The sequence below is a fragment of the Microtus pennsylvanicus genome, chromosome 11, assembly GCF_037038515.1.
Source record: "Microtus pennsylvanicus isolate mMicPen1 chromosome 11, mMicPen1.hap1, whole genome shotgun sequence".
NCBI lineage: Eukaryota > Metazoa > Chordata > Mammalia > Rodentia > Cricetidae > Microtus > Microtus pennsylvanicus.
This window is the reverse complement of record NC_134589.1, coordinates 60,113,953-60,236,940: the sequence shown is the minus strand read 5'-3', so window position 1 is coordinate 60,236,940 and position 122,988 is coordinate 60,113,953. Positions and strand designations below refer to the sequence as shown.

The 122,988-nt window shown below is 47.0% G+C and overlaps 2 protein-coding genes across 4 annotated transcripts; both read right to left on the bottom strand.

Annotated features, from left to right (window-relative positions):
- Positions 1 to 23,275: 23,275 nt before the first annotated feature.
- LOC142860696 (multidrug and toxin extrusion protein 2) lies at positions 23,276 to 58,398 on the bottom strand. The gene is made up of 17 exons (XM_075992300.1): positions 58,237 to 58,398; positions 58,059 to 58,160; positions 51,376 to 51,444; positions 49,503 to 49,651; positions 48,882 to 48,924; positions 44,844 to 44,888; positions 43,677 to 43,774; positions 41,085 to 41,182; positions 36,360 to 36,473; positions 34,890 to 34,957; positions 31,193 to 31,301; positions 30,760 to 30,835; positions 29,614 to 29,683; positions 28,575 to 28,707; positions 24,976 to 25,070; positions 23,760 to 23,814; positions 23,276 to 23,508 (listed from the first exon to the last, which is right to left on the bottom strand). Exons 1-17 carry the CDS (start codon positions 58,396 to 58,398, stop codon positions 23,276 to 23,278), a joined length of 1,719 nt encoding a protein of 572 aa, XP_075848415.1.
- Positions 58,399 to 59,989: 1,591 nt separating this feature from the next.
- On the bottom strand, positions 59,990 to 95,171 carry LOC142860689 (multidrug and toxin extrusion protein 1). 3 transcript variants are annotated; one of them, XM_075992287.1, is made up of 17 exons: positions 94,611 to 95,171; positions 89,393 to 89,494; positions 87,805 to 87,873; positions 86,403 to 86,551; positions 85,557 to 85,599; positions 83,839 to 83,883; positions 80,739 to 80,836; positions 80,378 to 80,475; positions 80,185 to 80,298; positions 80,026 to 80,093; positions 76,747 to 76,855; positions 76,552 to 76,627; positions 70,543 to 70,612; positions 70,153 to 70,285; positions 65,348 to 65,442; positions 64,679 to 64,757; positions 59,990 to 60,896 (listed from the first exon to the last, which is right to left on the bottom strand). In XM_075992287.1, exons 1-17 carry the CDS (start codon positions 94,740 to 94,742, stop codon positions 60,673 to 60,675), a joined length of 1,704 nt encoding a protein of 567 aa, XP_075848402.1. In that variant the 5' UTR covers positions 94,743 to 95,171; the 3' UTR covers positions 59,990 to 60,672. The 3 variants fall into 3 exon arrangements, with proteins under 3 accessions (XP_075848402.1, XP_075848401.1, XP_075848403.1); XM_075992286.1 differs by having other exon boundaries at positions 59,990 to 60,899; positions 94,611 to 95,170; XM_075992288.1 differs by lacking the exon at positions 94,611 to 95,171 and adding an exon at positions 92,120 to 92,221 and having other exon boundaries at positions 59,990 to 60,899.
- Between the last annotated feature and the right edge of the window lie 27,817 nt (positions 95,172 to 122,988).

The window sequence follows — 122,988 nt, the reverse complement described above, 5'->3', positions numbered from 1 at the left end:
ACTTTTTTTTTAAATTAGGTCATATCTATGCTTTCATGCGTATCTTGTTTCCTTACCGATCACCTTATTTAATCTTCATATTTAAGGTCATTGCTAACAATGTCTTTTAATAATAAAATTCAACTCTACTCACACAACAAGTCCTGAAATTCTTTTCTATGTGGAAGTAAAGATACTGGCTCTACCAGAGTCAGAAGTCTAAGGATTAAGAGCTCAGGCTACCAGCCGTGTGGGCCCTCTGTCTTCATTGGAGAAGTAGACGAAAGTAAGACAGAATCACTATCCTTATTCCTCACTGCTCTAAAATTAATAACAACGTTTGATTAGCAAAGCTTCTGCGTGTCTGGTGACAGCACATCACGAGGGGAAGAGGGAGGGACTGGGAATAATCTCTCAGTTACAGTCCCTCTGAAGCAGAATGGTGTTGTTCAGAAGGGGAATTAGGCAAGTGGTATATGCATATATCAAACCACTAAAAACATTAAGATTTAATCGAGAAGTGTGATGAAATAGAAACATAAGATGGTAATTATGAGATCATTCTTTATTGTTGACTAACTTTGGAATCTCTAGGAGACTCCCCTCTGGGCATGTCTTTGAAGGTACTTGTAGGGAGTGAACTGAGAAGACCTATCCTGAATGCAAGTGGTAGTTGTTAAGTATTTTTCCTTAAACGACCAACCCCTCTGCTGACACAATAATTCCAATCTGACCAAATTAGAAGAAACCCAGGTTTAATGGATGCCAACACTCCCAGGTGCCCCCCCCCCAGGAAAACAAGGAGAGGGAAACAGAGAACCTACAGACCACAAAAAACTGGGAGATCATGTGTTTATTCTCAGGGGGGGCAGTTTAAATAGCCCATGGGAGTGGTCTAGACCCTCCCTGGGGAGGGGTCACCATTTGGTGGGCTTCTTGACCCTCCCTGGAGAGGGGTCACTATTTGGCGGCCTTTCTCGGAAGTGGAGTTTGGACTGAGACAACTCCCAGAGGAGGGAGCTTTGAAATGGAACTTTCCACTCAACATTTCAAGATGGATGCCAGGGGGCTGGTGTGAAGCCCCCCAACTCAACAATCCAGACTCTTTAATAAAGGGGTGTTAGGAAGCTGAGGTGATGCTTTCAACCAAACATTCCAACCATTTTTGGATAAGAATGTTAGGGGCTGAGGTGATGCTTTTAACTAAACATTTTTTAAACTCTCTTGTATATGGATGCCAGGGGGCTGGGGTGAAGCCCCCACCCAAACATTTTAGACTCTTTAGATAAAGGGGTGCCAGTGAGCTGAGGTGAAGTCCCTCAACTAAACATTTTAGACTCCTTGAATAAAGGGGAGCCAGCTTAAGTCTGGCTACTTCCTGCGGGCATGGGGCAATATGGGAGAGCTAGGAGTCGGTGGGCTCACGCTCAGCGAGAGGTGTGGCTGGAGAAGCATCCAGTTTATTGTCATCCTGGAGACCACAGACAGCTGTTCCTTGACGGAGATGAGAAGGCAGGTGGCTAGGAGAAAAAAATATATATTGTTATTATTGGCCCTATGAATGGGGCTAGCCATGGGAAGGTTACTAACTGTTAGAAAGAATGGGACAGAGAAGTACCCTGGTTGTACAGGAGAGGCTTGGGTGTATAAGTGAGACACAAAAGTAGATATGCCCTTTTAAAACTAGGTTTTAGTTGGTAAGTTTTCTTGATCCAGGAGAGTTGGTGCCAATGGTGAAGTCTCAGGAGCCGGTGCAGGTGTTGGCATTGTCTGGAGGGCCATTTGTAAATTGGTCTTGGCCCAGACAGCAGGAGTGACCTGTAAAATATGCTTGAAAATGGGTGGTGTTAAAATAGGCTTTGGAGACTCTTAGTTTTTACCAGACAAGATTTTTTGATAAAGCAGCAGAACTTTTTAGGAACCTGTAGGTATCTGTAAGACAACTGGAATAGGAACATTTAAAAAGACAATTAAAAGGAATTGAGAACTCTGGATCTTTTAAGATACATCTGAAACCTGTAAATCCTGGACTATGAAGCCTGTGAAAGAGGTTCATTTGTTTGTATTTTTAGCAGGAAACTTAGCAAATGAAGTAATGAGCTATGAGTACCTTAAGTCATCAAATGCCATCAGACAGATCCAAGAGGGATAAACGAGACAGCTTTTTAAGCTACTCAGGCAATCCCAAGTCTCTCCTTAGTCCTTGGAGAACACCAGCCTTAGAAACAGTGCTTGCCCTTAGCTGCTGAGTACAAGAGGCCTGAAGATTTTCCTGTCGGGGAGAAGGATTTAGTCTACTTGTCTTAGCAGGCTGAGAAGATCGATCCCAGGTGTAGCATCCAGGAATCTGATGAGGTGGAAGGCCGCTTTTTGCTGTGTGGGTGACTTTGCTATGCCCAAAGGCAAGACTTAAGGCAGAAGGTCTTCTGTAACCATGCGCATATTCTTGGAGGAACTATAGGATGCTGCAGGAGCTGGCATATCTCTGTGTTATAAGCTCTTTTGTTAAATGCCATACTCTCAGATCTATAAAGGCACTTGAGAATTGGGTACCTTTACCTGTTAGTTATATTTAAACTAGACATATAAGTTAAATTTAGACATGTACTTTACCCAATTAGTTACAGCTTACCAATGGTAGTAAATGTAAGAAGATTTAAAGAAATATTTTAATAAGTTAAAGAATACTAGCACACATGGGTACTCTTACCCAAGATGGCAGTGAGGTAAAAATGGAGATTACCCACATGTTTGTATTTTTTTTAGGGCTGTTGTAATCTGGAGTTATAAGTTTTACAGATCTTAAAACACATACACACAGAGACATAAACAAGCACCCAAATAGCACACCCACATACTCACACAGACATAAAACAAGCATACTGTGGCCACATTATTTTCACAGACAGACAAATAAAACTTTTTTGTTTGTTTAGGATCCTGGTCAGCTGACCAACTTAAAAGTCCTGGTGTAGGCACTCGGCAGAAGCCAGGGGAGCACACATGTGGTCCCATTAAGGACCCGATTAGCAGATGCTGCAAGAGGGAACAGAACCAAAGGACAGCACACTGATACAGTTTTAGAGTGGAAGGACAGGAAAATGGGTCCATTGTAGAGAACAAATAGTGAGAGACAAAACAGTAAACAGCCAGAGAAGCAGGGAGGGGAGCGAGGAAGAGGGAGCAGGAGCACAGCAGCCAGAAACCATGTGCTTTTGGAGCCTTGATTTTTTTTTTCGTTAAGTGTTAGATAACCCCAATTTAAAAGGAATTTTGTAAAAGGCAGCCCAAGGGTGTTTGGAGATCAGGCTTTGACTCACAGGAGCCCATTTTACAAGTCTATGCCAAATCTCGGGATTCAATGCCTGTGACAATGTGTCCACCGTGACAAGACTCTTGAGTCAAAAACAGGGGGTCGTGAGAAATGAGTGGGCAGAGTCTCTATCCACTCACTCCCACCTCAGTGAGGTCTGCCTTGCTGCTTGTGTCGGGCAGCTGGCACACACCGTGACTCCAACAGGATAGCCCGAAAATCGACAAACATAAACGTAATGGGTCCCGGACCCTATAGACATGTACTTGAAAAAGAAGGGGAACTCACCTAGTCGAAGACGATGTTAGCCTAGCAGAGAGCACAGGCGAGAAGGGCGTTTTCCAACACATAGCCCTGGGCCAGTGGGAAAAACAGCCCCCTCAGTGGGACCTCCAAATGTTAAGTATTTTTCCTTAAGCAACAGACCTCTCTGCCGATGCAGTAATTTCCAATGAGATCAAATCAGACCAAACTAGAAGATACTCAGGTTTAACGGCTACTAACACCGGGAAAACACACAGAGGGAAACAGAGACCTGAAAGATCTCATAAAACCGGGAGACCACATGTTTATTCTCTGGGGGGCAGTTTAAGTAGCTTATGGGAGTGGTCCCGACCTTCTCTGGGGAGGGGTCACTGCTTGGCTGGCTTTCTCGGAGGTGGAGTTTGGACTGAGACAACTCCCAGGGGAGGGAGCTTTGAAATGGAACTTTCCACTCAACATTTCAAGATGGATGCCAGGGGGCTGGTGTGAAGCCCCCCAACTCAACAATCCAGACTCTTTAATAAAGGGGTGTTAGGAAGCTGAGGTGATGCTTTTTACCAACAGTAGTGTCCCAGGGCTGGAGTTCCCTGGGACAAGTGGTAGTGTCCCAGGGGCTGGGTTGCAGGTAGAAGGAAAATGGGTTAGCCTGCTGGGATCCCAGGCATTCACTGTTCCCTTCTTCCTCCTCATCAGTGTGAGAAGGCCAGTTACAAATTCTTCTGCCTCCTTGCCTTCCTGCCATGATGAATTGTGTCCTCAAATCACCAGCCAAACCAACTCTTCCTCCTCTACATTGTTTCTTGTCAAGCCTTTGGTCATAGAAATGAAAAAAATTGTTGTCTTAGTGATGGTGTCTATTGCTGTGATGGAACAGCATGACCAAAAGCAACATGGGAAGGAAAGAGTTTATTTCAGTTTATAGCTTCTAGTCTGTCATCCAGGGAAATCAAGGCAGAAACTGATTCAAAGGCCATGAGGAGTGTTTCTTACTGGCTTGCTCCTCTGATGGGGGAGAGTCTTCTGGCTTGTGTTAATTTCATTGGTTAAATAAAGAGACTGCCTTGGCCCTTTAATAGGACATAAAATTAGGTAGGCGGAGTAAACAGAACAGAATGCTGGGAGAAAGAAGCTGAGTCAAGGAGTCGCCATGATTCTCCTACCGGACACAGACACAGGTTAAGATCTTCCCTGGTAAGACACCTCGTGGTGTTACAGGGATATTAGAAATGGGTTAGATCGATATGTAAGAGCTAGCCAATAAGAAACTGGAACTAATGGGCATGTAATTATTTCGGGTAAAGCTAGCCGGGTGGCAGGACGCAGCCCAGCCCACCAATCTTATTACAACACTCCTCACAGCTTTCTCAGCTTGCCCTCTTAAAGCACCCAGGACCATCAGCCCAACAGTGATACTGTCTACAGTGAGGGAGGTCCTCCTCTATCATTCATCAATCAAGAACATGTACCACAGGCTTGCTCACAGGCCAATCTGGTGAAGGCATTTTCTCAGTTGAGATTCCCTCTTCCCAAATGATTCTAGCCTATGTCAAGTTGACATAAAACCAGGCAGCACAGTAGTCAATACAGTGATAAAAACCATAAAGGTCAGAAGAAGAGAAAAGAAACTGATATCTTGGCCAAAGAAAATATTAAATCTAAAAATAATACAGTGATAAAAAACATAAATGTAAGAAAAAGAGAGAAGAAACTGATATCTTGGCCAAAGAAAATATTAAATCTAAAAATAATTGACACAAAACATCCAGGATAATGGACACTCTGTAAATACCAAATCTATAAATAATGGGCAAAGAGGGAGGAGAAGAAGCCCAGGTCAAAGGCACAAAAAGTACTTTTAACAAAATTGTAGAGTTTTGTTTTGTTTTGTTTTTTTGTTTGTTTGTTTTCCTGCAGAAGGGGGTGCCTATCAAGATACGAGAAGCAGGCAGAACACCAAATAGATTGGACCAGAAAAGAAATCTCCATGGCACACAATAATCAAAACGCTAAATTTACAGAACAAGGAAAAAATTAAAAGATGCAAGGGGGAAAGACCAAGTAACATATAAAGGCAGACCTATTAGAATAAAACCTGATTTCTCAATGAAGATTCCAAAAGCCAGGAGCCTGGACACATGTGCTGCAGACTCTAGGAGACCACAGACACCAGCCAGACTACTATCCCCAGAAAACTGTCAATCACAATAAACGAAGAAAGAAAGCCATTTAAGATAAAAACCAAATTTAAGCATCTACAGAGACACTCGTTCAACCATGTTCATTGCTGCTGTATTCATAATAGCCAGAAATTAGAACAACTTAGATTTCTGTCAATGGATGAATAATAAAGAAAATGTTGTACATATACACTATGGACTATTAAACACCTGTTTTAAAAAAATGAAATCAGGAAATTCTCAGGTAATGGATAAAACTAGGAAAAATCATCCTGAGTGGAGGAGTGAAGTGACCCAGACCCAGAAAGACAAAAATGATGTAGTCACTTCTATGTGGATGTTAGATGTTAGGTCAGTGATGAGCAAGCTACAGTCCGTAGAATACAGAGGTTAGGTACAGGGTAAGGGAATGGCGGGGTAGGAATAGAATAACAAAATAGAACAGATAGTTATGGCTGGACGAGCGGGTAGGGAATGGAACAGGAGGATCAACCAGGGAGAATAAGGGAAGAGGGGGACAAGCAAGAATATGGGAATGGACAGCTGAATTAAGAGTCATTTGAGGGGCCGTATGCAAACAATATATAGAAGCTTCCTAAACTATAGACATATATAAAGGTAATCAAATGAAAACAACAAATAATGGAAGGGAGAGAGACCCAGCTGAACATCTCTCATCATCAAACAAAGCTTCGTTACCGGGAATGGGTTAGAGCTAATCGATTTGCTGGCCAAAGGGGTCCCATGGGAATCCTCCAATAACTCAGGAGAAATGCAAACACCAGCCCAGCTACAAATGTCAGCATGCACAGGGCCAGCATAGGTCTGCACCAGATAGGGTCTGGAGCTAAGAGGAGTGGACGCATGCCCTATCTCTAACCCAGATGCTATCTCCAATTGATAACCACTCTTATTTTGTCTTTTTCTTGTATGTGTATGTGTATATATATATATATATATATATATATATATATATATATATATATATATATTGCATATATATTATGACATCGTTTTGTGTTTTTATGGGATTCCTGAAAATGTAACAGGTGTGTCTCTGTGTCTATTTTTGTTTCTTGTACCTTTTCTTGGACTGTTTTCCTTCCGTTTGGTCTGTCCTATTCCAATTAGTTCAATTTCATTTTATCTTTCATTATATTTTATTTCATTATTATCCCTTAGATGCCTGTTTGGTTTCTAACAAAAGCTAGAAAAGGGGGTGGATTTAAATGAGAGGGGAAGGAGGGAGGAACTGGGAGGAATATAGGGAGGGGAAACTATAATCAGAATATATTGTATGAAAAAAAGTCTATTTTTCAGCAAAAGAAAAAAAGGAAAAGTGAAAAGGAAAAGAAAGGAAAGGCATCCCCAAGAACAGAAGTGGCCTGTGGACTGGGGAGGGGTGGAGGGAGGTCCTCAAGTGCTGACCTTGAGCCTAACAGAACCCTGCCTAGGAGGACATTCACCTGCCACAGCATTGGCCTCATTTGCATATGGCCAGCTTTTCTGGCTCACGCTCTTGGTGGATGGAGCCCAGGTGAGGAAGAGCTTCCAGCCTTCCTCTGCCCACTGGTTCCAGCTGCTAACCTTGATAGTTCAGTCTCCGGCGCCCACTCCCTTCCCACCATCACAAGCACACAGGCACCCACACAGGAGGGCACACAGTAACACCGAGAAGAGGAAACGGTGAATGAGTTTAATGAGGACGCAAATACGTGTGGACTCCAGAATCCAGACACTGATCATCTAAATGCTGAGGGACAGGAAAAGTAACGTGCTGTTCCTGGGATACAGGAAGGAATGAGGTATCCTAAAAGAGAGCTGTGTACCCCTCAGCCCCCAAGGGATTGGAATTTTCCTGGAATCACTTGCTGGTAACGGGAAAAGAATAAGGCCTGGACCAGCCAAAGGGGAAAGAGCGGCGTGAGACCACGATGGGTCAATGGTGAGCAGGATCGCACCTGGACCAGGCTCACTTAACAACGCATTCTTCTTGCCTTACATTTAAACTTGACCCCCATGTTAGGACCCTGAAGCTGACCTGGGTATGGGAAGTAGGTCACTGGACCCTTCTGCCTTCCCAGTAGGGTCACACTGAGTGAATTACTTTTTGCTGTGGTTCACAGCTAACTTGGCCTTTAATTGACTTATTGAGGTCCGGTGACTGTTAGGGCTGCCAGAGCCACAAGCTCTGACCTTAACTCTAGTTTATGCTCTTGGCAATCATGAAGGGACAAAAGGTACATTTTTGGATACCTTCCATTTGCAACAGCTTGACCCCAGATGAAGAGGAAGGATTGGAAAAAACCCAGCGAGTGCTGGAGTAATATTATTCCAAACTGTAAAGGGAGAAATAAAGCTGCCTTTGTTTGCAGATCGCATAATAGGCGGTGTAGAAATCGCAAAGCCTGTTGTCCCAACTAGCAGGGATGCTGAAGAAAAAGGTGAAAGGTTTCAAGTTTCAGTGTTCAAAAGGGACACTGAGGTGAACTGTCCTTTGGGGTAAGTGAATGGCTAACACCAAAGAAAAGCAACACGGTAGGGACTCTGAGGAGCATTCAGAACCACGGGGTCCCCTCTTAAAGCTTTCAGAGATGGAGACCTCATCATAGCATGTAGTTGATTAATCACTCATAGTACATGCTTGCAGTTAGGCAGTCTGATTCCCAGGTGGCAGGGGAAAGGTTTGCTTCTTTTGTGTGTGGGGGGGGGGCAGAGTGAGGGGGTGTCTATCATGTGGAATGTGTTACCTTAGCCTAAAGTACTTGGTAAACTTCCTCCAGAAGAGTGGGGATTACAGAGTCTCTGAGAACCAAAGCATGGTGGCGGTTTCCTTTTTCTTTCCATTTCTTTTACAGCATCTGTGAGGGGAGAGAAAGAGGCTACTGCAGATGTGCATGGCCCGAATAGCCCCTAGCCCAAACCTGACAGGAATATGGTGAATTCGGGGTTGGACAATTTGGTGAGATCCTCTCTCTAAAAAGAAAAAGAGGGGGAAGAAACCTAAAATAACTTTCTGGAATTAGTAGACAATTACCCAAATTTGCAAGGGTGCAACCTTAATGTAGAAAACCCACTAATCATATATCGGCATTCAACTAATTGAAACTAGAATGAGGTGGGATAGAAAGGCAGAGAAAAAGGGGGACATGAGAAGCGTCACTACAGCTCTCATCTTAAAGGGAATAAGAGAGAGTTTATCTTCAAGCCATTTTAGTGACTAGGCCGAGGAACACAGACTCGGGTCACCCCAAATTCCGTGCTCTAACGTGGAAGCAGTTTCACAAAGCTTTATAGTTTTACAGAACAAAGAGAGTCATAAGTTAAGGCGAGTTTAAAATCCACCAGTAGGTGCATCAGGGCAACCGCAGCGGAATGGCGGAATATTTTTCCCTAGGCCCCAGATGCTGTCTACTGACACCCCTAGCCTGTGCGCTGGTGGAAGTTAGTGCTCTAGTGGACTGCAAAGGGTTTACATGTTAGTCACAGGACGCTAGTTCTGCCACAGAGGTGAGCAAGGAATGGCTGCTGGGGGGTTGGGGCTAAAGCTAGCCCAGGCTAAGGTCATCATTATCTGAACCTGAGACACCCCCTCGTCACAATACTGACTTTCTAATCAGTGAGTCTATGCAGGCATGGCTTCTTTTTTAAGACTTTTCATTCACGGAAGGAAGAGAAGCCCCTTTCTGGGCATCTGGTTGAACAACTCATCGATAGCAAAGCAAGAATTCAGCAAAGTTAGCAATTGTTCTAGACCCTTCTCCCTTCCCAGCCATTTTCTAGGAATGTCACCAGAAACCCATCTGCAGCAAAGGGACTTCGCCCTTGTGCAGCCCTAGTGGATCCTGGTTTTACCTTATCAAATTATAGATTATAATTGCATAAGGCATTTCACTTAGTAGATGAGTGTGGGGTGGAGAGAAATCTATGTGTACGTATTCACACACACATACACAGTGGCTAAAGTTAAGACTACTAATTGCCTACCCTCTATTGGAGAAGCCCGAGCCCACACTTGAGAACATGTTTTCCCCCCACTCTCCCTTAAAATCCCCCCCACAACTGGATATGTCTTTCTTTCTTCTGAACACCTACCTCTCTTAACTCCTGTACCTCTACTAATACATTGTTAATAAAATAACAGATCCTGCTTTGTAACAGAAATTCTTCCCAGCACGGAAGCCACAAACCCCAGTTTAGTTTGAGTCAAGGTCCCTAAAAGTCAGGCAGCTCAGGGTAGCAGCATGGCGCTGTGTCCCTGTCCCTTCACTGCTGATAATACCTACACTATGTACACCAGCATCTCCAAAAACAAAATACTTAGGTATGTGTTAACAGATGGAGAAAAGTATCGGCCACACAGGAGGAAAACTACAAAAGTCTGAGGCTATCAAAGAGAGATAGTCCGCGTTTGTGGATGAGAAGCATCAATGTGTCAAGCTGGCAACAGATGCACAAACAGGCCATGGTGTAGGGAAAGACATATTTACAAAATCAGAATGAGTGTAAAAGGTTTCGTTATTGCTGTTGCTGGGGGTTTTTTTGTTTGTTTCTTTCTTTCTTTCTTTGGAAGCAGGGTGTCCCGTAGCCCAGGCTAGACTTAAACTCACTTTATTGGCAAGGGACCTCTGCCTCTGCCTCCAGACATGTGCCACCAGACTTGATTCCGTCTGGTACTAGGGATGGAACCTAGAGCTTTGCATATGGCAAGCTAGGGCTCAGCCAACGGTGTGACACCCTCAGCCTGCTGATGAATCTTGGAATAATGAACACGCACTGGCACTGCTGAGAGATAGAGCCCACAGTGGGTGACTTCTCAGAGACTGACTGCCCTGAGGGGGAACTGGAGCACTTTGTCTCTGTTCCTAGAGGGCATTCAGTCTTATCTTGTGGGTCATTTGAAGGGATAAATTTAGGAGTAGATAAGTGAGCTACTGACTGGCTTGTTTGGTAGCGTGAGAAACGGTGGCCCCCATTCGTAACAGGGACACTCTCGTTTCACAATAGGAACACTGACACCCAGTGTAGCCAAACTGGGAAGTTTCTTTTCACGACCTTGCAAGGTCAGGTGTTGGCCTAGAATGACAGACAGGTGCACTAATGAGCGCAGACAGCAGTGTAAACCCTTGGTCCCTTTGTTTGTTCCTGTGTAATCAGGAAGGCACAACCCCACAGTCATCCACGCCTTATTTTTCCTTCCGTGGCTTGTTTGTTACAATAAAAACAGTGTGAGGGTTCATCTCTACCGTTCTTGTTTGTTTTAAAACTTTAAAGCTTGGCCCTGAGGAATTTTCTACTTTAAAGCTGTAGAGTGGGTATTGGGGTGTAGTTTGACAGCGCTGGGGAGAGCTGGACTAGCAGGCATGAGCAGGACTCTAGGAGTTTCTGTTTATTTGTACCTGGGCCTAAGCTGACTGGAGGCATCTTTGAAAACAAGTCATCAGATTTTAGCTCTAACAGGCAATATATTTTAAGATACCATTTATCCTTTGAGACTGGCCATTTGGGGTAAGATGCCCGCTGTCATTAGGTATAAGGCCATAGTTACTTATATAAGCTACGCAAGCCAGTGGCGAGAGTCTAATTATTAGAAATTGGGGCTTTTTGTCTTTATCTTTCCTCCAAGAGATCAGTGAGGTCAAATCCGTGGCAAATGACAGAGGTACCCTTTCTAGAACTCTTTTAGAGTCGAGAAGGGGCATCAAGGAGACCTGGTTAGCATTACTAATCTGTCAAGGGGATAGGACCATGTCTTAGTTTCTTTTCCATTGCTGTGATAAAATACTCTGGTCAAAACAGCTTAAAGAATAAACAGTTTATCTTAGCACAGTCCATCACCTCTGTGAAGTCAGGGAGTTGGAGCTTGAAACAGCTGGCTACATTATAGCCCCAGTTAGGAAACAGGAATGAATACATTTATGTATCTCACTTTCTCTACCCTTACAGAGCCCAGGGTCGCCTGCCTAGGGGATGATGCCACCCACAATGGCTAGGTCTTCCCAGCTTAAATAATTTAATCACAGACATGCCCACATGCCACCCTAATCTAGATAATACCTCATTGAGACTCCCTTCTCAGATGGCTCTAGACTTCATCAAGTTGACAGTGCTAACCGCCACAGACCAGATGGCATAAAAAGCTTGGGACACATTTTTGGAGAGGAGAGAGTGTGGCTATTGTAGGAGGTTGGAGTCTGAACTGAGACAGTGATTGGAGGTCAAGAGGTCCTCAAAGGTGGGAGTTCGGTGTTGGTGTTAATGATAATGCTCGTCATTCTATTTTTTTTTTATTTTCAAGACAGGGTTTCTCCGTAGCTTTTGGTTCCCGTCCTGGAACTAGCTCTTCTAGACCGGGCTGGCCTTAAACTCACAGAGATCCGCCTGTCTCTGCCTCCCGAGTGCTGGGATTAAAGGCGTGCGCCACCACTGCCCAGCAATGCTTGTCATTCTTGAGACGACAGCATCTGGAGATAATGGACTGCAATCTAAAAGACAGCATCATACAGAAGGTTAAGTAGATGAAAGCTAAAGACAGAGTGGAATTAAAAATTAGAGAGACCAATGGAAAGCTATAAGGTCTTTAGCAGCCTATAGGAAAAACATCTAAAGGAGGAGCTGTTACAAATATTTCTTAAGACAAGCCTCTCCACTGATGCAAATAATTTCAGACTGAATTAGACCGAATAAAAGATGCCCATGTTTAATGCAATGCTCTTGGGTGGCACCGGACAAGCATGGTGAGGGGAAGAGAGAGAAGGGAAGACCACGTGTACATTCTCTGGGGGCAGGCAGTTTAAGTAGCCTGTGGGTGTGGTCTTGACCTTTCCTGGGGAGGGTTACAGTTTGGTGGGCTTTCTTGACCCTCCCTGGGGAGGGGTCACTGTTTGCAGGGCTTTCTAGGGGGTGGAGTTTGGACTAAGGCAACTCCTAGGGGAGGGGCTTGAAATGGAGCTCCTGCCAGTATTCCAAAGCTGGGTGTCAGGGGCTGGGATGAGGCCCTGAGTATAATAGTCCAGGCTCTTTGTGTTAGGGAGCTGGGGTGATGATTTCGACTAAACAGAAGCTATCCCTGCTTAACTTAGGCCTCCAAGTATTTTGATGTTTTCTTTGATTTTAAGCAATCTTCCAATATCTATCCTGAAGTAGTGACGCAGAAGCCACCAGTTTCACGAAGGAGGGTGCACGTGATGGGAAATCTGAAAGACAACCACCACCATACATTAGCCCCACCCATAGTCACGAGGGCTGTAGTGAAGTCAGAGCCACAGAGAAAGTAGTATCTGTCCCCATGAGGCTTTCAAACCACCTCATTCCACTCTCTGGCTCCCATAGGTTCATGGTCATATCATAATGCAAAATGCATTTAGTACAGCTTTAAAACTCCCCATAGTCTTTCATAGTCTCAACACCATTTTAAAGTCCACAGGCTCCTTGAAACTCAAGACAATATCTCAATTGCAACTGTTAGGCTTCAGGAAGCGTATATGTCCAGAAATGAGCTCCAGTTGAACCACAGAAGGGTTTCTGGTAGTTAGAGAAAAGCCAGCATTCCTCCGGAACCTGTAAAATGGGTTCCAGTGCCAAAAGGAGTCTTTTCCCTTGCCTCTGGTGGGATGGCATAGGGTTCTCCATTAATATATACCTGTGGTTGCATATCAAAGCCCATGCTGGCCTCCAGGCCCCCTCAGTCTCTAGTCACAGACACCCATTATACACTTCAAAGCCCCTACACTAGAATTCTGGCCCCTCTCAACTCCTCTTCTGCCCTAAACTCCAAAGCCTGTTTCAGCGCAAGGCTTCGCTCCCCCAGCTACTCATCCTCCTAATAAAGCCGCAGGATTTTTTCCCATGCCCCCACTTCACTGTTCCTGGCCACGTCTACTTCTTTTTCTCTCTGCTCTGGATTCTTCCAGATGCCTCTGGCTGTTCTCTTACACAGTGAAAACCTTCCCCCCAATCATGGAATGGCCATTTTGGTATTTTCTTTACTGCGTCCCCCACATATACGAACCTCCCTTAAAATTAAAAAACAAATCACAAACTTCCACCGTTCAATTACACAGAATATGCGTTACCATTACAAAAGGGGGCAATCTGAGGTAATGCTAGGCAAGACCAAGACCAGGACGGGCAAGCTCCAAATCCTCTAGCCCCATGTCCGATGTCAGAGGCTTGGGTGACTCTTCCACTCCAGCTTTGCTGCCTGAAGTGACTTCTCTCTCGTTGGCTGGTTCCACATCCCGTGGGCAGAGGTCTCCTGGCTCTGGCAACATCACAGGGTCTCTAACATAATCCAGGCTTTCGCCTTCACAGCTGCAGGCAATGGCCGCCCTCTCAGGGTCTCCATTCAGGGACTCCCCTGCCACACACCTGGCCTCGCTAGCATCCCCTAACAACAGAGGAATATTATATTCCACACATCCCTTATCTGTGCATCCTTCAGGAGTCTAAAGCCAGAACTATGTGGATGACCTTGCCAAGTTTGACTTCCGACTCGGGGCGAGCCCTGCCGCCCTTCAATCCCATCTGTAGCAGCTTGGCTTTGTTACTTCTTAGGAGCAGAAAAGACCTTAGGCCTTTTCCTTTGACAAGTTGGAAGTTAGCTGGGTGGGGTGCCCTATGCTGGAGGGTTCAAGGAGAGATCCTGAGCGCCCTGGACACAGAACAACAGTTACCGTTGAACAGGAAGAGAGAAAAGAACTGGCAGACGTTATTAGAACAGACTAACTGCTCCCATCGAAGGAAATGGGAGAGCCCCAGAGAGAGGCGTCTGTCCTCAGGATTTGGGTCAGACTTTTTTTTTTTTTTTTTTTTAAAGATTTTATTTATTATGTATACAACATTTCTTCCATATGTGCCTGCAGGCCAGAAGAGGGCACCAGATCTCATTATAGATGGCTGTGAGCTACCATGTGGTTGCTGGGAATTGAACTCAGGACCTCTGGAAGAGCAGTCAGTGCTCTTAACCACTGAGCCATCTCTCCAGCCCCTGGGTCAGACTTTTTATAGGCTGGTCAGGATAGAGTGGGCTCCCTGCTCTAGACTCACCCTCCCCCCTCGTTGGTCCTGCCGGGACACTCCCCCACCACACCTGGCTTGCCCCTTGCATAGGCTCTTTTCCTTGCCAGGCATTTTGTAACAGGTGCAATGGGGGGGACACCTCTCCCCAGCAAGGTGCAGTCCTTCTAAAAGGGACCCGTATCTGTTTTCCAGATCAGTCCAAGGTCCCCACCCTCTTTCAAGAGGACAGCCGTTGCCTCTGAGGCAGGTTCTGCTTTGGGGAGGATGCCTGATCTCCTCAGTGAAGGCAGTGAAGGCAGTTCCTAATAATTTTTACATCTCAGTCCCTTGCATCAGCAAACGGGAGCCAAATCTATTTGCCAATCTTCCCCAGCAGAGCTGTCCACCTCTGGACGGGCTGTAAAGGGGAGGTTTCTGAGGACGCCTTCAGGTTTGGCTTGGAACGTCAATCATAAGAGCTGAAGGCTGCTGAAGAGGCTCAGTTAGAGTGTGGCGGGCTTGGCTTCCGGTGGCTTGGCCTGGTGAATACTGTTAAGAGTGTCTGTTGGGAGGATGAGGGAAGCAACAGCTTGTTTCCCAGACTCTGCAACCATCCTTCTTGGTACTGTGAGCATGCTGGGTTTCCTGAGGTGTGCTAAGGACGAAAGAGAGTGACCTTGGGAACGGAGGCAGCCTTGACCAGAAGCAAAGATGTCTGTTTGTCCAGATGATGGAGCTCGGTGGTCATGCAGAGAAATGTCAAATGGTGGGCACTGTAGCGCACCATTGCAGCTGAGGCGAGAGCCAGATCATTTCTGGTAGGTGTTGGCTATTTACACAGAATCTGGCAGCTGAAGCCAGTTTTCCCTGCCTAGCTCAGAGACTTCCCTTGTAGACCCCACCCCTGGAGTCCTCCAGCTGCCAGGCCTTACCCCAAAACTACTGTGGTGGCTAGGTCTGACCCCTCAAGATGTGCAGAGTGGCCAGGCCCTACCCCCAGACTTCTCTAAAACTAACAGCCATTTCCTAAGGCTGTAGTGGATGTTTGTAGCACATCACCCCATCCCCCCAAGATGGAAGAGTAGCCAGACTCTGGGTTGAGTTTGAATGTCTGATCCTCTTGCCACCACCCATGAGTGCTGAGATTACAGGTGCATGCCTCTCTACATCCAATGTATGCAGTGCCAGGGGATGAATCTAGGGCTTCATGCATCCTAAGGAAGCCCTCTGCCAGCTGAGCTACATCCCCAGCCTGAGTCTGGTATTTACTAACTAGAACATCTGCGATCTAGCGACTTCAAGGACCTAGTGAGGGAAGTGACTCTTCCCAGTCAGTCTCAGGGTTAATGTAGCTGCTGTCTCAACAAGAGAACCACAGTTGACAGTCTCCTGATGGGAAAGAGCCATCCCAGTGCCACCAAATCTAGTGACTCATAGAGAGAAGCTACTGGGTGCCAGGGAGGCCCCAAGGTTTGGGTCAAGTCCCCTCCCCCCTTTGATTACGTATACACAGAGAAAAGATGCACGATTAGGAAGAGCTAGCAATGGGACCAAAAGGAGTGTCCGCATTAGGAGGCCTGGGGCCTGTGCCATTCCAGAGATCCCATCTAATAGATAACTCCTCTTGTCCCTCATAGATATGTCCAACCTTTCGACATTGACTTGCCATTCCAGAGATCCCATCTAATAGATAACTCCTCTTGCCCCTCATAGATATGTCCAACCTTTCGACATTGACTTGATGCTGAGAACTGTGTCGTCAGGCTGGGGGAAAAATTGGAAAAAACTTCATGACATTTTAAGTAAGTGTGTGGTCTTCTTGCTGGGTCATGCCCACAGCTGTTGTGGGATGAACTGGGCCAGACTGACAGCTGTCATGGGAAGCATGCAAACTTCACCACACAGTTGGACAGACTGCAAGGCCTCAGAAAGTTTAGCTATACGGCCTAAGCTAGAGAATCTCAATCCTGCAAAGCCTTGCCATGTCCACATTTTGTATAGTTTTGTGTAGTTCCTAGTAGTTTGGAACGTCTATAGTTTGACGGAAAAGGCTTATTTTGCCTCTGATTAATATAAGGCCCAGGAATTGGACCTTTTGTTGAGAGATTTGGGCCTTTGAAGGAAAAACCTAACAACACAAGGCACACTTGTGATGTTTGATCTGAAGTAGGTTTTTCTTTGTCCTTGATTCCTTAGTTAGCTACATACTGAAGGGGGCTACTCCTGGGAGCATGAGGTGGGGAGGGGAGGGTTGGTAAGAGAGGACATGTTTTTGGGTAGTGCCTATCAGAAGTGGGACTATTTCAAAAGCCCTGAGATAAGACAATCCAGAAAAGCTGCTGAGTAACCTGGGTGTTGGGGGGTTCAGTATTCTACAGCAGATGGGAACTGGGTCTAGGAGGATGTGAGATGTTAAGAACCATCCTTAACCTAACATTGTGAGCCAGGAGGCATTGGGGGATATCTATTTCCAAAAGGTGTAAAGATTTGGGATTTTAGGGCGGACCAGAACACCTCATTTATAGTCTTCAGGTCCTGCAATAGTCTGTGGGTTCCATTTGACTTCTTTACTGCCCAGATGGGGCTTTGCATGGAGCATTATGAGGACTATTTCAATAGCCCAGTGATCAGAAGTTTACCATGAGGCTGCGTTTCCTCAGCCTTTAAAGGACGTTAGGATCCTTGAGGGAAAATGTGGCTGTCAGTGAGTTTCCTGGAACTGAGTTATCCCTGGCTGAGGAGAAGCTTGTTGGCTGACATGGGGGCCTATAGCAGAGATTATGGGGGGAGGGCAGCTAGCAGGCCCCAGAAAGTGCACAGCCATCACGGAACAGGAGAGTCAGTGTTATGGACACCCAAGAGCCTCTGGACCCTCTTGAGGAGTGGTTAGAGAAAGCTTTGTGGATGGAGACGAGCGAAGGGGAAGAAGAAGGGGAGGAGAGGTCTGAGAGAAGACGGGAGCAGAGTTATTAAGAGAAGACATGGCTGGCATTGGAAAAGCTGGAGGCTGAGCGGAGCTTTGTGTGAAGGAGGCGCTATCCAAAATGTCCTCTGGGGCTGAGTTTACTGGAGAGTGAGACTCTCGTGAGGGACGTAGGTTCTCATGCAAACCTCAGAATCCTTTCCTAAGTTACAAGAGCAGTCTAACTGCAGGAGACAGCTATAGCTCAGAGTGCCATTAGGCAGCCAGTGTTCCCATTCAGAAACATGATAAAGGCTGAGTTTTCTTATAAAGGAAAAATGTGGGGGTTTTTTTTGTTGTTGTTATTTTTTAAGATTCTGAGGATCAAACTTAGACTAGTTTTTTTTTTTCTCTTTTAATACATGGTGCGGTGAGTCAGAGAGGACAATGTGAGACCCTTTGTGGGTTTTGTTAAAGTTACAGTGCTGAAGGATTCGCTTAGGGCGACAGACGTCCTGTGTGCAAGGAGCACACCCCGGTCTGCCCACATTGACTCCCGAGACTTGCTTTCTTTTTGGGCATCCCTAAGGGAATGGCCTTCTCAGCTAACTCTCGAGCTTATCCTGTCTGGTTGTTCAGGATGCTGACCTTGAAGGGCTACTCGCAAGCTGAAAATGGCTGCAAGCCAGCTGTGAGGGAGGACTCACCATCCTAGAGAAAGCCAAGTCTCTCTGGCCAGGACACCTGGCAGAAGGAAAGCAGCAGGTGCATACACTCAGCTCCCTCTGCTCTGAGAACAGTGGCATGCATGGAAAAGGGGTGAGGGAGCGAGGAATGGCCTGACAGGAAGGACATTGGTCTTGTTGATCTCTTTGGAGACCTGACTGTTGAGACAACAGGCCCTCTAAAGGTTGTCAACCTGACTGCGTCTGGAATAAACACAGGGTGCTCAGCCCTCCTGTGAGGGGTTTTCCTGAGTGTTTGAAGCAGGCGGACACACTCTAAATGAGAGTAGCAGCTTTCTTTCGCAGCTGGGGAACAGGATGTGGGAGAAGGAAACTGTTCGCCCTCACTCTCGATGGCAAGTTCGTCTCTCCTATTGCTGTGATATTTTCTCCAATATTAGAACCGAGTTCTTTGGTATTTCAGCGTAGACTGAAGTGCAGCTCTCCAGGAATCCTTCAAGCTTTCAGGGTCAGAGTGGGACAGCTGAGACGTCCAGCTTCATGGACTGAACAACTTCCGGTTCTCAGCCTCTCCAGTGCAAGGTGGCCATTGCTAGACTACACGGATGATGAAGCCAATATATGTATACACACACACACACACACACACCACACACATACATAACACACACATACACACCACACACATACATACATAACACACACATACACACCACACAAATACATACATAACACACGTACATACCACACACATATACACCACACAAACATACATACATAACACACACATACACACCACACACACATACACACCTACACATCACACATACACACCACACATACATAACATACACACACATATACACCACACACATACATACATAACATACATACATACACACCACACACACATACACACCACACACACACCACAAACACACATACACATTCTATCAATTCTCTTCCCTTAGAGAAGGTTAATTCAGATACCAAGAAATCAAAATTTACCTAGGGGTCTCATGCAGGGAAGAGAAAAAGGCTGAAGCCTGGTGCCAACCAGAAGAGGAACTCATTCCCAGCAAGATCTCACACAGGTCTGACGACTTCTCAGGCCACCTGACAGAAGAGACGGGAGCTGGTGCAGGGATAACGGCCGGGATACACTTCGATCAGGCCCAAATAGTTACTCATTGCTCTCTGTTTAAACTGAACTTCTTACCAGGGCCCTGAAGATGGCCTGGGGCCCGGGGGTGGGGATGGGGTGGGGGCTCACTGGACCTGTTCATCCGTTCCCCCTCCCAATGTTCTATATTGGCTGAATCTCTGTTCCTGGCTTTTGGCCATCTCCTGTCTGTCTAATTGAAGACAGGTGCTGAGCCTAGGTAGTTAGAGCTGCGGGGCTCAGTTTCCGATCCTAACAACTTAGATAGAACAATATATGGGTTCACTCCGGAGGGGCTGTGGCTGTTCTTGTACCATGCTGCAGGGGCCTCACCAAGAAGAAAACTAGCGCCTTGCCCTTGTGGATTACAGCTGGCTGACCTCCGTCTCCGCTACCCTAAAGTACCACCAAAGTAGGCTTAACAACTGTAAAAGGATCCACTCCTCAGGGATGGGAAGGAGAACTCACAGGGTGTCTTTCTGTCTGCAGTGCATATTCTTTTCTTAAAGATTTATTTGTATTTTATGTATGGGTGTTTTGCCTGCATGCATGTCTGTGCACCATATGTCTGCATTGCACACGGAGGCCCAAAGAGGGCTCAGATGCCCTAGAACTGCAGTTAGAGACAGTTGTGAGCCACTGTGTGGGTGCTGGGAATCGAACCTGGGTCCTCTGCAGGAGCAGTCAGTGTTCCTCACTGCTGAGACAAAGTAATATTTGCTACCTTTTCTGTTTGTTATTCTGCTTTTTTCTTTTTTCTGCCTCTGCCCTCCTGGTTTTAACTGAGCAGTTTTTTGAGATGCTCTTTTTTCTTGGCATACCAGTCAGCTCACCTTTTCCTTGTACAGTTATTGCCCTGGGGTTCGCAATACACATGCGCAGCTAATCCAGTCCCACTCCTGAAGAACATCATCTGCTTTGCGTGTGACTCTAGGGCCAGGCCTTTGTCCTCAGTGTAGGAGACTTTGAAGACAAATTAGTATAAAGGAAGGCTGGGTTTATTAAAAGGCACTTTAAGAAGGAATTTAAACATAAGGATTAAGAGGAAGAGAGGCGTTCCAAAAGTGAGACGGGCCCACAAGCATGCGTGCAGGTTTCTTGAAGGGACTCGCCCTCCTCCACGGTCTTTTACAACAATCCTGTAGCCATTTTAGCAGGGGTTTTATCTTCACTGTTTCTGAGACACAGGGTCTCCCAGTGTAGCCTTGGCTGCCCTAGAACTCACAAAGCTTACTTCAAACTCACAGAGATCCACCTGCGTCTGCCTCACAAGTGCTGGGTTTTGAAGCTATTATCTTCTCAGAGTTGCTAAGGAACCTGAGTGAGACCACCAGACAGTCCCCAGGGCCACTTGACAGGATTTTACAGTCTGTGATGTTCAAGTGTAGATCACAGGGGTGCAGGAAGGCAGGCTGTCTCCACAGAAAATGAAAACAGCATTATTTGTGATTCCCAGAAAATATCTAGGGTACTGGTTCTCGACCTTCCTAACGCTGAAACCTTTTAATACAGTCCCTCATGTTGTGGTAACCCCCAAGCATAAAATTATTTTCATTGCTACTTCATAACTGTAATTTTCCTGCTGTTATGAATTGTAATGTGACTATCTGATATGTAGGATATCTGATATGCAACCCCTATGAAAGGGTTGTGACCTACAGGTTGAGAACTGCTGATCTAGGAGAAAAGTGAAGCCCGACTCAAGATCACATGCATTCTGGCTTTAAACCTGATCATTGACATCTCAATAGCTAAATGTGAAAGAAATATTATCTTTATGTTGGCAGCATTCACAGTAAATGCTGGGGTTCTTGCTTCTCTACTGGCAAGCTCTGGAGCGTGGGTCCTTTATCTTTCCCACATCCCCGTAGTTTCCCAGTCTGTCCTGCTGTAGTGCCCCTAAAACCTGCAGAACCGCAGTATAACTCGACCCATTCCCAGGACGTATTCAGAAGGAGTGAGACAGGTGTGTATACAGAGACCCTGTACGTGAATGATCACACCAGCACTGTTCACACCAGCTGAGAGGGAAGCAGTGTAGACGTATCTCTCAGCCAGGAAAGGAAGGGCCAGATGGGCGTGGCTCGGGGGAGGAGTCTCAAGAAGCAGAGTCAAAGCCTCCGATGTGGTCCTTCAGTACTCCAGCGGTAAATCCACAGACACAGAAAGCAGGCTGGTGTTTGCTGGGGGCTGGAGGAAAGGGACTTGAGTGCCCTCTTGATAAACGCGAGTTTGGGGAGGGGGCGATGAAATGCTTTACAACTAGGTGAGAGTTATGACCGCACACTTGAACTGAATGTCGCTGAGGTCCTTGCTCACAGATGGCGCATTTTATGCAGTCTAAATTTACCTCAAAATGTTTTATTTTATAGCATTCTACTCTGGGATGTGGTTCTAATATTTTCTATTATCTCTTTGGGGATGTAAGTTTTTATCCTTATAAACTCACTATTTATTATGGGTTTCTTTATCAGCTCTTCCGAGAGAGTTGATGATCCTGGGTTTTCCTCTCATCCTTAAGATAGCAAATCAAATAAGCGAAGTGTTCACTAAGGACCGTGTGTTAAAGGCTTAGTCTCCAGTACAGCGCTCGTGGGAGACTGAGAACCTTTAAGAGGTGGAGTCTTACGGAAGGATGTCCAGTCCCTGGCAGCCTGGCCATGGGATGGATAGCCAGAGCCCAGCCTCTTTCTTTTCCATTGTCTCCAGGTCACGAAAGGAGCCTCTCTGCTCCATCACAGACTCCCCAAAACAACCCAGCAGCTGACCACGGATGAAAATTCCAAAACAAATAAAATGTTTTCTCTGTGTCTGCCAATCTCACCAGGTTTATGGTACAGTCACGGCAGCTGACTAAAACTGCAGGACTCTGTACTCCACTGTGGGTAACTCGGGAGCTTTGTGTTAGGAAATGCCTGGTGCTCTTTGCTTTTCTTTTTGTTTTGTTTCGCTTTTAGTATATAGTTTTAAAAAAATTATCTTAGGATTGACCAAATTTTTTAGATTAAGCTATAAAAATGTCTGTCCTGGAAAGTGAAACCAAACCAAAGCATTGTGGGAGTCAAGGACCAACAAAAACAAAAGCAAAACAAAACAAGAATCCATATCTTTCCTAATTAGTATGAAAATTGTTTAAAGGTAAAACCCCAAAGCTACCATTTATAATAACATCATGTCCTCAAATATTCTCAGCGTGCCTTGTAAATCTTAGGTATTTATTTTATAAGTGCTTCTGTGGCACCCAGACAGGGAGAAGGGGTACCTGACATTCACTCACCGTGAGGATACGGCAGCGGAGGATGCATGGGTGGGTAAGGTACATTTCCAGTAGGGAAAATCAAGCTGACATATTTGGAAACCATGATAACGTGAAAGCATCCTTAAAGGCAGGGCTTCCGGGATGTGGGAGTGCTCAGTGGTGGAGCACTTGCCTAGCAGGTGCTGATGTCTGTGCACTCTATCCCTAGCACGCCCCCCAGTTTGGATAGCCATTCATTCGTTTGTTCGTTCTCCCCCCACCCCACCCACAAACCCTGGTGCTGACCATCCCCTCCCCCCCGCAAACCCTAGTGCCGACCATCCAACAGAGGCCTTGCACACACTAGGCAAGCGTACTGCATCTTCTTGACCTGCAGTAGAGTGGGGTGGTCTCTCAGTGTAACCAAGGATGCTTGCTGGCAGCCCTTCTACCCACAGTTAAGAGAAGCCTTCTGTTCCAACAACAAGCTCCCGCCCATGTTCAGGACGTGGTACACAATTATCACCAGTCCACAGACCGGTGAGAAGCCTATCTTAGCCACGATCATTGAGAACTCGCACTACGATTCCCGCTATGAGGACGGCAATGGAAACAGCCAGGGCCATGCCACGGTAGACGATCAGCTGTCTCCCCGTCAAGATCTCCCCGACGGTGGGCACTGCATGCTGGCTTTCTTCTGCTACCAGCGGGCCCGTCTGGGCCTCCGGTCTGACGATGTCTGGCAAAATCACTCCATCGACAGCGTCTCTTTCCAAGATGGAGAGATCTGTTTGAAGAGGGCAGTGGGACATTCACTTTGTCACTGTGGTATTAACAAAAATGACCCCCAGTCGTCAGTTAGTATATATGAAATTACATAAGAAACATTTAACAGGAGAGTTTAGAGTTGGTCTGGCAAGTTATGGCAGAGACAATCGTTACTGTCATGAGAGCCCGAACTCACAGACTCGACCTCTCTGGACAACCGAGCTTCATACTTAGAGCAGGAACAGAACCGTAAAGAGAGTGGCCCATTACCTGCTGGGGTGGGTATCGTCTCTTTGCCGCTTTTTAGCCCAGCTCGAACTTGTGCCTAAAAACAAGGCTACATGAGTAAATGAAGTAGAGATGGAGTCCAGCTGTAGCTTTTTGTTAAAACTTCGATTTAAAGCTAGAGCTGAAAGGCAATAATACTGGACACAGCCTTTCCTGGCCATGAGAACGTCGGTCACACTAGAAAATGACTGATCTCCCAGTGCTCCGCTGGCAGCTTACCATGTTTGCACTTATTCCTTTAGTGTCTCCAAATACGGATAAAAGGACCAAATCTAACAGTCAATGACATCACCATCTAAAAGCTAGTTTACTGACCAACTCAATAGCAATTTTTTCCTAAGGCTTAATTATGGGTATGGGGGTTGCCTGCTGGTATGCCTGTGGGCCAGGTTATGCAGTATCCATGGAGGCCACAAGTGGGCACTGAGTCCCCTGGAACTGGAGTTACAGGCAGTTGTGAACTGCCATATGGATGCTGGGAACCAAAGAGGAATTCTCTGCAAGAGCGGTCAACTCTCTTAACTACTGAGCCATCTCTCCAGCCCCCAAGTCAATATTCTACATAGTCCATTCCCTCAACAAACCAACGTGAACTTAAGAAAAACACAATACATCATCATTAGGCAGAGCCAGAGGGATCACGAAACTAAAAGGCAATAGCCAGAATTCCTGAGTTCCCCCCCTAATTAAGAGTCCTTCCTCTTGACCACCCACCGTGTCTTACATTAGGCCTCCCCACAGTGAGATGAGCCATCTCTGCTCACACACTCATGTGGGTCACCACCCCTGCCCACGTGCCCTACAAATCACAAACATTTAGCCTTTTAAAAAAAAATTTAACTTTGTAAGAATGGACCAAAAAAAAAAAAAAAAGGTTTTTAATTGAAGCATTTAGAAGAGCTAAATGGCATAAACAGGAAACTATTTTCTAACACTATTTTATAGAAAAACAAAAATATACTGTTGCCAATTTCAGTTTTCTGGGCTGAGTCCTGTGGTCAGGAGACACCAGTCAACTCTATCTAAGAGAAACCATCTTTCTGTCTCCCTTTGGCCTCCCCACATAGCCAACGTTGTTCATGATGCACTGTTTGTCTTGAAATTGGTGGGATTTTATTTATCACTTCACCCCAAAAGATGCCTTGCCAACCACGGGATCAAGCGTCGATGCATTTTGAAACAACACCGAGATTGTTACCTGCTCTGCCACTCTATTCCAGTTGGTCCTCCTGATGTAGATTAAATAGGAGACGGCTTGGGAGAAAACACAGACGACCAGTCCAGACCAGAGGCCTGTGGGCACAAAATGAGCAACAGGGCCATCAGTTCCGGTTCAGTAATCATTAAAATTCTTCCCCGATAATTCCCAGTCAGTGGAGCAAAAATTCAGTTAAATTAACTTCTCAAACAAATTGGATAGATCGCAGTCTGTCATCGAGCTTTTAGAGACATTGAAGGACAGACGATGAGCAAAGAAACACACTGGAAATATAGAGTGCTAGGTGTGTGGCTCTCTGGTCGTTAGCGATGGCCCGCAGCGCCGTCCGAGTGAGTGGCCAGGTGTCTTCTGAGGTAGAGACCTGAACCAGCCTAGGGAGGGTGCAGGCCAGCTGTACAAACTGAGGCAGGAGGAGCATGCTACCGGAAGAGGCCAGCTCGGGAGCCTCGTGCGCAGAGAGGCCAGGTAGGAAGTGACAAGGTAGAAGGAAGACCATGGAGGACATGTGAGCCACAGGAATATCCAAGGGTTACTATTTGTCTGTCCATGGTAATTGGGACCCACGAAAGGGTTTCGGACTGGTGTCTGCATGGATGGGTGTGAGATCTGGTATTTTCAAAAGCTTGCTTTGATGCCTGGCATGGCAGCTCATGCTGACAATTCCAGCATTTAAGAGGCTGAAGCAGGAAGTTAAAGGTTTGAGGCTTTTCCAGGATTTATAGTGAATTCCAAGTCAGTCTGGGGTACAGAGTGAAAGTGGGGAGGAGGAAGAGGAGGCAGAGGAAGAAGAGGGAAGGAAGGAGGAAAGAAAGAGGGAAGCAGACAGAGGAAGGAAAGAAGGAGCTCGCTTGGAATACATTCCTCTAACTTTACATGAAAACTATGGAGCGTTTGGGGATGCAGGGATGGCTCAGGTGTTAAGAACACTTCCTGCTCTTGCAGAGGATCCAGATTTGAGTCCCACAACTGTCTGTAACTCCCATTTCAAGAGATTGGACGCCCTCTTCTGGCATCCCCAGGCACTGCACACAGATACACTCGGGTACACACATATTAAATAAATAAATCTTAAAAAAAATATTAAAACTCCAAGAGAGTTACATAAAAAATATGTATGAGGAGAAACAACTATAGATTTTTATTTTATGTGTATCAGTGTTTTGCCTGCATGTAACTGCATCACGTGTGTGCAGTGCCCAGAGAAGACAGAAGAGGGTGCTAGATCTGGTTGTGAGTGGCCATATAGGTGCTGGGAGCCAGACCAGGGTCCCCTATAAGACCAGCAACTGCTCTTAACCCCAGAGCCATCTCTCCAGAAGAAACTATTTTTAATCACTTGAAAGTCAACAGTCCCAGCAGAGCCCACTGTGCAGAGTTGAAATACACTTTAAGTTGGGACTTCGTCTCCTGTGTCATTTGCTGACATCGATTCTCACACTTACTCCTGGAGACACTAGGCGGAGGCTGGGGTAATCCCTACAGCCGAGATGTTGCTGGGGTGGCGGTGTACATCCTTAGATGTGACTTTATTCAGGACCATGTGAGTGGTGTGTATATGTTGGATGCTCCTCCCCCTGTGTTTTGTAAACAGGAACCAATCAAGCGCCCCCCAGAGGAATGAAGACGCAACACGTCTCCTCTGCCAGCTGCCATTTTGAGTTTTGCAAAGAAATGGGAGAAATAAAATTTGATACATGATAAAAAATGTGCTGCTTGGACAAAGAGTGGGAAGAGTGATTTTCACACATATTGGGGCAGTCATGCCGTTCTCTAACTAGACTTTAAGAACCAGTTCTAAGGATGTAGCCCAGGGCATCATGCATGATAGGTATCCCCAGATCCAACTGCACTACTTTTAATAGGAAAGAAAATTCATTGCTACTTTGACTGTCTTTTTTTTTTTTTTGGTTTTTTTGAGACAGGGTTTCTCTGTGGTTTTGGAGCCTGTCCTGGAACTAGCTCTTGTAGACCAGGCTGGTCTCGAACTCACAGAGATCCGCCTGCCTCTGCCTCCCGAGTGCTGGGATTAAAGGCGTGCGCCACCACCGTCCGGCTCATTGCTACTTTAAACTGAGAGCAGCTTGTTTTCTGTTTGGACCTTTTATTGTGTCAACATGAATAAACTATGTAATTATTATAAATGCTTTATTATGTAGAAACATATAGAAAATAAAAAACATGAATATATACTCAAAACAGCTTTTAAATTGCTTGGCACAATTCTACAGGTTTTGATCCTCGATAAAGCATTTCTAATAATTACATAGTTTATTCATGTTGACACAAGAAAAAGTCTAAACAGAAACTGAGCTGCTCTCAGGTGCAAAAAATTCTTTAAAAATCCCAGGTTAAACAGCTCCATGGAAGAATTCCATTTAATGCTTACAAAAATAGATAAATCTTATTTATCTTGCATTGGGGCATACAAAAAGTTTGGACCTTATTTATGAAGTAAGCATTGTAGATAGGCAATATTAGTAGTAGTAGTAGGCTCTAACAAGGGAGTGTCTCAGAGCCAGAACACTCGGCTAGCTCACGCCAGGCCACGGGCTCAAGCATGCACACCCAACAAAAACACACAAAAAGTGAAACTACGGTGAGTTTCCACAGTCACATAAATAGAACATAGAAGTCTAGCAGCTTGGCTCAGTGGTTAAGAGCACTGACTGCTCTTTCAGAGGACCCAGGTTCAATTCCCAGCACCCACATGGCAGCTCACAAGTGTCTGAAGATCCAGTTGCAGGGGATCTGACACCTTCACACCAATGCACATAAAATAAAGTTAAATAAACCATAAAACATATTTAAAAAAAGAAGTCTAGCAGCTTGATTAGCATATCCTGATCAGGATGATCACAAGGAAGACAGTATCCCCACCTTCACAGTCCATCTAAGGCTAAAAATTACCGAATTGTTTCCACCGAAACAGCATTTGTCAAATCTTCAGACATTTTTGTTAAAAAACACTCCATAAAACAGATCCTACAGTCAATTCTTTTCTATTAATTTATTATTTGTGTATGTAATTATGTATGATTGCATATACATAATTGTGTTTGTGATTAAGTGCATATGTAATTGTGTATTATGGTTGTATGTTTATGATTATGTATGAATAGTGGTGTGTGTATGTGATTATGTGTGTATGTAACCATATATGGGTGTACGATGTGCGTGTGAGAGTGTGGGCACGTGTACTATGATGTCAGATGAAACCTTTTAGGAATTAGTTCTCTGCTTTCACAGTGGATTCCAGGGACTGGACGAGGTCATGAGCTCATGGCTAGTGCTTCCACCCACTAACTCACCTCACAGCCCTCCACAAACACTTCTCTGGGCATGACTTAAAGTCATATGCACACGTGCACATTGCAGTCCCAGATCTATCATGCCCTTTAGTGGAGAAACACTAGGAGCATCACGAAAGCATGAGAACCAATAGTTCAGTTCCACTGCCACCGCCAGGGCTCATTCCTGGTGCAGCGGGCATTGTGCAGGAATGCCTCCCTTCCCACAGACCAGCTTTCCAGCCAGCCGCTTTACACCTCAAGTGAATCGCTAAGGAGTCAAACGCATACCTATTATCCCAAGTTTAGCAGCAAACATCAGAGACACTCCGACAGGGAAACCAAACCCGTAGTAACCGATGGCGTTCAGGATAGCACCTATCTTCTGCTTTCCTGTACCTCTCAGGACCCCGCCACAGGTGCCCTGCAGGGAGGAAACCCACAGCAGCATTGCAGGCTGGCACAGCTCATCACATCAAGTTCAGAGTACAGTGCCGCTGCCCCACAGAGCTCCCTGCCCAAAGCAGGTGTCACAGATGAAAGAAACCATCCTGTTTCAAAGACCGCAAGGAGCGCAGCAGCTTCTGCTCCGGAGCTGTCAGGCCGTGTACTGGGCACTGTCCACCGACCCAAACTAGAGTCCCTAAGGAGAGAGAACCTAGGAAGAGGAGTTTCTTCCATCACACTGGCCTGTGGGCGTATCTGTGGGCGTTGTCTTGATTAATGGTTGATGTGCGAGGGACCAGCCCACTGTGGGCGGTGCCAACCCTGGGCAGCAGGGCCAAGGGGAGCAAGGCAATAAGCAGCCTTCCTCCACAATCTCTGCTTGAGTTCCTGCCTGGCTTCCTTAATGCTGGATCCTGATGAGTAAATCAAATAAACCCTGTCCTCCCCAAGTTGCTTTTGGTCGTGGATTCTGTCACTAGGATAGCACCACTGCTGTGCCCACCCATGGGCACCCACCTCCAGAGCGATGTGGAGGAAGTGGAGGAAACCCCACAGGAAGGAAAGCCAAGCATCAGTGACACTTGTAAGTCAAGCCACAAAGAATAACGGCTCGTACTAAGAATAAGCCTCCTGGGATGGTTCTGGAATGTGGCCAAAGGGTCTTTGAGCAGCAACAGGTCCACAGAAGACCAGCCCAGGGAGAGACCTAAAGGTCAGAGTTAGCTCACCACTACCCCGCCTGCCTGGATGGATCCAGCAGTCACCATGTCATGGCTGGCATTCCGTTAGATGGGAGCCAGGCAAGGCCCCTTGGCAGACATGCAAGCATTAAGTCACAGACACGCGATTTTCAGATATCAGAGTGAAACCGCTGCATACTTACTGCAAGTGCGTCAAACAGGTGAAAGGGAGCAAAAATGGGCATCACTTGGCTCACAAGGGAAATGATGTCCCTGTTTGGGAGGAGGACAGCAGTCAGTGATTTAGACACCCCTGGGTGAGATGGCTCTGTGGATAAAGGTGCTTTCAGCTAAGCTGATGACCTGCGTTCCAGCCCCAGGATTCACGTGGTGAAAGGAGAATCAAGTCCCATAAGCCGCCCCCTCACCTCCCCACACGTACTGTGGCACACACATTTACAAGCATGTGTTCACGTGCACTCACTATTTTCTTTTAATCACAAGTCTAAAATCCAGGGCAAACATTACATTTTTTAAAAATACTTATTTATTTATTTATTATGTATACAATATTCTGTCTGTGTGTATGTCTGCAGGCCAGAAGAGGGCACCAGACCCCATTACAGATGGTTGTGAGCCACCATGTGGTTGCCAGGAATTGAACTCAGGACTTCTGGAAGAGCAGGCAATGCTCTTAACCACTGAGCCATCTCTCCAGCCCCCAAACATTACATTTTTTAAGTATATGATAAAACCATACTCATTAAATTCTACTAATATATAGAAGTTCTGACACTATAGAGGAGTTTTTCTTCTTTTAAAAAATTATTTATTTTGAGACAGAGTCCCACTAAGTTGTGCAAAACTGGCCTTGAACTTGCAATCCCTGCTTCCTGAATAGCTGCAATTACAGGTCTGTTCCACCAGACCAGGTTGATAATGGTCTGTTTTATTCAATAGATGATTTCTTATACATAAATCATTTTGTAATTCCTGTTACAGAAAACACAATAAACGTGTAAGATTGAGTCTGTGACTTTTGCAAACACAGCCTCAAAGGAGGGGCTGGCCACCACAGAGCACTGCCTCTGGGGTTGAGACTAACCCACAGGCTTTCTTGTGTTTCTCAGAGCAAAACTCCACTCAGGTCTGAAGAATGGCGTGGGTACAGCAGGAGCGGGGTGGAACCGCACAGGCTTGCATCATTCAAGCCTGTTTCTCCTCCGCGCCTGCCTCTCCTTGGCTGTGCTGCAAGCTTCCCTGGGAAGCCAAGGGCAACGCCCCTCCTAACCTGAAGGAGGCAGGGAAGAAAGCAGGAAAGCAAGGGCAGTTTCTGGATGACGACCTACTTGTCATTGGTGAATATGTAGGCAACCACGTCCTTCAAGGCTGCAAGCAGAATTCCCACCAGGAGCGCACAGACACCTGGGAAACACAAAAGGACTCACGGGAAAGAACAGTTCTCCAGAACGTGACAAAGCTTCTCATGGGAAATTTACCGGGAAATTTAACTGAGTCTTGAGGGCCATGCTGCTAGGCGTGGGATAGGTGTTTTCTAAAAGTGCCTAACTGGGGCGGCGGAGTGGGCAGGTGGGGGTGGAGTGGGGAGCAGATCCTGGAAGCTGAGGGCCGACTTCACTAGATAACCAGACCTGGTGGTACCTAGTCTAGGACTTGATCGGCCCCAAATTCTGTGAGAAATGAACTTCGTTCTTAGGCACCGTGCTGTAGGAGCACAGACACTGCACCCAATTCAGCACGGGCACCACAGAGACAGCTCACCAGCACACAGGAGAACAGTGGTGCAGGAACGCCGGGCTTGCTCAGCATTCCCTGCCCCCAGAGCATTGCCCACTCGGACGCTGGCAGCCACACCAAAGCCAAAGGGCACCTGGGAATTAGCAATCAGAAGTCACAGTTAAAAACAAACAAACAAACAAACAAACAAAAAAACCTGATGCTAATGCAGTAGGGTCCAACCACATGGAGACTTCAGACAGCTTTACAATCTAGCTTCCAGAGAGGGTTCTTGCTGCATCCAAGCGGTGTGACTAAGAACAATCGGCTAACTGCCTTGAAACCCAACTTCGTCACTAGTAAACAGTGTGGCTCACACCTGCCCCCATAGAGCCTTAATCCAAGCAAGCCAGAGCACAGCTGGATTTGTCAGGGGGTGGGGCTTCCTTTTTTGGCAAACACACAAACATTATTATAACTTAGTTTAAAATACAGTCTACAAGATCAGATTTAGGTATATTTATCTAGATACAGTAGATAAACAGTTTCTAAAGACTGAACCACTGATATAAAAAGCACTGAGAACTCTTCCTGTGGGACTCGGTGAAGGTTGGTGGAGCTGAACTCCATAATGTCACTAACGGTGAGACAGACAAAGTATAGCTGTCAACCTGATGGGATCTAGAACCACCTGGGAAACCAGACTCTGAGCATGCCTGCAGGGAGCTGTCTTGATGAGATCAAAGTGAGAAGATCTACCCACTATGGGTGGCACAAGCCCTTAGTCTGGGGCCCTGAACTGTACAAAAGGAGAAAGCTATGGGCTGAGTGTGGTGGACACGCCTTTAATCCCATCACGTGGGAGGCAGAGGCAGGTGGATCTCTGTGAGTTGGAGGCCAGCCTACATGTCAATGTTTAAAGTGCTCACTGCAAGATCTTTCCTTGGATTTGCAGGCCCCAGAAGCCTTGATGTTTGTAGGGCTTCCCGAAAGCAGGCAAATCCAGGATGCCGGACCCTGCCTGGGCTCAGCTCCCGCATGTTCCCTTTGAAAGCTCTTTTTTTTTTTCAGAGAGAGATAATTTATTTACTAAATGTTTTAATTTTCATTCATTATAAATTTTACCCATTGTTAAAAACAAGAAAAAACAATCCCATTTCAACTTTCTACTTCAGAGGCATGCATTAAGCCCATTCACATAATTGCAGATGGTGGAGTGTCCTTGGCTGGCCTCCATTCCAAACACAGTTTTTAATTCCCCGAATTACTGTTGTTCTCTGTCAGAGTACATCTGAAGGCAAGAATGACAATTTACAAAACACAATAACTAGCTTTGCGATAGTAAGAATATGTAGAGAGCTTTTTGTTACATGTGATTTGCATGATATATAAAAGAATATATGATAGAGGTAATCTCCAAGTGATTTTGGACCTTTGAAAGCTCTTAAGAGATGAGACTGTCCCACATCTCTCTCTTGGGTTTTTGCTGAGAAGCAAGGGCCCCAGATCCATCCATAACAAAACCACCTGGAGGTCTTGTTTACCGTGAGAACCATAAAGAATTACTGAGTCTCCGTGTGTGAGCGTGTGTGTGTGTGTGTGTGTGTGTGTGTGTGTGTGACAGAAACAGGTAGTGGTTAGTGGATGGTGGCCACAGGAGCCAGAGATGGGATGGGAGATGGGAGGATGTGATGGATACAGACTTCCTTTGACAAGATGACAGGTTCCGGGAACGGCTGTGTAACATTGAGTGTCACCAATGTCAGTAAACTGCAGACTGTAAGTGGCGAAGGAGGGGAGTTCATGTTAGCTATGTTTACCACAATGAAAAGTAAAAGTCACATGACACGGCCGGGCGATGGTGGCGCACGCCTTTAATCCCAGCACTCGGGAGGCAGAGGCAGGCGGATCTCTGTGAGTTCGAGACCAGCCTGGTCTACAGAGCTAGTTCCAGGACAGGCTCCAAAGCCACAGAGAAACCCTGTCTCGAAAAACCAAAAAAAAAAAAAAAGTCACATGACACATGCCTGTAGCCCCAGCTACTCAGGATGCTGAGGCAGAAGGATCACATAAGTTCAAGAATTCAAGACAGCCTGGGAACATGGCAAGACCCTTCTTCAAAATAAGAAAAACAACCACAATAAATAATAACAATAACATAAAAAATTGAGATTCTGTGACATAACATGTGGGAAAACAGAAACCTAAACATGACAGATGATTAGCAGGCCTACTGTTCGCCATACAACTCCATCCTCCTCCCTCCACATACCCACCACCCCCGAAATTCAGGCAGTTTGTCCCCTTAGCTGCCTCTCCTTTTCCCTTCCTACAGCCATTCCAGAGGGACCTGCCTTAGCACCGCACTGCCCCCTCCTCCATTCCTGGCTACCTCTGCACAGGTCTCTTGGCCGCTGCCTCTGCACTCGCTTCCTCCTGGCTTGTGGTTGAGATTCCTTCTATTCCTACCTTCTGTTCACTGGGTCTGCTCCTCAACAGTCTTCTTTTGTATTCCAAGATGACCAACCAACTCTTTTTTTTTTCATTTTTATATTTATTTACTTGTCGAGCTGACGTCTCAAACTACGTAGCAGAAGATGACCTTGAACTCCTTATCTCCCTGTCTCTACCTCCTGAGTGCGAGATTACCGTGTGTGCACTGCTGGCAATTGAGTCCAGAGCTTCCAGTATGATAAATACTCTCAACTGCCCTACATTCTGCCCTCACCATTACGATTTTTTTAAATGTATGCAAAATGGCTAAAAAAAACCCTTTGCCCGGATGGCCTATGTGATCTTTATGAAAATGAGAGGCAACCAGAGCATCTTGTGACAGCATGGGGCTAGGACATTTGAAAAGCATCAGAAGTACCAGGCACGACCCGGCAGATGGCCAAGCCAGCTTACTGTATCAATCTGTTTCTCGTTTTGCATTCTGCAGCCACACTCCTGCCTCCCCACACACCCTGCCCATCTACTTCTGTCTTCCTTGGGAGCCTTGAGCTCCTCACCTGAGTGACACTCCAGCAGCCTTCTCCTGCCTCCCCTGGCCTGCACACCTCTGTTCCCTGGTAGCAAACGGGGCTGTCTTCTGCCCCACCCTCCTGCCACCCTTTCTCTTAACAAGTCCCCAGCAGCACCAAGTAGCTCCCAACACAGGGTTCTACAGTCGCCTGGCAACCCTGGCTCCCGGGCTAGTTGCTCTCATCCTATAAAGCTCAGCTTAAACTAGGGAGCAGAGAAACGCTCCCTACAACCCTGTTTGAAAGGTACCCATCTCTGCTTTTACACATCTCAGAGCCTGTTTTGCGTTTCATTAACTCATCATACCCAGGTGAGACTCTGAGACACTCGGGTGTTCCTTTACCCCTGTCTCCTGAGCTAGCCACAGGCTCTCGGAGGACAGGAGTTGATCCCTCACACAACCAAGTCCCAACACTAACTACACACTGGTTAACTGGTTTTGCCAGGCGCCCTGCCGTGTGACACACAGGGTATCATTCAGTCTTCACCTGCGGTGTGGAGCTACATGACTACATTTCCCTCCCATTCATATGCCAAACAAATTGAAACACAGAAGAGTTGGGTAAGGAGCCCATGCCACACAACGGGAAACAATGTGGTCAGAACCCAACTCTCCCTCCCTCCCTCCTTCCTCCCCCTTCCACCTATGTTAAATGCAAGGACAGTGGCCCATAGGGTTCATACAAAAGAAGGTGCAAAGTACCACTCATGTTCTTACCATGTAGGCAACAGAAGCCAGTTCATAGATGACAGCCTGGGCCCCCAGTTCCGTCACATTAACAAGGCCTGAAGCAGCAGATAATAGAAGTCAAATAGTAGACCGGAGGAACCATTTTCTTTATGAAACTAGAACACATATATTTTTATACATATATACATAGGTGTGTGTGTGTGTGTGTTACAAGGATGCAACTGTGCTGTGTCCCCAGTTTCTGACCCATACTTTCATTTAAGAGAAGTCCAGCTAGTTAAGAAGAAGAATAACCCAGATGCAAAAATCCTAGCCATCTCTTCTTGGCAAGCTGCCAAGACCTCAGGCATGGAGACTGATGTGGTCACTCTACAAACCCCGGCTCCATCACAGAAGACACCCTGAGGATGTAGGATGAGGCTCCTGGGGATGCAGGTGTCAGGGGTCACACCGGGAGAAAGGAGGCAGGACAGCATGAACAGCTTTGGGGACAACTGAAGCAAGCAGCATCCACAGAACATCACTGCTACTGTCTGAACTATAGACATTACCAGAAATAAGACCAAAATAATTATAGCTCCAGCAGAAGCGCAGATCATAGCTAACACAGAGCCATGCTCAGCTGGAAGCCTGTCAGAGTCAGCAAGGTGGACAGATGATCAGGACACCTGAGTTGGGGAGTTTGTCCTCCCATTCCATGAGCCACCCCTTCCTTGTTCACAAAACACAGGGGGACAGAGCAGAGGAAAAGCCATGCACTTACAGCGGGCTCAGGGCTCATGCCTGCAGCGCAAGCCCCGACATGTACCCCACAAAATGCCAGAGAATAGGAAGAGCCTCCATTTTTGAGAAATTCTGGACTGTAACTTCCCAGGCTGTGTGCAGGTTCCCCTGGGTGTGGATTGGGACTGCCCAGGCTGTGTGCAGGCTCCCCTGGGTGTGGATTAGGACCGCACAGGCTGTGTGCAGGCTCCCCTGGGTGTGGACTGGGACTGCCCAGGTTGTGTGCAGGCTCCCCTGGGTGTGGATTGGGACCGCACAGGCTGTGTGCAGGTTCCCCTGGGTGTGGATTGGGACCGCACAGGCTGTGTGCAGGTTCCCCTGGGTGTGGATTAGGACCGCACAGGCTGTGTGCAAGTTCCCCTAGGTGTGGATTGGGACTGCCCAGGTTGTGTGCAGGCTCCCCTGGTTGTGGATTAGGACCGCCCAGGTCGTGTGCAGGCTTCCCCTGGGTGTGGATTAGGACCGCCCAAGTTGTGTGCAGGCTTCCCCTGGGTGTGGATTAGGACTGCCCAGGCTGTGTGCAGGCTCCCCTGGGTGTGGACTGGGACTGCCCAGGCTGTGTGCAGGTTCCCCTGGATGTGGACTGGGACTGCCCAGGCTGTGTGCAGGTTCCCCTGGGTGTGGATTGGGACTGCCCAGGCTGTGTGCAGGCTTCCCCTGGGTGTGGATAGGGACCGCCCAGGCTGTGTGCAGGCTCCCTGGGTGTGGACAGACCTGCAAGGAAGGTCCCAATCTCGAAGGTCCACCACTCGATGCACACCATGAACATACTGGGGATGGCCAGGCGGGTGTAGGAACTCCACTCCTGGAAACACTCCCTCGTCCAACCTGGAGAACAGGTGAGAAAGCCAATGTAAGTCTTTACGACAATCCTGAAGCCATTTTTGACAATTCTGAATCCTCTCAGCCTCTGTGCCATAGTGCTTCCCCTCCTCCCCTGGGAACCAAGGACCTAACAGCTACACTCACACGTACTCAGTTCCTGAACAATTACCCATATACGTATGTTTTGGTTCGGTCCCCTGGGAAACGGGGTCAAAATGACCTCTTACCTCATCTGATCTGGCAACAGCTCTCCAGTCAATTATTGGTAATAGCCCTTTCGAATAAGCCAATCAGAATAGTCAAAGAACAAACCCCCTTGCTTCTGTGGCCCCTTTAAAAGTAGCCTGTGCCCACTATTCGAGGTCCCTCGGCTTCCCGAATGCTGGGGGACCCTGTTATGACAGAATTAATAAAATCCTCATGCTTTTACATTGGCTATGGTGTGTGAGATGGTCTCTGGGGGAGACTCCTTCTCGGTGTTTGGACGCTAGAGTCCAACACCAACATGCACTGTACAATGGCCATCACACAGAGCCGGAGACAGGGGTGCCTGTTCCCCAGCAGGATACAAGGGTGTCAGGGAAGACCGCAGCTTGAGAAGGAAGGAACTAAACTGGCGATGTGAGAAGCTGTCCAAAACCAAATACAGGGGCTGGAGAGATGGCTCAGTGGTTAAGAGCATTGCCTGCTCTTCCAAAGGTTCTGAGTTCAATTCCCAGCAACCACATGGTGGCTCGCAGCCATCTGTAATGAGGTCTGGTGCCCTCTGTGAGTTCGAGGCCAGCCTGGTCTACAAAGGGAGTTCCATGACAGGCTCCAAAACCACAGAGAAACCCTGTCTCAAAAAAAAAAAAAAAACAAGCTTTCTACATACAGTAAGGTCATCTTTTAAAACCAATGAAACAGAGCTGAGGCTATAGCTCAGTTGGTTACATGCTCACCTAGACCGCACAATTCTGCCCCCAGAAGCACTTGAACAAGGCATTGTGATGCATGCCTATGATCCCAGCAAGCAGGAGGTGCAGGGAGGCAGGAGAATCAGAAAATCAAGGTCATCCCTGACCACACATCAAGTTCAGGGCTTCCTAGGACACAATGACTTTCTGTTCCAAATAAATCAATAGGAAAATAAAGCTATTTGAGGGAAGCACAAACTAAAGCAATTCATGATGACTAACAACACTGTAGAAGATACTTAAAGGAGTCCTACACACAAAGGAGAAAGACATCTCTAACACGAGACCGCAGGGAAAAAAATAATGGACAGATGAACAAAGAACTGGGAAATAATCGTGACCCATTCAAAAGAAGGATCCAGCCCCTGATATGAACACATGAATAAGATGATCATGAGAAGGAGAAAAGAATAAAATAAACAACCAGCCCTACCAAGAAAAAAGGCTATAGGAATCAGCAAGCCCTCTAAACAAAAACCCTGAGTGTGAGTGGTCTTGACCTTCAGTTAAAAGATACAGGGCAAGCCGGGCGGTGGTGGCGCACGCCTTTAATCCCAGCACTTGGGAGGCAGAGGCAGGCGGATCTCTGTGAGTTCGAGACCAGCCTGGCCTACAAGAGCTAGTTCCAGGACAGGCTCCAAAACCACAGAGAAACCCTGTCTCGAAAAACCAAAAAAAAAAAAAAAAAAAAAAAAAAGATACAGGGCAGTGCTTCTCAACCTTCCTAAGGCTGCGCAACCCTTTAATACAGTTCCTCATATTGTAGTGACCCCAACCATAAAGTAACTTTCATTGCTACTTTGTAACTGTAATTTTACTATGGTTATGAATAGAAATGTAAATATCTGTGTTTTCTGATGGTCTTAGGCGACCCTTGTGGTCAGGACAGACAGGTTGAGAACCACTGATACACAGTATCTATCTGCCACTATTCATTTATTAAATGGACATAATATCAAACTTTAAAGTCATATCTCTTTACGTGTATTAGTTTGGCTCTCAGACCTCATCAGAGAAGCTGTTTTGTGCAGTGATGTTGGTTAATATAAAAACTCGGAACTGCTGCAGAGATTAAGTGACTGCGGTGTGCTCGGGCACAAATCAGACTCTCTCCCCAGAGCTCAGGGATTAGCATGGAAGAAAAGCTGGAAAGATTGTAAGACAGAGACTGGGGAGGACCGGAGGGTAACAGTGTCCTCCGGGCAGACGGGACTGCCTGTGCTTGTGAAGTCACAGCAGCTCTGGCTGCCTGCTCAAGGCCTGCCCAAGATGATGAAGCCAGTCAACATCCAAGCCCGAAGGAGGGAAAGATCTCATGAGCCCCCACCCGTTACAAAGGCACTAGGACAGCTGATGGCTTCTGGGGGAGGAAGGTCAGTTTAAGGGTGTGGTTCCTGGTAGCTTGGTTATGCTCCAGTGGATGGCTCCATGCCCAGAATATATAGACAGCACAGATTGGAGTCAATGAGCCATCAAATTAACAACAACAACAACAACAAAGGACTTGAGGTTGGGGAGGGATAGAAGATGGGAGTGGATCTGGGATGAGTTAAAGAAAGGAATTAGGGGATAATTATGATAAAAACACAGCATATGAAATTTTCAGAGAGTTAATTAAAATGTTTAATTCTAAGTATCTTTTTAAAATACTCAAAGTCAGCCAGGAATGGTGGCTCGTGCCTTTAACCCCAGCACTTGGGAGGCAGAGGCAGGTGGATCTCTGTGAGTTCAAGACCAGCCTGGTCTACAGAGTGAGTTCCAGAACAGCCAGAGCTACACAGAGAAACCCTGACTTGAAGAAAAAGGCAGTGTGGGGTTGAAGAGATGGTTCAGCGGTTATAAGAACACTGTTGTTCCAGCGGACCCAGGTTCAATTCCCAGCACCCACATGGCCGCTCACAACTGTCTATGACTTCAAGATCTGACACTCTTACACAGTCATACACGCAGGCAGAACACCGATGTATATAAAATAAAATAAATTATAAAAAAATAAAAATCTAAAACAATACTCAAAGTCAAGAACTTTTATAATAAGGATGGGCATATATATATAAAAGAACCAAACAAAATGTTAAGAAATTAAAACATAATCGTTGAAATTAAAAAGCAATGAATCAGAAGCTAAATAAGATACAAGGCATTGGAATTATCATTAGGAGATGATGGGGAGGTGGCTCAGTATGTAAGTGCGCCTGGTGTGCAAGCACAAGGACCTGAGTTTGAGTCCCCAGCTAGAAGGCCAAGTGTGGCTGCACACAGCTGTGACATCGTGCTGTGAGGGGCAGAGTGGGGAGGCTGCGGGGCTGGCTAGCCGCCCACCTGGCTGCAGGTACAGTGACAGACCCTGCCTCAAAGAGTGGTGGGGCAGGACCCCTAATGTCCTTCTCTGGCCTCTGCACATATGTTCATAGTGTGTGCACGCACGTACACACACACACACACACACCATATAAGGTTCAGGAGAGAGGAAACCAAGGTGTGTCATACAGGACAGAGGTAAGAACTGTGTTACACTATAGTGAGGAATGCAGTTTGCCTAATTTTCCTTTGGGCACTAAGACCGAAACACCTACTCTGGAATTCCAGTTATTCACACCACTTACGTAATCCTTTAACAGTTCACCTAGGCTGACCTGGCCCCTTTTTCCTTCAACTTATTTCTGAATGCATCATATCTGGCACAAATATGCACAAAAAGAGCCTAAGAGCATTTGAGACTCAGAGCAATCACTGGGGACTGGAGCCATTGGATGGAAAGGTACTGGGGAACCAGGTGCTCTAATGTTTTCTGTTTCCTGCAGATCACATCCTAGTCACAAAGACAGAATGTGTCTGTCCAGTGCAGAAGAGAGCTAGTCAGCACCTCTTCCACCCCCCGACTGCACATGACCAGCCGCCTCACACAGCTGCCGTCACTTCCCCACCATGACGGACTGTTTCCTCTCAATCATTAGCTAAAGCCTTCAGTAAAACTGAAGAAAAAAAGAAAGAAAGGAAGGAAGGAGGGAGGGAGGGAAGGAAGGAGGGAGGGAGGGAGGGAAGAAAGAAAGCCAAACAACAAATCCAGTTAAGCCTGTGGGTGTCTACTCAAGGGTTCTGGGCTCCTCAGTTAGCTGTGAGTGGTCCTGGCTGGTCAGAGAACAGTCTGTTCTCTTAAGTTGATACGACACTAATCTAACTGCCCTTCAGTTGAATAGCACGCTTTTTCCAGAAACAGGATCTCATGTTACTAGTTTTAATTCATTAAATATTAAAAATATAACTGCACCTTAAAATTGAGTATCTACCACCATGTTCTATAAACAAAAGGTTGTTTTGGTAACCATACAAACACAAAGCCATACTGTCCCTAGCAACTTCTGCATTTTCAGTAACAAATGTTTTCTATATTTTGAGATTTCCTAGAAGATAAAAATAAAAGGCCAACTTCTACAAGGGAAAGAAACTCAAAAGTCAGAGCTGTACCTGGGAACCTCCATTGACAGGGTCATGTACCTTCCCAGGTGTGAACGAGGAGGGTCACGTACCTCCCCGGGTGTGAACGAGGAGGGTCACATACCTCCCCGGGTGTGAACGAGGAGGGTCACGTACCTCCCCGGGTGTGAACGAGGAGGGTCACGTACCTCCCCAGGTGTGAACGAGGAGGGTCACGTACCTCCCCAGGTGTGAACGTGGATCCTCTTCCACCACACGTAGAGGAAAAGCAAGGCAGACAGGAAAAACTGGGAGGTGGTGTTGGCCCAGGCTGACCCTCTGCAGGAGAAAAGGTGAGGGTTAGCTCGAGTGTGTCCTTACAGACACAAGCCCACAGACTGCCTCTGACAAGCTTTGGCTGGCAGCGAGCTTGCAGTGTCTGTGCCGGCTACCTTTGTGTGTTGGCTGAATCCATGTATGGTAGGCTTGTTTGACTCCACGGAGATGGAGATGGACACCAAAGGGCTTGAGCTGTATTGCCATCCCACAAGGCACCAACCTTAACCAACCCCAACTAAGCATTTCTTAGATGGCGACTAGTTCAAATGGGCTGAACCAGCCAGCTCTGCTGCTCAAGGGCTCATCCGAGCCATGGTTTTATTGCACAGGATTAGAGGGGGTTTGTTTTCCGTCAGCTGAGCACTGGGCATCATCAGTGGGAGCCGTCCCCCACCCCACACCCATGCTGGGCCTGCGCAATACCGCTCTCCTCCGTCTTGATTACTTTCCCTTCTCATGCTCTCGTCTGCGCTCCACACTTGGTCGTTATTAACCCACCCCTGTATTCGCTCCTCCTTTTCCAACCATCCTGGGCATATCTCTTTAGGAAAAGTCCAAGACTCTGCCTCTCAGGTACCCTTCACAGGGGATCCTGGGCCACTGGTCCTCCCCTTCCCTTATGGGCCCTCTCTATGCTCTGATCAATGCCTGGATGACAGTTGTCGTTGGTTGTCAACTTAGCTGTATTAAGAGATGTCTAAAAATAGTTTTTAAAAAAAACCACTTCTGTCTGTGGGGCATGCCTAGAGATGAACATAGGAGGCAGGAACTGGGGGGAGGCCCACCCCAAATGTGGGCCACACCACCCAGCAAGCTGGTGATCCAGAACAAAGAAGTCAGGGGAAGGAACATTCCAGCATCTGCAAGCCCCTTTCCTTTGAGGTGAAAGTGTTTATTGATGTCGTTACCACCCACTGACATTGACTTTTGTCAACTTGACACAAACCTAGACACATCTGAGAAGAGGGACTCTGCGGTGAGAAAATGCCCCAAGACTGTCCTGTAAACAGTCTATGGGAAGTGGCCTTGATTAGTGCCTGGTGCCTGAAGGGCCAGCTCACTGTGGGCAGTGCCACCCTTGGGCAAGTGGACCTGGGTGGTATAAGACAGCAGGCTGAGCCAGCCGTAAGCACTTCTCTCCGCAGCCTCTGCATAGCTCTGACCCTGACTTTCCTCAATGACGTGATGTCAAGGTGTAAGCAAAAGAAGCCCTTTTCTCTCCAGGCTGCTTTGGTCACGGTGTTTCATCTCAGCCACAGAACCCCCACTATGACAGGCTTCCTCAGGCTTTCAACCTGGGCCTGCTACTACTGACTCTGCAGGAGCTTTCCAGGCTTTCAATGCCAGCTTGGGACAGCTGAGGCCTCTAACTTCTTGCCTCTTCAATGTGTGGTCACTGTTAGACTCCCAGCTCTTACCATATAAGTCCATCCTGGAAGTCCTCTTTCGTAGTGTGTGCCTGTTCTCTCTTTCCCTCCCTCTCCTTTTTTTCTTCTTCTTCCTACTCCTCCCCCTCCTCCTCCCATCCTCCTCCTTTTTTTCCAGGAAACTGACTGATAAAACCTCCTTCATCTTACATGAGGGAGAAAGCATGGAAACCAGGCCTTGTACATGCTAGGCAAGCTCTTTTCCCCTGAGCTGCATCCCTGCCCATGTTTCTCTTTAGTGAGGGCTGCCATGGTTTCATTGATATTCAGAGCCCACCTTAACATGTGATTCAGCAGTTGACATAACTCATATTTTATACTCTTTTGTTTTTTCTCTTTAATTCCTAACGTATTAACTTCTTTTAATTCTATATATTTTAATTTCCCACCCTTTCCTTGTCTTCCCCTACTCCCTCCCATGTACTCCCCACGCTGCTCTCATTCAAATTTATGGTCTCTTTTTCTTTAATTGTTGTTACATATATATGGGTAAAAGTCATGACCCACTAGCCAAAGAACATAGTGCCCTGAAGCACGCCCAAATTGTGGGGCTCAGTCTCCATTTGCTGGGGTGACTCTCTCGCCACATATGCAGGTTAGCTCTGGACTAGGGCGGTGGAGCATCCTCTGGTGTGAGGAAGGGCCATGGGGACACTATTGGGTACCCTTAACTTCTTTATTTCTTTATGGGGCCCTCATCGCTTCAAGCTTCAAGAAGGAATTTGGCTCAGTCGCTTAAAATTCAGACCCTGAGAGAAGCCCTTCTGGCCTCTGCCTGTCGCCCACCTCAGCCTCCAGGTGGCAGCAGCTTGCTGGTTGGACAAATACCTCTCCAACCACAGAAGCCTCCAGATCCTGTCCAAGGCTCCCTGCTATGCCAGCAACACGAGCTAGCTGCTGCCCTGTGGGCCCACGGGTCAGCTCTCACCAGCCTGCCTGCCATGCAGAGCACTGGAGCCCAGAGTGCTAGGTGCCTGCTTACCTGTCCACATTCCCCCGCTTCACTGACCTATCCCCAGCCCTAGGAGACGCTACAGTCTTTGTTGAATGAATGGGTTTCCACTCACACCACTCCGAGGTCCAAGGCGAACAGCAAGAAGGCGTTCATTCCCACGTTGATAACATTTGCTGCGACCCCAACGATAACTTGGGGCATAATGATGCCCTAAAATTCTCAAACAAATAGGAAAACATTACTATTTTCAAAAGCGAGTTGGCTAGGCTGTCAAGCGAACTCATAGTTAAAAGGTGGCAGTGAAGTCATACAAGGCTAGTAGAAAAGCCAGGAATGGCAACAGTCAAATGAGTCCCCTCCCTTGATGAAGCCTGCTGTCGCTGTTTGCAAAAACCCGTCCAGTTTCATCACAGCAACAAGGAAAGGGGTGTGGTTTCCAGAAGAACACACAGGCTTTGGGGGGTTGGGGCCCAGACCTGTGCTCAAGGATCTCACATGCACAGCCCCCAGAAATACTTGCTTCAGAGCAAGTGTGGGGGAAATGTCCGTCCCTCCGGCTACTCTGTATGAAGACCAGGCTGGCCTCGAACTCACAGAGCACACCTAGTGTTGGAATTAAAGACGTGCAACCACCATGCCTGACAACGCACATTCCTATTGTTTATGTTGTCTATGCTTCTGTCCTCAAATAAACCCTTTCTTCACGTTAAACTTCTCCCAGCAATCAAACAGAATTGATGGCTGTCAAAGCAGAGCAACGTCCTCTGGCTGAGGGACGAGGCCTTTATAGTTGAAGGCTAGCAAGCTGTCTGGAGGTAGCAAGGGACAGGCCACTAACTAAAGAGGGAACCAGTTTCTGCCCACCCACTTCTGGCTCTCTCCTCCTTCAGTTTCCCTTCTGCCCTGGGTGCAGCACACAGTGTCCTACCCACACTTCCAAGCATCGCTGTAGAAACCCTAGACCCTCTCATTCAGTATCAAAATGGGGCCAGGTCCCCGGGTCAGATGCAAAGCCAGCAGTCAGCTACAAGAGTAGGGAAGGGTTAGGAGTGAAGCCCGCAGAGGGACCGAGGAAAAACTGAGAGGAATCTAAACAGATGAGTCCACACGGCGGCCATCTTCTCAGTACGTGAAACCCCAGGGGCTCATGTTGCCCAAGTACGTGAATGTGTCAGAGATGAATAAAGAGAAACGAGGTGCAAATTACTGCAGAAAATCCCTTTAGAACATTGTCTCCACATTTCCCACAGTAGTGTGCAGTAAAAATACAAAAGAATACCTGACTCTGTAAATACCGTGTCTGCAACTGGAATAGGAACGCCGCCTAGAAGATGAAACACAAAACAGGAGAGCTTACTTTGCTTCTGGTTTGGCTGTTGTTTGGATATTTCTGTGGATCAAACCCAGGACTTTGCAGTCGGCAAAATGTCTGCCACAAGGCTATGCCCCAGCTCAGTTTCTTTTGAATGTTTTACACAACAATGGATTTCATTACAATATTTTCACACATGTCAAGTTCTGAATTTTTTTATTAAAGTTTTGGCCTGTATGCTGTCCAAAAAGAGAATGGGCTTCACTTGGCGTTCCCTATACATATCAATGCACTTCGTTCTTATTCCATCATCTGTCACTATCCTCCCAGCCCTGCTCCCCTTCCTCCCACAACTTTATCTTCTGTCTTGATGGTATGCATTCCACCTCCCTGGCTTGCTCTCCTCCCTCTCATGGTGCCCTTTCTACCTCTGTGTCACACACACATGTATATACACACACATATATATATATACACACACACAGACACATGTATATACACATATATACACACACACAGACACAACTGGAAATCTACATCCTGCAAAAGAGAGAAAAGATGCGATATTTATTTCTCTGAGTCTGGTGGCTACTTCACTTAATAAATGGTCTCCAGTTCTATTCATTTTCATTTCCTTTTTATATTTATCTGTCTTATTTGTGTGTGTGTGTGTGTGTGTGTGTGTGTGTGCATGCTTGTGCCAGAGCACACAGGTAGAGATCCGAGAACACTTGGCAGGAGCTGGTTCTCTTCTACCCTGTGGGTCTCTGGGGATTGCACTCAGATCAGGATTAGCAGCAAACACTCATCTCCTCTATCCTATAATTTCATTTTTCTTCATAGCTAAATGAAATTCCACTGTGTACATGTATACCTTTTTAATCCACTCATCTGCTGGTGGAAATTCAGGCTAGTTTCATATCTTGGCAGAAATGAAATAAAGATATACAAGCATGCCTGTTGCATGCTGGTATCCTTCAGTTATACAGCCACCGTGGTACAGTGGGATCTTGGAGTAAATACAGTTTTAGCTTTGGAGGAGCTTCCCTATTGATCTCCATGGCAACCAGGCCGATTTATGCTCCCACACCCTCACCAGCATTTGCTGTCATTGTTTTCTTGATGAGATATAGTCTCGCTGGGCTCACACAAAATGCCAAGGCAGTTTCAATTTGTATTTCTCTGATAGCTAAAGATATTGACTACTTTTATTTCTTCCTTTATTTAATCCATTAGTCCATTTTGATGGGGAGATATTTGAATGTTGGTGTTCTTTGTATATTCTAAACATTAATCTCACGTGGGATGTGCGATTGGCAAGAACTTGCTCCCCGTCTGTGCGCTGCCTCTGATGACATTTCTGCTGCTGTTTGGAGGCTTTTTAATTCCATGTTGTCCCGATTGTTAAGCCTTGGGATTCTTTCCTTTGCTGTTGTCTGCCTCTTTAGAGAGCCCTTGCCTGTGCTGGCTCGCAGTGTCTTCCTCGGGCACTCAGTTCCTGAACTGATTTCAGTGCTGGGTGAGAGATATGGATCTATTTGATTCCTCTACATGTGGACAGTTGCCTTTCTCAGACCACTCACCAGAGAGGCCACCCTTCCTCCAGTGTGGGTTCTGACACCCTTGTCAAGGATCAAAAGGCTTTGCACGAGATTATTTCTGGGACTTCTATGCCATTGTTGTCTACTCTGTTTTTTTTCAGGGGGGGGGCAGTGGGTTAAGATCTATTTATTTATTATGTGTACAGTGTTCTGCCTATGTGTCTTCCTGCAGGCCAGAAGAGGGCACCAGACCTCATTACAGATGGTTGTGAGCCACCACCATCTTGTGAGTTGGGAATTGAACTCAGGACCTCTGAAAGAGCAACCAGTGCTCTTAACCACTGAGCCATCTCTCCAGCCCTACTCTGATTTTTAGAATATTCTCTTTCTGATTCTTGGACATCAAAATCCAGAAAACCAGATTTACCCTAAACAAATACCCTAAACGGAATGAGTGACTGAAAGATTCACTTCTGAAGAGCAGAGAGGAGTGGATTCTATTGGCTGAAGCAAATGCCCCAGCCCTGACTGCCTGAAGAGGGGGTGAGGCAGAAGCAACGGCCTGTAGCCACCTTTGGCAAGAATCCTCCCAGCTGCAGCTGTGAATCCCGGCTGAGCCCCCAGAAGACGGGAAGCTCAGTCCCAGAGCCCTAGTTAGGGCTTGGGTGTGAGCATGATCCTCAGGGATACCGTCCATGTACAGGGATCTGAGCGCCAGGCTCCCCAGGACCCACATGGGGGATGGAGATAACACATGTACCATGCCATGAGGAGCCCCGGCTGGCTCAGGGCTACTCGGGTGTTGGGGAGCCTTAAAGCAGCTCAGGGTGTGGTTTCGCACGCCTTCCAATCCCTCTTATTTGTCACAGTGCTGTTGCTGAGTCCTTATGCCATGGGTCCTCTTTTTAAAAACTGTCTTCTGTGCAGCTCAGGCTAGCTCAAAATGTTCTATCCTTCCACCTCAGCCTTCTGAATGCAGGTTGCAGACAGTGCCACCCCGTCCAGGAGTTCCATGGCTACTTTTTTGATGGCATCAGCAGAACACTTCACTCCCTCTTCAAAGGAGTGCAGTTAGGAAACAGCTCAATGCCTGCTTGCTACATGGTACAAACACTAGGTCCTGTCCTTTGAAGAATGAGTTTGTTTCTCAGAACTGGCACCTCCTGACCACAGAGGCTGAGACCCTACAAGAGGAAGAAGGCACCTGGCGGGGTTTCTGAGTCTTGGAGGACAATAGGCATTTAGATTCTTGCTAAGCTTACTTTTTTTTTGCTTCAAGAGAAATGCTGTAATGACACTGAATACAGCTTTCATCCTGGAATCATGAATTCTGCTTTCAGTACTGCTTGGTGTTAAACTACAATGCAATTACAGAGTATATAAGGTGTGGCCTATTTTCAATAAATGGGCAGCCATCCTGATTCACCCTCAGATCATGTCAGTCTCCTTCCCTCGCCAACTCCACACCCTTTCTTTGGGACCTGAACCCCACTGGAACAAAATTTTTAAAATGTAATTAAAGACAATGTAAGAGGAAAGGGTTTTGTTTGTTTGTTGGTTGGTTGATTGGTTTTTTGAGACAGGGTTTCTCTGTGTCATCCTGGCTGTCCTGGAACTTGCTCTGTAGACCAGGCTGGCCTTGAATTCACAGAGATCCTCCCATCTCTGCCTCCTAAGTGCTGGGATTATAGGTGTGCGCCACCACTGCCCAGCTGAAAGGGTTCATTTTGGCTCACGGTTCAAGGACACAGTCCACCATGGGCAGGAAGTCCTTGGTGACAGGAGCTTGAGGCTGCTGGTCATGTCACATCCACAGTCAAGGCGCACAGAGAGATGAATGCTTATTCTCAACTGGCTTTCTCCTTTTGTGCAGTCCGAGAACCCAGCCAAGGAATAATGCCACCCATAGTGAATAGGCCTGTTGCTGCCCATAGAGAGGATGGGCCTTTCAAATCAACCTCATAAACATGGCCCCCCAAAGGTATTCCTGAGGCTGGTCTCCGAAGCAATTCTAGATCACATCAAGTTGACCATTGAGATTAGCCATCACACTTTATGGAAGTGTAGTTTTGGTGGCCTTAAATGGACAAATAGAGAAAATGAGACCCACATAAGACAATGGAATACTATTCTGCCAATAAGGTTGATATCATGTCATGTCATCTTTAGGAAAATTATCGGAACTTATGCTCCTCGTTTGGGTGAAAAGCCAGACTCTGAAGGACAGTTATTACATACTTTCTCTCATATGTGACTTGAGACAGGGGGTTAGAACAGGGGAAGTTGAAAAGGATCACGGGAACCAGGACAAGGTAGAAGGGAAAAGGAAAATGGATACGATCAAAGTACAGTGTGCACATGTATGAAAATGTCCCTGTGGAACTCATCACTTAATTAATATTATTGTTATTAGTATTTCTATGATTACACACTAATAAAGAAGCACAGCAGCTGTGAAACTTACAGGAAGAGCAGGGATGAAAATCATCACGTAAACCTGGGCTAGCCTGGAACAAGAAGACAGTTTTCAGGCAACAGTGAAGTGGTTTCTGGTCACCCTACCTTCGGGTCCAGCTAGGGGTATCTTCTAAAAATTAAAACTAAACACTTGTTGGGAAGACACCAGGTCAAAGCAGTGTCCAAAGGCTGCAGAGTGGGTCATGAAGTTGGGGGAGGGGCGGCAGAGACTTTTCAGTGGGGAGAAGGTTGAGCAGAGGATGACCCAGCAGGAAAACTTGTTACAAGTTGAGCACAATGTGATGCCGAAATCTTTGGAAAGAACCAAGCCCAGGACAGCAACCCCACTAGACCGTTACATTTTATAAAAAAAAAAAAAAAAAAAAAAAAAAAAAAAAAAAAAAAAACCCTAAACACGACAGTGAAGACAGCTGTGTGTTGAACTCCCTATGGGAGAAAACTGTGTGGACATGAAGGGGACCCCCCAGTGCATCAGTGTGAGCTGCTTTGGCCCTGTGTGTTACTCTGTGGTCAGCCACAGCTTCTGGTTCCAAGTGCCCACAACCAGCGAATGAGCTGAGAATGTCGGCCGCTTCCTGCTGACCAGGGACTCTGAGTCAGTGCTCACCTGGCGACTTCAGGGTCCTGCCTCAGGAGCAGGAGCAGGTGCTCCGTGTTGAGGAAGATGGCCCAGCAGGGGAAGCAGCAGAGCAACAAGATGAGGATGCCCCTTTGGAGTATGACCCCCACGCGCCTCAGGTTCCTGCCTCCAAAGGACTTGGAAAAACAATGTTTCAGCGAACGTGGGGACCGTGGCCTCCCACTTCCAGCAGGTCCAGCAGCTCTGACAGCCATGTTCCGGGCAGCACTGCCCAAGGGACCGGGCAGGAGGAAGGTGATGGGGGAGATGCAAGGGACAGCTGCCAGGTCCCAGACAGCCAATCACCACTGTGGCTTTGTATGTGCTCTAGGACAACTGTCCCCTGCTCTGGGAACTGGAGCTGTTCACAAGGAGCATGGAGGAGCAGAATGAAGCTTTGAGAAGGAGACAGGCACAGAACAGGGGTGCAGAGAAAGTAATACACCCACTGCACTGAGGTCACCCAAAAGTTAAGGGTGGCTTTGTGTTCACTTGACGATTTTATTGAAGAAGCCCCAAGGAGACCCAGCAAAGGCTAAGCCCAGTGGGAGGAGCAGTGACCGAAAGGGCAGTGTTGGGAATGGAGCCCAGTGCTGGGGTGAGGACCTGGAGTGCAAAGGCACTCCCCTTTTGTTTTCTTTTTTTGGTTTTTCAAGACAAGGTTTCTCTGTAGTTTTGTTTTTTTTGTTTGTTTGTTTGTTTGTTTGTTTTTCGAGACAGGGTTTCTCTGTGGTTTTGGAGCATGTCCTGGAACTAGCTCTTTTTTTTTTTTTTTTTTTTTTTTTTTTGGTTTTTCGAGACAGGGTTTCTCTGCAGCTTTGGAGCCTGTCCTGGCACTAGCTCTTGTAGACCAGGCTGGCCTCGAACTCACAGAGATCCGTCTGCCTCTGCCTCCCGAGTGCTGGGATTAAAGACGTGCGCCACCGTCGCCCGGCTCTCTGTAGTTTTGAAGCCTGTCCTGGAACTAGCTCTTGTAGACCAGGCTGGCCTTGAACTCACAGAGATCCACTTATCTCTGTCTCCCGACTGTTGGTATTAAAGGCGTGTGCCACCAGGTCTTCTAAGAAGCTTACAGTGGAACTCAGAGTGAGGGACAAGGAAAGCATGACCCCTGTGAAGATTTGGGGGAGCAGAACCATCTGCCAAACACAATGGGAACCACTGACCTGCCCCAGGACCAGACCAAACCCAACCAAAAAGTGGAGTCCCTTTGCTAAATGACATGAAAACTGAAACTTTAAGGAGGCCAAAGGATACCAAACAGTTTTTCCCCAAAATAGAGGTCCCAGCCTTGTAAGTCAGGCTAGTAAGTTTCTCTGCTTTAAACTGTTGGATAAAAAAAAAAAATCACCTGAGCTGGGCAGTGGTGGCACATGCCTTTAATCCTAGTACTCGGGAGGCAGTGGCAAGCAGATCTCTGTGAGTTCGAGGCCAGCCTGGCCTACAAGAGAAAATTCCAGGACAGCCCGGGCTGTCACACAGAGAAATCCAGTCTCAAACAAACAAACAAACACCCAACAATAACAAAAAACAAATAAAAAAAAAACCACCTGAAGGAACCTGGTGCTACCCAGGTCCTGTTCCTGTCTGCTTAGCTTCTCACTGTGCTCCCTTTGTCCCCACCTCCCACTGTGCCTCCTCCCCTTGTCCCCACCTCGCAAAGCCCACTCACTGCTCTGCCGTCAGCCTGAGCTGCAGCCTTCTTGTCCCCTAGCACAAATCACAAACAAGGCAAACTCCTGAGAGTCACAGCTGAGTTAGCTGTCGGTCACATGGTTTAGTAAATCTAACTGTACAGTCTAACTGTAAAGGGCTGCCAAATCCCAGTGTGCGGTTTCCTAGGCAGCAACGAGGTTCTCACCTGGGACATCAGTGTGTCACAAGCTGAGGCCAAGCCAGTTCCGACTGAAATCCCGGTGACATTCACAACCTGCAGGGAAAGAAGCAGCCGAGTGCGGCAGGCAGCGGCTGCAGAGAGCCAAGGGCCCCAGCAGCTCCTTTTGGTTTTATGAGCCACAGTCTCCTTATTTAGCCCTGGCCATCCTGGAACTCTCTGTGTAGACCAGGCTGCCCTTGAGCCCAGAGAGCTCCACCTGCCTCTGTCTCCTCAGTGTTGGAATTAAAGGCATACGCCACCTACCTTGTGTAGCCTTTTTCACTTAGTTGGTTTTTGTTTTTGCTTTTTTTGTTGTTGCTGTTGTCCCCCACACCCCACCACCCTAGGGTCTTGCTATGTAACTCCCGCTGTCCTGGAGTTCACTACATAGATCATGTTGATCTGGAACTCACAGGGATCCGCCTGCTGCTGCCTCCCGAGTGCTGGGATTAAAGGCCCGAGCCACTGCACCCAGTTCAGCCGCTCATTTCCAAAGAGCAGGCACGCCCACGTGAATGCCCAGGCTCCTGGGGTTCAGACGGCCACACAGATCCTTGAGGCTTATCAAACAAAAATGCCTCTTCTAGCCAAGAGCCACAGTCACCCTAGGCCAACCAGGGGAGCTTAAAGACTATTTTTGCTGTCTTTTTGAGGCAGGGGTTCTCTATGTAGCCCTGGCTGGCTTGAACTTGCTCTGTAGACCGACTAGGCTAGCATCAGACTCACAGAGATCCTCCTGCCTTTTACAAACAAGTGTTGGGATTAAAGGTGAGTATCTCTGTACCCAGCAAGCCTAGGTTTTCATAATTTAGCATGTAAGAGCTTCTGTCTTAGGAAAGTAAAGCCAGGTACCGTGGCATGTCCTGTGGTCCCCACACCTTGAAGGATGGAGGCAGAAAAATCACTGGAGCACAAGGAGCTCAAGACCAGTCTCAGTACCAGAGCCAAGCCCACCTTAAAAAACTAAAAAATAAACAGAAAGATTTTCTATTGTCTAAGGCCATGTACCTCATCTGCCAGAGGATATGCATGCAAAAGTAACAGGGTTAGGGTGTTGAATGCATGCACACACACACACAGAGAGAGAGAGACAGAGAGAGAGAGAGAGAGAGAGAGAGAGAGAGAGAGAGAGAGAGAGAAAGAAGAAAGAAAAATATCTATTTAAAAGTCCAGACTTGGCAGAGAGCTCAGTGGTAGCAGTGCTTGCTATGTGAGCATGAGAACCTGGGTCTGGATCCCCGGAACCCCTGTAAAAGCTGCATGCCTGTGCAGCTCCAGGACTTGGTGTGTGAGGCAGGGGGTACTATGGAGACAAGCAGACCCTGGAGCTCACTGACCCTCCAGCCTGGCTGAAATACTGCTCCGGTCTTGGAAATACTGCTCTGCCTCAAAAGAGTAAGGGAGAGGGAGCAAGCAGGACACCCACCTTCTCCTCGAGACTCCGAATGCACATGCAGGGGGCTGCGCCTGCAAACACGTGTGCACACACAGAACACCAAGTGTTTATTGAACATATACTGCACGCCAGGCATTGTCCTAAGTCACATGTACATAGCGTTAGGTTTCCCATTTCAGGTGTAGCCTGGGTGACAGAAAACTTACTATATATTTACTATATAGTGAACTAGGTGCCTTGGTGTGACCCGAAGCTGGGAAGTCTGACTGCAGACCTAAGGCTTCAGTAGTCTGGTAAGGATTGGGTTTATGCCACCCTCTCAAGCAGAACTCATCCTCTTCCCACTACCCAGAGATTAGCCCTTAGGTTGAGGGGTGGGGCTGAGAGTGCTGTTGTTCAGGCCAGCAGAGAAGAGAGGGAAAGTGCAGTGTACTTCTTCATCCTGGGTCTCACATGTAGCAGCCCATGTCAACTTCAGGTAAATTAACAGCTTTGCTTACCAAGACCCAGTGTTTTGGCTAATGAAATGTGGTCCTCAGTGGTGTATGTGCTGAAAGTCTGGTCCTTTGTATGGTGTAGTTGGGAGGTAATGGGACCTTCAAGAAATGACATTTAATGGAGGGTGATTAAGTCACTGGGATGCCAGCCTCAGACGGGGCTAACACAGTTCTCACAGGGGGCAGAAGATGTAGCTCAGTAGATAGAGTTGATGTGGGATTCTCTTCTGCATGCTGTGAATATCACTGGTTAATAAAGAAACTGCTTTGGGCCTATAGCAGAGCTATAAAGGAACAGAGCTAGGTGGGGAAAACTAAACTGGAGGAGAAAGGAGGTAGAGTCAGAGAAAAGTCATGGAGTCGCACCAGAGACAGACGTGCTAAAACTTTGCTGGTAGGCCACAACCTCATGATGATACACAGATTAATAAAAATGGGTTAAATTAAGATGTAAGAGTTAGCCAGTGAGAAGCTAAAGCTAAAGGGCCAAGCAGATATTTAAATAATACAGTTTCTGTGTGATTATTTTGGGGCTAAGCAGCTGGGAACTAACTAACGGCCTCCTTACTACATAGAGTGTTATCCTAGAATGTGAAAATCCAGCACTTCATGAGCTGGGCATGCTGGCATGTGCCTGTAACCCCTGCCCTGGAGAGGTGGAGGCAGGAAGAGCAGAGGCTCAGGGCTACCCTTTAGTACGTAGCAAGTTTGAGGTCAGGCTGAGCTTCAATGAGACCATCTCAGAAATAAATAAATAAATAAAGTTCTCCTGGTACCTAATTTGCTCCCGGGAAAATGAATTGTAAGGAGAGCCAGCCAGGTGCCAGAATCACTCTTGCTTCCTGTTGTGTGACTGCTTGCACCTCTCATGAGCCATGACACCATCTGCATGTGATGAGGGAGTGAAGAGGCCCCCACCAGAGCTCAGCAGAAGCTGGTGCCGTGCTTCTAAGTGTCCTGAAGTATGAGCTAAAGAAACCTTTTCTCTATACAGGCCCGATACTTTGAGATTGTAGTAATGGACCAAGACAGCTGGAATCTACACTCCTTAGCCCCAAGAGGTCAATAGCAGGCCACATGTGGAATGTCCTAAAATTACCCTACCAGACATGAAACTCAGTGCACAATGAGGACCCAGATGCAAGGTACACACTACTACGAACCAATCAAGGAAAAGCAAACGGGAGGTAATTCACTTTATAAATAATTTTGTTTTTCTAAAGACACGAGAGGGTCTTTGTTCCGTTGTGTTTGGTTGTGTTGTTGCTGCTGCTGCTGTTGCTGCTGTTATTGTTGTACACTAACTGCCGTTGCTGGCTGAGTTACCCTCTTTAGCTCACGTTTGTTCAAGTTTCTTCCAGACTGAGCTAAGTTAGAGCTCTCTCTTACCATGGATAACATTAATAAAAGATGAGACAAAAATTACTAGGCCTGTAATTCCGACTGAGGTAAAAAATATTGAGAGTTCAAGGCCAACCTGGGTTACTAAGCAAGAGCCTGTCTCAAAAACGAAATGTATAAAAGTTAACATATCTAATCGTGGTGCCATCGAGTTCCCCATCTTCCCAACAGTTAGTTACAAGTTGGCATCCATTAAAAGGAACACATCTCCTTGACCCATTTACGGAGGGCTGGCAGTGGCTCTCCCTCTTCGGGGCCTTATCTGCAGAAAGCCTGCCTGCGGAACACACCGGCCTTCCCACGGCCACCGCCAAGCCTCCCATCTCACTGGGGGCTGCGCTTATTCCTGTTGTTTTTACCCCCAAAACTCTAGAGATTTCAACAGGGAAAGGAAATTGCCAAAAACAACAGCAACACACACACACACTATTTTAGTTTGCTTTCCCCCAAAAGATACATCTTAAAATAATTTTAATGAAACAAGGAAAACAACAAACAGCCTCATGATGCAATGCAGACACAAAACTTCAAGGCTTGGAAGCCTCCCCAAAGCAGGGGATGGAAATGTCCAGCCAGATGAGGCTGGGGGGCAGGAAGAGACAAGAAGGGGAAGCCTGGTGAGCGCAGGCAGGACAGCAGGGCTGCAGGACTCCAAAACATTTGGTTGAGCCAGACCTGTGGCAGGATTCAAGCTTCACAAAAATGAGGCGCCTGTTCCTTGGAGAGAAGAATGCAAGGCTCTAGTGACCATAGCCAAGACCTCAGTCTTCCTGGGGACACCAGAAAGGCTCTCAGGATACCCTCCAGGCCTCGGGAGGCAGAAAGACTGAGGCAGAAAGAGAGTAATATGGGATGCACAAGAAATGGGGGTGGGGTGGCTCTAAGAAACATAGGCAGCTGATGGATGGAGAGGAAGTACGGTGAGGGGCATGAGACTGCAAGTGTAAGGCTCAGGGTTTAATCCTCTGCACTATGAGGACAGAACAGAAAACTCCCAGCATCACCAGGGAGATGCGGCTGCAGCACGTTCTGGTTTGGTTTCACTTCTGGCCTCCAGCCCGTCCACCTTGCAAACCACCACAGAACTGGAAGCCCTTGTCAAGGATGGAGACACTGACTTGAGAGACACCAACGGAGGGCATTTAGAACAGAAAGAAGAGGGCTGGGTACAGATCCGTGGTGGAGTGCTTGCCTGGCACGTGCAAGGTCCTGGGTTCGACTGCTCACTGTGGCATTAGTGAACAGTTAAATGAAATAGAAAGTGGGAAGCAGAGAAATAAAAAGGGCAACTATCAGAGGCCGTAGTCAAGCCGAGCGTGTGCAGTTCCTAGGAGTGGCAGCCTGGAGGATGGCCAGATGTGGGGGATGACGTGGAGAGCACAAAGGCGAACTCTCCTGACAACCATGGGCAGAATCTGGTGATGCCTTAGTTAGGGTTACTATTGCTACCGCCGAGCACCATGACCAAAGAGCTAGTCAGGGAGAAAAGGGGTTGTTACTTCAGCATTGCTTCTCATCACTGAAGGAAGGCAGGACAGGAACTCAAAACTGGGCAGGATCCCAGAAGCAGGAGCTGATGTAGAGACCATAGAGGGGCTCCTCTTACTGGCTTGCTTCCCTGGGTTTGCTCAGCCCACCTTCTTACAGAGTCCAAAACCATTAGCCCATCCACCATGGGCTGGGCCCTCCCCCATTGATCACTAAATGAGAAAATGCCCTACAGCTGGATCTCAAGGAGGCATCTCCTCAGCTGAGGGTCCTTTCTCTGAGGACTCTAGCTGGTGTCAAGTTGACAGACAAAACCGCCCAGTCCAGGTGAATTGGCAGTCAGTGGGAGAGGGGAAAGGTGACTGCAGGAGGCAAGACTGAGTGCAGACTCTGGCGAAGAGAGTAGGGGGAGAGAAGGCAGAGGTGGTGGGATATGTTCTGTGTTTACTGCCAAGAGTGGGGATGAGCAGAAGACGGGCTTGGAAGAGAAAGCAAGGTTCCAGAGCATGGTGGAAGGTGCATGCTGGATCAGGTGCCCAAAAGACAGGAAAGAGGAAGGAGGGTGAGCCGCCTGCTTAGTGGTGGGCCAGGAATCCAGCAGGGCCTCAGGAGCTGTCGAAGGTTAAGGAGTCCTGGTAGGACTCCCTCGGTCAAGAGCAGGCAGGATGGGTGAGGACCTGACAGGGCTGGAGGACAAGGGGCTGAGGAGAGCCCAGAGATGTGAAGCCAAGCATTCTTGTTTTGTTTTGTTTTTCGAGACAGGGTTTCTCTGTGGTTTTGGAGCCTGTCCTGGAACTAGCTCTTGTAGACCAGGCTGGTCTCGAACTCACAGAGACCCACCTGCCTCTGCCTCCCGAGTGCTGGGATTAAAGGCATGCGCCACCACCGCCTGGCCAAGCATTCTTTTCTGCTGGAAAGAGACTGCAGAAGAGTTGGGGTCAGTGAGGTAGATGAGAGGGGTCAAGCCACACCCCCCCCCAAAACACCAAAGGGTGGGAGAGAAGAGAGGCTGCAGGGATTGAGGTGGCTGACTGGATAAGAGGAAAAGCACAGGATGGGATGACCAAAACGGAGCTTCCTGGCTGGGAAGACACCTGGTCTCTAAAGGCCACCCTGTCAACACTGTTCACACTAGGTGAGCAGGACACTGTCGACATTGTTCGGTGCTTTGCAGTGACCAAACTCATCTTCCCTGGAGAAGACACAGGGGACACACACACACGGACTGACGGAGGGAGGGAAGACATTAGTTCTGCCAATACAGAATAGACCTATACAGAGACTCTTTATAGCCAGGTCCTCTACCATGGATGCTCACAGAGAACCTGCAGGCCTCCATTGTTGCATTCCAACATCCTAGGGGGGTAGAAGGAACGTTTTCTGAAATAGGGGAGGCCCCAGTTTTCCATCACCAGGAGGAGTTTTTCTGACATCTGAAAGAGCAGACCAAATGTGAGCAAAGCAGCTCTCCCGTCCCTTACCAGACGGAGAAAGGCTTCTAAGGACGGGTGATGCTAAGGGAGACATGGTGGAATCTTAATGAACCGTGTAACTAATAGCTTTGGTGGTTTGGTTTCAGAAGGAGGGGGAGGGTGTGCCGTTCCTTTAGGGTAGCTATACACCATGCCTCTGATTAGGACACTCCTTCCACAGTGCCTGTGAGATCTGCTCAGACTCTCTTCCCAAATCAGAAGATCATCATGGTAACTGGTGGGTCAGACCCAGTCCCTGCACTTCTAATTCTGAAGCTTGGGGGTGGGGGGTGTGCCGAGCGCGCACACACACAGCCCTGAGTTCATCTCCAGCAAACAAATAATAAAAACACGTTAAAGCTTTACTCCGGAGGCTTTACCCACGTCATCAGCCCAAACAAAATTAACACCTACGGAAACAGCGAGTGTCACGGCGTCCAGCTCGACTTTGCCCAGGTGTCCGCAGAAGATGGAACTGACGATGCTGATGAGAAAGATCATCAGCTGCGCCAGGAACTGCGAGGAGCAGAAAGGCGGTCACCCTCGGCCCTCCTGGGGCCACCCCGCGCCCGCAGCTCGGGGTCCGACTCACCACCGGGCCCGCGAGCGCCGCCAGCGCAGCCGCCTCCCGCCGCACGTCGGGGGACAGCGCTCCCCGCAGGCCCCAGGGGCTGCGCCACTGAGGGACAACCGGGACGACGGGTGGCTCTGAAAGCCGGATGGCCGTGCCCAAGCTGTCCTCTGCGGGCTCCATGGTGCAGGTTCTGATGCAGGCGGAACCGGCACGTGGAGCCGAGGGCGGAGTGGCCACTGCGGGGCCAGGGCAGCCGCGCGGGACCCGCCCCACGTGCCACCCCGCCCTGGGCGGGCGACGCATCCAAATCCAACTGTCACCGAATGAAGCGTGCAGGGCAAGCTTCGATCTGGGTGGCTGGAAAATGTAATCTTATTTACCCAACAAGAATGAATCTCGCAGGGTGGTGGTAGCACACGCCTTTAATCCCAACACTCAGGGAGCCGGAGGCAGGTGGATCTCTGTGATTTCGAGCCCAGCCTTGTCTATAAGAGTTGGTTCCAGATCAGCCAGGGCTGTTTACCAACACCCCCCCCCAAAAAAAAACCTCTGAGGGATGCTTTAAGGTGGTCCAACCAAATCTAACAACCGATGTAAGTACCTCAGTGAGGAATGCTTGCCTATAGCGGACCCTGGGTTCCAGCCCCAATCACCAAAAAAAAAAAAAAAAAAAAAAAAAAAAGAATAAATTAAACCAGTTTACTCACCATAGATAGCTGCATTTCCTAATTTTGTTTATTTTTTGCTGTTTGAAAATTTGCGGAGTTATCAGTGTGTACTTAACCCTTTAGAGGCTAACAGAGTTGGGCTATTGTCTTCACTGCTCTGTAGCTCCACAGACCGCCCCTGACTACACCCTTGCAGGAAATCTGAGTTTCCTCTGATGATGTTTGCTCACAAAATAATAATCTACAACCCAGAGAGACATAAAATGTATTTAACAGAAGTTACACGGTAAGAACATAGAAGGAGTTCGAACATAGGCTTCTATCTTAGACATCAATAGGCAGAAGAAATAGAAAGTCCGCACTTGACAGTGGTGGATGGAGTAATATTTCACCACCATCTTCCCCATATTGTCTCAGGCCACAATATGGTGTTCACCTTAGTCTTTACTAGAAAAACATCTTGAATTCTCAGCTCATAAAACCCATGAGCACAACTGAATTCTGTTGGCTCAAATGACTGGCCGCTGCCAGGTCTATGCATTGTCTGTGAATTCAAAGCCACATGTGGTCCCAGGCTTTCCCTTTCCAAGAGCTCAGCTTTACATTGGTGAAAGTGACACCCGTTTAACAGAGAGTATTTTGAACTGGGATCTTTCCCTGGGTTCACAGTGTGTGACACCATCCTTTAGAGATATGGGACAGTGACAGTGCACTGCAGCCCCCCCCCCCCAGCTGCAGCCCCAGGGGTGAAAAAAATCAACATTCTAGCTGGTACAGTATTTCCAACACTGGTGTTTGGTAGGTGAAGTGTATTACATACATTGACCACTCACAGTGCATGCCCCCCTTTCTCTCTCCATATATATATGTGTATATGTGTGAGGGAGACTCTCCATCTCTCTGTCTGTTGTGTGTGTGTGGTGTGTCTGTGACTCTGTTTCTGTGTATGAGAGAGACTCTCCATCTCTCTGTCTGTCTCTGTCGTCTGTGACTTTCCATCTCTCTGTCTCTGTGTATGTGTCTTGTGTGTCTGTGATTCTCCATCTGTATGGTATGTATCTGTGACTCTCAGTCTCTGTGTGTGTGAGAGACTCTCCATCTCTCTCTCTCTCTCTGTGTGTGTGTGTGTGTGCTGTGTGTCTGTGACTCTCCGTCTCTCTGTCTCTGTGTGTGTTGTGTGTCTGTGTCTCTCTGTCTCTGTGTGTGTGTGTGAAAGAGAGAGACTCTCCAGCTCTCTCTTTGTTGTCTGTGACTCTCCATCTCTCTGTCTCTGTGTGTGTTGTGTGTCTGTGTCTCTCTGTCTCTCTGTCTCTGTGTGTGTGTGTGTGTGACTCTCCGTCTCTCTGTCTCTGTGTGTGTTGTGTGTCTGTGTCTCTCTGTCTCTGTGCGTGTGTGTGAAAGAGAGAGACTCTCCAGCTCTCTCTTTGTTGTCTGTGACTCTCCATCTCTCTGTCTCTGTGTGTATGCGCCGTGTGTCTGTGATTCTCCATCTGTGTTGTATGTATCTGTGACTCTCAGTCTCTCTGTCTCTCTCTCTCTCTCTCTCTCTCTCTCTCTGTGGGTCTGTGTGTATTAGAGAAAAAGAGAGGGGGGGAGAGAGAGAGAGAGAGAGAGAGAGAGAGAGAGAGAGAGAGAGAGCGCGCGCTTACTTGTTAGAGGGTCCTGAACACACTAAGCATGTGTTTGTCTACCACAGCAATTCCCCCAGTCCGAATGTAATATTTTCAGTATGTAATCTCATTAAACCAGGGAGCAACTGTGTGGCTTGATCTCTGGTTCTTCCACATCACTCAACTCTGACATATACTCTCACTAAAATCCCCCCCACCAAGACTGCAATGACTCCGAGGAGCAGGAGCCCTCGCCTTAGGACCAACTGTATCCTAGACAGTTCATTGCTGGCCTTCGGGTGGACAGGCAAAACTTGTTGCTGGTTTGTCTGCTGGTCCAGCTGAGTCTCGTCTTTCTTTTCAAGATCTGTCATCATAATTTCTCCATGGCTTTCTGGACCTACTGTGGGGGGGAAAGGACCTTAGTGAGCAGTGTGGAAGGACTTTTATTTTCATATGTACAAATGGTCGTTATCATTCGTGATTATTTCTAGAAGAGGGTTGATTCAAGAAACAGTTGTTGTGATAAATAAATAAACAAACAAACAAACAATTGTTAACTGCTAGGTAAGAGATCTTAGGGCTGTGCACCTGCTGCTTTAAATGACTATTAATGTCCCTTCAAGTTGTCCTTTGTTTCAGATAAGGCCCTGCAGAGAAAACCCTAACAAAGCCATTAAAATTGCCAAGCCATTCTGACATACTCTTCTGCCTGACTTGCACTTTGTCTGCTACAGCCTCATTATCCTGACACTCTCTGTCCAGAAGTTCCTGTCCACCATTTTGTCCATGCAAGGCATGATTTGTGCATGCTCAGAGGTGTCCCTGCCTTGACCTGTGCTAAGTCTCCCACAGGAATAGGCATAAGTGGCTCCAATTTAATCTTTTTACCGCTTTTGTTCCAGGAGATACTCACAGAGGACAAATAGGGTACATTCAAGTTTCTTTTTGAGTTAGAAATATAACTTACAAGACCACATTTGCACCCCATTCTGTAGGACGGGATCCATGAGTGTACACCGTCAGCAGCTTGCAAGCATGCACTGCTAATGTTTTGTTTGTTCGGGAGTTAACTTTCAATCTTAATGTTGTCCAAATTGGTTCTGGAGAAATGCAAGCTTCGGTGACCTTGGCCAGCCCTCCCCTGCTACGGAATCTCAGAGACAGGCCAAACACCTGGCCAGGGGGCCAAGACTAAACTCTAAAGTTATTTATTGCCTCTTGTGGTTTGAATATTTCCTCACTATGCTCCCTTCTCTTCCCTCTGGAACAGTAGTGTATAACCTGTGCCGTTGTATGTTGGAAGTATGTCATCGGCTTTTCTGTTTTGATCTTGAGATTGCAGTTAAGACAGTGAATCTCAGAAGAGACGTTGGACCTTAGACTTCGAAACAGGGTTGAGACTGTGATAGGCTATGGGTACTTTTGAAGTTGGACTGAATCATTTCGGCTTTATGATATGGCCACAAGCCTATGGGGGCCAGAAAGTGGAACATGGTGGTTTGAATGAAAAGTGGCTCCCAGAGGCTCATAGGGAGTGACACCATTAGGAGGTGAGCACCTTGTTGGAGGAAGCATGTCACTGAGGTTCCAGAAGCTCAGCTTAGGCCCAGTGGCTCACTCTTCCTTCCTGCTGCCTGGAGATCCCAATGCAGAGCTCTCAGCTCCCTCCAGTACCATGTCTAGCTGTACTCTACCATGTTTCCTGCCATGACGATAATGGACTGAATCCCTGACCTGCAAGCCAACCCCCAATTAAATGTTTCCTGTATAAGAGTTGCCATGGTCACGGTGTCTATTCACAGCAATAGAAACCCTAAGACACTGCTGTTCCCTGTTCTCTGTAAACAGACTAGTAAGAGAAGACGTAGGTAGGCGGGTCTCCCCCAGGCTTCCCAGGTCTCCCAGCGTGTTGAATAGAGCCAACTAAGATTCAATTACCTGTTTCTGTTTATTGTGATAAAAAACTAAATTCCAGGGCTGGAGAGATGGCTCAGTGGTTAAGAGCATTGCCCGCTCTTCCAAAGGTCTTGAGTTCAATTCCCAGCAACCACATGGTGGCTCGCAGCCATCTGTAATGAGGTCTGGTGCCCTCTTCTGGCCATCAGGCATACACACAGACAGAATATTGTATACCTAATAAATAAATATTTAAAAAAAAAAAACTAAATTCCATCCCCAGTACTGCTGAAGGAGGGATTTCCAGGACACTCTTCACTCTTATCTCTGGGTTATGCTTACTGGCTTTGTACTTCATCAAGAAATGACTCTGGAATCATCCAAGTAGAGGTGAAGATTACTCGAAGAGACACTTGTGCCCCTTCCTTCAGCCACCAGACTAGTACAACAATGATTCCCAAGATATGGCATTTCCCCAGAAATCTCCTGCTAAGAGGAGGAGAAGGCCAAGGCCTGGTGCCAGTCAGAGAGGAGCTTGCCTCCCACAGAGATTTCCCAGTTCTGACAGGAAGACTGTCAGTGACGGCTCTCACCAGGACTGCACACCGATGCATTCCTTATGCCTTCTGCTTGAACCTAGACCTCATGTCCGGACCCTGAAGGTGAAGGGGAGAGGTGTCACTGGACCTTTTCAGTTGTTCCTCTTTCCAGTGTGGCTACAATGAATAATAATCCCGTCTCTCTGCTTCCCAGCATTACTTCTCTGTTCAGTTGGCCCCTCAAGGACAGGGGTGGAGCCAGGGGCTGGGCTGCGGGGCCCAGGCTCTGACCCCTAACTATGCTGGCAACAGTGCCACGCTTTAGTTCATTATCTCTGAGGGCCTCTCTTCACTCCACAAATCCAGCCAGCGTGGGGAGCCAGAGAGCTTCCTAGGCTTTTGAAGGGGCCTTGATACCTACCTAATAGGCATTTCATACTGAAGATAAGACAGATGGAGGACAGATAAACATAAGACTCAAGACATTCACAGAACTGAAGATGGGACTTGTCACCCCCAAGGACCCACTGAGTACCAAGCAAGATAATGACTCACACGAAGACTCATGTCTCATGGCCTTGTGGAACGAGACAACTAACAGGAAAACACAATAGAAATTTCCCAAGAGAAAAATAAAGGCAGATTACCTAGAAGCCTAAGAAGATGGGCATCAGCTTTCTTAAAAAGCGTAAGGGTACATAAGTGATTGAGTACACCTTAGCTGAAATGCCTGGAAACAGAAGTATTTCATATTCCAAGGGTTTGGATGTCAGAATGTTTCAGATTAGGGGTTTCTCACTTGTGCTAAGGCTGTTACAATGGCTCAGAGTCCTAACAACATCATAATACAGGCTTACCAGGCATGGCTGTGCACACCTGTAATGCCAGTTTAGGAAATAGAGGCAGGAGGGTCAGAACTTCAAGGTCATCCTCACCTAAATGCCAATTCGAGGCTAGCCTGAGCTACATAGATCCTGTGTCAAAGAAACAAAACTTTTAAAATTAAACAATATCAGGTCACATCTACAAAATACTTTGGCTGTATCTGCCAGTTCCTAAAGCAAGCCTCACAGTAACAAGACAGGCTAAGTGTCATTATTTCCCACATTTCACAAACTAGCCCTTCCTCTCAAGATAATTGTTAAATCAGGATAAAATGAATTAAAAAGATCATCTTGAAGGTATCAGAGAACAAATGATGCCAAGAAAAGTTCGCAGAGCAAGCTGAGACCCTGGGGGGTGAGCCAGTCCGGGGCGGGGGGGGGAGTGGTGGTAACAGGGCTGGCTTTGCCCTGACGGTTTTGTGTGTAGGACATGTGGCTCAGGACTGAGCAGCACCTGGTGAGGGTGGGCCTGCTAAACCTTCCTGTGTCTGGGATCAAAGCCCTCATGGGTTACATGCAGGATTTAAAGATGTCCCCACCTCCCGCAAGTCTCAGGGTGTGTGGACCAAAAATTTCCAATACATTTTTTAAAAGGAAAGAAATACTTGTCAAAGGCTCAACGAAGTACCAAGTATTAGCAGAGGGCCAAAGAAGCTTAACCTGTCCACAACAGTGTGTTAATGTGTAGAATCAAAGGGAACAAAGGTCAGTTTATCTGAAGTGGGTGGAACTTGACATCTGCTTCTGAAACTTCAGTGCCCTGCTTCCTGGAGAATGCAGCAGCTACCTCAGATGTGACCCACGAATCCCTCCAGTCCTGTCGGGCCAGGTCTACCCCAGAGCTGAGAGTTGTAGCATACCTGCGTGAGCCGGCTCCTGAGAGACAGCAGAACTCCCATTCATGGCCACGTTTACCTTCAAATTGGCATGTACTTGAGCCTAGAAAAGTACGAGAAACTCCAAGTTAAGTTGAGGTATCAGCAGGTAACAGTGCTAAACATGGCCACCTGGTTTAGAAGCCATGTCCCCGAACTGACATGTGAGCTAAAGCTTCTCTTCCAGAACTGACCCGGGTTCCAAGAGTGGAAGGGGAGGAGGCTAATCTGAGGGGAGATCAACCAAGGTCGCTAAGGATTCACCCCTCTTCTTCTTCTTACTTCCGTTGCCGCTTCTGCATCCCATTTCCAGACCTCGCATTGACAGTATCTTCATACACAAACACACACACACAAACACACACACATGAACTTGGAGAAAGTCTCTCCAGTTCCAATTTTTCTCTTAAAATTGGCTTTTCCCGGCAAGAGACCCGAAATGGAATCCTGTTTTCCTATTCACTGAGCAAATAAAGGGGAATGAATGGGGCCAGGGTCATGAAGCCCTTCACCTCAAAACCCTATTAAAGCAAAACAAGCCCAATAATAACAAGAAAAGCATAAAAAAAGAACCTCCCTAAATGAAGGAATGCACGCCACATCCGGTCTGGCTTGGCATCTGCAGGAAGACGGGGCAGCAACGAGGACGCTTACCTGTTGACAGGCGAGTTTCCAATTGAGCCGAGCAATAAAAGCCAGGAAACATACAACCTGACAGACAGTGCAGATGATGATCCCTGACCACAAACCTGTGCAGGGAGATTTGACAGGTTAGCTCAAGGAGACAATGCCATACTAAGCCAGCTTCCATGGGCAAGAGAGAGCCCACAGTGGGCTAGAGACCTGCAGAGACCCAGCACTCCTTAAGACCACCTGCCATGATTCACAATGTCAGAGCAACAGCTCCAGGAGGCTATCTGGGTCCTTTTTGCTTATGGTGATAGGATATTAAGAAACGGGCCAGCTGTAAGGAAATACTTTTTCAGAAAAATCACTGCTTTATGCTCCTCAAAAGCAGAGACTAACTTCTTAGTTTGCATATATATATATATGTGTGTGTGTGGTCTACACGTGTGTGTGCGTGTGTGTGTGTGTGCGCGCACGCTTGTGTGTGTGTGTGGACACGTGGGTAGGGTACACATGCATGTGTTTGCATAATTGTGGAGGCTTGAGGTTGGTGTCAGGCATCTTCCTTGATTGCTCTCCACTTATAGAACGAGGCAGCGGCTCTCCCCACCATATAGAATGAGGCAGGGGCTCTCCCCACCGTATAGAACGAGGCAGGGGCTCTCCCCACTGTATAGAATGAGGCAGGGGCTCTACCCACCGTATAGAACGAGGCAGGGGCTCTCCCCACCATATAGAACGAGGCAGGGGCTCTCCCCACCGTATAGAACGAGGCAGGGGCTCTCCCCACCGTATAGAACGAGGCAGGGGCTCTCCCCACCTTATAGAATGAGGCAAGGGCTCTCCCCACCGTATAGAATGAGGCAGGGGCTCTCTCCACCTTAAATAGTGAGCAGAGTCTCTCACTGAATCCAGAGCTCACTGTTCTGGCAATCCCACTACACAGTTTGTTCTGGGGGCTTCCCTGACTTTGCCTCCCTATACTGGTATTACTTAGTTTTATACTCAGCCAGCTTTTTACCTGAGCTCTGGGGATTCAAACTCTAGTCTTCATGGTTGTGTGGCAGGCACCTTACCTGCTGGGCCATCTTGTCAACTAAAACTAACATTTTTACGGCCAATAAGTGAGTTTAAATATTTCACTTTTAGTTTGGATATTTCTTGTAGAGGCCTTTGATTTGGAAATTAATTATTGTGTGTGGCTGTCAGCTTTAAAAAGGTAGCAAAACAGAACACCAAACTTCTCATTAAAAACATCCCTGGAAGGAGAAATGATATAATAATAATCTCAAAAAACTTTAGAATATAGTTTAAAAATCCCTAAAGTTTATGTATATTCTTGATACCTAAAAAAGGAAACAAACTACTGGGGATGGAAGCCAGGGCCTCGTATGTGCCTGGCACTCACTCTGTACTGAACTCATTGGAGGGGATCATCTTAGAAATCAACCTCTGCATTCTAAAACTCCGCTTGTAAGACCCTGCTCCTGCCTTACGTGGATATGGAGACTACGCGTGGAGTAGTAGAGGGGGTTAAACTAGGACCCACCCATCTTTTTCCATTGTTTGTTTGTGTGAGGCAGGGTCTCACTACCTAGCCCTGGCTGGCCTGGTATTCACTCTGTAGGTCAGACTAGCCTCAAACTTACAAAGACCCGCTGGCCTCCACCTCCCCAGTGCTGAGACTAAAGATGTGTGCCACCACACCTGGCAGAAATCTGTCTTAAAAATCCCCCAGAGATTTCTGCTCAACCGTCAAACCTAACTTTGTTTAGACGCAAGCTTTGCTTCCACAGCGGGTTACACTGTAGGAAGGATTGGGGAGCACACAGAGTGGATCCCCAGGTGCTGGTGAGTCTAATAAACTTGCATAGGGGAGGGGTATGAGGGACCACAGGTGATGAGCCGTTTGTCCACAGTGAACAAGCAGCAGAACCAGAGCCTGTCAGGAAGAGCTGAGCACACAACCAGACGCATACCACAGCACATGCGACTCCAACTCTGGAACCCATTGCTGCAGCAACCTGCCTGGAAAAGGAGCTTCTCCGCCTCATGGCACAGCCCAGGAAGCCCGCCTGCTAGAAGCTGCCCCTGCAGAGAGCCAGATTACCACCACCAGAAAGCTAAATGGTGACTGTGACCAGCAACTGACAGTCTCCCTCATCTAGACCATAGTCAAATATGAAACCTTAAGCGACCACACAAGGCCACGTCTTTTCGTCTGCTTTCAGTCAGGACACACCTGAGCCTCCCTCCTCCTCCATGATGCTCTCCCAACTCCTCTGCTTGGCCTTTCAGCTCTCTGCCAAGACAAAGATGGGAGGGACCAAGTCCCTCGCATAACAGGATCCGAATGCATAGATTTTGCTCTCTGATCAGATCCACGGAAGGGCTGAGGATAAACCCCAGTCATAGCTCACAGGCTTATCTCTACCTTACTCCCGTTAGGTTGACAGCTCGGCTCCTTGGTGCCAACTGCCCCACCTCTCATTTATCAAGAGTGATCCATTAGTCTGCTCCTCACAAGAGTGAAGTCAGTGACCACCAGTCAGTCCCAGGATGGAGCAAGAAAGGCTTCCTCCTTCCAACACTCAGTTCCCACACAGAAACTACAAAGCTCATTCCAAAGATTTTTGACAGAAATACCCAGCTAGCTCTAGCTGTAATCTGGGTTACAAACTTATTTCCACAAATGTCATAATGCCTATTAACAGATACAGGGTGATTATCAGAACCCTCTGGGCAGAGCCAGGAATGCGTGTTTGAAAACCGCGGGGGGAAAACTGATAGCTGATGGCTGTTCTGATTAGTCGTTCTGCCTGTGAGAGCTTGCAGCCTTCAAGGAGCTTCCGGGAACCTCTTGTACACACCACACACCCTAATGGTGGCGACTTCAGGGTGAGGCCGACATGTACGGCACTTCCATCTAAGAAGCCAGTAGAAGGACCGAGTACATGCTCTTCCACAGCCCTGACCACCCCCAGGACCCCACCATTTCTCTCCAAGAGTCCCAGTTACCTCCACTTTGCACACAGCAGATACACGTCTAAGAAGAGTTAAAAGGGCCAAATGCAGACATTTGATATGAGCCTTGGGATATCCATGTATCTACATTTAAAGTTGGTTCCTCTCTAATGTTTAACTCAGCCAGACATGGGGACACACACCTGTAATCCCAGCACTTGGGAGGCTTAACAGGAGGATCTCACGTTCAAGGCCTGCTTGGACTACAAAGGAAGCCGCTTCCTAAAATAAAAACAAGAGAAAAACAGCAACAACAAAGCAAAGTTGAACATAGTTGGGTGTGCTGATGCATGTCCTGAATCCCTGCACTCCGGAGGCAGAGGCAGGTGAATCTCTGTGAGATCAGAGCCAGCCTGGTCTACAGAGTGAGTTCCAGCCTAGCCAAAATTACATAATAAAACTGTCTTTTTTTAAAAAAAGTAAATTCCAGATGCATCAGTCACTGTATAAAACGATGACGTCACAGGGAGACGGATAACCTAATGGCCCTGGCATAAACAGGCCACATTGTCTGCATACAGCAAAACAGCACTTTGTGTTCTTGTATTCCATAAATGCTCATAATTGTGTTTATCAATTAAAATAATATTAATAAAAATATGAAAGAAACTATGAAGTGTCTCCTTAGTATTTTGTACTGATTGCATGTTACAATAATAATATTTTGGAAGCGTTGTGTTAAATAAAAATACTATTCCAAAACCTAGACTCCTTTGGTGTTTCCATTGGCTCCATCATCGGCAGATCCAGGCCATGAACAGCACCGGAAACTCAAGCAGACATTATCTGTGCCTTCATAGCCACGGAACTCTGGCACTCTCCTTCTTTGAACAACTCCAATATTTTTAATTAAAATATTATTGAACTTGAGAAAAAGGAGTGACATTGTTAACTACATGGGACTGGAAATCCTCGGCAGCTATCGGATGACTCCCGGGCTCCTCTGAGCCCACCACATACTGATGGACTCAAACAAACCATGCGTAAGTCCGTCATTACTTTACCCCAAAGACAACAGTTGGGTTTTCATCTGACCATTTATTCATTGCCAATGTATTCTCAATTATTATCTTAGAAACCAAAGCTGGATGGTAATCTATTTCCCTACTGGAAGAAGATGAACTCTGGTCATTTCAGAGATGTGGGTTCAGCTCCAAGGTCATCCAGAGGAGTCTGCCCCGCCATCCCTCGCTCTACATTCCTCCCACATGTCCCTCTGCAGGGACACGTGAGATACACGGATGACGACAGCAGGTGGGGAGCAGAGGCTGCAGAAGGGGGCAAAGGTGACGAGGAGCCCACCAACAGCCCTGCCCTCTGAGTACACGGGGTGCTGGTCCAGGAAGTTCTGTGTCCAGCCCCAATCATCTTAACCTAGGGCTTCTCCCACATCTCCCAAAACCCCTCAATATACCAGGATAAGGCCTTGGTACTGTGTTATCATGCCAGGAGCTTCACAGTGCTATGAACCCTCATTAAAGGAACAAGGCAAGATCTACATTACAACTTCAGAGGCCCTGGTCATCAAGTCCTAAGGACTGGCTGATTCAGAAGGAGAAGAATAGAAAGGACACTTTTACTGTGCTCCAGTGTTGACACATGGGCAAGTGACACATGACAAGAGGGGAGTGACCAGGCAGCCCTGGGCTCGCGACCACTTTTCACCCCCTGCCTGTGCACTCTCGCTCTGACGAGATACAGGAGTGTGGCGGGGAGGGAGTCAGGGTAAGCAGTGAAGTTTCCGTGCACCTGGCCATCACCCCTTGGGTCTGTGGACAGCTGGCCTGTCTTCCCACAGGCAGGCTTACCTATCACGCCCAGCTTGGCTGCGAACATCAGTGCAATCCCAATGGGGAGGCCAATCACGTAATACCCGATGGCATTAACGATGGCTCCGACCTTCTGGTTTCCAGTGCCCCTCAGCACTCCACCACAGGTACACTGTGGGCAGGGGACATCCATCAGTGTGAACACAGCTGGTACTGCTAAAGACCCCACATCGCAAGCGTAGAGAGCCTCTCTGTGGTCCTCAGACTTGAGCATGACTTTGATAATGCTTGTAGAAGCAGCCATGATAACAATCAACAGTAGCCCCTAGACCACTCTGGCCCTCATTTCCACTTGAAATTTAGCGTAATCAGAAGAAATCACTGACAGAGACCGTGGAAGTGGGCAGGGAAGTCAGGCTCGATACTCACAGCAAGACTTTCAAAGAGGTGGGACACAGCATAAATGGGGACCACTTGCGCCACCAAGGCCACGATGTCTCTGTCGGGAAAACAGAGCACGTGGTAATCAGTGAGAAAGGAAGGGCCAGAGAGAGGGATCAGTGGTTAAGAGCACTTGTTCTTGCAGAGGATCCAGGTTCAATGCCCACCATCCACACGACAGGTTACAACTGCCTCTGATTCCAATTCTAATAGGTTCAAGAGTTTCTTCTGGTTTCCACGGGCACCAGACATATATGCAGCACACAGACACACGTGCAGGCAAACATCCAAAGGCATAAAAAAGAAAAAAAGCATCGAAGGGCATGGACCCCAGAGGAGAAGGCCAGATGCTCTGCTGCGGAGCCTCACTCCATGCGAACAGCACGCGTGTACTTGCATGGAGTGAGGCTCCGCAGCAGAGCATCTGCCTAGCATGCGTGAAGCCTGTGTTTGGCCCTGGCACCATCAAACAATAACAATAAATGATCTTCCCAGTCAAGCAAGTTTGGTGAGACTCCCAAAGGTATTCTGGGGTTCTCATTTCTAGAAAGGGGATCTACCCTTAATGCTACGAATTTGGATTTTAATGTCTGCATGTTAAGGGGAAAAAAAGGAAATGCTACCAGGAGAAGCACCCTCAGAAGCACTGATTGGGACCAAAAAAAAAAAAGAACCATGTCTAGATTGAATATTTGCTGAATGAATGAGTAAAGAATCCAGCATAGGATTGGGTGGTTGCTTTCTTCCCTTAGCCAGCACAGGAATACAGCTGTTTGTTAAAGCATCGAATGAGAAGTTTATGCAAACAAGTCCGATGACCACTGTCTCCCAGGCCACACCGTGACTGCCCTGTCCCCATATTCTTACCACTCCTGTGTTTGTCTGATGCTTATGAAAATAGAAGCAAATACAAATGGCTATGAGAAACTCCCCTGGCACACACACGTGCCCTCCTCATGATGCCTGCTCCACTTTTGCTCCCTGACCATCTCTCTTCTAGTGCACCGAAATGCACTTTCAGTGCAGAGCTGCTCGATCCTGTTCACTACGTCATCTTGGGTTCTAATTTATTTTCTTTCTTTCCTATCTTGGGGTCGGGGAAGAGGCGATGCTCAGACTGAAGCAAGGCCTTCTATGTGCTTACTAAATACACACCCTCCCACTAAGCCACACACCCAGGCCCTTTCTTTGGACTTTTAAATAGATAAGTAACTCATTTTTGCATGACTAAGGGTCAAACCAGGGCTTGCTTCAAGTTTACAAAGCGCTGAGGTGTTTCTCCAGCCCGATTTTGAGTTTTAGATCAGTTTTGGTGACTGGGAACAGACTGGTTTTCTGTGTGTGTGTGTGTGTGTGTGTGTGTGTGTGTGTGTGTGTGTCTGAACCGTCAGATTCGGGGGCTCTGGGGACACATTTGCTTCATAAAAAATCCAGTTTCCTTTTCTGTGCTCTAAAAGATTAAACATCATTAGGATGATCTATATTTTAACAATTTGAAAACTTTCTCCCTTGAAATCTTCTGGAATCAGTGACCTTTTTGGGCGTTTTCAAACAAGTTCCCCTTCTTACAAGGGAACCACTTTATTTAGTCTTTTCTAGAGCAAATTTTGGTCAACTATTCTTCTAGAGAATTATTTCTTTTTCTGTGTTTTTTTTTTTGTTGTCCTTGTTTTGTTCTGTTTATTGACACAGGGCCTCACTCTGTAGCCCAGGCTGTTATTCAGGATAACCTGAAGCCTGTTATCCTCCTGCCTCTGTATCCTGAGTGGGGGAATTACAGGCGTGTGAAACTGTGCCTGGCTTTGCTCTCCTAGGTTTTAATAGGATGTGAGAACTAATCTCTTAGGATTTTTTTGAATGATCATCTTGTGTGTGTGCCTGCCTGCCTATCAGCTGCAAAATTTACCCTAGAAAAACTGAAGATCGAAATAAAATGATTTCCTTGTAAGAAGCAAGCGAAACTTGCTTTCAAACGCCCTTCTGGTCGAGTTACAGAACTGCCACGGGGACCGTATGCTTGGCTGGGTACGGGGGGCAGAGGGAGGGGGGGAAGTGGGCACCAGAGCCTGGGCTGTGTCCCACCAGCAGATCGATTAGGTTTGCCCTTCTCTTTGTGTTTTCTTCATGGTGAGGTAGGATTTCACCTGTTCCATTTATTCTGCCAGTTTAAGTTAGCCTTGCACACAGAATGGCAGGGATACCATCTGAGAAAAGCCTTTTTATCCAATTTCGTCACTATGTGACATCACAGAATGACGTAACCCAAACCTAGATGGTTTAGCCTGCTACTCAGGGACCGAGTCTGTCTGTCTGTCTGTCTGTCTGTCTGTCTGTCTGTTGCAGACTGCTGCTCCTAAGGCCTGACAAACAAAATGACATGAAATCCAACAGGAGAGAAAACGCTGGGATTGAGGGACACAGTGCATGCATGTCACAGAGGAAACAGCAGGCCAAGCAGTGTGCTACAGCAAATGTTGTATACGTAGGAATACTATGCTGTATGTGATTAAAGGTACAGGAGAGAGGGAGGTGAATATGATCGAAGCATACTATATACATATATGAAGCACAATAATCAAATGTAGTTTTAATTGCTCATTATTATTCTTTGTGCATGGGTATTGCCTGCACTCACGGGTCTGTGTAGCACATGTGTAACGGGTGTGCCCTTGGAGGCCAGAAGAGGACCTAAGATTCCCTGAACTAGAGTTCCGGATGGTTGTGAGCCGCTAGGTGACTGCTGGGAACTGAACCTAAGGCCTCTGGAAGCCAGCACTCTTAACTGCTGAGCCATCTCTCCAACCCCTAAATGCATTTTTTTTGCTTTCACTGTGTCCAGGTTTCTTTATTTAAGAACCAAGTGATGAGTGATATGAACTCAAAATCAAGAGCATCGCTGAGCTTCGTTTTCCTGCCAACCACCTCCTCCCACCCTCCCGGCCCCACCCCTGTGCTTCCAATCACTGCTCAGTAATAAAGAACCTGACCTGCCTGCTGGCGGATACCGTCCAAGCTCTATCCCCTGCCTCACCCAGACCTTCTCCCCTCTGCCCCATCCCTAGGCAGGGCAGGCACCTCAGTTTGAATGTGCAGAAGAGCTCAGAGCAACGAGAGGGACTAAAGAGCTGAGCATGGTAAAGTGGAGGTTCCCACAGCCTGGGGTGCCGAAACCGGGTTCTGGGAACAGAAGAAAGGATACAGGGCCCCTAGGAAAAGAGACTCTGTAGCCTTTAACTCCTTTCTTTGGGAATAGTCAATGCTGGATTGTTTACCCTGCTGGCGAGGGTCACAGAACGTCCCAGAACCTCACCCTTCTCCAGCCACGCTGCTAGGTAAGGGTGGTCTGCCTTAGGAACGTGAGGCCTTCAGGTTCTCTCTCACTTGGTTCTCCATGCTTTGCTCTTTCTTGTGGGCCTGCACCAGGGTCTGTCCTTTGCCTAGCTCTTGAAGCTTCTTGTTGGCTTCCTCTGCCCACTCCTCCAGCAGGGGGGCAGGGCCTAACCCGAGTTCTTGAAACTGACCTGGCTGGATGCCTTTTTAAAGAGAATCCCCAGGGTGACCCCATACTGGCCCAAGTAGCAAGATCCTCTCTTCCAGAAGCTTGGAGGATTGTTCCAGTCTTTCTGCAGAGGCTTTACACCCCGGATTCCTGGATGGGGAGAGGACGGCTTGCTGGGCTCGCTCCAGCTTCTACCTCTCTACTCTTGACAGCCCCCAAGTGGGCAGTACAGTGCCAGCTCCTGTTGGGCCACCCGGCTGCATGGTCTCCAGGCCAACCTGGGGCACTAGGCCCACGCCAACCTGAAATCCACAGTACACCAGCCCTCTACAGAATTCATATGGCAGGAAGCACAAGAAGTCTCTCATACCTCTGAGCCTGGCCCAACCCCCAATCTGATTCCATGTCCATCCTTTGAGAAAGAAAAACAGAGCTATTTATGGTCGCCTTGCTCCCTGCCCTGAAGTGAGTAGTCTGTGAAAGCAAACATCAGCCTACCATCCAAAGACAAAAGAGAAGCAGGCGAGGAGGAAACTGAGGCAGCCGCATCTATTCCGAACACACCCTTTCTGAATCCACGAAGGAAAAGCCAGTTTGCAATTTGTGACTACTGACAAAGACATCCCAAACATCAAGTGTCTCTATGACATTTCCATACAGTAAGAACATCTGAGCTTGCCTTCCTGAGGAAGAAAAAAACCCTGCAGAGCGCAGAATGGTTTGTTTGTCTCTTCAGCAATCAGTTCAGTGTCATGATTTCTACGACAGTCACTGATAAGATTTTTTATCTTTAATCTCTGTGACAAATATATTCTAAAACTCTAAAAACCAGGCAGTTTGGCAGATCTGAGGTACCTAGGTAGCCGGGCGATAGTGGCTCATGTCTTTAATCCCAACACTCAGGAGGCGGATGCAGGCAGATTTCTATGAGTTAGAGGCCAGCCTGATCTACAGGAGCTAGATCTAGGATAGGCTCCAAAGCTACAGAGAAACCCTGTCAAAAAAAAAAAAAACCCAACCAGAAAAAGAGAGAGAGAGGAGGAGGAGGAGGAGGAAGAAGAAGAAGAGGAAGAAGAAGAAGAAGAAGAAGAAGAAGAAGAAGAAGAAGAAGAAGAAGAAGAAGAAGAAGAAGAAGAAGAAGAAGAAGAAGAAGAAGGGGAGGAAGAGGACGAGGAAGAGGAAGAGGAAGAAGAGAAAGAAGAGGAGGAGGAGGAAGAAGAAGTTCCTTCTGGGAATGCTTGGGCTATTTAACAAGTATCTATGGAGACAGACCTGCACACCTGATTGTGAACGCCAACACCTCTAGTGGGCTCAGGTTCTTTCCCACCTCTCCAGGTTTGACTGCTCTTCTTCAGTTACTCCTGTATTGACCCTATTTTCATACCGATATTTAGCCAGTCACAGTCAGTACCCTATGCATTTGGGCTTCTGAGTACAGGGGCCATTGGAATCCAATGGAGGAAGAAGAGACAACTGCCTTCAGGATTCACTGGGACAGACTCACCTGAGACAGAGGCCTCCTTGGCAAGAGCTCAGTTAGGCTAGCCTCCAGGCCTCCAACTGCAACCGTAGGCAGGGGGACTTGTTCTTGCCCTGGCTCCAAGACTCCACTCTCCACTTCAGGAGGACCTGATTGCTCCCACGACAGTCTTGAGCCCCTACATGCCAAGATCATTCAGTGCCCCATAGAGCTACCACTTTGGAGGCATGCAGAGCTGTAACGTGGCTCAGACCTGATCCTTGCTGGGCCAGGGGCAGCTCTTGGTTGGCATCATAAAGCTTTTGGGAGCTCTGAGATACAAGCTCTCAGAGTTAGCTGTCCCAGCGCTTGGCTTGCATTAATCTATTTTAAGTTGGTTTATCCCATTTAGTATCCTGAACTGACAAATGCGCTTATAGTATCATGGTGCTCAAATACTTTCAGATTTTGAAGCATTTTTTTAACTTAGGGAGATAGGATGCCCAGCCAACCTGCAAACGTGACAGGCGAGAATTCTACCACTAAACAACCAATGCAAACTCTGTCTGCAAATGTCAACAGTGCTGTGAAAGCTTTAAAACAGGAAAAAATACAGGAGGGTTCTTGAGATGGCGCAAGCCTGGTGGCCTGAGTTCAATCCTTGGAATCCACATGGTAGAAGGGGAAAATTGCCTCCTGCAAGCTGTCCTCCGGCTTCCATCCCCTCCCCCTCCCTTACACACACACACACTAAAAGCAATTTAAAGCGACTTTTTAAAAATTCATAACTATCGTGTCCATCGAAAGCGTACTGTCACCACCAATCCCCACTAGCTTGAGATTCAGATTACAAATTGGTTTTTCTATCTCCATAATCAGGTTCTTCTCAAGTAAATCAGCGAGGTTTCTGGTCTTGCAAAAGACTCAGAACACCGCACCAAGATGCAGCTTTTCTGGGGAGCCGCCCATTGTGATACATCCACCCAATCTTTTTTTTTTTATCATAGATTCCACATGTCAAGAAAATCCCAGCACTCACCGGTCGGTAGTGAAGATGTAGCCCACGAGATCCTTACACCCTATCATCAGGACACAGAAGGTCACAGCAAAAAGCTCTGGGGATAGAGCAGAAGAAAGGGCACAGTGAACAGGGAGGTCACAGAAAGTGGGGAGTCAGGGTGCTCCATGCACAGCCTGCGTGCACCAGGAGCCTCGGGCTAAGGGGTGTAAGCACCTGTGACTATCAAGGAAACTGCTGAGGACTTCTTGGCCTGTTCAATGTTTCCGGCACCCAATGCATTTCCCACCCGGACGTTGGCCGCCACACTGAAGCCTGCAGGAATCTAAAAGGAAAGAAACTACAGTAAGACTGTGCATCGAGACCCCACAGACAGACTCGGCCTGTGCTTCACACCGTGTGGGCTAAAAAGGCCCTATGGGCTCTGAAGACTTTTACATCTCTGTGACCTTGCTAGAAGCTCTGGGCTAATGAAGAACCTCTGTCTCCAAGTTAGGATTCTCACAATAGATGAGGCTTTTCTGCAGGGTTTCCAGCCTCTGCCACAGGAGGGAGGACCCCCACGCAATCGCATTTGTCCTCTGGGACATAGGGGAACAGTATAAGGATGGGTTTGACCAAGGTCCACTTTAGTGTCTGTTTTGAAAGAGAGAGAGATTCCATTCAGAAAGCAGAAAAGTTACTAAAGAAAATCCCAGGAAGGGATAGCCTTGTAACTATTGAGTCCAAACTGCCTGGATCCTGACATGTTTGTACTTAGTACCCACGTGACACTAAGCCAATTGCTGAACCTCTGATGTTATATTCTATCTGTACAAAGACTCTAATAATGGAGACTTGACAGAGCTCACATGGCTACCAACTTAGAACAGAGTCTCACACGTGGTGAATATCCAATAAAGATTTCCCGTTAATATCGATACATTTACCACTTGACTCACTAATGATAACTTTTAAAAGATTAATCACTGGAGCTGGAGAGATGGCTCAGAGGTTAAGAGCACTGACTGCTCTTCCAGAGGTCCTGAGTTCAATTCCCAGCAACCACATGGTGGCTCACGGCCATCTGTAATGAGATCTGGTGCCCTCTTCTGGCATGCAAACATACATAGAAGGCATGCTGTATATATAATAAATAAATCTTAAAAAAAAAAAGATTAAGCCAGGCGGTGGTGGCGCACGCCTTTAATCCCAGCACTCGGGAGGCAGAGGCAGGCGGATCTCTGTGAGTTCGAGACCAGCCTGGTCTACAAGAGCTAGTTCCAGGACAGGCTCCAAAGCCACAGAGAAACCCTGTCTTGAAAAAAAACAAAAAAAAAAAAAACAAAAAAAAGATTAATCACTTATTTGAGTTTGAACGTTGCCTTGCGTATTGGGATAACTATGGTGAGGATTAAGGAAAATCTAACACACAGAATAAGGAACAGTGGAGAAATGGGAGACAGGAATGTGATGTGAAGAAAGCTATCGGCAACCGTTTGACCACACATCCCTAGTTAATGCCCGTATGGTGCATCTCCTGGTACGGAGTCCCGAGAAGGACTCGACAAGATTTCTCATAGAATTCCCTCCTCAAATGGAGAGTCTGGAATTAGGATGAAACAACTGTAACACTTTGAGGGGAAATGTCACAGTCAAGAGAGACAAAGAAAGGCCAAGACCCTGTTCCCCATGAAAGGACATTAATGATTAAAGGACATTAACAGGACGTGTCTCCTGTATGCCAGAGGGGAAAGTTACTGAGCACATCATTAGAACAACTGATGGCAGACAGCCAGGGAGCCTTTAAATGCAGCGCTGAGAGCAGCTGGTGCACCAATAGAGAAGGGGTGCAGCCTTCTTTTAACTGGGAGGAATACAGACGTGCCTTTTTGTACCTGTAGAGAGCAGAGGACAAGATGTGCAAAGAGCACATATAGAGAGTTGTAAGCACTGATCTTTTTATGATTTTTTTTTTCCCAGCCAAGATTTCTTGGTGTAACAGCCCTGGCTGCCCTGGAACTCAAAGAGATCCTCCTGCCTCTGCCTCCACTAGTGCTGGGATTAAAGATTCCACTACCACTACCCTGCAGTGTAAACATTTATCTTTTGTTTGTTTTGTTTTCTTCAGGCAGGAAAAAAATCGGAAATCACACAAAGATATTTGTTCCAGGAGGTATCCCGAGGTGCTGACGATCTTATTACAATAATATAAATTAAACATTGGGCAGTGGAAGGCTGGATTAGAGATAATGGGCTCACGGCCTTCAAGCCTTGATAGATGTACTCAACTAAAATTACTAAAATATGAGAAGTGGAGTAAAATGTAAAAACGTGAAGTATAGGTTAAAAACGTCTTCCACAGGCAGTAAAAATAAAAATATATGCCCCCAAGGAGTAGAAGTAGGTGAATTGATCTAGCATGCTCGGATCCCCGGGGGAACTAAAACATAAACTAAAACCAAAGAAGTGTATATACCCTGTATATTTTAAATATAAACTATGGAGGTTAGAATGTCAGCTGGCTGAGTCTTTCTCCAAACTATAAATGCCCTTTCTCTCTGTTTAAAAAGGTTCATTTTTTTGCATGATGCTGGGCATGAGCCTCCTCTACTACAGCGCCACACCCTGGTCCCTGCTTTAGCTCTCCGTCTGAAGCGGTGCAGGCATAAATCAGAGCCCTTCAGAGTTTCAGGTTGACAGACAAAGTGACGGAAAAGCCTTTAACAATGTATTTTCTAGCATGACAGAATCTCCTCCACTTTGAAGGGTGAGCAACATTCCACTGTGAGCGTGTACGTACTTGGTCCACCCATCCCTCTACTGATGGGCAGACACCCAGGCAGCGTAACTACAGCCAGTACCGCCTCTGTGAACACGGTGTGCACATAGCTGTCCAAGTCCCCGGCTCCCATCCCCCATAAACATACAGGGCAGGCACAGTGTGCTCAGAGATGGAATCAGCACATAGCTGACCTTGGTGACCAGACACCTATTCCATACCCCTCCACCCCCAGGGCATTGCACTAGGGCAGTGTGGGAACAGAGTCAAGTCCTTTGGATCTGAACTGGGCCAGAGACAGAATTAGCAGATATTTGGGGATTTCTGCCCTCCTCACCCAGCTTCATCTTACAGAGAGAAATGATCAAACCAGGCATAAAGGGACTGTCCAGGTTCCAAGATGACTTTGTGGGAGACGGGGACAGGAATCGAACTCAGGACCTCATGAGTACTAGGCAAACACTTTACCACTGGTTTTATGTTTTATTTGGAGAAATTATCTTATTCCTTGGTGAAGTCCAGCCTTGAGCTTGTGACTCCCCTGTTTCCCCTCTGAGCAATTGGGATTACATGTCCTTATCACTCGTCCCTGCTGCAGGGTGATGTTTTATGTCCAGGAACATCTTTTACGGTGTTACTGAATGCCACCAATGCCTTTTGCTCCTTGTGTGACTCTCGGGTTAGAGAACAGGATGCCTCCCCCACGGTCACACAACAGGGTCTTGCGCACTTACCATGTAAACAATAATAGCCAATTCATAGGTGATGGACTGGGCTCCCAGCTCCACCATGCCAAGGATACCTGGGAAAGACGGGCAGCTGATATCAGCCTCACTCCAGCCAGACTGTTCCCACCAGCCAGTTCCCACCAGTTCTCCCGTCTGCGTACGCACCGCTCAGGAAGCTGCCTATCTCGTAGGCCCACCACTCAATGCACAGCATGAGCATGCTAGGGACGGCCAGCTGTAGGAAGGAGGCCCAGTCATGCAGGCACTCCCAGGACCACCCTGCAGGTACAATAGATGGGTTTTCAACATGTCTAACTCTCCGGCAAAAGCCACAGCGCAATCGAAAGGAAGTCTTTACCTCCCCACGTGGCTTGATGCAGTTTTCTCCAGAGGATGTAGAGGAACAGGAGGATGGCCAGGGCAAATTGGGAGATGGTGTTGGCTATCGCTGAACCCCTGGGAAGACCAGCAACTGTGGGTGGACACTGTGGTCCACCCTCTCCGCTCTGACTTGGGGGAGTTGGGGAGCCATGGACCCCTCACTGTGCCCTCTTCCACCACAGGCCCTGAAGTTACTCCGGCTTGGGGCAGCATCCTCTACACTCTGATAGCGCTTTCCAAAGCACATAAGAAGGCCACACCCACATCAGCTAAACTGCCCTCTTTTCCCTGAAGAAGGCTAATGCAGTCCCCCCTGCCCAAGAGGAAGCCCGACTCACATCACCCCAAGATGCAGCTGATGGAGAAACAGATAGTTGGCCAGGGCGTTGATAAGGTTGGCTGCGAATCCGGTCACAATCTGTGGCAGAACAATGCCCTGGAACAAGGAGACACCTTTATATGTGGAACATCAGGGGACTTGGGCTTAACAGGAGCAGTTGGTCAGCTGAGGATACCTCTCGCCTTCCCATTCTCCCCTCCCCTCTGGGTCCTCCTCTTTGTTGTAATAGAGAGCTCTGACTGCAACTGGTAGAAGCTAAGAAGGCAACAGGAAGTGGAAGGAACTCAGAGATCCTCTCTGCTGTGCACAGAATGGCAGGACTTAGCAAGAGTAGAAGGTGGCATTTGCAAGAGGTTGGAGATAAACTGCGCTTTCTCCACCAAAACTGAAATCCAGAAGCTTGTGAAACTGTTTCTTTTGAAATGGAAAGCGGATTCCTTCATGACTGACTCCGAGAAGCAGGAACAGCGGGAAGAATGTCCTCCCTGCTTCCTGCCTCACGTTAAGATGAGGGACCGGTGAGATGGCTCAACATGTAGAAGCATGGGCTGCTCTTCCAGAAGACACAGGTTCAAATCCCAGTGCCCACGAAGTAGCTCATAACCATCTGTAACTCCTGTTTTGGGGGATCTAATGCCCTCTTCTGGCCTCCCCAGGCACCAGGCATACAAGTGGTGCACAGACATACATGCAGGCTTGGGGAGAACTGGGACCTGTGTGACAGCATTGGGGAAATGGTGACGGGAAGATCTGGAGTTCAAAGTCATCCTGGATTCTGTTTTTCTGTTTTGTTTTGGTTTGGTTTTGTTTTTTGGTTTTTCAAGACAGGGTTTCTCTGTAGCTTTTGAGTCTGTCCTGGAACTAGCTCTTATAGACCAGGCTGGCCTTGAACTCACAGAGATCCACCTGCCTCTGCCTCTTGAGTGCTGGGATTAAAGGCGTGCGCCACCACCGCCCAACTGTTTGTTTGTTTCCGTTTACACAAACTAAAGCTGGAAGGAAGCCTCAGTTGAAGCATGGCCCATCGCACTGGCCCATGGGCATGTCTGTGGAGTATTTTCTTGACTGATGGCTGATATGGGAGGGCTCAGCCCACTGTGGGAGGTACCACCTGTGGGCAGGTGTTCTGGTTCTATAATAAAGCAGGCTGAGCGAGTCATGGGGAGCAGGGCACTAAGCAGCTCCCGTCTGTGGCTCTGAAGGTCACGCTGAGATCACAGGCAGGCCTGTAATACACCACATCTGCTTCTACAGAACCTTGCCCTTGCGCTTCCCCCTTGTCTGGTGAGACCCCCGACACCTCTGGGCTGCAGCTTTGTCTCCGGTGGTCTCCAGATAACAGGACGAGGGCTAAAGAGTAACAGTTCAAGTGAGCTCCATGTGAGCCCCTGGAGAGCTTCATGGAGGGGAGTCAGATTTACCCCTCTGGTGCAGAAAAGCTGCCAGCCTGCATTTCGAGGGGCCCAGGTGTGGTGGTTTGATAAAAATGGTCCCCATAAGTCCATAGGGAGCAGCACTATTAGGAGATACGGCCCTGTTGGAGTGGGTGTGGCTTTGTTGGAGGAAGTGTGTCACTACAGGCGGGAGGGGGGGCAGGGGAGGGGGCTTTGAAGTCTCAGGTGCTCAAGCCTGGCCAATGTGTTACTGTCCTGCCTGCAGGTCCAGTTGTAGACCCCTCAGCTACCTCTCCAGCACCATGTCTGCCCGCGCACCACCATGATGATAAAGGACTAAACCTCTGAAACTGTGAGCCAGCCCCCGCTAAATGCTTCCTTTATCAGAGTTGCCCATGGCCATAGTGTCTCTTCACAGCAACAGAAACCCTAACAAAGACACCAGGGTAAGCAGAGAGAAAAGAGCCTGGCAAATAAGATTCTACTGAAGTGACAAGAAGTGAAGTCGCTTCCTTGCCCAGTTCCTCTCGCTCCTCTGCTGCAGGTCTCAATGTTGCCTGTCTTTCCTCTGCTCCCTTTCTAACTTCCGCCCTCTTCCAGGGGAGTATATTCCTCCAAACAAGCAGTATGTTTCAACTGAAACACTCCTGCCTCTCCCAGAGCCCACAGCCCAGTCTCCAGGGCCCACCCATCACCGTGGGTACTGCTCCTTCAGGGCAATTATTTCTTCTTATTAGACAATTTTCAGCCCACCATTTTCAAAATGCTCATCTCTGCACTAGAAATTAGTTTGTTTTCTACCAACCCAATCACCAGTCAATACCGCACGCTGCCCTAGCAGACCAGCCAGCCAGATCCTCTTACGCCACTGTGCGCTGTGTCTTCTGCCTACACTCAGCGCTCCTGCCTAGTGCAGAGGATTCTACCTGGTTCATACAAGAGTCTAGACAGAGAAGAGAGGACCTGGAGGACAATCAGAAATGCTGTTTATACCGCCTGTGTTCAACTAGTTCAAGTGCATACCTGTAACGTTAATAAAGTGTCCAGAAAGTGGAAACTTCCCTGCCTCTTCCTATCCCTCCTTCACACCTCCCTATTAAATATGCTAGAGGAAGCCTGCCTGTGTGATGGGTATCTGTGGCCAGTTCCTCCTTTACTTGGATTTTTCTAGAAGAAAGTCCACAACCCTATATCACACACTGTCCTCATAAATCCACCCCCACCAAGTCAAGGCCACCATTCCCAGAGCCTTTGGCCATTGCCATTAGCCATGTTTGAAGAGTCTTGACTATTCTCTGTTATCAACACAATACAAGCTTTTATACCCTCTGCCCCAGAAAGTAGGAGCCTTCAGACAAACTGAGAAGAGGTATGGGTGCCCCAGACACAGCCAAGCCACATTGACCTTCAGCCCTCTACAGAGCAGACAGGCTTGTACCAGTAAAGAGCCAAAGAACACAGATGCTAACGTTACCATTGCCAATGGCAATATTTCCAAGCAGGAACTGGATATAAATTTTCAAAGCCAAGAATAATGCTTCATTCACTCCTTGATGGTACTTAAGAGATCTCTCCACATCAAAGTCCTGTGTGCACAAGCCTGGGAGCATCTTGCAATGACTCTCAAGCAGGCCAGTTCCCTCCACCCTGGTCTCCCTGATTCTATCAGCCCAGCCCCAAAAGAAAGAGAGTAGTCCACATTACCTGGTTGAGCAGGTATTTAACTTGTAACGTATAAAGAAAGGCTGCCTACAAGAGAAGAAGAGGACGGGGTTAGTACTCCAGTCTGAGCATCCATCAGGGATTTGGGTACCATAGCAGGCTTGTCCCACAGCCACCCTAGCTGCTCTCCACTCTGCAAAACCTCATTTATCCTGGGCAAGTGGTGTCTGTGGTCCAGGGGCTTCACACAGCTTCTGTGGGAATGAACATAAGCCAAACAGTGGAATGTGGAGTGTCTCTTATGGGTTCATGTGTGCAAGCATGTGGTCCTCAAGTAGACAGGCTGTTTTGGAGAAGTCATACAATGTGTGGGAAATATAGGGTCATGGGTTCTGCCTGGCCCCACTACAGACCTTAACTCCTGCTTCCTGGGGCAAGGGCAGGGGCATTAGCTATAACTAAGCGTTCTTGGGCTTCTGAGGTCACTAATAGGAGCTAGTCACACCACCGTGGGACTATGAGCTACAAGCAAGTCCTTTCTAAGCTGCTTCTGTTGGGTATTTTATCCCAGCAACAAGAGAGGTACACCCCCACTCCCTGTCTGGCAGGAGGAGATATGGTCTCCTAGGGTGTACATTGACATCCTAGTATAGCCCAGCTCTCATCTTATTTGGTGGGATAATGAAACGATGTAATATTTAAGTGGTTTTATGGGATAGGGCTGAGGGTATAGGTCAGGGGATAGAGAACTCATTTAGCATGCAAGGCACTGGGCTTCATCCCCCAGAATATAAAGTTAAAAGAAAAAGAAAATATTTTATGATGAACTAAGAAGTGCAATGCCAATTAGGAGGGCAAATAGCTACCATTAGGGCAGACTAAGTCCTTCAAACTCACACACAGAAGTCCTACGCCCATAGACAACTGGATTTAGAGGGTGATTAAATCAAAATAAGGGCACTGGAGTGTGGCTCTAATCCAATAGGATTGGTGTGTTTATCACAGTTTATTTCACATACATTGGTGTTTTGCTTGCATGAATGTCTGTATGAAGGTGTCAGATCCCCTTTTATGGAGTTACAGATGGTTGTGGGTGCTCAGAATCAAATCGAGGTCCTCTGAAAGAACAGCCAGCACTCTTAACTGCTGAGTCATCTCTCCAACCCCAGTTGTGTGTTTGTAAGAAAAGACAACCGTGTTACATGGGAATAATAGGGTACACCTGTAAGCCAAGGATAGTAGCCACAGGGAAACCACTGAGGCCCACGCAGTGATCTTGGACTTACAGCCTTCAGAACTGGGAGGAAATACATTCCTGCTGTTTAAGCCCCCAGTATGTGGCAGTCCCAGCAAACATCCAGCCCCTTTATCCAACTGAATAAACTTGGCTTTGCCAGTTCATTGACCATCTACAACTTGTTATTAAACATTAACATACAACTATCTAAAGGTCATAATGATGCTCTTGGAGGATCTGAGATGAACAAGACTTTACCCCTTAAAGACACATTCTGGACTCTTCTGTTGGATGCCCCAAGGATATGTCAGGAGCAAGAAGTCAAAGCAATGACCCCCATCCTGGAGTTTCTTCTGTTCTTTGATAGACAAATGCTGGTGTCCTTAAGGGACATAATTAGAAGCACTCTTCTGTGATGAGCCGATGTCACATGTAAGAATTACATCAGACCGAGTTCATGACATCCCAGCCACTTTTCACCCAAGGACCCAAGAATGGGGTCTCTGACCCCTTGAAAACTCACAGGAAGCGCTGGGATGAAGATCATGACATAGGTCTGGGTGAGCCTACACAATAGAAAATAGTGAAAATGATGACAGGGGCCACCTCTCCCGGGAAGAGACAAAACGAAACAGTGGGCACTGTTGCTGCATTCTTGGTTCTTCCTAAATAAATGGACTTCGGCTGTTAGAGCAAATGGAAAACTATACAAAGCCCACCACTTGCACCCTGGTTCAGCTTCCTGCTTCTTCCAGTCTAAAGCTCTCAGACAGGGATTCTGAGCCTCACACTGCAGGGCACCACAACTGTCTCTCAGCTTTCCTGGCTCCAAGCCCCTCTACCCAATGGGATATCCAGGCATGTCTTCAGCTATTGTCAAATGCCTGTGTGTTCAGAACCACCGGCATGTGGCAAGTGCTTTTCAAAAGCCTTAATCAGTTAAGTCAGTGGGTCTTAAACATGGCAGCTCACACATGGAAGATTTGAAAGTTAGTGATGCCTTGGGCCTCACCTATACTGGTTAAGAACTTGGGGGGTGGGGGTGGAGGCCAAGAGAATTATCCATAGTACCAAGGTGATTTTAATACCAACAATGGTCAGAAATCACTAAGTGTTAACAAGCCACAGACTGCCATCCCGAAGCAAAGACATTCATGAGTGCAATTCCACACAAACTCTCGACCCTGAAAGTCATTATTAAGAGGGTATCCAGGTTTCACAAGCCGGAAATGGAAGGTATCATTGCCTGGGAAGGACTAGCCAAGACCAGTTTAAGCTTATCTTGGAGTGATTGTCTGGCCTCTGTCACCTGGAGGCTGAGTGTAATCGTTCTACAGAGGTAGAGTCCCTGCCCCCAACCTTGCCTTACCTGGACACATCTGGGTCCTGCCGGAAGAGCAGCAGAATGTGCTCGGTGTTGATGAAGAGTGCCCAGCAGGGGAAGCAACAGAGGAGCAGGATGAGAGTCCCTCTCTGCAGGATGACCCCCACATGCTTCAAGTTCTGGCTCCCAAATGTCTGGGGAGCACAGGCAAACAAACCCGTTAAACAGAAGACACAACCCGGCTATCACTCAGAAGCCTTCAGTCACGCCTCATTAGAAAGCAGGTGGCTTAGCTAATCTCTCTAGGGAAAGACTGTGTGACTGATTGAGAGCTGGGCTGGCTGCACTGCCCAGCATCACAAAAATACCCTCCTTAGGACCCGAGCTGCAAACGACATATCGAAGGTCCCATGCGGTTCTAGTCTGCGGTCAAGTTTGCATCACCTGGAAGCTTGTTAGAAATGCAGATGTTTGGACTCTAGACTAAATGTAGATGTTTGGACCTGACTCCAGACCAAAGCATGACCTGGGCCAAGGGCCACAGCGTGGGGCATCAGCTCCTGCCGACCTACAGAAGCCAGAGGGTGCCGGTGACTCTCAGCTTTCTGTCCAGTAACATCTATGTGGGAACTTCGGATCAGCTATAGAGGGGAACATACACCAGGGGGACTGCCGAGTACCAGTGGCCCTCTGCTTAGATGGACTGGCTTAACTTTTCAACTCCAGGTTGGTGCAAAAGAAACGCACGCATGGTAGAAACCAGCCTTGAGGTTTTATTTTGGATCCTTCCCCAGGTTAGTGATGCGGGGTGTGATCCTCTCATTTGGCGCTGGGGAGCACTGAATTATGGATCATGAGGGGGAGCCACGACTCCCACTCAATTATGGATCATGGGAGGACCAAGCTGTGCTCCATGCTGCTGAATCAGGATGTCCACTAGGTGAGGGAGAGTCAATGGATGTTCATCTTAGGATTTCCCACTTAGGATGGATCTATCCAGATGTAATCCACCCTAGTCAAAGAGCATCCTATGCAAGCTGGAATACCACACCCCTGGAGGATGCTGAACACTCATAGCCCTGGGTGGGGGGCAGCGACCTGCGCTTTGGCAAACCCTCCAGATAACCCTGATGCAGATTCCATTAGAGATGCCCAGGACCACACCAAACTCCAATATTAAAGTTACAGGAGGGACTTTTACACAGGTCCCCTGCTTGATCAAAGGCAGTCACTCAGAGCAACACTTTTCATTAGGACTGAGAGAACCCTAGCCACACTTCAGAGACAGCCGTGGAAACCCGAGCCTATGGCTGGCAAAGGGTGTCAGGGGCTGGCTGCTCTGAGTTCCTCATCTGTGTGCATGTGTCTCTTCCTCTTGTAGTGAGTTCCTCCATCTACCCCAAAGGAGAGATGTGTGGAGTCACCGAGAGTGCGTACTTCCTTTTACCTGGGAGATGAGGGTGTCACACGCAGAAGATAAGCCATGTCCCACCGAAATGCCAGTGACGTTGATAACCTGGAAAGGAACAGAGAATGACTTCACAGAGGCCCATTCTCTGCCCTGTAGGCCAGGACCACAGTGTGGCCGACCCCCTTCTAGAGAACCTGCTCAGACCACTTGGGTCAGCTAGAATGACATGCAAAAGCTCAGGAAGGGACACCCAAATCTCAGACCGGCAACAACAGTGCCACCTTTTAGAAGTCTTAGCTGTCTTGGTCTCTAGCTTCAGAGTAGCTCCTAAAGGAACACACTGTGACACAGTAGCAGTTTGGGGTGAGTCTACCCACTAGAGATGAGGGCCTGTTGAGCATCTCTAGCCCAGGCCTGTTGAGCATCTCTAACCCAAAACTCCACAACCCCAAATGTTCAGAGATCTGAAACTTCAACATCGATGACAAGTCACACATACCATCTCAGGTCGGATTTTGGAGTTTCAGATTAAGTATGTTCACCTGGGTAAAGTGTCAGTATTCTGAAATGCCCAGAGAAACTTGAGACCCTTCCAGTCTGCATTTCAGACAAGGGTTGTTTCTCCCCAAGTCAAGCCCTGAATCACAAGAATGACACAGAAGCAAACACATAGTCAAAGCTGGAGCCTGCTGGAGACTTCTTCACTGTCTCACTGTCTTCCCTAGAACCAGGAAGTAGCATGGAAGGGGTCTTATGCAGCTGCCTCGCTGAACTGAATCTGTAGCAGGTTCCGTGAACAAAAACTGAGCTCAGCCTGCTGCAAGAGCTGGCTTGTCACAAGACCACAGCCAGCAGAAACCTGCTTGAGGCTTACCTGCATACACTTCTATATTGCCCCAGATTTTCAAATAAGGAATTGTGGTGTTGCTCAGTGGTAGAGGTTTTGCCTAGAGACCAGGCAAGAAGGGATAGGACAAGATAAGGAGGGGGCTGAGCAGAACAGGAATATATCCTGCAAAGAGCCAGAGTCCGTGTTTAAAGAAACACGTGACTAACTAAATAAGTTGATGGCACTCTTACCCTTGCATGGCCAGTTACCAGTCCCTAGCAGAGACCAGTGACTCATCACCTCATCCTTGGGGACTGTATCCACCACAAAGAGAATTTGGGGCTCCTCCCAATTTCGGATTCAGATACTGGTTTGGATCTAGACCCTACCCTCCTATTCCATTTCTGGATTAGGACTTTCAATTGTAGTGGAAATGCTGGTGTATAGGTAAGACGACCCCTCCTGAGTTCAGCAAACTTCAAGGAAGTTCCCTTTTCCCATATTCAAACTCCCACACCAGATGATATAAACTGAGATCATGCCTTCCATAGATGGCTTCATCCAACACACTAGGCCTGGCAATCTGCAAGATCACACTAAACACGATAATTTCTAAGGATTCAGCCTGCTGGCACCCTGAGTCTAGCCCAGAGAAACCTGTTTCAGACTCCTGACTTCCGGCACCGTAAGGAAACCCATAGCACGATTAAACCACGGGGCTGTGGTTGTCCGCCACAGCAGCAGGAGGCCACAGCCGACAGCTCTCTAAGCCTCTGTGGAAAGTCTTGCACGTACCGCGATTGCCAGTGTGACAGCGTCCAGCTCTAGCTTGCCCAGGTGACCACAGAACACGGAGCTTATGAAGCTGATTAGGAACATCATCAACTGGGCCAAGAACTGGAAAGAGAGGAGAGCAGGGGTCAGGATGATCACCCACCGCCCTAGTGCACAGGAGGACATGGTGCTGCCGGTCCAGTTCCCCGGAGAAACACGGACACTGTTGACCCATGGGAACGAGCACGCGATTTCACTATAGCATACGATGTGTGTGCTGGCTAGTTTTAGGTCGATTTGATACAAGATAGACTCATTTGAGAGGAACAAATTACTCTATTGAGATTGGCCTGTGGGGCCTTTTCTTGATTGACGGTGGATATGGGAGGCCCAACTCACTATGGGCAGTGACACCCGTGGGCTGGTGGTCCTGGATGCTATAAGAAACCAGGTTGGGCAACCCATGAGAACAAGGCAGTAAGCAGCGTTCCCCAACGGCTTCTGCTTCAGGCTCTGCCTCCAGGTTCCTGCTTGAGCTCCTGCCCTGCTGGACTGTGATGTGGAAGTACAAGCGGAAATAAACCTTTTCCTCCTCAAGTGTTTTTATGGCCATGGTGTTTACCACAATCTCAGAAAAGTAACTAATACAGAAGTTGGTACCAAGGAGTGGGCTACCGCTGTAAAGAACCTGACCGACCGCATTCCCTAGAAGAATGTGGAAGGCTTTGGTACTTCAAGCTAACCGTTATGGACTCAGCCCTCTGAAGCCGTAAGCCGCCATCAACCCTTTCTTCTGTGAATTGTCTTGGTCTTGGTGTTTTATCAAAATGAAATATAACTAAAAGGGGTTAAGGCACAAATGAGATCACCCAGCTGGACAGCGGAGGAATCTGAGACTTCACATGAAGGGTGCCTGTTTTATTGAGGATGTCTAATTCTCTAGTTCTAGGATGGCTCCACCGTGAGGGCAAATATATCTCCAACTACTAGGCCTTTGTGCCCGACATGCCAACGGTGGCTACGACTTCCTCCACAGTGCTGTGTCTCTGACACAGAAGTCCAGGAATTTGAGCTAAGTTTGGATAATTCTTGTGGGATGCACTTTCCGAGGCCAGGCCAGTTAACCCCGTCTCCTCAGGAGGCTGCGGCTTTGCAGGCAGCACGCCAACAACTTTGCTCACTAGCCAGGTTAGTATTAAATGTAGCCAGTACCTGCAGGAGCAGCGCTCTGGAGCAGAAGTTTATTGATTTCTCAGCCCTTGGTGACAAGGTTTTGAGTGAGCACTTGGCCACAGATGTAAGTCACCTGCAGATATTCAAAATGTTCCTCCAGGTGGTGGTGGCACACACCTTTAATCCCAGCACTCGGGAAGCAGAGGCAGGCGGGTCTCCGTGAGTTTGAGGCCAGCCTGGTCTACAGAACTAGTTCCAGGACAGCTAGGACTGTTACACAGGGAAACCCTGTCTCGAAGAAAATAAATAAATAAATAAATAAATATTCCCTGGCCCACCTCAACATATTGATTTGGGAGGTCTGTGGGACTGAGGAATCAGTATTTCTATATTTTCTCCAGCTCTGTGCCATGCAAACATGCATACGGCCAACAATCCTACTTTGGGAATCCCTGAGAGCTTTTCAAGCTATGCTGTTGGAAGGCGTGCTGCTTCCGGACAAAGACTGGTTCTCCCATATAGCTCAGTGGCTGTTGTGTGAACTTAAGTGGGCATAGCTTAGACAGAACCAAACATACCACAGTTTACAGCGTAGCAGCAGGGTGCAGCTCCGTGGGGGAGTGTGCACTTCTTTCCTTCCTTCTCATCCAGGGATATGGCTTTTTTTTTTTCAGCATGCCACAATACAGAAACCTGGTAGCAAGACCCTTCATGCCTTGCAACTTAAGATAGGAGAAAGGGGGTGGGGTGTGCCTGGGGCCCGGCGCTTGGAGGGAGAGCCAGTAACTGCCTGCCCAGTGGACTGTGAAGGAACTGTAGAAGGGCCTGGCTCATCCCCTCCCACAGTGGTCTGCAAGTTCACTCTCAGCAACAACATGTCAGCACAGCCATCATCTGGGGACATTCTTCCCTGGACACACAAGGAAGCTTAGCCCAGAGTCGCCTGACTCGACAGTGTTCCTGAAGTACACAGTGCATTCGGAATTCCAGCTCTGGAGTCCCCAGTCTGAGTTCCCTCTGCCGCCCAACCTTGGAAGCCATAGCACAGACAGAAAAGATGCGGATGATGTAATACACTGCTGAGCACTTCTGTGTAGAGAACTGAAAGGCACTGACCTCCCCACAGGGGACCTTAAGTCACAAACAGCCTTCACTTGTGTCTGTGTCTCTTATTTGGAACTAGATTCCTGCCTGCCCTACAGACAGGTGTGTTAATGACTTACAGAGTTCTGACTCTTTAACCCATCTGATTCCCTTGAAGAGTGAAGACAAAGATAAGGACAACCAAGACACCTTACTGTCAGCTTCCATAACACCCTGCTCCAGCCCCCAAGGCTGCCACATTCTAATCGGTCAGTCTTCTTGGATCCCAAGAACAACAGAGCCCCTCAGAGAGATCACTCATGAAGAGGTTACCTCTCACTTGACAGTAATTACCCCCTAAAGGAAACAGGAATGCTCCCACCCCTAAATGTAGGAACAATTATCTTATGGAACCAGGAGCTTGTTCTCTTGAATGATGATGGCTCCAGAGTCACGTGACGGAACCAGGACTGGAATAACAACCAGCCATACCAGTGTGTAATAATAGTGATATCTCCTCCATGACCCTGGAGCAGTGATTCCCCTGGACCAATGTGTGGTAACAGCGATGTCTCCATGACCCTGGTGCAGTGATTCCTCTGGACCAGTGTGTGGTAACAGCAATGTCTCCATGACCCTGGTGCAGTGATTCCCCTGGACCAGTGTGTGGTAACAGCAGTGTCTCCATGACCCTGGTGCAGTGATTCCTCTGGACCAGTGTGTGGTAACAGCAATGTCTCCATGACCCTGGTGCAGTGATTCCTCTGGACCAGTGTGTGGTAACAGCAGTGTCTCCATGACCCTGGTGCAGGGCTTCCTATGGACCAGTGCATGGTAACAGGGATGTCTCCACGGCCCTAACACTTCCCCTGTTGAAGCAGAAAGCTCGTGTCAGTGCCCAGAAGCTGGGCTGAGGTGCAGAAGTTGAAGAAAATTCCAGGAGGTGTCAAGTTAAACTCAACACAGCATGAAGAACTTTCCAGGCAGGAGAAGGGCAGTGAACCCGAAGCAAGAAGGTTGAGGCCACGCCTCTGAACAGAGGCAGGCTGGGTCGAAAGGTAAAAATAAGGAAACGCATGATGTCCATGCAAGGGCCAGACTGCACAGCTGAGTTTGGAGTTTAAGCACAGTTCACACTGTTTTTTCCACACACATGTGTGTAAAGGACTGCAGTTGCTCTACAGTGAGCATTTTACAAAGAGCTCTGGAGGAGAGTCAGTGAATGAGAAAGTGAAAATCCTGCCAGCCTGTGAGATGGCCCAGCCGCTTCCTCCCAAGCCTGAGTTCAGTGCCTGAGAACCACATGGCAGAAGGAGAGAATCATCTCTTGTAAGTTGTCCTCTGGATTCTACCAGTTGTATCCCCCCCAACACACACAATAAATGAATAAATAAATGTAAAGAGAAATAAAGAGGGTCAGATGCTCAGAGGACGTTAACTCAGCCACCCTATCTGTTTACAGTGGAGCCTAGGAGGATAAGGCAGCAGACAATACAGTCCTCGGGAAACAGGGGATGCCCAGCATCTGAGCACCGAGATGCAGGACCCAAGAAGGGCTCCATACACCATCACAAGAGACTAAGCTGACTGGGAAAGCAATGTTGATGGCACTCTTGCAAAGCAGTCACCAGGTCACCTGGCTGCTCTTACAACCTGAGATTTCCCTTTTTTTTTCTTCTGTTGGTTTTAGTTTTCCTTCCTTCCTTCCTCCCTTCCTTCCTTCCTTCTCTCCCTTCAATGGATACACATTGTGTTGGTAAGAAACCAATGGCATGCATGTATACATTCATGCTCCCATGCAGGAACCAATGGCATGCATGTATACATTCATGCTCCCATGCAGGAAAAGGAGCCAGTTCCCTTCTGTCAGCCTAGTGCTGGGGATCAGGTGACCAGAAGAGGGCAGGAGCTCCGGACACTGCCGCTCTCTTTTCCTTTTGGATTTCTGAAGAAGGAGCTCATTCTGTAGCCCAGGATGGCCTTGAATTCGTGGGTGATCGACCCTTCTGCCCCATTCTTCCCAAAAGTACTAAGATTCCAGGCCACGGCTACCACACGAGGCTCTTAGGAAGTCTTTCTGACAGCCCCTCAGTGAGATTACGTTGAGGCGAAGCTAGCCGCTGGGAAGTTCCAATCAGGGAACTGAACTCCAGGTCTGGAGACTGAACACCAGCTGCTCTTGTCTGCAGAGGGCTGTGAGCTACTCTGTCTCTGGAGGACTTGCAGCTCCACACCCCACACCCTACTGTGTGAGCCAACACATCCAAGAATGGGGTCCCCATTCCAAGAAGTCACATGTGCCAGTGCTCGGGAGCTCCAAGGTGCTTAAATGACTGCCTCTTGACCAATAGTATATTCACTCAGACACACACTGGCAGATTCTTTTAGCCAGAGAAGGGGTTTTCTCACCCTTGAGGACTGAAAACCCCCAAACTGGCAGAGAACAGGAATAAGATCACATGTGATACGGTTCTGTGGTCTTAAAACCCACATTGCTTCTAAGAGACAGCAGTGAAGGAGGCCTCTCCTAACGAGTAAAGCCAAGCCCACTGATGAGAGAACCCCAAAGAGAACTGTGTTAAGAACTTGGGTTTTGAACACAGTGCTTGGTGGGAGAGGAGCTGGCACCAGATGCCTCTGCGCCAGACATTGGATCTAGATTTCAAATAGTTTCGAAAACCTAATTCCAACGTGACAGTTCACCTTCCTGCTCCATGACTCTGCCCCAAGGTTAATTCTATAGATGCCAGACCTCCCAGGCTTCACCGCTAGTTTGCAAAGAAACCAAGTTTGAATGTCCCCACTTTCAGGAACCTCTAGCCTCAGGGCGCACGCGGAGGCGCACCAGGCTCTCCACATTGGCGCAGCTGTGGCCCGCTGCCGGCTCTCCCGGTTCCCAACCCACGAAGTCAGACGGGGCAACTTAGGTAACGGGACTCCCAATCCTCAGGGATCGGTCTGCCGCCGAGGCCACCTGACTCACCGCAGGACCCGCCAGGACCAGAAGCGCCCGCAGTTCCTTTTGGAAGCCGGACAGCAGCAGGCTCAGCCCACGGCGCTCGGGCACGGCGGCCGCACCTCCCGGCTCAGAAGCAGGCTCCTCTGGGAGCTCCATGTGGCCTTCGCGCTGCCTGGACTCAGACGCGGCAGGGGGACCCACAGGTCTGGCCGATTCCAGTCCCCGCCCTCTGCCGCCTCCCCAAGCCCGCCCAGAGCTGGCTGGGTGAGTCGCAGTCTCTGTGACCTTGGACGCACCCCTTCCCCCTGCAAACCCCGAGGTCCTCGCGTCCCCAAAGGCTGGCGAACAAACTCAGGACTGAGAAGTTTGCAGAAGTGCTGTAAGTGAACGGGGAAGCTCACGGGGGCAGCGAGCGACCTTCCAGTCTCTATCGCTGTCCAGAGGCAGGTTCAGAAATTTGCGGCTTGGAAAGACTTAGAGTCCTGAGTCAAAGGTCGGATCAGGCAGTCGTGGGTGTCCAATGTCTCTGCTGTGCAGTTTGCGGTCAGCTCAACACACACTCTGTTAGAGGTTTGGACTTTACAATTTTTTCCCCTCTTGATAGTTGTTTAAAGAATATAGCATCTACCAGGAAAGAAAAGCAAGCCACAGAAGTGCTCGCTGCTCTTGGATGGTCATCAGTCAGAAGACACAGGAGACACTGTGGCAGGAATAGGCAGGTTCAAGGGGCAACCCGGAGAAAATACAAACTTGCCACCCAGAACCTCGTTCTCCTCATCTTTAGACTCAAGATGCATCGCCCTCACCACCCACTGCAGGCAAGCATTGCCTCATAGAGTTAGGTCTAAGTCAAAGCATTCCTGTGAAGTGCTAAAGGCCTTTCTGTGGCAAGTGACCATGCATGACAAATGTTTTAGCTCACTGTTAGCTTCAAGCTGCTCTGACAAAATAACTCAAAGGCAACCAAAGGAAGGGACTATTTGTTTGGTTCATGGCCTCAGAAGGCTCCAACCTTGTCCAAGCATTGCACAGAAAGAATGTAGAGGAACAACGTTTCTTACCTTGTGACAGACAGGAAGCAAAAGAGACAGAATACCCTTCAAGGACATGCCTGTGTGACCCCCTTTCTGCAGTTACCCTAATTTCCAGCTCCTTCCAAAATGAGGCCACCAGGTGGAGACCAAGGTTTCAACATAAAAGCCTGCGAGAGACATTGAATACCCCAACCACACCACTCAGGTAACCAGGGAGTTTGGCGTCCAGATTCAGGGTTTGGTTTTCAGTATTGGGGATATAACCCACCCCCAACCTCACACATGTTGAGCATAAGCCCTGTCCCTGAGCTACAACCATGAAGAATCCAAGATTTTAACACACGATCAATGTGACTGGGCGTAGAATACTTACCTAGCATGTGTGAGGTCCTAGGTTCCAGCACCATGAAGAACAAACAAACCATCTTAGTCTGTGTTCTATTGCTGTGAAGAGACACCATGACCACGGCAACTCTTACAAAGGGAAGCATTTAATTGGGACTGCCTTGGAATGTCAGAGGTTTGGTCCATTATCATCATGGTGGGGAACATGTTGCACACAGGCAGACATGGTGCTAGAGAGGTAGCTGTGAGTTCTACATCCAGATCCACAGACAGCAGAAAGGGGGTGGGGGCTCTGGGCCTGGCTTGGGCTTTTGAAACCTCAAAGCCATCAAAGTAACATACTTCCTCCACTGAGGCCACACCCCCCATCCTTCCCAAGGAGTACCACTTCCTGATGACTAGGCATTCAAATATATGAGCCTATGGGGGAGGCATTCTTATTCAGATCAGCACACAAACGAACCAGACCATTAATGTTTTTTCCCTGCCCTTTCACACCATCTGTGGCTCTCCCCTTGGTCCCTGTGCAGGTAAAGGCAGCCTCCAGCCTCATCCTCCTACCCTATAGGTCAACTACTAAGACCCTTCTCCCTTCTCTTCTGATTCCATTAGCACAAAATGAGAGAGAGGAGGGGACTGGCCCTCCTTAGATTTCTTGCCTACTTTTAGAACAATCACCTAGTCCAGGAAATTGGGGTCTTGAATCTGCTTACACCTGAACTACACTCCAAGCTCTGTGCCTAAGGGTTGGATGGTGTCCACAACTGGGGTTCCCCCACCAGGACTGCATGTGTGGAGCAGAGAAGCAGCTCCTCAGAGAAAACGGGGGTCTCTGAGTCAGAAGCCCAGGCTGGGCACTAAGATACCCCTTCCATATTCTTGGAGTTTATTCCCACCCTACACTCATTTTACCAATGTCCTGCGGCACAGTCCCTGACAGTGAATTCTACAGCTGTCTCTGTGCGGCGCACCATGCCTATCTGCGCTCTATGTGCTACCATACAGTCCGTGAACTGGGCAAGGGGCTGGAGATTGAAACATACAAAGATTCACAGACAGAGACAGAGACACGGGTCATCCTTGATTCCAGAATCCTTGAAGCAGGAATGCCCCCCTTAGTGTGTACCAGAGCCTCTTATATAGAGATTCTTAACTAACAGCCACGCCCCAGCCAAACCCACCAGAAACCACTCCCCTGCCATCAGGAACTCCTGAGGGTCTCGTGCTCAGAGCAGCTGCAAGCATCACAAGTTGTTTACCAGAAATTCAGGACCTGGGGGGTTCACAGCTCCCAACATCTCTGTTTTCGGGGGTGTCCTCTGGCTCACTGAGCATTGGTGTGAGACATGAGTCTTCTTGGGCACAGATGCAGGCGTCCGTGAAACTTTCTGTGTTTGGTTAATGATGATGAGAATGTGGACCGTGAGTCTCCAGACAGCACTGATCCCAGAGCGCTTGGATGCCTCCCTGCCTGTTATTTTGGTGATACGCAGCTGGGCGGGTGCCACCTCTGGGCTGCCCGGCGGTTATAGCAGCTCCTTCTCATGGCAAACAAAGGTCAGAGCTTTAGACATGACCACCCCAGCTGGCTCTGAGGGAAACAGCTGCTGCTGCTCTTTGGGGAGCCTCACAGATGTACTATGACATGAAGCATACATGTGACGTGTAAATGTTAGGAAGGAAGATATTAGGCCACTGCTTGCATTTATAATTCAAGGCTGTCCAAAGAAATCAAATGGGAAAAGGCTGATGGCTTTAGTAAAGGGAGCTGGCAGGAGAGCCCCATGACCAGTGCTTGCTTAGCACGAGGGGAGTCCATCAGTTCCATCCCCAGCATCAGGAAAAATAGAATTCATAAGAAGGTTTAAGAAAGCTCTATGTTGCAAGTCTTTTATGTTGGTGATAACATTAACATGAAAACATTTTTAAAATAATATCTGAGGCCAGGCGGTGGTGGCGCACGCCTTTAATCCCAGCACTCAGGAGGCAGAGGCAGGTGGATCTCTGGGAGTTCGAGGCCAGCCTGGTCTACAAGAGCTAGTTCCAGGACAGGAACCAAAAACTATGGAGAAACCCTGTCTCGAAAAAATCCAAAGTAATAATAATATCTGATACAAGAGCAAGAGATAAAACCTCTTAGCCTTGCTTCTTAAACATGACCTGGGCTTCGTTCTACAACACAGCAAGGGGAAATGACAACTTCACAGCAGAGAAATCTGACACACATGGCCTCAGCCAAAGAAGATGGGGGGGGGGGGCAACATCAGGAGGAGGGGGCAGCACACGCCTGCCTTGGAACCTGGGACTTCCGAAACAACATGCAACAGATTTGGAGGCGTCAAAAGACAGAACTGTATTCTTTGACACTTGAGGCCAAAAGCCTGAAACCAGGGAGATGGCAGAGCATGTTCCTTCTTGGGGACTCAGGAGAAACTCTGGGACACACCACTATCGGCTTCCGGTGACAGCCAGTAACCCTTGCAGTCCCTTGTGCTATGATCGACCGTAAAATACACCCCATAAGCTTGTGTTCTGGATTTTTAAAATAATTTTATTTTAGGATTTATTTTATTTCAGCACCAAGCAGTGGTGTCACAAGCCTTTCTTGGGACAGGAAAAGGACATTGGTAAGAACTAAGGAAATGTGAATTCACAGCCTTGGTAATAATGTGTCCATATCAATCCAGCTCCTGGAGGTGACACACTGCGCTGCTGGCATGAACAGTTAAAAACAAAACAAAACCAAAAAAAAAACCCTAGAAAATTCAAGGTCTCCCAACATAAAACCAGCACAGAATTTGCATTTTCTTAGGGTAATTTGAAGTTTTAACATGCAGAGGGGTGGAGAGCAGTGGTTGTCACCTGTGTCCTCCATGGAATGTTCTGGATGTTGCCAGTTTTTCATCTCATTTGGGATTAAAAGAACCAAGCCACCTGGATATGAGAATATGTGCCTGTAACCCTAGTACCCAGAAACCTGGAACAGGAAGGTCAGGGGCCTAGGAGCTCGGGCCCAGCGTAGGCAGCAAAATTTCTATCTCTTAAGGAATAAGCTGGGCATGGCAGCTCATGCCTGTAATCAAGAACGTGGCAAGCAGAGGCAAGAGGACTGCCATGAATTGATTCCAGGCCAACCTGGGTTAAAAACGGATACTGTCACAAAAAGCCAAAAATAATTAATTAAAATAAAAATTAAGAATTTTTAGAAAATAAAAATTGATTTTTAGAAAAATAGAAAGTTTTCTGTCTTCTGAAGTTACTGGCTAGTGTGGCTTCAGTATGTCCCTCAAGATTATGTGTTGGAAGCTCAGGCCTCCAGGTGGTAATCTTCCAAAGACAGAACCTTTAAGAGTTGGTGCCAAGGTGGGAGGGGAAACTGCAGCTGGAATATAAAATAAATAAATAATATTTTTAAAATAAAGAAGAGATGGTCTCAAGCCGGCTAATTAAGTCATTGGAGTGTAACTTTCAGAAGAGAGTCATAATCCCACTAGGAACCTTGGTAGTTCCCACTACAGCAGGCTCTGCATGGAGCAAGCCCACCCCCAATCCCTCTGGCTTGTCACTTGCCACACCACGTCTCCCTGTAGCATTGCCTTCTCATCCTGATGCCATTTGCTATGTGACAGTGTAGACAAAAAGCACCCACCAGGTCTGACCAGGTGCTGGTGCTGTGTTCTTGAATCTCCTGAACTTTGAGCTAAATACATCTTTGTTGTTGTTGTTGTTGTTGTACATCCTCCAGCATCAGGTATTTTGTTGTAGCAATTGATCATGGAAAATACATCTGACCTTGGTTCTGCCACTCCATCTCCTTTTTCTGATGTTAACACTTTTGCCCTCCTGAGGGCCCTCACAAGTCTACTGAGCTCATGCAACAATCCAAGGTGATTGCCCAGGTCAGGATTTTAGGTTAATCACATCCACCTGTGCCTGTTGCCAGGTAGGGTAACACAGTCACAGGCTCTGGGGTCTCTGCTGCCTTTGGTGGCCGTTACTTTGCAGCTCACTCTTGTTATGTTCCCATTCTGTCTTCAGCTTCCTGGTCCTTCATCTCCCTTGACTTCATTGACTGTCTCCATAGGTTAAATGAAACATACTTTCCGAATTTTTGTTTACTGCATATCACTATACATCAATGTCCCCTAGTTTTGTGTATCAGATGACAAGTCTTAAAGGCTCCTCGAATTCCCTTTTATTCCAGGAAACATGGTGGCTTCAATAGTTAATTCCCCAATATTCTTTTCACACCAAATCATTTGCTGTGGCCAGTCACCATGATCCCATTTTCTTCATCAGGGCCTGTGTGGGAATTTATAGATACAGCCTGATTTTAACCACAGATATTTAACCAGCAAAAAAATAAAAATTCTGGAACAGGTTTCCTTGTTTCTAAGAAAGACTCTTAGACAGGAAGGGCTCTTATGCCACACTTGGCTTTATGCCATGCCTAGCCATGTGCCTATACCTACCACGCTCCGAACCCTAGGATGATGCTGACATCAGAAGGAGGTGAAGTCAGGAGATTCACGAAATGGAGAGAGACAGAAAGAAACAGGCCTCTCAGACAGACAAATCTCAAATCTCAGGCAGAGGGGGAGGTTTTTCCTTGATACAAAAAGAGAGGCAGTTTTGCAAATTCACATGCCCACCTTGATCTACAGGCACCGAAGTATAGCATTCAGCTTCAGGGAGAGAAAAACATGTTTCATATAGATGGCATGACTTGATACTAACACAGAAAGAATGAAAACCAAACCGAGGCACCCCTGAGGATCCCAAAGTACACGAGCTAAACCCCTTGTACCTGGTGCTCCCTGCCCACCTGAGATCCTGGAATGGTTCACTGCACACTCATGGACAGGGAAATATATCAGTCTATACAACCCAAATATGATGGGAAGAGAGATACTCTAAAAAGAGACAGCTGTGCCCCTCCTTCCAGCTGTCAGACCAGAGACAATGGACCTCAAAGACATAAGATTTCCCCAGGAATCTCATGCTGGGTGGAGGGAGGAAAGCCTGTAGCTGGATTCCAACCAGAGGAGGAACTTGGGCTGGCTTTATCAGACCAGCACCAGGACAGATGTGAAGAGAGACCATGATGGGTCAGTGATGGACAGGACCTGCCCACACCTCTCATGTTCCATTTAAACCTGAACTTCAGTCAATATCTTCTTTCACTATTGAGAAATTCTTAAATCGTCATTTGGGGACAGGTGGTTGAACCTAATTTGTTGGCTTTTATCCAACACACTCCAGTAACAGCTGGGCATGGTAGGGCATGCCTTCAATCCTAGCCCTGGAGAAGCAAAGGCAGGCAAGCTTCTATGAGTTGGAAAGCAACCTGTTCTAGATATAGAATTCCAGGTCAGTCAGAGAAACAAAACAAACAAACAAACAAACAAAACAAAACAAAGAAACCACACTTGCCTGAGAAACAGATCTCCAAAGTAAGACAGAGAAAGAATCCACACAGACCAGGTGGAAAACACAGGACCAGTGACTGCCAAGCCAAATTGCTTCCAGAAACTCACCCAGGTGGCAGCCAGTCAAACAGCCTGCTGGGCAGCTGTCTGCTCCAGCGCTGGGTCCTCTGCTCACAGTGCAGGTCTTGACACATTCCCAGATGGTATCTTAAAGTTGTCTTGATTTGCATCTCCCTGATCGCTAAGGAAGTTGAGCATGACCTTAAGTGTCTTTTGGCCATTTGAACTTCTTCTGTTGAGAATTCTCTGTTCAGCTCAGTGCCCCATTTTATAATTGGGTTGATTAACCTTTTACGGTCTAGTTTCTTGAGTTCTTTATATATTTTGGAGATCAGACCTTTGTCAGTTGCGGAGTTGGTGAAGATCTTCTCCCAGTCAGTGGGTTGCCTTTGTGTCTTAGTGACAGTGTCCTTTGCTTTACAGAAGCTTCTCAGTCTCAGGAGGTCCCATTTATTCAATTGCTGAGCCAAATTCATTGTTAAGGTTTATTTCTATCGTGTTTAACTTGGTGCATGTGCACATGTATGTGTTTGTGTGCACGTGAGTACAGATGTACACAGGGTCAGAGCATCAGAGGCCCCCTGGAGCAGGTGGTAGTGAGATGCCTGACCTGGGTGCTGGAAACCGAGCTCAGGTCTCCTGACAGAGTGGAAGCGCAGTAAGGGTTCTAAACTGCAGAACTGCTGAGCGGCGGGGTCACCTCTCTAACCCCAAACCAACGTTTCTGATGGAAAGAGAGTACAACATATAAGAGCAGATGGACAAGCTAGATGTGGTAGTTCATGCCTGTAATGCTAGCACTCGGGAGTCTGAGGCAGGAGCTCAAAACCTAGCCTGGACTGGCTACTTGCTAGCAAATGGGGGTGATGCACCAGGCCTTACCTACTCTGGTATACCACTTTTGCCCTCTGCTGGTAGACTGCATTTTTACTTGTAAGGAATCTACACCTTTTTTTTTTTTTTTTTTTTTTTTTTTTTTGAGACAGGGTTTCTCTGTAGCTTTGGAGCTTGTTCTGGAACTAGCTCTTGTAGACCAGACTGGTCTCGAACTCACAGAGTTCTGCCTGCCTCTGCCTCCCAAGTACTGGGATTAAAAGCATGCGCCACCACCTTCCGGCTGAATCTACACTTGTTTAAAGTTAGTTAAATTTGTTCTTTTTTTTATCTTTCTTTTGTTTGCATTTTTAATTGGCTCTACATTTTCTTTTTTATTTTTTTTCTTTTTTCTTTTTTAATTTATTTATTTATTAAAAATTTCTGTCTCTTCCCCGCCACCGCCTCCCATTTCCCTCCCCCTCCCCCAATCAAGTCCCCCTCCCTCGTCAGCCCAAAGAGCAATCAGGGTTCCCTGCCCTGTGGGAAGTCCAAGGACCACCCACCTCCATCCAGGTCTAGTAAGGTGAGCATCCAAACTGCCTAGGCTCCCACAAAGCCAGTACGCACAGTAGGATAAAAAACCCATTGCCATTGTTCTTGAGTTCTCAGTAGTCCTCATTGTCCGCTATGTTCAGCGAGTCCGGTTTTATCCCAGGCTTTTTCAGATCCAGGCCAGCTGGCCTTGGTGAGTTCCCGATAGAACATCCCCATTGTCTCAGTGTGTGGGTGCACCCCTCGCGGTCCTGAGTTCCTTGCTTGTGCTCTCTCTCCTTCTGCTCCTGATTTGGACCTTGAGATTTCTGTCCGGTGCTCCAATGTGGGTCTCTGTCTCTGTCTCCTTTCATTGCCTGATGAAGGTTAATATTCAGGAGGATGCCTATATGTTTTTCTTTGGGTTCTCCTTATTTAGCTTCACTAGGATCACTAATTATAGGCTCAATGTCCTTTGTTTATGGCTAGAAACCAAATATGACTGAGTACATCCCATGTTCCTCTTTTTGGGTCTGGCTTACCTCACTCAGAATAGTGTTTTCTATTTCCATCCATTTGCATGCAAAATTCAAGAAGTCCTTGTTTTTTACTGCTAAGTAGTACTCTAATATGTATATATTCCATACTTTCTTCATCCATTCTTCCATTGAAGGGCAGCTAGGTTGTTTTCAGGTTCTGGCTATTACAAACAATGCTGCTATGAACATAGTAGAGCATATACTTTTGTTGTATGATAAGGCCTCTCTTGGGTATATTCCCAAGAGTGGTATTGCTGGATCCAGGGGTAGGTTGATCCCGAATTTCCTGAGAAACCGCCACACTGCTTTCCAAAGTGGTTGCACAAGTTTGCATTCCCACCAGCAATGGATGAGTGTGCCCCTTCCTCCACAACCTCTCCAGCAAAGGCTATCATTGGTGTTTTTGATTTTAGCCATTCTGACAGGTGTAAGATGGTATCTTAAAGTTGTCTTGATTTGCATCTCCCTGATCGCTAAGGAAGTTGAGCATGACCTTAAGTGTCTTTTGGCCATTTGAACTTCTTCTGTTGAGAATTCTCTGTTCAGCTCAGTGCCCCATTTTATAATTGGGTTGATTAGTTTTTTACGGTCTAGTTTCTTGAGTTCTTTATATATTTTGGAGATCAGACCTTTGTCAGTTGCGGAGTTGGTGAAGATCTTCTCCCAGTCAGTGGGTTGCCTTTGTGTCTTAGTGACAGTGTCCTTTGCTTTACAGAAGCTTCTCAGTCTCAGGAGGTCCCATTTATTCAATGAGGCCCTTAATGTCTGTGCTGCTGGGGTCATACGTAGGAAGTGGTCTCCTGTGCCCATGTGTTGTAGAGTATTTCCCACTTTCTCTTCTATCAGGTTCAGTGTGTTCGGACTGATATTGAGGTCTTTAATCCATTTGGACTTGAGTTTTGTGCATGGTGATAGATATGGATCTATTTTCATTCTTCTACAGGTTGAAATCCAGTTTTGTCAGCACAATTTGTTGAAGATGCTCTCTTTTTTCCATTGTATACTTTTAGCTCCTTTATCGAAAATCAGGTGTTCATAGGTTGTGGGTTAATGTCAGGGTCTTCTATTCGATTCCATTGGTCGACTTCTCTGTTTTTATGCCAATACCAAGCTGTTTTCAATACTGTAGCTCTGTAGTAGAGTTTGAAGTCAGGGATGGTAATGCCTCCAGACGATCCTTTATTGTATAAGATTGTTTTGGCTATCCTGAGTTTTTTGTTTTTCCATATAAAGTTGATTATTGTCTTCTCCAGATCTGTGAAAATTTTTGATGGGATTTTGATGGGGATTGCATTGAATCTATAGATTGCTTTTGGTAGAATTACCATTTTTACTGTGTTGATCCTCCCAATCCAAGAGCAGGGGAGATCCTTCAATTTTCTGCTGTCCTCTTCAATTTCTTTCTTCAAATACATAAAGTTCTTGTCATATAGATCTTTCACTTCCTTGGTCAGAGTTACCCCAAGGTATTTTATGCTATTTGTGGCTATCATGAAAGGTGATGCTTCTCTGATTTCCCTCTCTGTTTCTTTATCCTTAGTGTATAGGAAGGCGACTGATTCTTTGGAGTTGATCTTGTATCCTGCCACATTACTAAAGGTGTTTATCAGCTGTAGGAGTTCTTTGGTAGAGTTTTTGAGGTCGCTTATGTATACTATCATATCATCTGCAAATAACAAAAGCTTAACTTCTTCCTTTCCAATACGAATCCCCTCGATCCCCTTATGTTGTCTTATTGCTATTGCTAGAACTTCAAGCACTATATTGAAGAGGTATGGAGAGAGTGGACATCCTTGTCGTGTTCCTGATTTTAGTGGGATGGCTTTGAGTTTTTCTCCATTTAATTTAATGTTAGCTGTCAGCTTGCTGTAAATAGCTTTTATTATATTTAGGTATGACCCTTGTATCCCTAATATCTCCAAGACCTTTATCATAAAGGGGTGTTGAATTTTGTCGAATGCTTTTTCAGCATCTAATGAAATGATCATATGTTTTTTTTCTTTCAGTTTATTTATATGGTGGATTACATTGATAGATTTTCGTATGTTGAACCAGCCCTGCATCTCTGGGATGAAGCCTACTTGATCATAATGGATAATTTTTCTAATGTGTTCTTGGATTCGGTTTGCCAGTATTTTATTGAGAATTTTTGCGTCGATGTTCATGAATGAGATAGGCCTGTAATTCTCTTTCTTGGTTGGGTCTTTGTGTGGTTTTGGTATCAGGGTAACTGTAGCTTCATAAAAGGAATTTGACAATGACTCTTCTGTTTCTATATTGTGAAATACATTAAGGAGTATAGGTATTAGCTCTTCTTGGAAGTTCTGGTAGGATTCTGCATTGAAATCATCTGGTCCTGGGCTTTTTTTGGAAGGGAGATTTTTGATAACAGTTTCTAGTTCTTCGCGACTAACAGGTCTATTTAGATCATTCACCTGGTCTTGGTTTAGCTTTGGTATATGGTATTTATCTAAAAAATGTCCATTTCTTTTGCATTTTCCAGTTTTGTGGCATACAGGCTTTTGTAGTAAGATCTAATGATTCTCTGAATTTCCTCTGTGTCTGTGGTTATGTCCCCCTTTCCATTTCTGATCTTATTTATTTGCGTGTTCTCTCTCTGTTGTTTAATTAGTTTGGATAGGGGTTTGTCGATCTTGTTGATTTTCTCCAAGAACCAACTTTTTGTTTCATTGATTCTTTGGACTGTTTTCTGTGTTTCTATTTTGTTGATTTACGCCCTCAGTTTGATTATTTCCAGTCTTCTACTCCTCCTGGGCTTGTCTGCTTCTTTTTTTTCTAAAGCTTTCAGGTGTGCTGTTAAGTCTCCGATGTATGCTTTCTCCATTTTCTTTAAGTGGGCACTTAGTGCTATGAACTTTCCTCCTTAGCACTGCTTTCATCGTGTCCCATAGGTTTGAGTATGTTGTCTCTTTATTTTCATTAAATTCAAGGAAGACTTTAATTTCTTTCTTAATTTCTTCCTTGACCCAGGTGTGGTTCAGTAGTTGACTGTTCAGTTTCCATGAGTTTGTCGGCTTTCTGGGGGTAGCATTGTTGTTGCCTTCTAACTTTAATCCATGGTGATCTGAGAAGACACAGGTGGACACTGATATTTTTTTGTATCTGTGGAGGTTTCCTTTGTTTCTGAGTATGTGGTCAATTTTCGAGAAGGTTCCATGAGCTGCAGAGAAGAAGGTATATTCTTTCCTATTTGGGTGGAGTGTTCTGTAGATGTCTGTTAAGTCCATTTGCTTCATTACTTCCAATAATTCTCTTAATTCTCTATTATGTTTCTGTCTGATTGACCTGTCCATTGGAGAGAGAGGTGTATTGAAGTCTCCTACTACTAGTGTGTGTGGTTTGATGTCTGCCTGGAGTTCTAGTAATATTTCTTTTACATAAGTGGGTGCTTTTATATTAGGGGCGTAGATATTCAGGATTGAGACGTCATCCTGATGAATCGTTCCTGTTATGAGTATAAAGTGTCCATCTTGATCTCTTCTGATTGATTTTAGTTTGAAGTCAGTTTTGTTAGAAATTAGTAAGGCCACACCTGCTTTTTTCTTAGGACCATTTGATTGAAACACCTTTTCCCAACCCTTTACTCTGAGTAGATGCCTGTCTTTGTGGTTGAGATGTGTTTCTTGCAAACAGCAGAATGTTGGAACCTGTTTTCATATCCAATCTCTTAGCCTGTGCCTTTTTATAGGTGAATTGAGACCATTAATATTAAGTGATATTAATGACCAGTGGTTGTTTACTCCGGTTATTCTTATTGTTTTTGGAAGTAGAGTTTGTGTGTCTCCCTTCTTTGAGTTGTGCTGGTGAAGGGTCGCTAGATGCCTGAGTTATTGTAGGCAGTGTTGACAATGTTGGATTCCTTGGGTTGCGATTTTCCTTCTATTACTTTCTGTAGGGCTGGATTTGTGGCTATGTATTGTTTAAATTTGTTCTTATCCTGAAATTCTTGTTTTCTCCATTGATAGTGAACAATAGCTTGGCTGGATATAGTAGTTTGGGTTTGCATCTATGGTCTCTTAGTTTCTGCAGAACCTCTATCCAGGACCTTCTGGCTTTCATGGTTTCCATAGAGAAGTCAGGTGTAAGTCTGATCGGTTTAACTTTATAAGTTACTTGCCCTTTTTCCTTTGCAGCTCTTAATATTCTTTCTTTAACCTGTATATTTTGTGTTTTGATTATTATATGGCAAGGGGATGTTTTTCTTTGATCCAGTCTGTTTGGTGTTCTGTATGCTTCTTGAATATTCAAAGGAATATCTTTCTTTATGTTGGGAAAGTTTTCTTCCATAATTTTGTTAAAAATATTTTCTGGGCCTTTGAGCTGTGACTCTTCTCCTTCTTCTAGTCCTATTATTCTTAGGCTTGGTCTTTTTATTGTGTCCCATATTTCTTGAATGTTTTGTGATGAGAATTTGTTGGCTTTGCTGTTTTCTTTGATCAGTGTGTTTATTTTCTCTATGGTGTCCTCAGAATCTGAGATTCTTTCTTCTATTTCTTGTATTCTATTAATTATGCTTGTTTCTGTAGGCTCTGCTCATTGACCTAGATTTTCCATATCCAGCTGGTCCTCAGTTTGTGTTTTCTTCCTTGCTTCCATTTCAATTTTCACTTCTTGAACTGTTTCCATTACCTGTTTGATCGTTTTTTTCTTGGTTTCCCAGGGTGTCATGTACGTATTTACCCATCTCTTCAAACTTTTGGTTATACTTTTCATCTATTTCTATAAGGGCATTTTTCACATGTTGTTTAAGGGACTCTATTACTTTCATAAAGTCATTTTTTTCCACTTCTTCTGTGTTAGGGTGTTCAAGTCCTTCTGTTGTAAGATCATTGGGTTCTGGTGTTTTCATGTTGTTTTTCAGATTATTGGGTGAATTCTTGCCTTGGTGCCTGCCCATCTCCTCCTATTGATGCTATCTAATGGGTCTTTTAAAACCAGATCAGGTTTCCCTGCTTGCCAGCGGCTCCTCTTACAAAATGCCCTCACTCTGTTTCCTGGGTCCTGCTGAGGGCCAAGATCCCTCTCACCCCTCAGAAGGGTCTTCAGGAACAGGACCCGGCTCCTCCTTTGCCAGGGACCTCGCCAACCAAAGGCCTACCTCTCTGATTTAATTGTAGTGGGGCAATCTGCTCTTGGTGTTGCATGCCAGTCCCTGCCGCCTGTGTCTGCCACAGCGCCGGTCTCCCCCCCCCCCCGTCCCCGCCGGGCCCCGCCGCCACCCAAATTTGTTCTTTATTAATTCGACACACAGTAAATAAGACCCAATGACATTCTACCCTATCCTATCCTTCAGCTACTACTTCTCCTTCGCACTTCCTCCTCTTTCTCAAGCATACTTTTCTTGCGTTCATGTGTTTGTTTTGTGACCCACTGAGTCACAAACCAAGGATGTGATCCTGGGTCAGGAGCTATCAGTAGGAGTCTGCTGGACTTGGCAGTCCGTACACCACTGAAGATGATGATTCTTCTTCTCCCGAAATTTATCAATAGCCAGTAGTTCAGCAGTAAGGGGTGGGCCCCTGAGCCTCTTCTCCTTTCGTGACATGTTGTTGGCAGGACCAGTCTCAGGCAGGCCCACTGTGGGTAACTGCAGGTCTTGTGAGCTTTGCTGCATTTAGAGAACACGTCACAGCCTTCATCCTATCCTCTGACTCTTCGATACTCCCCTGACACCTTCTGCAATGTTCCCATGCCGGCGGGGACAAGATGCCGAAAACACTATCTTCTGGCGATGTATTCTTCTAGCTGTGGTCAAAACCTCGCCTGATGAGAGCCAGGCTGCCTGCTGTGGTCTTGGGACCTTAATCTGCTGTGGGTCTGAAGGCTCCATCTACAGCAGAGCAGGGGCAGGATGTCGTGCTGACAGCGAGGCATTCTCAGCCTCAGTTTCTGAGTGTTCTTTATCTTATGTGTTTGAGACTGGATTTTATGTAGCTCAGACGGACCTTGAACTCACCATGGTCTTCCCTTTCTCAAGTACGTGTTTTTCATCTCTAGGATTTTATTTGTTTAGTTTTTTTCATTGGGGGATTGTCTGGTTTATGTTTAGATTGTATTACATGTATTTATTGGGGTGTGTGGGGGTGCATATAGAGGCCAGAGGGCGACTAGAGAGCATGGTTCTCTTCTCCCACCTTGTGGTCCTCAGGTTGCAGGCTTGGTGGTAGGTGCCTTTATCCACTGAGCCTTGCCAGCCTTCCTATTTGCTGATTTTTGAGACAGAATCTCGACTATATCTGTGTTCTCTACACTGGTCTCAAACCCCTGTACTCAAATGATCCTCCTGCCTCAACTTACCAAGTAGCTGGTACTACAGACATGCAACACTAAATCTCACTATTATTCCACGTTGGAGAAGTATGGAACATCATGTATGCATGTGTGTTGGGGATGCATGGAACATGTATGTATGTATGTTGGGGTATATGGAATAGTATATATGTATGTGTGCATGAGTGTGTATGTGTTATGTATGTGTGATGGGGCATATGGAACATGTATGTATGTTGGGATATATGGAATAGTATTCATGTATGTATGTATTGTGTATGTAAGTTGTGGATGTATTGAACATTATGTATGTATGTATGTATATTGGGTATATATTGGGGTTGTATGGAACCTTCTGTTACTAATTGACCAAGTGAGGAGCCTAGCTTTGGACATGCAGTGGCATCAGAATGGGTGAATCTCTGCTGCCAATTTATGCCAGCCTCACTCAAAGCGCTCTCCACAAACACAGTCAGTGTGCTCTCCCATTGGCCCCGTGAGGTTGGGAACATTATCATGTCCATATTACAGATAGGAGGTCGGGCAGTGCAAACGTAGAGAAGTTGTCCAGGGCCACACAATAAATCAGAGGCAGCAGCTAAGCTTAGAAAGGAGCCATCAACTCTGCAGTCGGCACACCCACCTCCATTCTTCATCATCTCCAGGAGAAAAATGAGAAAACATACCCAAGAGTCAACCAAACGAGTCTGCCCCCTGGGGCTCAGAGGCAGCCACTTTGACAGTCCCTTGCCTGCCGAGTCCGGCAGTGTGGGAGCTTCTGCCCTTGAGTTTAGTTCATGCAAACACCATCTCTATCTAGTTCCATAACCCGCTGTATGCGCTGTAAATTAGCCGTCTACGTTCCTCTGGGGTCCTTTGTCTCTGTTCTCAGGCCCTGTCAGTTCAGCCTGGAGAGAGGTGCAGTCACTCGGTTTCTTTCTGATATTTGTCTTAGAGAATTTTCCCTCCTGGAGGAAAGCGCCTCAAGGATGTGAGCCTGACCCCTTCTCTCACGCTTGGAGCTGGCTGTATAAACAAGTGCTTAGAAGCTGCTTTTGTTTGAAGCATTGCCCCTTCACTCAGCCCACGGAGTCCCTAAAAGCGGAAGGAAAGGCCGGCCCCTCTGTCTCCATTGTGTACCTTCGGAACTTCGCGTCTCCTGCTCGACTGCACATGCGCTTGTTAATCACGCTGGAAAACTAGGGGCAGCTAACCTATCTCACCCCTTCCGGCCTGAGGGCACAAAGATAAGAGAGCTGAGGTATCAGTCACAGTCCTGTTGCAGACTCCAGATGAAGAGCAGAGCCTTCCCTGACAGCCCACTCTCCCTGTGAGGGCAGTATCCCAAAGGGTGAGGCTGCACCAGGCAACAGGCGCACCCACCTCCTGAGGACGAGAGCCTCTCAAGCAGTAAGGACTTCCTCGGACCCCCTTGAGAACAAGTAGTAAAACAGCCATTAGCGAGACCTCAGCCTTAACTGTTCTGCGAGACGGACCTGAGACCACAGGACACCACTTCGTCTCTTATTCCTGGCTGGTCGTATGGATGAGATCCCCTGCCTGCTGTTTTCATCATAACATGTCTCCTTTCAGATTGGAGCCTGAGCCTAGCCCACTGGGGCTAGCCAGAGCCGGGCTTCTGCCCTAAAGCTTCAGGTGTAGCCATGCAACTCCCCCGGACCTAACGTCCCCGTAAGAAAGTTGCCCATCTCAGAGACTGAGGTGAGCTACCGCCGAGTTCTCTATCTGAGCAGCCAGTTCAGAATGCTGGAACTGAGTAGCCTCCAGGTCCTCCTGTCTGCTGCTGCTTGCCCTGCTTCCCCAGCCTGGGAGGTATACACACAGACTTGAGCCCACAGACAGCCTCTCCTCCAGAGCACACTGTTCTGTCTCTCTGGGGTGAGGGTGACAGGAAATGGTCATGACCTCCCTCAAAGGTCCCCACCACTACCAAATCCACACCCATCTCTTCTGCAGAAAAACCAGGGAACCAGGGTAAGTGAAGGGGACAATTTTATTGACTCTCAGGATCTGAGGGAAATGGAAAGGGACACCTTTTTCTCCCAGCATTTCTTTGACACTGGGTTGGGTGGCCCCTGCCTCCAGGCAGGCTTGGAAAGACAGGTTCCTTAGGCATCGTGGCACCGGCTCTAATCCCAACGCTTGGGAGCCAGATGCAGGTCTGCCTTGGCTACAGGGTGAGTTCAAGGCAGCCTGGGCTAGGGGAGACCCTTCCTGAAACACCCAAAAAGGAGAAGATGAGTTATGCTTTCCTACTTAGAACTCAGGAAAGGCAGGCAGGCCTAGCAGTAGCGATCTGGGAGCACCTGCATTGGGAGAGGCTCGAGACAGTACACGTGCCTAGCTGGGTCAAGGGTAGTCATTTCTTCCAACTCCTCAAAACGCCCTCAAGTGTAACTTCTTGAAGTTACAGCTTTTATTACGCTTACCTATTTATCCCTTTGTTTATTTAATGTGTGTGCCTAGGCATGGTGGGGATGGGTGTGTCTCAGGTCAGAGGACAACTTGGGAAAGGGCTCTCTCCCTCCACCAGGCGGGTACCCAGGGTCAAACTCAGATCACCAGGCTCGGAAACAAGTGCCTTCACTGCCAAGACATGTCACCTGTCCAGTTTTCAGAAAGACGTTTTCCTGCCTGTGTGATTGACAGGTCCCTTTGACCAACACTTAAGAGAGGAGGCAATACTAATACTGTGTCTTCATATATGATCTTTGGGGGGCAGTTTAGGATGCCATGCCTCCACTCAGGGCCAGAGATCTAACTCAGACCCCATTCTTTTGATCAAAAATCAGGTAACAGAATAAATTTTAAAGAATTTTTTAACATAATAAATCCAGCAGCATGTCCCGATGTACCCACCAAATTGCCTTCTAAATAATTATATTTATGGCCATAGATTAGTGCTGTATCAGCCACAGTTGGAGAAGTTTCTTCTTGTAGTGGGCAGCCCTAATGGCAGAGACTTGTAACTGCCAACGTGCTAAGAATAAATGGCCATTGGATGCCTAACTATGAGGAAGTCTTTTTCAATCAAAGACGGTGTGGTGGTTTGAATGAAAATGGCCCCCATATACTCAAAGAGAGAGATACTATTTGAAAGGATTAGGACACATGGCCTTGTTGGAGGAAGTGTGCCGCTGGGGATGGGCTTTGCGGTTTCAGATGCTCAAGCCAGGCCCAGTGTCACTCTCTCTTCCTGCTGCCTGTTGATCCAGATGTAGAACTCTCAGCTCCTCCAGCACCACGTCTGCCTGTGTGCCACCATTCTTCCTGCCCTAACAATAATGGACTAAGTCTCTGAACTGCAAGCCATCCCTAATGTTTTCCTGAGTTAGAGTTGCTGTAGTCATGGTGTCTCATCACAGCAACAGAAACCCTAAGACAGATAGTCAGTCCAGCGAGGGTCAGGATCCTACAAATTCCCCATCCTGTAAACCACTGTGTACCACCTATTTTCCCAAGCCCCAGATGCCAGACATTCCTGAGATCTGTCTCCATTACAACTTTCCTTTTCACACCAATTGTGAATTAGTCAAATTGGGAGGTCAAGCTCCTACCAGTGGGGTGAGACACAGTCACCATCCTGCTTTAGGGTAAAAACTAACTGAACTTCCTGCCCTGGTGTGATGTGGGATTCCCGTCTGTATGCTGTGAATATGTTTTATTACCATTGATTAATAAAGAGCTGCTTTGGCCTATGGCAGGGCAGAATATAGGTAGGAGGGAAAACTAAACTGAGTGCAGGGAGAAAGAAGGCGGAGTCGGGCAGATGCTGTGTAGCTGCCAAAGGAAAAAGATGCCAGAACTTACTGGTAAACCATGAGCTTCATGGTAAAATATAAAATAATCTAAATGGGCTAATTTAAGATGTAAGAGATAGCTAGGAATAAGCCTGAGCTATTGGCTGAGCAGTGTTGTAATTAACATAATTTCTATGTGATTATTCAGGTCTGGGAAGCCAGGAAATGAAGGTGCAGTCTCTGTTTACACTGGTGGCCTGCCCAGTTCAGTTTATTGTGTTTTATATCCGTGTCTCTCTGTGAGACATTGGGAATACCTTTTTCTAAAAATTTGGGGTTCTTTTCCAACACATCAATAAGTAAAGCATCTATATCACCCACCAGAGGCTCAGGGGATGCTGAAGAAAGATGTAGGAACTGAAGGATGGAGTGGAGTGTCGTGGAACACTGTCTTCCAGGCGTGACAGGATGTGGCGCTCTTTACTGACAGCCCTTGTGTTAGCTGCATGAGGAAGGGAGAAGGAATTGATGAACTCACAAAAGAGTGTACCGGGGTCCAGCGTGACTGAAAGCACCATACATACACATGAAATGTCATGACAAAGCCCATCATTCTCATTCTGGAAGGCTAACATATGCTAAGAAAAGCATTTCTAAGAGGCCACCACGTCTATACAATAGCCATAGTTTATAAGAAAGAAATAACTTTCCCTCAGCAGGCCTCGACATAGCTCTGCTAATGCAACCTTCTTCTCTTTGGGTGGGTGGTATTTAAGTCTTACAGAGGGACAACTATAAAATGTTCTTTTCCTCAAGAAAAAAAAATCACTGTATGATCAGGGAAGGAGCACCAATGCTAACTATGGCAGGAGGAGGCCCAACCTCAATGATCTGCTAGTGTCTGCCAGATTACCTAACCTCAGAGAAACACCAGACACTTGTATTTCCACCCACTATATCAGAGCACTACATACTGGAGTCCTTCAGTGTTGAGGCCTCGGGCCTGAATCTCAGGAAATACCTCCTGGCATAGTCTGGGCTGGCACAGCACACACCTCTAAGCCTGAAGGCAGGCAAGGGCTATCAGCAGCATGAGACAAGAATGACCAGTGGGAAGGGTGACTTCTGTGCCTCCATTGAGGCCACAGTTGGCAGTGACCCTTTAAGAAAGCAGTTGGGAATATCCTTTAAGAGAGTAAATATAGAAATGGACAATGGCCAGACCAGACACGAAAATAGAATGCTGACCCAGAATTCTCTGCCCAGCAGCAGCCCTGAAGGCTGCCTCTTGCTGTCAAACCCAGCTGAGAAGCCAGCTTTATGGGTAGGTGTGGGGTAGAGAGCCTCGTGACAACCCTGGAATCCTCCAGGCTTCTGCTTACTGCCCAGGCTCTGCAAATCTTCTAGCTAGAGCTGACTCCACACTGCCACAAGCTTTGTACCCTTTTTACGTGAACATTCTTCCACTTACTGCCACTCCACAGGGCCACACGGAAGCCAGAGGGCACAGATGATGTCAACCATCCACAGAAGTGCTACTTGGTCAAGTTACATACTAGGCTAGATACAAAGGGGGTGGTTATCCATGGGACCCCCTCAGAAGGTCTGTTGTTGGACTTTGGACTGCCAGTTCCCAAATAATGACACAGAGACTTCTTATTAATTATGAGAGCTTGGCCTTCGCTTAGGCTTATTCTCAACTAGCTCTTATAGCTTAAATTAACCCATTTATAGTAATCTATGCTCTGCTGCATGGCTCATAACCTCTCCTGCATACTGTATGTTCAATTTACTCCATGTCTTTCTGGTGAATTCTGCCCCTCTTCTTCCCAGAGTTCCTATCTCTGCCTGGAAGTCCTGCCTATGCCCTCCTGCCTAGCTATTGGCCATTCAGCTCTTTAAGCCAACCAGAAAATACCTTGGCAGAGACACATCTTCTCAGTGTACAAAAGATTATCCTATAACATTTTCCCCTTTTTGTCTAAGTAAAAAGGAAAGGTTTTAATTCTAACACAGTAAAACTATATACAGTAAGAACAATTACCAAGTAAGAATTATATTTACAATATCCAGTCCATTTATATTCAGCAAATTTAGAGAAAGTATTCTATTATCTATCCTATCTTGTCGAGTCCAAAGATTTTTACCTAAACCACCTTCTATCATAACATCTACTATCAAACTAAAAATATCTTTTTAGACCTTAAAACATTTTTTAGGCCAGTTGTGGTGGTGCACATGGATAGGATTTGTTGAAGGAAGCAGAGGCAAGAGGGTCATGAGTTCAAGGCCAGCTGGGCTACACATTTTTAAAATATTTTTTAAATAAACAACTTAAGCTTTTATGTCTCTCAACCCTTATAAATTTTATTTTTCTCTTTTGAGATTTTTAAAATATTATAACAAAGAAAATGGTAAAACTTTAACTATCTTTTCTCTGTCTTCAACCCCCATCAGAGAGCCAAGAAGGATAAAATATTACCTGGGTAAACAGAAAGTACAGAGAAAACCATTTCCAAAACTATAGAAATTACAGAGACAGGTGCTGGAGAGATGGTTCAGCGGTTAAGAGCCCTGACTGTTCTTCCAGAGGACCTGAGTTCAATTCCCAGCAACCACATGGTGGCTCACAACCATCTGTAATGAGATCTGGCGCCCTCTTCTGGCCTGCAGGCATACATGGGGGCAGAATGTTTTATACATAATAAATAAATAGAAGAAAGAAAAAAGAAATTATAGAGACCGATGGATGCTTGGACAGCCACTCAGGGTTTGTCCTCAGCATCACCCATCTTCAGCATACAGGCCTAGAATATCTGACAAACTTTCTTATGAAGCAGGAGTTTTAAAGGACTGGCCCAGCTTGTCTTCGCAAAGCATGGCAGTCACCCTCTTTTGTGCCCTGCTTGTCCAACTTGAACAGCATACTATCAGCAGTCGAGGCAAGGGCAATCTTTTGCCCAGTGACTGACTTTGCCACAATGAAAGCAAATTCAATATGGAGGTTCTTCAACGCCCATCATCTTCCCTGAAATAGATTTGTGCTGCCAGGAGCAGATATATCTCATTGTCATGAGAAGCCTGTGTTATTAAAACATCTTAAGTGCCTTATTCTGTAGATCTCTGCAGTGTTTAAAGACCACCTATCTATCCAAAATATATCTCTGTTTGACCTTGAAAACATACCTAACATGACTACAAGTTTGATTTGTATCTTAATTATCCTAAACTGTTTATAATAGTAGCCTTCAAGGACTAGAACTTTACATTACAATTTTAAATGGGTTTCATTACAGTGTGTTGTAATGAAAATAACCTCAAATATGTATCAATATACAAAAATCCATACCAATGTAAAATATTTGAGAAAAGTAGTTGGTTTTTTGTTTAAAAGTAGATTCAATAATCTTCCCTTGCATCCTATCATTCCTATATCCCCCTTTTTTATTTTCTGAAGGAGTTTCCTGAATCTAACCTCCTTTGCTTAATTTCTTCCCTAACCCTGACCAATAGCAACTTGCAACCAACACCCCCCCCCCAAACAAAGGCAAACATCCATAACCCACCAAATGATCAAAAACCACCCACCCCACCTTTCAGGAATGTGGACATCATGTTCTTAAAATTACTTCCTGTTGTCTTTGGGTGTAGCATCTTTAGGGAACCCTCTGAAAATTGGTGTAATGGTCAAGTCCTGGGAGAGCTAACATTTTTGTTGTTATTGTTTTGGTTTGTTTGGTTTTTTTTTTTTTTTGAGACAGAGTAGTCCTGTCTGTCCTAGAACTCACTCTGTAGTTCAGGTTGGCCTCAGACTCACAGAGATCCCCCTGCCTCTGCCTCCCAAGTGCTGGAATTAAAGGAGTGCACCACCACCAGGCAGCCAGGAACGGCATTTATCTGCCCCAGCTCTGGGAAGTTGGTGGGCCCAAGCTGTGGCCGGCATTTCTACCTAGTGCCTAGTGCTCAAATGCTCAGCTGCATAGCAGGCAGGGCCTCTTAAAGGACATCAGTTACTAGGAAGCCACGTCCAGCTCTGTGTTTGGAACTTTATTTTTTTAGCTTTCTCAGGCTCTGTGTGGATATATGTGCCATGCGCTGGGCACCAAGTATTGTCAGACTTCCTTTGGACTGCCAGTTCCCAAATAATGACGCAGAGGCTTCCTATTGATTATGAAAGCTTGGCCTTAGCTTAGGCTTGTTCCCAGCTAGCTCTTAAAACTTTAATTAACCCATTTATATTAACCTACATTCTGTCACGTGGCTCATTACCTCTGCCCGATACTGGACATTCGACTTACTACTACTCTGCCCAGAAGTCTCACCTATCCTCTCCTGCCTAGTTATTGGCCATTCAGCTCTTTATTCAACCAGTCAGAAGATGCTTGGGAGAGACACAGTGTACAAAAAGATTATCACACAATAGATATCGCAGTAGGAAGGCAGGGTATAAGGCCAGGGACAGGAGGCCACCAATGGTATGCAGAAGCCAGACACAGTGCCCTGCCCAGAGCCCCACAGAAAAGGTCTCTGTCTACATGGCCTCTCTCTGGGCTCCTTCCTGTTTTGACACAAGTCACCCGAGAATGTCCTGTTCTATGTCACTTACATACTTGCACAGCGCTGAGGACCTGGACCTGATTGGGGCAGCAAGGGAATGAAGAAAAGACAAACACACAGGAAAACTGGGATCAGGTGGACCGGGTGCTCTGAAGCTCAGTGTGTTTATTAGACAGTTCAACAGAGAGGCAGGGTTACTGCGTACAGAAGAACAGGGAGCTGGGGGGTTGCAGCGTACAAATAAACAGAGCAGCAGAGTTAGTATATACAGCCAATGAGGAGGCAAGTTTAGCTCATCTCAGTTAGGAGCAGCTATGGGGAGCATCACGGAGGAGAAAGCCACAGTAGACACTTTCTGTACACTCTGTCAACATCTGCACACAGAAGGTCTTGCCATCCCCCCGAGCTGCATCCCAGAGGGAAGATTTTGCCATTTTCCCATGGGTCTGAGGCTAAGATCCTTGACATGGCTGTGCCCATATGAACTACACACAGCACCCAGGACATCACTCACTCAAGGCTTCCTGCAGATACTTACAACTGAGCTGTTGTAGATTAAGACTGTTCTCTTCCTGTCTCATCAAGGTTTTCTGGCTGCTTGGGTTTCCTGGGGCTGCATATTGGGTCTACACTTCCTCTCTGCCCAAAACTCGGCTAGGCTCAGAGGTATGAGCCTGTGAGCACAGCTATTGAGAAGGCAGAGAGGGCTTCCGCCTAGAAGTCCAGGAAACCCCGCTGCAACCTGGATGTTGGGCGGTAGTGGGAGGAAGGGTCTTCTATCTGACTGGAGCAGCAGAAAATGGAGAAATGACAGAGGCACATACAGAGAAGCTGGGATTGGTTGTGCTTTGCTCCTTGATAGAGACACCAACATCAGGGAAACTCAGCGTGTTTATTACACAGTGGAAGGAGGAGATGGATCAGCTAATCTCAGCTGGTGATCTCTGCAGGGGAGCAGGCTCAGGCTATAGTCTGTGGAGAATCAGGAAGTTGGCCTGACCTAGCTATCTCGAGAGGTGAGTGTCATAGGTTTTACAGATTAGAGTCTGTAGCTCCTGGGGCACAGTGTGCCTCTCCATTCTTGAGAAACCAAGGCACTCCCTCAAGCAGTGAAGTGTTCAGGCTACTTTGCATTTCTCTTATGTTCCCTTATAAATATCAATGACGCATATAGAAATTTGTCAGGACAATTGGTCTTAGATGTTAATCTTGTGTACCTTGTATAGCTTGCAAATTTCATTGTATCCTAGCAACTACAACTGTATTTGATCCTGGAAATCGCCACTGTATTCTGTTTCTGATAATGGTTTAAGAGTCTGATTGCTTGCAGTAAACAAGTCACGGCCTCAGTCTTGCTGTGTCTCCTCCAGCCTGTGCCTGGTTTGAATTCCCTGACCGACCACACCAGGTAACCGTGACTCGGTAAGTAAACACATATGCCTACCATGGTTCTCAAGGAGGAAGAAGCTGTAGTCGGTACTTTGTGCACACTGTCAACATCCATGCCAGAGCCGGGGCAAGGACTTGCTATTCCCATGGGCATTGGGGTCCTTGATGTGACTGTGCTCCTATCATGAATATTATGACTATTCATTGATACATGGGTGCCCTCGCTCCCACAGGAACCATCTTGGAAAAATAATTCATGCCCAAATATGCCTTAGAATGTTGCCTATGAATCCTCAATATTCACTGGTGTGTGACACAGACACACAAAATAATAAGTAAAAATGTGACAAAAATATCATAAGCCCAAAATAGAAAGCAAACAGGTTATCAAGAAGTTTAACTGTTTTGTCAGCCAATCAATTACTATGATTTAGTTACAAATGCTGCCTCTATTCTCGTGTGTCTGTGTGTGTGTGTGTGTGTGTGTGTGTGTGTGTGTGTGTGTGTGTAGGTGGGGATAGATCACAGGCTTGGTGCGTGCTGGGCACTCTACCAACTGAGCTACATTCCAGTCCTTATCTCTAGGATGTGAATTTCCTACTGTTGACACACTTGATGCCATCTAAGCCCAGCGAAGAGTCTAGTCTTCTTCTTCTTCTTGCGCGTCTTTACTTCTACGTTATGTTTGTTCTTGACTGCATGCTATTCTTGTTCAGTTTTTCACTTGTTTTCATTCAACTAATGAAGTCTGCATTTCCTTTGCTCACCAGTCCTTCAGCAGTCAGACCTTCTGTAGATCTTCCTCCTTCCTGAATCACGTCTATTGCAGTCCCTCTTGGAAGGGTGTGGTAGGTGTATTTGTTTCCAAGTATCTCTATTCGGGGGGGGGGGGGGGGAGGGCATCCAAGACAGGGTTTCTCTGTGTAATAGGCTTGCCTGTCCTGGAACCTCACAGAGATCCACCTTCCTCTGCCTCCCTCTCACCCCTGGGAGGGTGGGATTAAAGCCACCCTCCCAGCCAAACGTCTCTGTTCTTGAGGTTCTAGGTTGGCAATTGTTATCCTTGAGCATTTGGAATTGTGAGAACAGCTTTCCCAGTTCCCATTTCTGCCCGTGCTGATAATTCTGTTTCAGTCCAATTATAATGTGTGTTTTTTATAGATAATCGGCAGTGTTTTAAAAATACTTCTTTATTGTACCATGGCATTACATGGTGTCTTGTTATGTTTCTGATGCTGAGTAATAGCAAGTTCAGGGAGGGGAGGTCTGTTTGAGCGTGCAGTTCCGGAGGGAACACAGTCCATCGTGGCAGGGGAAGCATCACAGCAGGAGCATGAGGCCAGCCTGGCGGTCAGAAGCACAGTGATCAATTTCATCCACAGACAGGAGACAGCAGAGAGAGAGAGAGAGAGAGAGAGAGAGAGAGAGAGAGAGAGAGAGAGAAAGGGAAGTGAGGCCAGACTATGAAACCCTAAAGCCCACCCAAGTGACATGCTTCCTCCAGCAAGGAACTGCCTCCTAAAGGCTCTAAAACCTCCCCAGACAGCACCACCAACTGGGGACCAAGTGTTCAAATGCATGAATCTGTTGGGGACATTTCTCATGCAAACCACAGAATGTGGGGGTGGGTATCTTATATTGGGCTTAAGATACATTGACCTCTTCAGAGTAGGTTCTTCTACGTTGTCAGGCCTGAAAGCAACAAACCACCATCTCTGCTCTCTGTTGTCTCCCTTGAAGGTTGCCCCTCCCCTGCTCTGTTATCATCTTCCTCAGAGAAACTATTTAATTTAGGCTTAGATTTTTTTTCATTCTCAACAGTTGCTCAAACTTTCTGTCTCCTTTGAACTTTGTAAGTTCTCAGTTCAGTCTTTGTGCGAGGCATCCACCATGCCCAGTTTAATCCTGTCTGGGAACAGAAGCCAGCGTGTCAGGCATGCCACACAAGCTCGCTGCCAAGGGAGCCACCTCCTCAGCCCCTTAATATTCTTGTCTTTTCAGTTCTATCATGAGTAGGTTTCGTCTGAGACCTTCTCTATGAGAAAGCGAGAGGCCACGATGTGAGGATGACATCTCCTCCAGAGGGACTTTATCTCCACCTCGGTGCGCCTCTGTCGGTACCAGACAGGTGAGTCAGGTCGAGTGAGTCATACTTAAAGCTATCTTTTATTTTACTCATTTTTTTAAACTACTTATTTATTTTTATTTTATGTGCATTGGTATTTTGCCTGCATGCATGTCTGCGTGAGGGTGTTGAAACCATCAGAACTGAAGTTACAGACAGTTGTGAGCAGCAGTGTAGGAGCTGAGACTTGAACAGACTCTGATCCTCTGGAAGAGCAGCCAGTGCTGCTAACAGCCGAGCCATCTCTCCAGCCCCGGAACTCACTTTCCATGACCCCAAGGAGACTACATCCTTTTGGTGAGAAAGAGCATTTGCACACACCACAGTCTCTTCTTCCTCGTTTTCCTGACGTGATACACTGTCCTAGTATTGATGTGTATAATCCTGTTTATGGTAAACTTCATTATTTTTTAAAAAATTGCAAATAAATAAAAATATCATATACCAAATTTAAATTAAATTAATCAGAATCATAGAACTCAATGAGAAATTAAAATTGGCAATCAGAATAGAAGCTGAGAAGCTTCACATTTAATTATACTTTATGTGTATATTTTATGCACTTATCCACCCCTTTTCTTGAAATGAGGTCTTGATATGTAGCCGAGGCTAGCCTTGAGCTTGCACTTCCCTGCCTCATCCTCCCAAGATCTAGGATTATATTCCTGCCACCACAACAGAGTCGCCATTCACTTCTACATACAGATACACATTTCAGTACCAAATTACTTACAGCTTGACTCTTTCTAAGCTGGAAATCCAAAATGCTTCAAACCCCAAAACCTTCTGACCAGTGACATGATGCCGAGGTCAGCCCAAAAATTCTACACCTTGGCTTCGCAGGACAGGTGGACATAGCAATTATGTATGAAATGTAAGTGGATCCTATGTTTGAATTTGAGTTTCAAGTTAAAAATATGTGATTACATGTATATCAATATCCTGGCTAGTTTTATGTTGTCTTGACACAGTTAGAGGAATCTGAGAGGAGGGGGCCTCAGTAGAGAAAATGTCTGCGGACAGGCAGTAGGCAAGCCTGTAAGACAATCTCTTAATGATTGGTGGAGGAGGGCCTGACCTGGTGGCTGAGACACCTTGGACAGGTGTTCTCTAAGACAGCAGGCTTAATACGCCATGAGAGCAAACCAGTGAGCAGCACCTCTGTGGCCTCTGCGTCAGCTCCTGCCTCCAAGTTCCTGCCCTGTTTGAGTTCCTGCCCCCAGCGCTTTTGATTGAACTGTTACATGGAACTGTGAGTGAAATAAAAAGTTGCTTTGGTCATGGTGTTTCATCACGGCAATAGTAACCCTAAGACAGCCTACATTCCAAAACTTTTTATTAAAATCTGAAACAGTTCTGGTTCCAAGCACTTTACATAAATGAACTCAATTTCAATTTCATGTTTATAATTTTGATGCAGCATACTTTTATTTCTGCATCAATCTTGCAGGCGAGGAAGAGAATGAAAACAAAGCTATTAACAAAAAAACATCCAGGTCTCATGGTTGTAATTGGATTTGTAGGG

Coding starts and splice junctions, on each gene's coding strand:
- LOC142860689 (XM_075992286.1), bottom strand. CDS start 94,742: ATGGAGCTCCCAGAGGAGCCTGCTTCTGAGCCGGGAGGTGCGGCCGCC. Junction 64,758..65,347: donor GGAAACTCGCCTGTCAACAG/GTAAGCGTCCTC, acceptor GTACTTTTCTAG/GCTCAAGTACATGCCAATTT. Junction 60,900..64,678: donor TCAGGAGCCGGCTCACGCAG/GTATGCTACAAC, acceptor TCCCCCCCACAG/TAGGTCCAGAAAGCCATGGA.
- LOC142860696 (XM_075992300.1), bottom strand. CDS start 58,398: ATGGAGCCCGCAGAGGACAGCTTGGGCACGGCCATCCGGCTTTCAGAG. Junction 41,183..43,676: donor GCCTTGGACCTCGGAGTGGT/GTGAGTGGAAAC, acceptor TTTCTCCTGCAG/AGGGTCAGCCTGGGCCAACA. Junction 23,815..24,975: donor GGAATAGAGTGGCAGAGCAG/GTAACAATCTCG, acceptor CCTTGTTTTTAG/GCACAAGTTCGAGCTGGGCT.